Source organism: Lissotriton helveticus, chromosome 2_1 (genome assembly GCF_964261635.1).
Source record: "Lissotriton helveticus chromosome 2_1, aLisHel1.1, whole genome shotgun sequence".
Taxonomy (NCBI): Eukaryota; Metazoa; Chordata; class Amphibia; order Caudata; family Salamandridae; genus Lissotriton; species Lissotriton helveticus.
In genome coordinates, this window is record NC_136059.1 from 1335427458 (window position 1) to 1335571636 (window position 144179).

At 45.7% G+C, this 144179-nt stretch overlaps 1 protein-coding gene and 1 long non-coding RNA gene across 2 annotated transcripts; one reads left to right on the forward strand and one right to left on the reverse strand.

The window, feature by feature from the left end:
- Window positions 1-2911: 2911 nt before the first annotated feature.
- Window positions 2912-4823, forward strand: LOC144819739 (uncharacterized). The gene is made up of 4 exons (XR_013607543.1): window positions 2912-2999; window positions 3101-3183; window positions 3991-4077; window positions 4595-4823. It is a non-coding gene; the product is annotated as an uncharacterized LOC144819739 (long non-coding RNA).
- Window positions 4824-35796: 30973 nt separating this feature from the next.
- On the reverse strand, window positions 35797-95127 carry LOC144820244 (maestro heat-like repeat-containing protein family member 1). Its single transcript, XM_078677841.1, has 16 exons — window positions 95101-95127; window positions 93552-93630; window positions 93035-93148; window positions 90248-90309; window positions 88312-88431; window positions 76323-76430; window positions 75006-75126; window positions 70446-70486; window positions 70009-70150; window positions 68215-68267; window positions 66844-66951; window positions 57684-57803; window positions 56727-56825; window positions 40366-40449; window positions 38718-38789; window positions 35797-35961 (listed from the first exon to the last, which is right to left on the reverse strand). The coding sequence occupies exons 1-16, from the start codon at window positions 95125-95127 to the stop codon at window positions 35920-35922; spliced, it is 1392 nt and encodes a 463-aa protein (XP_078533967.1). The 3' UTR covers window positions 35797-35919.
- Window positions 95128-144179: the final 49052 nt, after the last annotated feature.

Sequence of the window (144179 nt, forward strand, 5' to 3'; positions counted from 1 at the left end):
AGAAAATTAAGTATATGATCTAGGTAATTATTCCTCGAATTTCATGGTCCTGAATGTTCAGTCTGATACTACTCCAGATTTGCCTGCTATTTCAGTACTACCAGTCAAAGGCGAATTATGTGTCAGAAAGAATGGTTCCGCACATGTAGGACATAGTGATTGTACTACTACTGTCAAGTATAGTGACAGTGGGAAATCTATTTTCAAAGCCTCACGTCATTCTTATTTTGTTTGTGGTCAGACCGCATATGTTCGTCTGCCCCTCGATTGGGATGGAACATGTTACATTGCCTTCCTACTGCCATCAGTTTTTCTAGCCCCATCTGATTATCACAGAAACACACATCTAGTACACACCAGACCTAGAAGGGAGATCGAGTCCCCGATTGTCGATCAAACTGAAACTACTCTAGAACAATATCAAGATTTCAATAAAGGTTTCTTCTTCTTTATAGGACCTATCCAGAATAGTAAGTTAATACGTAGACTTACGAGAACCCTTGAAGCAGTAGTGAATAAGACTACTTCTGCTCTAGGTAACTTAACTGAAGAGCAATCTGCTATGAGATTTGTCGTGCTCCAAAATCGTCTCGTTCTTGACGTCATACTGGCCGATAGAGGAGGAGCATGTAGAGTCATCGGATCTAGTTGCTGCATTTTCATTCCTAATAACGCGCCGTCTGTTTATTCAGCTATAACCAGACTTCATAAAATTGCCCATCAGTTACACCAGAATCCAGGCACCTGGACATGGTCCGGTTGGCTCTGGAATATTATATCTGCCTGGGGATGGAAAGTATTGTCATTCCTAGGTATTGCAGTAATGATCATATTCAGTTGCTGTCTCTGTATACAATGTGGCCCTGCGATTTGCGGCATTTGTGCTACCTCTTGTATTCCTAGTCCTAAATCCCGTTCCAAGACAATTCGAGACGAGCAAATGATGCTATATGAAATGATAGATGGTATCATGAATATTGATGTTTCCTGATGGAAACGTAGGGCACAAGGAGGGAATGTGGAAAAGTAAATTTTGCCATGTTATATGTGCCTACGTGTTCCCCATCTTATGTTATATGTGCATGATCGATATGCATGTATTCCCCTCTGATCGATTAAAGATGCAATTACAGTTGTGTCCATCTCCAGTATGTCAGTTTCCAGCCCTTGCCACATTTTACAGTGTGCACGTTATTTCATTGAATTGTCCCCGTTTCTAGGCCTCAAAAGGGCCCGGACTCAGATTCAGCTCCTGTCTCCTGAACCCTCTCCGAGGAGCGATACAGCCCCCACCTGTATCCCTGACCCTTCGCTTACTTCATGCCTCGCAGTGCCCGGCCCGGCCTGGCTCTGCCTCTCAGTCTGCCAAGAGTATGTTATGCTTCTAGTTATCAGTCCAGCCCTCCTTCTCTGCATTCCTAAGCTACTGAATCGCATCAATAGTTTCCATCATGGTCTAGCCTTTATGTCTCCATGTAAGAGAAATACTGTATTAATATTCATCGAATATCCCTCGCACCCGCAATACATGTAGAATTATGCATGCACCAGTCTTAGTGTCTATTAGCCTTTGCCCTGATAACTTTTGGATTCTATCAATATGTTCTCTAAACACCAGATACCAGATATGCCCTAGGTACATGTCGCTCCGACACTCCAGACTTTAGTCTCCTCTTCTAGCGCAGAAGTCATAGCCCCCAGTTCTCCCTGGTAACACGTCATTGCTCGTTTGCGCGCACCACTAGGTTAGAGGTCCCAGCTGCTCAGGTAGCCCCCTCCATGTTCCCGCCCCGTTTATGACATATTCTGTTACGTTTACATCACATGTCTATGTATACGCCCTGTACACGCCTTCTTGTTACATCATTTTGCCCTTATCTTTCGCGACTGCTACTAACCACGCCTACTGCTACGCCTACTGTATTGAATGTAATGTATTTGTTTAAGTATATATACTGTGCACCCATGTTGAAAGTTACCCTTGTCCGTTCCCAGATCCTGTCCCCGGCAGCTGCCATCCTATTCCCATGCAGGCTGTCCTGTTCCTGTCCTGTCCTTTATGCCTGATTAAAGCCTGTGACTCAAGATACCTCGAACCCTGACTCTTATTTATTGAGCTATCTGTTTATATGAGTATCCTGAAAAATAGAACCGGTAATTAATTATTTATTTACCACAGTGGTCCAGGGTCAGCGGACTCGATAATTCTCGCCTCGGTGCCTACTCTAACCAGGGATCACACTCGGCAACTCTAGGCATTAGCTTGCCTCATCTCCACAACGGCCCCCCACATACGCCGGGGATGCCTGGTTTCACCTTAGAGATACCCAGTAGGGACCATCTCAGAGGGAAAGCCAGGACGGGTTCCCCAGCGGTCTACAGCGCGGAGATACCCCATGTGGGGTGATTCAGGCGCTTTACAAGACACCATTACATTACATTACATTACATTTACATAACATTACATTACACACCCACATGCACCATCCGGCATATCTTAAAAGAACTCCGACAAAGTGACCCTTGGGGATTGCAGCGCCGGCCCAACGAGGAGCAACGCCCGATGATGAAGCATGACACCCCTTGGGGTGTGTGAGGGCAACAGGAGGCAAGACTTGCTTTCCTCCTTATTATTTTTATGTCCGTTCACCCAGGACTTCCCCCCTTTTTCCTTCAGTCTTTCTTGTTTACGTTATAGATTCAGTAACACACCACTAACACTTGAGTAGTGACTACAGTCCGTTGTTTATTTTTATAAATTACCTACGGTCGCAGTCCTTTGGCTCTGTTCACCATCAGTGTGATCGACATTTGAACCCACCTATGAGTTCCACTTCCAACTCAGCTGAAATCATTCAAACATTACTTAGATCACAAGGTTCTGGACCATAAAGTATAAATAACGAGCCTAAGCGCCACTCGGTGCATACGTTCCCGAAAGCCACAGAACCCCGTGCCTCGCTCCCAGATTTTTCAGATTCATCAAAAAGTTTATCCTGGTAAGTACTGAAACTGCATTTCAACTTATTTCAGTGAACTTGCAGTCTGCGATTGCAGAGTCGCTTGTAAAATGATGACTCATTACTATTTTTTGTTGCAGTAACGTGATGACATTAGGAAGATCTTCGTATCAAGAAGGCTCCCTATTTTATTACCATTCGTGAAAAAATTAAAACTCACGAGGTATGGTCAAATGCCTTTGTAGCATTTTGAAAGATATTTTAAATCCGTAAAAACAGGATACAGGTTTATGACCTGCTTGTTTCCATTTATTGTCGGTAGGTCTCGAAATACGATCTGGGGAGCGAGTGCCTAAATGTAACAGATTGGATCAGGTATTTATTTGAATGATTTCACTAAGTCAGCGAGTTATTGTCTCCATTATACTATATTCAAATATTTATATTTACACTGCATATCTTGTCTTTAGGACACCGACTAACTCTGAGTGGACATATATATTTTTTTACTATTCGGAAAAATTTAAAAACTCACGAGGAATGTTCAATGCCCTTGAAGCATTTCGAAAAATGTTTTAAAATTTTTAATATAAGGATACATGTTTATGACCTGCATGTGTCAATTTATTGTCTGTAGGTCTCGAAATACGATCGAGGGAGCGAGTGCCTAAATATAACAGATTGGATCTGGTATTTACTTAAATAATTCTTCTAAGTCAGAGAGTTACTGTCCCCATTTGACTATATTTAAATACTTATACCTACACTGCGTATCTTGTTTTTAGGACACCGATTAGCTTTGAACTGCACATAGATCAGCGCCAGCAATATAAGGCACGAGGATAATTATACCATCTTTTCATATAGAAGTAAAAGCACTACTGCCGTGAACCTGGATCAGTGTGATTTAAGGTCTTATGGTCTTCATAATTGCAACTTTTACCATCAATAAGACCCTTAACATGTAATGCTTGGTTTATAATGATAAAATTGTGGCGCATAATAATAAAATTGTGGCGCTTTGTTTCAGCTCTTTATCCTGTCCTTCTCTTCATCAATACAAGATATCACTCTTCTATTGGTGACTATTCCACTTCAAGGTGCCTCGTCAGAGTGTGTAAGTATGGTAGCTGAAAACAGCTGAAAATAGTGGAGATTCAAATAGCCATCGATAAGATAAATAATCTAAGTGTCACCTCGTTGCTGAGTTTTCAAAGTAATTCTTGATATCTTTGCGACCTATTGGATCCAATATGGACGATATAAAACAATACCATGGCTCTCTGTTCTAACCCAATTGTACAACATGTCCATCATTATTTATTTTATTATCATATAGAGAAACATTGGGTTATTACGCTGTCAATACTTTACCGTGCTCTGGTTTTCCACCTTCCCCTTACCTTGCAACTGAGTCTCTGTCCTGTGAAATACACAAAGAAATGAAAGCCCTTTCTTAGGGCAGAGTTGAGAAATGTAAACTTGGTTAGAAAGAAGAAGTTGCCATGATATTGTAGGTTGAATATATTAATGTTTCTCATCTTCTATGAGATTGTATATGAACTTATTTGTGAATTTAAAATATTTTATATTTTGTTTAGTTTGTTTCTCTTTTTTTCTTTCCTAATGTTTAGGATACACGTGGCTACTCCAGAAGAAGGCGCTGGTCGCCGAAACGCGCGTAGAGAATTAATCTTTTATGCCACTTTTTAAATGTAATTTTATATTTTTTATTGTGTATTGACTGTTTATTGTGGATTTATTATTTACCACTTAATGAAAAATATTGTCTCTTAATTTTATGATTTGTATTATGTATTTTTTGCGATTGATTCTTTTAACATGGTCAGTAATAAAAACTGAATTTATACCTACTTATATTACTTCTTCTTATATATTTATTTCATTAAAACAAAAAAAGTTTTTGGTTTAAGTGCCTTGGTTGTTACCTCTCATGTTGATAACTTGGAGCATAGACACTGGACCGTTAACTGGCTCTTAGGTCCCCCCTCCTTTTCTTTTTTGACAGAATAGTAGCACGGCGGCTCAGCCGAGGGATCTTTTTCTATCCCTTCTGTTTTCAATTTCCTTTCCTTTCACTCACGAGGCTCTAATATCCCGTTTATTAGGGAGATATTTGGTGAACACATACCAGGAACACCTGTTTGATGCACCATTGGTGGCAGTGTATGTTTTCCCCCCATCTTTCGCCTCCTACCCCCCCCCCACCGACAACAACCAACTCCTTTATTCTACTCCCGCTAGTAATACAGGACTGAGGTATCCATATAACCCGCACTTTTATCAGGTATTAGGAGCATACCTGGCAGATAACTTGCTACCAGTACTGGGCAAGCCCCTTTATACTATAGCCTGTCATTTGTGTCCCTTGGTAGGCTTATAGTAGAGAGGCCCCTCTGCCCTTCAATGGAGAGGTCCCTTACATTCTGACGCCCCTAATTTGAGAGAGGTCCTTTTATACACTGACATACTCGATTCCGATATTTACTGGTCAATCGAACACTGTCCCGCATCTGAGTGTATGCCATAGGTTGCTTACACAACTCGACTCCTAAAGTCACGCCCATGCGCGGAGGAGTAGTTTAGTTCCCCTACTGCACATGCGCTCTGCGGCCCTTTTGCACGAATGCGCTTCCTTACAGGAACTATGGGGTGCACAGGAAGGAGATACCGCCCAGGCACGCACACTTTTGACTGCTGCTATTAGGGCATTATCGGCTGACGGTTGGAAGGGGTAGGTGCGAGGTTTGAGGCACCTGAGATCTATTGTGAGTATACCTTGGGCATTGAGGACGAGGTAACTGAGCTTACTGCTCCAAGCAAAACGAGTATATTTGTGTAACTGCTAGCATACGCAGACCCCTATTGTGTTTTTTCTACCAGCCTGGTATAGGTGCGGGCGTCCAACTAGCCTAGTCATGCGAGCCATTCTCCTTCTACGAGGAGTTAAGAATATTGAGAGAAAGGTTGGTTCTTACTTATAGAACGATGGAGTGTGACCTGTTGGGGATTATGGTTGTTCAGGGGTTGTTCATATGTGGCAATGCTGCACATTGTGGCTATGAGGTATTTCATTGTGTTTACCTTTTCGGGGGTCACTGCGAACTGGCCCGCACCCAGACGGTCCTGGGCCATCACAAGTGTCCTGAGCTCACCTAGGGGACTACTACTCTCCTACAGGTCTCGTGTTCCCTGTCCTTTCTTTTTTTTCAGTGGTATGTTGTGCACACGACTGTGGCACACTATGTAGCATTAAGCATGGCTAATGCACATCCTCTGAACTCTGTTTTCTTTTCTGTCCTAGGTCTTGATCAGGAGCTGCGCATTGTCCCGCCCTGACATATACTATGGGTATTTATATTCATTTTTATCTTCACGTGCACATCATCAAATTTTTAATCCTGGTCCTGAAGAAACGCCAATGACCCTATCTATGGGTTCTTACCTTGTGAAGGGTGTTACCTCTTCAATATTTTTTTTGAGGTCACCCCTTGCAAGCTTTTAGAAACATTCTGCATACACTTGGTCACCCTTATTAGGACATAACACAACCCCCCCCCACACACCCACATGCACCATCCGGCATATCTTAATAGAACTCCGACAAAGTCACCCTTCGGGGGACCCTTGGGGATTGCAGCGCCGGCCCAAGGAGGAGCAACGCCCGATGATGAAGGATGACACCCCTTGGGGTGTGTGAGGGCAACAGGAGGCAAGACTTGCTTTCCCCCTTATTATTTTTATGTCCATTCACCTAGGACTTCCCCCTCCTTTTTCCTTCAGTCTTTCTTCCTTTTTGAAAGCGCTAGGGTGTTGTGATGCACCCTGCCCTTGGAACAGTGTCTCTTTTTGGTTGTGATGTTATAACTTGGAGCACAGACACTGGACCGTTAACTGGCTCCTAGGTCCCCCCCTCCTTTTCTTTTTTGACAGATGTCAGTGGTACCCACAGAGCCTATTGGGAAGAGGGATTACTGTATGCTGAGGCAAGAGACCCCAAACCTGGAGCTACCAGGAGGTTGGTAGTGTCACAGAAGTACAGGGAATTCCTCCAATCTTTAGCTCATGACATCCCCCTACCTGGACACCTGGGGCAGACCAAGACTTGGGAGGGACTAGTTAGTCATTTCTACTGGCCCCAGATGAATAAAAAAATAAAAGAGTTTGTGAGCTCTTGTGTTACCTGTCAGGCCAGTGGCAAGACAGGTGGCAAACCAAAGGCCTCCCTGATACCTCTACCAGTGGTGGGGGTACCCTTTGAAAGGGTAGGTGTGGACATTGTGGATTCCACTGGAGATTCCCACAGCCTCAGGGAACAAATTCATTCTAGTGGTAGTGGATTATGCCACTAGTTACCCTGAGGCAATTCCCCTTAGGGTGACTACAGCTCCTGCAGTTGCTAAAGCCCTCCTGAGTGTCTTCACCAGGGTAGGGTTTCCTAAGGAGGTGGTTTCAGACAGGGGTACCAACTTCATGTCTGCTTACCTGAAACATATGTGGAAGGAGTGTGGGGTCCAGTACAAGTTCACAACCCCCTACCACCCACAAACCAATGGTCTTGTTGAGAGATTCAACAAGACATTGAAAGGTATGATTATGGGACTCCCTGAAAAACTCAAAAGGAGATGGGATGTCCTGTTGCCATGCCTGCTTTTCGCTTATAGGGAAGTGCCTCAGATGGGAGTGGGGTTTTCACCCTTTGAGCTTCTGTTTGGCCACCCTGTGAGTGGACCACTTTGTCTTGTGAAAGAGGGTTGGGGGAGGCCTCTCCAAGAGCCCAAACAAGACATTGTGGACTATGTGCTTGGCCTAAGGTCCAGAATGGCTGAATACATGGATAAGGCATCCAAAAATCTTGAGGCCAGCCAGGAGCTGCAGAAGCACTTGTATGACCAAAAAGCTGGCATTGTTGAATTTCAACCTGGCCAACAGGTGTGGGTTTTGGAGCCAGTGGCACCAAGGGATCTCCAAGACAAATTGAGTGGCCCTTACCCTATCCTGGAGAAAAAGAGTGAGGTCTCTTACTTAGTGGACCTGGGCACTAGCAGGACACACAAAAGGGTTATCCATGTGAACCGCCTCAAACTCTACAATGACAGGGCTGACCTCACCATGCTGATGGTGACTGATGAGGAACAGGAAGCAGAGAGTGAGCCTCTCCCTGATCTCCTCTCTTCCAGCCCAAAAGATGGGTCAGTGGATGGAGTAGTCTTTTCAGACACCCTCACTCCCCAACTGCAGGCTGACTGCAAGCAAGTCTTACTACAGTTTGCTAGCCTCTTTTACTTGATCCCTGGTCTGACCAGCTGGTGTACCCATGATGTGGACACTGGTGACAGTAACGCCGTCAAAAACAACATCTATCGACAATCAGACCAAGTCAAGGAAAGCATCAAAGCTGAAGTCAGCAAGATGCTGGAACTAGGGGTGATTGAACCTTCTGAGAACCCCTGGGCTAGCCCAGTGGTGCTGGTCCCCAAGCCTCATCAACAGGGTGGAAAGAGAGAGATGAGGTTCTGTGTGGACTATAGAGGGCTCAACTCTGTCACCAAGACAGATGCTCACCCCATTCCAAGAGCCGATGAGTTGATAGACAAACTAGGGGCAGCCAACTTCCTAAGCACCTTTGACTTAACTGCAGGGTACTGGCAAATTGGCATGGCCCCAGGAGCAAAATAGAAAACAGCATTCTCCACCCCTGATGGGCACTATCAGCTTACTGTAATGCCTTTTGGGTTAAAGAATGCCACTGCCACCTTCCAGATGTTGGTGAACCAAGTCCTGACTGGGTTGGAATCCTTTAGTGCAGCCTATCTCGATGATATTGCTGTCTTCAGCTCCACCTGGCAGGATCACCTGATCCACCTTGGGAAGGTTCTACAAGCCCTGCAATCTGCAGGACTGACTATCAAGGCATCCAAATGCCGGATAGGGCAGGGCACTGTGGTGTACTTGGGCCACCTTGTTGGTGGAGGCCAGGTCCAGCCCTTACAGACCAAGATCCAGAGCATTGTGGACTGGGCAGCTCCAACCACCCAGACCCAAGTCAGGGCATTCCTTGACTTGATTGGGTACTACAGACAGTTTGTGAAGGGATATGGGTCCATTGTGACCCCCCTCACAGAACTCACCTCCAATAAAATGCCCAAGGAAGTGAACTGGACTGTTAGCTGCCAAAAGGCTTTTGACACCCTGAAAGAAGCAATGTGCTCAGCACCCATTCTAAAAGCACCAGACTACTCGAAGCAGTTTATAGTGCAGACTGATGCCTCAGAGCTGGAGATAGGAGCGGTCCTCTCCCAGGTCAATGAGGAAGGCCAAGACCAACCTGTTGCTTTTATAAGCAGGAGGCTACTCCCCTGAGAGCAGCGTTGGAGTGCCATTGAGAGGGAGGCCTTTGCTGTGGTTTGGTCCCTGAAGAAGTTGAGGCCCTAACTGTTTGGAACTCACCTCCTGGTTCAAACTGACCACAGACCTCTCAGATGGCTAATGCAGATGAAAGGGGAAAATCCCAAACTACTGAGATGGTCCATCTCCCTAAGGGAATGGACTTTGAAGTGGAACACCTACCAGGGACTGCCCATGCCAATGCAGATGGACTTTCCAGGTTCTTCTACTTAGACAATGAAGAATCCCTAGGGCAAGATTAGTCTCATCATCGTTCGTTGGGGGGGGGGGGTGTTGTGTGAGAAAGTGCCATCTTTCTTGCATTGGTATGCCCCCAATTTTTTCTGAACAGCTGATGTGCTTTGACTGAGTGTGCCCTGGACTCCTGCAAACTAGGTACCTAGGGCCTGTGTTACTTCCCTAAAAACTATGTTGAAACAAAGCCCAATTGGCATCTCTGGCCACCTATCAGCCCCTAGTAAATGGTACCCTAGGTACCCAGGGCATGGTGACCAGAGAATACTCCTAAGGACTGCAGCACTTATTGTGCCACCCTTAGGGGCCCTGTACCTTGGTACCCACACACTGCCTTTGCAGGGTGAGTGCCTAGGTACAGAACTAAACAAAGAGTCGACATGGCACACATCCCTGTGTGCCATGCCCACAGACCCACTGCCCTGGCATACATCAGTCACCCCTCTAGCTGGGTGCCCTATGCCATTGGTGTGGGCACAGGTGCATGAGCCCTGTGCCCGTACAGTACCCAGGGCCATTCCTGGGCACTGTAAGTGCAGTGATGCCATTAAGAGTATATGGTGCTGGGAGGTTGTCATTGCGAACTCCACAGCACCATAATGGCTACACTGAAGACTGACAAGTTTGGTACCAAACTTATCAGCACATTAAACCCACACTGATGCCAGTGTGCGATTTAATGTAAAATGCACCAGTGGGCATCTTAGAGATGCCCCCCTGATAACCTAACCTACAATCCATGTCTGGCTGAGTGGCTGCAGAGTCTGCTACACAGCAGGCATGTTGCTGGACTCCTGGGTAGGAGAGCCCCACTCTCCTGGGCTTGCAACAATGCACATCCTGGGTGAGGTGCTAGGTCTCCTCCCCCAGGATGGGTGGTAGGAAGCTTCAAAGGCATACCACCTCTGTGAGCTTCTCCAGACCATTTGCTGTACCCAGCAAACAGCCCCCAACCGTCCTGACCCGCGCTCTGGCGGGAAGACTAGCGGAAAAAACTACGCCAGGAAGGGGGGTGTGCCAGCCTGTGCCAACCCCACCCCTCAGGTGGGGGAGGCGAGGTGAAGCACGACCTCGGGCCCCGGCCATCTTGTAGATGGGGACCCCTGCCCAATCCCACAGGAGAGGAGCAGGCTAGGGGGTGTACTCACACCAGGACAGGGACCCATTGGTCCCTGTCCTTGCCCGACCTGTAACGCCCCTAAATTTAGTATTTAGTGGCTCCCTGAACCTTCCTTCCTCAGATCCCGATATCAAAAAGAAGAAAGAAGATCAAGAAGAAGAAGACCCACCGCGCAGCTGCTAACAACAGGACAACACAACTGACTTGGCCCCAGCCCTACCGGCCTGTTGATCCTGGAACCTGCTCCTGCCTAATCCCGGCGACCTCCACGGACAGCAACCTTGGGACACCCAGAGGGCCTGCCTGCCTTGACCCTCTTGAAGATTGGGACTCCCATCAGCAGATTCTCTGCTGCAACAACCCACCTGGTGCTCACCAGGAAGCTCCAGACCAGCCCACTCTGCACCAGCCGAGCCCGGGCCGGGCCAACCCGAACCAAGACCACGAGGACGTCCCTCCGGCGACTGGGACCCAAAGTCCAGTGCCCAAAGACCCTCCTCGACGAACCGGTCGACGTCTGCAAACTCAGAGCCAGGGGCCCAACCACGACCAGCCTAGGGTAAGCTTTTCCCTAAAACAACCCTGCACCCGGCGCCCCGTGGCCCCCTGGGCCTACCTGTGGGCTACCTACCTGTGCTCCAGCATCCCAACTTACCTCTGGAAGTGCTGGTCGCCCATGGAGAGTCTCAGTCCCCAAGCCTGCAACCTTTGTTCCCTCTTCTAGATCCTCTTTGGATAACATTGAGCACCCGACGGCTCAAAAGCACCCTGCACCCAGCCGCCCTAGTGCTGCTGGCTGTGACCCCTTTGTCCTATCCTACTTCCCCTCTTGCCCTGAGCAAGTGACCAGTAGCCCAGCTCCCAGACCCGTGTGGCCTGCTAGCCGGCAGCCACCAACCGAAGGCCCCCTTTCCCTCATTGGATATCATTGGTCCTACCTACCTCTGCACCCGGCGGCCCCGTGCCGCTGGGACTGAACTAACTGTACTCACCTGACCCTGGGGGACCCCTGAGTCTATACCAACAACCTTAACTTCAGCAAGCAAGTACTCACCTGGAAACCGGTAACTCACTTACCTGCCATTGGATAACATTGACCCATTTTGACTCAAAAATGTTCTAAGTGTGAAGTTTTGAAAACTGAAAATATTCCTATAAAATCAGCTGAAGTCCGAAATCAAAAGTACTCACCTGTTATTAGGGGACAAGCCAGTACTGTAGCTTTCAGACCAATACTGAACCGTAAAAGTAATCCCTAGCGGGTTTACTAGTAATCTGTATTTTCTCCATAGGACCCCAATGTCTGCTTTTCTATGAAATTTCTTTTAAGTGTCAACTTTTGAAAACTGCAAATATTCTTTAAAAATCGTACAAAATACTGAAACTCAATTACCTACCTGGTTTGAGTTAAGCCCCCAGTGCTGGCCCTAGGAGAACAGTGCTGGGTTACAAAAGTAACGCGATCATACTTTGCCTGCAACCTAAATTTCTTCCCGTTGAATAACATTGTCAGATTTACATCGAAAAGTTTCTAAGTGTGAACTTTTAAAACAGCTTTATATTCATGAGAATTCATCACAGTAACTAAAACTTTTTTGCTATTCTGGTTTCAGCTTGGACCCCAGGACTGAATCTAAGATCTGGTCCTGGAACTACCAAAGTAATCCATAAAGTAATCAACTGTACTTATCTGTGAAAAACCCATTGAGTTCAATGCTAGAGTGTGTTTCAGAACTGTGTTGCTTACTATCTATCCTGTAATTATTGTGTGCACAAACGTTATTGCTCCTTTGCAAAGTATTTACATGAGAGTACTCATAACTTGAAAAGTATATTTTTATAACTGTTGGTTCTAAAAATAAAACAACTATATCTGAGGATATAACAACAATTGGCCTGGAGTTCAGTTCTTGAGTGTGTGAAACCTTTTGCTGACTGAGTGTGTACAACAAATGCTTTACACTGTCCTCTGGTACTGCCTTACTGCTCGACCAAGCTACCACTTTGGAGAGTAAGGTCAGTTCTGACTTTAACCTCTGTTATACCTCTGTGGTTGGTGGACTCTATACATACTGTACTTCATTCTAGTCCAGTATATACAGAGCCACTTTCTCACAAACAAGGTGCATCATGAGGATAGAAATCCCTCATGAGCATACTGTATTAAGCTTGCCATAAAAAGCACCAAATTCTCATTCTGCTCATCTGATCCCATCCCTCCCCCTTTTATAAACAACAAGAAAATTCTCTATAAGTGTTGGATTTGGCCCTTTTTGCAGGGTCATCCCTGAACTTTTTGCCTTCCTCCTCTATTTTTCTGACCTGTTGTTGGCTGTTTGATGACTCTGGGCACTTTACTACTGCTTATCAGTGCTAAAGTGCATATGCTCTCCCTATTGTAAATTGATGTATGGATGAGTGATTCCATGATTGGCTGATTTGGTTTACTTATCAGACCCTAGTACAGTGCACTGAGTGTGCCCAGGGCTTGTAAACCAAATGCTGTTAGTGGGCTTGCAGCACTGGTTGTGCTACCCACAGAAGCAGCCTTTAAAAGTGTGTCTCAGGTCTGCCATTGCACAGCCTGTGTGCAGTCTTGTACTGCCATGTTGACTGGGCAAGTGCACCCACTTGACGGTCTCTAAACCTTCCCTTTTCTTCATATCAGACACCCTTATGGTAGGCCCTAGGGCAGGGTGCATTTTAAGTATAAGGTAGGACAAGCCCTGTTGTGTGTGGCATGTCCTAATAGTGAATTACAGCCATTTTCGTTTTTCACTGTTGCAAGGCTACCTGTTCTCCATATGCCAGAATGGGCAGTTAGATTATTACATCTTATAATTCTAACTGACTCAGAGAAAATGGTAGAAATTCAAATTTAGTACGCCTGAACTCAGAATGATAAAATACATGTTTTAGTGAAGTTGGTTTTAACATTCTGTGTTTGAAAATACCACTTTTAGAAAGTAGGTATTTTCTTGTCTAACTAGCCAAGCCTCCCTCTACTAGGTTGTGTATTCCTTGTCTGGAGTTTGAGTGACAGGGCTGGGGGATTCCAGGAGACAGGATGAGTCAGCCCAGTGGTGAATAGAGAGATCTGCATCTAGATGGCAGGGAGGAGTTGCATCTGGGACTTGAATAGGGCTGTGCCTGCCTTCCACAATGCCGGCTCCACCCCCTGTGGTGCGTCTGATGTCTCTGCCCTGCACTGTGAAAGGAGAGAAAGAGTCATGTCAACAAAGTGCTCCAGGGCTGTGCCTTCCCTCCACAATGCTGACTCCACCTCCTGTGGTGTGTCTGATGCCTCTGCCCTGCACTGTGAAAGAAGAGAAGGAGTCATGTCAACAGAGTGCTCAAGGGCTGTGCCTTTCCTCCACAATGCTGGCTCCACCTCCTGTGGGGTGTCTGATGTTTCTGCCCTGCACTGTGAAAGGAAAGAAGGAGTCATGTAAACAGAGTGCCCCAGAACTGGTTTGGACTAGGCAAAGCCCCCTCTGCCCTCAGAGGACAAAGAGTTTTGGGGTATAAACATTGGGACCCTGATCCCAAGAAATTATATCACTTTTGGACAACAAGAAGAAACCTTTGCTGAGGAGAGGATCCTGAAGAAACTGAGGAGAGACTATCCCTAAGCTGAAGTGCTGCTTGGGGGATTGGTCTACAGTGGTTGCCTGACTGCCAACGAAAGGAGAGAGGAGTTTTGTGTGTACTTTCATCAACTTGTGTAAGGATCTCCAAGGGCTTGGAACAGAGCTTGCCTCCTGCTGAAGTCTCAGGGACAACAGACTTCACCCATCAGCTCCTCAAGAGTTCTCCTGAAGTGCCTGCAGTTGTGTTGAACTTTTTAGGGTCTTGTGTGTCGCAAGGAGCTGGTAGCACAACTCAAGATCGAGAAGCGTGTCGCAGAGCTGCCTCTTCACAACACGAAGTACCTCGCATCGCCGGAGGAGAGGATCGACGTCGCAGCAGATGCCGCCGCATCACTGGGAAGCTAGACCCAGGGCCAGTCTCTGCTCATCGCCGGAGAAGAGGATCGACGTTGCAGCAGATGCCGCCGCATCACAGGGAAGCGTGTCGCATCAAGGAGAAAGCACCAACTTTATTTTTTTGCACCGGATCTGAGCCGCATTTCCATCGTTGCAACACTTTCGTTGCCCTGCGTGTCGCATCTTAAGGTACATAGACTTTCGCATTTAAAGAACTAAAGGGAACTTAGCTAAAACTACCATCTTAATTATAGTATTGTGAATTTCTGTTGGTTGTGGTCTTGTGATAAGTCTATATAAAGAATACTTATTTTTGATATAAAACCTGTGTGGTGTCCATCTGTAGTGTTGTCACTTGATTACTGTATGTGTTCACAAATGCTATACACACTGCCTCTGAGATAAGCCTGTCTGCTCGTGCCAAGCTACCAAGGGGGTGAGCAGGGGTTATTTTAGGAGTATACCCCCTTACCCAGACTAGAGGCAAGGGGCCGTATTTTTCACAAGTACCTACCTGGGCCAACTACAGACCCCCAAATCTAACAATAAGAAAGGACAATTTGAGACACACAGCTACGGGGTTTGTTTACTAATTACCTTGTCTCTTCCTAATGCCAGAGAAGCCATATGATCTCAGTTACATCTCTTCCTTCTTAGAATGAGTCAGGAGTCAAAAAAATAATTTGGGGTAAAAAGCAAAAAATCTCCTGCGAGTTAGAGGCTTAGATACTCTTTCACTTTTTTTTAACTTTGTTATTTATTTCCTCAAGAAAGATGTATGTGCCTGCCCACAGACCCACTGCCCTGGTATACAGCAGTCACCCCTCTAGCTGGTTGCCCTATGCCAGTGGTGTGGGCACAGGTGCATGAGACCTGTGCCCCTACAGTACCCAGGGCTATTCCTGGGCACTGTAAGTGCAGTGATGCCATTAAGAGTATATGGTGCTGGGAGGTTGTCATTGCGAACTCCACAGCACCATAATGGCTACACTGAAGACTGACAAGTTTGGTACCAAACTTATCAGCACATTAAACCCACACTGATGTCAGTGTGCGATTTAATGTAAAATGCACCAGTGGGCATCTTAGAGATGCCCCCCTGAAAACCTAACCTACAATCCATGTCTGGCTGAGTGGCTGCAGAGTCTGCTACACAGCAGACATGTTGCTGGACCCCTGGGTAGGAGCGCCCGCTCTCCTGGGCCTGCAACAATGCACATCCTGGGTGAGGTGCTAGGTCTCCTCCCCCAGGATGGGTAGGGGGAAGCTTCAAAGGCATACCACCTCTGTGAGCTTCTCCAGACCATTTGCTGTACCCAGCAAACAGCCCCCAACCGTCCTGACCCCCGCTCTGGCGGGAAGACTAGCGGAAAAAACTACGTCAGGAAGGAGTGTGTGCCAGCCTGTGCCAACCCCACCCCTCAGGTGGGGGAGGCGAGGTGAAGCACGACCTCGGGCCCCGGCCATCTTGTAGATGGGGACCCCTGCCCAATCCCACAGGAGAGGAGCAGGCTAGGGGGTGTACTCACACCAGGACAGGGACCCATTGGTCCCTGTCCTTGCCCGACCTGTAACGCCCCTAAATTTAGTATTTAGTGGCTCCCTGAACCTTCCTTCCTCAGATCCCGATATCAAAAAGAAGAAAGAAGATCAAGAAGAAGAAGACCCACCGCGCAGCTGCTAACAACAGGACAACACAACTGACTTGGCCCCAGCCCTACCGGCCTGTTGATCCTGGAACCTGCTCCTGCCTAATCCCGGCGACCTCCACGGACAGCAACCTTGGGACACCCAGAGGGCCTGCCTGCCTTGACCCTCTTGAAGATTGGGACTCCCATCAGCAGATTCTCTGCTGCAACAACCCACCTGGTGCTCACCAGGAAGCTCCAGACCAGCCCACTCTGCACCAGCCGAGCCCGGGCCGGGCCAACCCGAACCAAGATCACGAGGACGTCCCTCCGGCGACTGGGACCCAAAGTCCAGTGCCCAAAGACCCTCCTCGACGAACCGGTCGACGCCTGCAAACTCAGAGCCAGGGGCCCAACCACAACCAGCCTAGGGTAAGCTTTTCCCTAATACAACCCTGCACCCGGCGCCCCGTGGCCCCCTGGGCCTACCTGTGGGCTACCTACCTGTGCTCCAGCATCCCAACTTACCTCTCGAAGTGCTGGTCGCCCATGGAGAGTCTCAGTCCCCAAGCCTGCAACCTTTGTTCCCTCTTCTAGATCCTCTTTGGATAACATTGAGCACCCGACGGCTCAAAAGCACCCTGCACCCAGCCGCCCTAGTGCTGCTGGCTGTGACCCCTTTGTCCTATCCTACTTCCCCTCTTGCCCTGAGCAAGTGACCAGGAGCCCAGCTCCCAGACCCGTGTGGCCTGCTAGCCGGCAGCCACCAACTGAAGGCCCCCTTTCCCTCATTGGATATCATTGGGCATACCTACCTCTGCACCCGGCGTCCCCGTGCCGCTGGGACTGAACTAACTGTACTCACCTGACCCTGGGGGACCCCTGAGTCTATACCCACAACCTTAACTTCACCAACCAAGTACTCACCTGGAAACCGGTAACTCACTTACCTGCCATTGGATAACATTGACCCATTTTGACTAAAAAATGTTCTAAGTGTGAAGTTTTGAAAACTGAAAATATTCCTATAAAATCAGCTGAAGTCCGAAATCAAAAGTACTCACCTGTTATTAGGGGACAAGCCAGTACTGTACCTTTCAGCCCAATACTGAACCGTAAAAGTAATCCCTTGCGGGTTTACTAGTAATCTGTATTTTCTCCATAGGAACCCATTGTCTGCTTTTCTATGAAATTTCTTTTAAGTGTCAACTTTTGAAAACTGCAAATATTCTTTAAAAATCGTACAAAATACTGAAACTCAATTACCTACCTGGTTTGAGTTAAGCCCCCAGTGCTGGCCCTAGGAGAACAGTGCTGGGTTACAAAAGTAACGCGATCATACTTTGCCTGCAACCTGAATTTCTTCCCGTTGAATAACATTGTCAGATTTACATCGAAAAGTTTCTAAGTGTGAACTTTTAAAACAGCTTTATATTCATGAGAATTCATCACAGTAACTAAAACTTTTTTGCTATTCTGGTTTCAGCTTAGACCCCAGGACTGAATCTAAGATCTGGTCCTGGAACTACCAAAGTAATCCATAAAGTAATCAACTGTACTTATCTGTGAAAAACCCTTTGAGCTCAATGCTAGAGTGTGTTTCAGAACTGTGTTGCTTACTATCTATCCTGTAATTATTGTGTGCACAAACGTTATTGCTCCTTTGCAAAGTATTTACATGAGTGTACTCATAACTTGAAAAGTATATTTTTATAACTGTTGGTTCTAAAAATAAAACAACTATATCTGAGGATATAACAACAATTGGCCTGGAGTTCAGTTCTTGAGTGTGTGAAACCTTTTGCTGACTGAGTGTGTACAACAAATGCTTTACACTGTCCTCTGGTACTGCTTTACTGCTCGACCAAGCTACCACTTTGGAGAGTAAGGTCAGTTCTGACTTTAACCTCTGTTATACCTCTGTGGTTGGTGGACTCTATACATACTGTACTTCATTCTAGTCCAGTATATACAGAGCCACTTTCTCACAAGCAAGGTGCATCATGAGGATAGAAATCCCTCATGAGCGTACTGTATTAAGCCTGCCATAAAAAGCACCAAATCCTCATTCTGCTCATCTGATCCCATCCCTCCCCCTTTTATAAACAACAAGAAAATTCTCTAGAAGTGTTGGATTTGGCCCTTTTTGCAGGGTCATCCCTGAACTTTTTGCCTTCCTCCTCTATTTTTCTGACCTGTTGTTGGCTGTTTTATGACTCTGGGCACTTTACTACTGCTTATCAATGCTAAAGTGGATATGCTCTCCCTATTGTAAATTGATGTATGGATGAGTGATTCCATGATTGGCTGATTTGGTTTACCTTTCAGACCCTAGTACAGTGCACTGAGTGTGCCCAGGGCTTGTAAACCATATGCTGTTAGTGGGCTTGCAGCACTGGTTGTGCCACCCACAGAAGCAGCCTTTAAAAGTGTGTCTCAGGTCTGCCATTGCAGAGCCTGTGTGCAGTCCGGTACTGCCATGTTGACTGGGCAAGTGCACCCACTTGACAGTCTCTAAACCTTCCCTTCTCTTCATATCAGACACCCTTATGGTAGGCCCTAGGGCAGGGTGCATTGTAAGTATAAGGTAGGACAAGCCCTGTTGTGTGTGGCATGTCCTAATAGTGAATTACAGCCATTTTAATATTTCACTGTTGCAAGGCTACCTGTTCTCCATATGTCAGAATGGGCAGTTAGATGATTACATCTTATAATTCTAACTGACTCAGAGAAAATTGTAGAAATTCAAGTTTAGTACGCCTGAACTCAGAATGATAAAATACATATTTTAGTGAAGTTGGTTTTAACATTCTGTGTTTGAAAATACCACTTTTAGAAAGTAGGTATTTTCTTGTCTAACTAGCCACGCCTCCCTCTACTAGGTTGTGTATTCCTTGTCTGGAGTTTGAGTGACAGGGCTGAGGGATTCCAGGAGACAGGATGAGTCAGCCCAGTGGTGAATAGAGAGATCTGCATCTAGATGGCTGGGAGGAGTTGCACCTGGGACTTGAATAGGGCTGTGCCTGCCTTCCACAATGCCGGCTCCACCCCCTGTGGTGCGTCTGATGTCTCTGCCCTGCACTGTGAAAGGAGAGAAAGAGTCATGTCAACAAAGTGCTCAAGGGCTGTGCCTTTCCTCCACAATGCTAGCTCCACCTCCTGTGGGGTGTCTGATGTTTCTGCCCTGCACTGTGAAAGGAAAGAAGGAGTCATGTAAACAGAGTGCCCCAGAACTGGTTTGGACTAGGCAAAGCCCCCTCTGCCCTCAGAGGACAAAGAATTTTGGGGTATAAATATTGGGACCCTGATCCCAAGAAATTATATCACTTTTGGACAACAAGAAGAAACCTTTGCTGAGGAGAGGATCCTGAAGAAACTGAGGAGAGACTATCCCTAAGCTGAAGTGCTGCTTGGGGGATTGGTCTACATTGGTTGCCTGACTGCCAAAGAAAGGAGAGAGGAGTTTTGTGTGTACTTTCATCAACTTGTGTAAGGATCTCCAAGGGCTTGGAACAGAGCTTGCCTCCTGCTGAAGTCTCAGGGACAACAGACTTCACCCATCAGCTCCTCAAGAGTTCTCCTGAAGTGCCTGCAGTTGTGTTGAACTTTTTAGGGACTTGTGTGTCGCAAGGGGCTGGTAGCACGACTCAAGATTGAGAAGCGTGTCGCAGAGCTGCCTCTTCACAACACGAAGTACCTCGCATCGCCGGAGGAGAGGATCGACGTCGCAGCAGATGCCGCCGCATCACCGGGAAGCTAGACCCAGGGCCAGTCTCTGCTCATCGCCGGAGAAGAGGATCGACATTGCAGCAGATGCCGCCGCATCACAGGGAAGCGTGTTGCATCAAGGAGAAAGCACCAACTTTATTTCTTTGCACCGGATCTTAGCCGCATTTCCATCGTTGCAACACTTTCGTTGCCCTGCGTGTCGCATCTTAAGAACTAAAGGGAACTTAGCTAAAACTACCATCTTAATTATAGTATTGTGAATTTCTGTTGGTTGTGGTCTTGTGATAAGTCTATATAAAGAATACTTATTTTTGATATAAAACCTGTGTGGTGTCCATCTGTAGTGTTGTCACTTGATTACTGTATGTGTTCACAAATGCTTTACACACTGCCTCTGAGATAAGCCTGTCTGCTCGTGCCAAGCTACCAAGGGGGTGAGCAGGGGTTATTTTAGGAGTATACCCCCTTACCAAGACTAGAGGCAAGGGGCCGTATTTTTCACAAGTACCTACCTGGGCCAACTACAGACCCCCAAATCTAACAATAAGAAAGGACATTTTGAGACACACAGCTACGGGGTTTGTTTACTAATTACCTTGTCTCTTCCTAATGCCAGAGAAGCCATATGATCCTCAGTTACATCTCTTCCTTCTTAGAATGAGTCAGGAGTCAAAAAAATAATTTGGGGTAAAAAGCAAAAAATCTCCTGCGAGTTAGGGGCTTAGATACTCTTTCACTTTTGTTTTACTTTGTTATTTATTTCCTCAAGAAAGATGTATGTGCCTGTTACCCTGCTCAAGGACACTACATAATAATTGAAACAGTGAGATTATTTTTGTCCATTGAAACATCCCAAATAACGAAGATGGTTGAGAATAGTTGAAGAAGATTCATAAATGTGATCAGCATGGATTTGTTTTTTTATTGTGATTTGTGTAAATGTGGTTTCTTAGATTCTTCATGGCTTTTTAATGGCTGGCATAAGCGTTTACATAAACAAGGGACAAATTAGTAGGCCTGAGTGACAACAAATTCCACAACGCTCCATGGAGGTCCACAAGCAGAAGAGTGAGATAAGTCACACTGCTGATTTTTACCACAAGAAGTAAAACCGGGTGAACAGCACCACAAGCAGCGCAAGAGGAGCAATCTTCTTTCTGCCAATTGAAAAGATGTTTAACTTGAGTGGCAGCTTCCCCAATGCAAGTGGCCGGTTTCTCAACATGAGCAGTAACGATCTGCTGTGACCACCCATGTTGAGGATTCTCGCCGGGAGATAGTATAGCCTTGGTGAACCGGGAGAGAGGAAATACTCCACTCCATGCCACTTTGCAGAGTTTTTCGGATCTCCGTGCTCTGTGCAGAGCGCAGAGTGGGAAATTCTCTGCAAACTCCGGAAGTGCAGCAGAGTTCTGATGGAGACATCTGCCAGTGGATTCCTCACCTTGTGAATATCCCCTTGCGTCAGCAACATTCGGAAATTCTTTTGTAGCTCTTCACGCCAACGTGGATGACGTCACAGAACGCACAGCTTCGCGCGCGCCGCTCCGCTGACATCACTGAATCCATAATAGGACTCTGTCGGTGTGATGACATCAGTTCCCTTTTTCCGCGTCGTCGACGCTAATGGTTTTCGAGGGATCCTCTGTAGCTATTGAGTAACTCTGTTACTGTTTGTTGCTTTAAGTGTTTTCTTGATTCTTTGTCTCCTGTCGAGATGTCCTCAAAGAAGACCGGATTCAAGCCGTGCGGAGAATGCAGGAAAATGATGTCAATCACGGACCCGCATGAAGATTGCGTATGGTGCCTGTCCTCAGACCATGATGTCCAAGGGTGTCCATGCTGCAAGAAGATGAACCCCAAGGCCCTTCGTGAAAGAGAGGTGAAGCTCCTGGATGCCAAGATGAAGGGTAAAAAGGACAGGAAGAGCTCGAAGTCACAATTGAGGTGGTCGAGGTCGAGGTCCCGATCGAGGTCCCCTTCGAGTTCGTCATCAGGGCATGCTTCCAGGTCGACAAAAAAGAAGCATAAGAAGAGAAAGCAGGGATCTCGCCACCATTCTGGGAAGGATTTGGATTTGAGGCCGAAGTCGCCAGGTAGAAGACATCGTAAGGATGATGTATCTCCTTCTCCAAATGTTCTGGATACGGAAGGTGAGGTTTCGCCCATGGAGTCGCCGGAGCATTCACCGGCTCCGGTGTCGAATCCCTCTCCGGCGCCGTCTCGAAATCAAACTCAAGAGGAAGAGGCTCCCTTGCCTGAGGGTTCGAAGACTCCGGCTCACCAACCCGAGAAACAAGTGGACACGAATCCGGTGCCTCCTCGAGAGCAGCCTGTGGGTTCATACCCTCCATTTCCAGGCCCGGGACAAGACCCTACACAGTATTTAAATGCTATGTATGGTGTCTTCACGAGAGCCATGTACCTCTCTGGAGCACCGGTTGGTCCCATGGGTCCGATGGCCTTTAATCTGGGAGTCCCCCAGATGTATGCTCCGGCGCTGTTCATGCCATTTATGCCGGCTCCGACACCGCCTTGGCATCTCACGATGCCGCCGAGGTCTTCGACGTCGATTCCTTCATCACCGGCACCGGTTCCAGTTCAACCTTGAGTACAGCGGCCTGTTCCTGTGGCTCCGAGCTCGACGCCGGCTCCGGCACCATTGGAGTCGATTGTGGATCCGCCGACGCCGTTCCCGAAGGAGAGGTCGAGACGTGAGGCTCAGCGACTTCTAGAGGAACAGAGGTACAGAGAAGTGGAGATGGAAGAAGGTGAGCTGCAGGAATCTGAAGATTTCTTTTATGACCTAATGGAGGCTAGTGGATTGGAACTGTCTCCAGAATGGGAGTTATCCTCTGTTCCAGATGCCCCTTCAAAAGATGTGGCACCATATCATGTGGTCATCAAGAAGGCAGCAGAACTGTTGAATTTAAATCTGCCCACTGCGGAGTACAAGTCAAATTTATTAACAGAAGTCCTCCACTCTCCATTTTCAGTGCTAGAGCCTATGCTTCCTGTTAGACCTAGTTTCCTAGACTACATAGGGTAGCTTGGCACAGAGGGGGAACAGCTAAAACATCCCCCAAGGCTTTTGTGTAGCGCTTACAAACTCATCCGCAGCAACTCAGTGAACTACCACCAAAAATAAAGACACCACACCAAAGTAGAAAAATACCGGTTCCTTTTTATAAAAGATTTTGTTTCACTTATGACTCATATCAAAATTTTAGACACGGTATCACATTTACAGTTAAGATTATCTTGGGTGCCCAGAGTTGTACACTGCTTCCATGCACTTAGACTTTTGATTCTCAAGCAGTAGTTACTCAGTTAACACATTTGTCTCTTCATCATCAAATGCAGTACATTAACCTGTGAAAAGAAGAACGCTCCTACATAGGATAGAATTACCCACTCTGGCCCAGCAATTATCTTCAGTAGGAAAACACTTCGTTCTTTGTATTTCATTCAAGGTTAACCAACCCTCTCAGCTTCTCAATGTCCCCCTCAGATCTTATAAGTTCTCTACCACCAGGTAGCTCACAGCTCTAGTAGCTAAGTAGGCAGGTTATTCTCTCTGATGCAATCTAAATCTTATCCTTTGTAGTGTTCACTTAGACGTTCGCCCCCCCCCTATCTAAACTGTCCAGAGACTACTCTAGATGACTTGCCAAATTCTCAGTCTCATGGTAGCAGCTCGGCTTATTTGCCGTTCACCGGGACTGTTGTCCTTCCGTTTGCTCAATAGACGCCAGTACCTTACACTCCTCGAACCCAGCTGAAAGGAATTCACTCGAAGGTTTTACTAACAAAGTTCTGGATATGATGGGAGATATATCCCGGTAGGGTTTGGTCAGTAGAAAGAGGAAGACATCCCTAAGTGGTATCGCTGACCCAGGGGTCAATCTAGCCCTACTCAGGGCGCCCTTCTCTCCTCTATAGCCTCGCTCCTACCCCTCCTGTTCCCTCTGGTCACTACACCTTCTAAAATGGCTGCCCAACATTCCACCTTATATAGGCTGATCCCTGAAGGTCCAGAAGGGTCCAGAAGATTCTGGAATGTCCCTATACTAACCTATGGGTCCGTTCTCTGAGGTGGCAGTTGTGGCAGTTACTGACCACCATTTTGTGGGTTTTCCTAAATCTAGTCAGAAAGGCACCTAGGCCTCAGGGAAAAAGGACTATGAGGTCAAAGAACACCTAACCCCTAGGTCAACACCTCAAAAATTCAGTGGGCTTAAAAAAAAATGAAGGGTTATGAGGGGCAAAAAGGGGACAAAAATTAATAAATAATTAAGAGGGACTACTCAAAGGCTGACAGGTCTAACACGCGTCCCCCCCAGCTGAAAGTGGGGAGAGCTACCCAATCCCTTGGGAGTCCTCATCACTAAGGCGGAAATACCTAGAGAGACCGTCTGCATTGGCGTGGTCCACTCCAGGCCGATGTTCCACCCGGAAGTCCATTCCCTGTAGGGAAATGGACCATCTCAACAGCTTGGGATTCTCCCCCTTCATTTGCATCAGCCAACGAAGAGGTCGATGGTCAGTCTGAACCAGGAAGTGCGAGCCAAACAGGTATGGCCGCAATTTCTTCAGAGCCCATACCACTGCAAAAGCTTCCCGCTCAATTGCACTCCACTTCTGTTCCCGGGGAAGCAGTCTCCTGGACAGGAAGACAACAGGTTGATCCAAGCCCTCTTCATTGAGTTGCGATAACACTGCCCCAATGCCATGCTCTGATGCGTCTGTCTGCACAATGAACTCCTTGGAGAAATCTGGGGCCCTCAGGACCGGTGCTACACACATTGCCTGTTTCAGCTTCACAAAGGCTTGCTGACAAGCCTCTGTCCAGACTACCCGTCGAGGTTGTTTCTTGGATGTGAGCTCTGTGAGGGGCGCTACAATAGTGCCATACCCCTTCACAAAGCGACGGTAGTAACCTGTGAGGCCCAGGAAAGCTCGGACCTCAGTTTGAGTCTTGGGGGGTTCCCAGGCCATGATTGCCTCAATCTTTGCCTGGAGGGGCTGCACTGTTCCCCTACCCACCAAGTGGCCTAGGTACACACCGACCCCTGCCCGATCTGACATTTACTGGCCTTAATTGTCAAGCCAGCCTGTTTCAGGGCCTGGAGAACAGCTTGCAAGTGACGCAAATGGTCCTCCCAACTGCTGATGAAGACGGCAATGTCATCCAGGTAAGCAGCGGAGAAAGCCTCCATTCCAGAGAGGACCTGGTTCACTAGCCGCTGAAAAGTGGCAGGGGCGTTCTTGAGCCCAAAGGGCATCACACAGAACTGGTAGTGTCCCTCAGGCGTGGAGAAAGCTGACCTTTCCTTTGCTCCATCTGTAAGGGAGATCTGCCAATACCCTGAAGTAAGGTCAAAAGTACTCAGGTATTGGGCAGCTCCCAGCCGGTCAATCAATTCATCCGCCCTAGGGATCGGATGAGCATCAGTCTTAGTCACTGAGTTCAGTCCCCTGTAATCCACACAGAACCTCAATTATGGAGTGGTGCCCGGTGGGGCAGCTTTTGGTACTAAAACCACCGGACTGGACCAGGGGACACTGGAAGGTTCAATAACTCCTAGCTCCAGCATCTTGGTAACCTCACCATGGATGCTGGCCTTCACCTTGTCTGACAGCCTGTAGGTTTTAAACTTCACTGGTGGGCTGTCTCCTGTGTCCACGTCATGGGTACCCAGGTGGGTCCTTCCCGGGACAAGGGAGAACAACGAGGAGTACTGTTCCAATACCTGGCGGCAGTCCTCTCGCTGCTCAGGAGTTAGGGATGGGGAGAGAATCACTCCCTCCACCGACCCATCCTTTTCTTGAGACGAGAAGTGATCAGGGAGAGGCTCGCTTTCGGTTTCCTCGGCACCATCAGTCACCATCATCAAGATGACCTCAGGCCTCTCATGGTGGGGTTTGAGGCGATTGGCATGCAGCACCCGTAGGGGCTGTCGAGGGGTCTTAAGATCCACCAGATAGGTGGCCTTACCCTTCTTTTCCAACATCTCAAAGGGGCCTGTCCAGCGATCTTGAAGGGCACTTAGCTCTCCAGGTTCCATCACCCACACTTTCTGGCCAGGCTCCAACTCCACAGGGTGAGTGTTGTGGTCGTACCACTCTTTCATTACTGCCTGACTGGCTTCCAAGTTGTCAGAAGCTTGCTTCCACAACTTTGCCATTTGGCTCCGGAAGGCCAGCATGTAGCTCACCACATCCTGGGGAGGCTTTCTGGGAGACTTTTCCCATCCATCCTTCACCAGGCTGAGAGTTCCACACACAGGGTGCCCATACAGTAGCTCAAAGGGGCTGAAGCCCACTCCCTTCTGCGGCACTTCTCTGTAGGAGAATAGCAAACAGGGCAGGAGGACGTCCCATTTCCTCCGCAGGCTCTCAGGCAGACTTCTTATCATGCCTTTCAAGGTCTTGTTGAACCTTTCTACCAGTCCATTGGACTGGGGGTGGTACGGAGTGGTGAACCGGTAAGTCACTCCACACTCCTTCCACATTGCCCGCATATATGCTGACATAAAGTTGGTCCCCCTGTCGGACACAACTTCCTTGGGGAAACCCACTCGGGTAAAGATCCCCATCAGGGCCCTAGCCACAACAGGTGCAGTGACAGTCCTCAGAGGAATTGCCTGTGGGTACCGCGTGGCGTTATCCACCAGAACCAGGATAAATCTGTGACCAGCTGTAGTTGGCGGATCCAATGGCCCCACAATGTCGATGCCCACCCTTTCAAAGGGGGTGCTAACGACAGGAAGTGGTTCCAGGGGAGCTTTCAGCTTCACCCCTGTTTTCCCACTTGCTTGGCAGGATACACATGTCCGGTAGTATGTGTCGGATGCCACTTTCATCTGAGGCTAGTAAAAGTGGGGGACAAGCCGGGCAAAGGTCTTGTCCTGTCCTAAGTGTCCTGCCAAGGGAATCTCATGAGCCAATTCTAGAAGAAAGGCTCGGTATTGTTTAGGGACTACCAAGGCCCATGATAAACCGGGCAAAGGTACCTTGGGTTCACTGTAGAGGAGTCCGTCCTCCCAGTAAATGTGGTAGTGCCCTGCAACGTTCTCTGCTGCCTGGGCTTCGGCCTGTCGCCTCAGTCCCTCAAGGGTAGGGCACTCCTTCTGGCCCTTACAAAACTCCTCCCTGGTAGGCCCTCCTTCCACATGCCACTCAGCAGGGATAGGTAAGTCCTCCAGGGAGACTACTTCCCCCTCCACGGACTCCTGGCCCACCACCGCAGGTGGCCGATCTGTCTCATGGGGCGTGGAAGCCGAAGCAGGCTTCTCCTGTCTTCGGGTCTTTCCCTTTTTGGCAGCGGGCTGGGCCATAGTTCCAGGCTCCAGCCCAGGCGAACTCCCTCTTCGGGTAGTCGCAGACCTTGTGCTTGCACAGGCCCAGTCAGGTGTACCCAGCATCTCCGAATGAGTCCGGTATTCCACCTCCTTCCAAGCATTGTGCTCCATGTCATTTCCCAACAGACAATCGACTGGCACGGCAGGGCTTACGGCAACTCGAAGTGAACCTGCAACCCCTTCCCACTCAAAGGGAACCTCGGCCACAAGGTAGTGGCCCAATCTGCCATCAGCCATCGCGGCGGGGTGGAGTACATGTGGAATCACCTGCTCTGGAGACACCAGTTGACTCCTTACCATAGTCATACTGGCTCCTGTGTCTCTTAGAGCCTCCCCTCTTTGGCCATTGATGGTGACCCATTGCTCATACTTTACAGTATTTGAGGGCACCTGGATCTTAGGAACCATCTCCCGATCTCCCAGGGACACTAAGGTGACACCCGCCCACTCACCCCCCTTATCCAAGGGTAACTCCTCCCCGAGCACTACACTAGCTACTCCCGGGGCTTTTCCTCCGGTGGGAGGGGGTGGTCTCTTTGGGCACTTGACATCTCCCTTATAATGTCCAACACCACCACACTCAAAGCAGTGGACAACCCTTGGCTGCTGGCTTTGGCCAGGATGAGGGTTTCTGGGCGGGTTAACCTTAGGGGTGAATCCTGTTCCCTTTCCCTGGAAACTGTTTTGGGGACCTTTTGAGAACTCCCGCTTTTTATCTCCCCCCTCCTTCTTCTGGGGGGCGCCTTGTCCGGCCCTTTGGGAATCCCCTCCAGTCCCCCTTGAGGACACCCGGGTACTTGCCCAGATGTCCGCCTCCTCTGCAAGCTTCTGGGGGTTTGTCAGCTTGCTGTCCACCAGGTGTTGACGCAGCTCGGGAAAACATTTCTCGAGTAGGTGCTCTTTGAGAATAAGGTCGTACAACCCCTCATAGTCCCTCACCTCGCTGCCTTGTATCCAACCCTCTAGGTCCTTCCTTGCATAGTCCAGGAAATCCACCCAATTTTGTGTGCCTAATTTGTGACTTCCCCTGAACTTTTGCCTGTACTTCCCTGGGGTCAGCCCAAACTTCTTAAGTAGCGCCACTTTCATGGTGGGGTAGTGGGTCTGCTCTTCCTGTTCCAGGGCCAATAGTGTGTCCCGTCCAGTAGGAAGCATGTATTTGTATAAACCACCCCCCCCCCCCCCAGTGTTTTTCCTGGATCCCATGGGCTCTTAATGAGACCTCATAGGCAGCCAGCCACTTGGCGATGTCATCCCCTGAGCTGTAGCTGGCAACTATATCTTTAGGTAGGTAGGGTCTGGATTCCCTGGTCAAATCCTTTGGTTCGCTGCCACCATTCTGAGAGTTGGAAGTCCCTACTTGCAGGGCCTTAAATTCCAATTCCCTGAGGCTCAACTCGTGAGCTAACCTACTCTCCTCCCTTGCCTTCTCCAACTTTGCTAACTCCCATCTTAACTGTCTCTCCTCCCTCCTATCTGCTAGTTCGGCTTCAGTCAAGCTTCTTGCGGAGACACTGCTGCCCTCTCTTGAGATTGTTCTGGGACCTGTCAATAAGTTCTCCCTCTCAGATTGGTACAACGCATCTACCCCGATGACAGTTTCCCTGTCTGTCTCCTCCTCCTCCTCCTTCCCATTTGGGTGAGCTGCCACCCACGCCCTCAAGCTGGTTTGAAGTTCCCCCTTCTTAGCACCACGCTTGAACAACACTCCCATATTCTGACAAAATTCACGGAGTTGAGCCACATTATAGGTTTCTAACTCCTCCAGTGCGAATTCCATTTTGCCACCAAGAGTGCGGGACAGCCACTTGGAAGGAATTAACTCAGAGGGTAACTAGAAGCTTCCTCCACCCACCACCAGGAGTAAATTTGGAAAAACAAAAATATAATTAGGAAGTCCGCTTGGAGAAAACTCCAGGTGTAGGCCTGTATTATGCACTGATTTGCTTCTAGATGGCTGTAAGCACAAACTCTATCCCACCGCTGAAACACCAATTATGTTAGACCTAGTTTCCTAGACTACATAGGGTAGCTTGGCACAGAGCGGGAACAGCTAAAACATCCCCCAAGGCTTTTGTGTAGTGCTTACAAACTCATCCGCAGCAACTCAGTGAACTACCACCAAAAATAAAGACACCACACCAAAGTAGAAAAATACCGGTTCCTTTTATAAAAGATTTTGTTTCACTTATGACTCATATCGAAATTTTAGACACGGTATCACGTTTACAGTTAAGATTATCTTGGGTGCCCAGAGTTGTACACTGCTCCCGTGCACTTAGACTTTTGATTCTCAAGCAGTAGTTACTCAGTTAACACATTTGTCTCTTCATTATCAAATGCAGTACATTAACCTGTGAAAAGAAGAACGCTCCTACATAGGATAGAATTACACACTCTGGCCCAGCAATTATCTTCAGTAGGAAAACACTTCGTTCTTTGTATTTCATTCAAGGTTAACCAACCCTCTCAGCTTCTCAATGTCCCCCTCAGATATTATAAGTTCTTTACCACCAGGTAGCTCACAGCTCTAGTAGCTAAGTAGGCAGGTTATTCTCTCTGATGCAATCTAAATCTTATCCTTTGTAGTGTTCACTTAGACGTTCGGCCCCGCCTATCTAAACTGTCCAGAGACTACTCTAGATGACTTGCCAAATTCTCAGTCTCATGGGAACAGCTCGGCTTATTTGCCGTTCACTGGGACTGTTGTCCTTCCGTTTGCTCAATAGACGCCAGTACCTTACACTCCTCGAACCCAGCTGAAAGGAATTCACTCGAGGGTTTTACTAACAAAGTTCTGGATATGATGGGAGATATATCCCGGTAGGGTTTGGTCAGTAGAAAGAGGAAGACATCCCTAAGTGGTATCGCTGACCCAGGGGTCAATCTAGCCCTACTCAGGGCGCCCTTCTCTCCTCCATAGCCTCGCTCCTACCCCTCCAGTTCCCTCTGGCCACTACACCTTCTAAAATGGCTGCCCAACATTCCGCCTTATATAGGCTGATCCCTGAAGGTCCAGAAGGGTCCAGAAGATTCTGGAATGTCCCTATACTAACCTATGGGTCCGTTCTCTGAGGTGGCAGTTGTGGCAGTTACTGACCACCATTTTGTGGGTTTTCCTAAATCTAGTCAGAAAGGCACCTAGGCCTCAGGGAAAAAGGACTATGAGGCCAAAGAACACCTAACCCCGAGGTCAACACCTTTAAAAAATTCAGTGGGCATAAAAAAAAATGAAGGGTTATGAGGGGCAAAAAGGGGACACAAATTAATAAATAATTAGGAGGGACTACCCAAAGGCTGACAAAAGATGTGGCACCATATCATGTGGTCATCAAGAAGGCAGAAGAACTGTTGAATTTAAATCTGCCCACTGCGGAGTACAAGTCAAATTTATTAACAGAAGTCCTCTACTCTCCATCTTCAGTGGTAGATCCTATGCTTCCTTTTAATGAAGCTTTGACAGAGCTAATCTTGGAGGTGTGGAGTAGGCCTCTTACGGCTCCAGCAGTTTCAAAAGCTGTCGCAAGAAGATATAGGGTGGCTCCTGGAGACCCAGACTTTTTATCTTCTCATCCTTTGCCAGAAAGCTTAGTGGTACAGGCAGCCTGCTTCAAAAAATCTGCAGGTGCTTTCCCTCAGGTGCCTGGAGACAAAGAATCTAAAAAACAAGACCAATCTGCAAATAACGTTTTTTCTTCAGCGAGCATGGCTCTCAAATCAACGAATGCCACATGCCTCTTGGGGCGTTACATCCATGCTCTGATGGATTCTGTGAAACAGTTGGCCCCTAAAATTCCAGAGGAGGACAGGCAGAATTTTAATGAGGTGCTTGTTGATACTCAAGCTGCTGCTCGGCAAGTCATCCAGAGTGGGTTGGACACAGCTGACTCTGTGGCGAGAGTCATGAGGTTTTCTATTGCCACCAGAAAAGCAGCTTGGCTGAAGACTTCCAAATTCTCTGCTGATGTCCAGGCTGCCTTAATGGATCTGCCTTTTGATGGCTCGGGCCTTTTTGGGAAAAAGGCTGATGCTGCGTTGGAGAGATTCAAAGATAGCAGAGCAACAGCCAGGTCTTTGGATCTACAGTCCAGAGGAACTGTGGGTAAAATGTATACGGGATTTGGAAGGTCCTCCTTTCGAGCCTACAAGCAGCCGCAACAGCAGCAGCACAGAAAAATCCGCTGTACAAATCGTACAGTGGTAGACAAAGAGCTCGTCCTCGAGGTCGTCAACCTTCCTCCTCCTCCTCTTCCTCTTCCCAACCCCCTCCAACCTCAGCAAAGCAGCCCTAGATCTGCCATTCTGGAACATGCGGGTCCTGTGGGGCGTCGGCTTACCTATTTTCTACGAGATTGGGAATCGGTTACATCGGACCTTGGGGTTCTCAATCTCGTGAAGAATGGGTAGGCTCTTCCCTTTCGGGAATTCCCTCCAAATTACCCTCCTTGCCAAGGGTTTTGCTCAGACGACCATCTGCTACTTCTGCAGGAGGAAGTCCTGGCGTTATTAGGAAAAGGTGCGATAGAGGTGGTTCCAGGGCAGGAAAGGGTTCAGGGATGCTACTCCCGGTATTTCCTGATCCCCAAGAAGGATGGTAGACTTCGTCCAATCCTGGATCTCAGGATCTTGAACCTTTTTCTGAAGCAGGAGAAGTTCAAGATGCTCACCCTTGCGCAGGTTCTTCAAGCGCTTCTGGAAGAAGACTGGATGGTGTCGATCGACTTGCAGGATGCATATTTCCACATCCCCATCCTGAAGTCGCACAGGAATTATCTCTGTTTCACGGTGGGTTCGCAATATTACCAGTTTGCGGTCCTTCCGTTTGGTCTTACTACTGCACCTCAAGTCTTCATCAAGGTGATGGCTGTGGTGGCAGCACATCTCAGAGGGTCAGGGATACCAGTATTCCCTTATCTGGACGATTGGCTGATCAAAGCTGAATCTCCAGAGAAAGTGCTCCATCAACTGCAAGTCACAACTCAGTTGTTTTACAGATTGTTTTTTCGATAAATGTACCCAAATCTCACCTGGTGCCCTCCCAGCGCAACCTGTTCATAGGTGCTGTACTGGCATTCCCTCCATCTCAAAGGATTCGCGACATACAGGAAATGATGCCTTTATTTTACAATAGAGCGGTCATTCCAGTCCTGAAGGTCCTTCGTCTGCTCGGATGGCTTCCTGCATTCTGCTGGTCAACCTTGCACACTGGCACATGAGGGCACTTCAGTGGTGCCTCCGCAGGCAGTGGTATCAACACAAACGAGATCTCAGGGAGTCTGTGAGGATCTCAAGAGAAGCTACAGCAGATCTGTCTTGGTGGGTCGTGGAAGGCAATCTGTCTCAAGGGAAGCCTTTTCAACTGCCTCAGTCGGTGGCCACAGCGATAACGGATGCATCCATCCTAGGGTGGGGTGCTCATCTGGGGGATCTGGAGATCAAGGGTCTTTGGTCTCCAGAGGAAAGGTTGCCCCACATCAACCTTCTGGAATTGCGGGCGATTTGTTTGGCGCTCAACGCCTTCCTCCCTTCCCTTCGCGGTCGGTCGGTTCAGGTCCTGACGGACTACACAACTGCAATGTGCTATTTCAACAAGCAGGGAGGAGTGGGTCGCAATGTCTTTGCAGAGTGGCTCTGCGTCTTTGGTCCTGGGTTCAGGACCATCAGATTTGTCTGATGACAAATCATCTGGCCGGAGTTCTGAACATACTTGCAGACCATCTCAGTCGGCAGTTCTCGGCCGATCACGAGTGGAGGCTTCATCCAGAAGTGGTTCGTAACTTCTTTCGGACGTGGGGTATTCCTCAGGTGGACCTGTTTGCCACTCGAGAATGCTCACTGCCCGTCATTCTGAAGTCTCCAGTATCCGATGCAGGGAGCTTTTGGGGATGCGTTTCAGTTGACTTGGGACTCAAGACTCCTTTACGCGTTTCCTCCCATACCCTTGATTCCTCGGGTTCTGAGGAAGATACATCAAGACCGGGCCCAAGTCATATTGATCGCCCCGGATTGGCCAAGAAGGGTGTGGTGCACAGATCTTCTCCACCTCTCCTCGTGCCCACCGCTCCGTTTCCCTCTCAGGGCAGATCTCCTCTCTCAGATGGAGGGGCAGGATCAACACCCCCACCTCCAGAGCTTACACCTTCATGCCTGGAGATTGAACGGGGCAACCGGAATTCTTTTTCTCTCCCACATGACGTGGTGGATGTCATTTTATCGGCCAGGCATGATTCCACCAAGTCTATCTACTGTTATAGATGGTCTAAATTTGTCTCTTGGTGTGGGGAGAAGTCCATTGACCCTTTGAAGGCTCGATTGTCTGACATACTTCAGTTTGCTCTTTCTTTGGCTCAGCAAAGGTTTGCTGTAGCTACGGTCAAAGGTTATCTTTCGGCCTTGTCGGCATTTCTTTGTCTGCCGGATCAGCCGTCCTTATTTAAATCTGCTATTGTTTTAAGGTTTCTAAAGAGCCTTACAAATGAATTTGATCCTACTCCCTTTATTGTGCCTCAATGGGACTTGAATCTTGTGCTCACTTCCTTGATGGGTTCACCTTTTGAACCTTTGCACAAGTGTCCCTTGAGACTGTTATCTTTTAAAACGATCTTCCTGATTGCAATTACCTCGGCAAGGAGGGTAAGTGAGCTTCAAGCTCTTAGTTCAAAGCCCCCATTCTTGACCATTCATGCTGAACGAATGGTACTCAGGACCAGGGCTGCTTTTCTGCCTAAGGTGGTAACTCCCTTCCATCTCGGGCAGTCCATTACCCTTCCTACCTTCTTCCCTCCCGTTCACCTTTCCAAGGAGGAGGAGAGACTTCATCGCTTGGACCCTAAGAGGGCGGTGAGCTTCTACCTGGACAGAACCAGAGAGTTCAGAGTGGATGACCAGCTCTTTGTGGGTTTTGTTGGAGCCAGAAGAGGCAAGGCGGTGCACAAGCGCACGCTGTCAAGATGGATTGTCTTGTGTATCAAGATATGCTACTCTCTGGCGGGTAAGGAACCCCCTGAAGGTTTAAGAGCTTATTCTACTAGAGCAAGGTCTGCTACATCTGATTTGTCTAGGGGTGTACCTGTAGAGGACATTTGTAGAGCAGCAACTTGGGCTTCCCTCCACACTTTCGCGAAACATTACTGCTTGTATTCCGAAGTGAGGAGGGACGGCCACTTTGCGCGTTCTGTCCTCCAGGATTTTCTGGTATAGGAGAGTGGACACCCTCCTCCAGGAGTAGGGACTGCTGTGGGACTCTATTCACAAGGTGAGTAATCCACTGGCAGATGTATCCATCAGAAGAACAAGTTACTTACCTTCGGTAACGCTTTTTCTGGTGAATACAGTATCTGCCTGTGGATTCCTCACTGGCCCACCCGCCTCCCCGTTGTCCACTCTTCTATACCTGTTTTAGTGTCATTGCTTTAATGTAAATATTTTATTGTCAAAGGAAATGTGTTATTATAATTGCTTTCCTGCATTGACTACACACTGTGTGTGTTATTTTGATTATTTGGTACTGTGTAAATTGTGTGTATATCTACTGTTGTCGGTCTGTCCGTGTGCCTCGAAGGCACGGAATAAAGGACGGTACTGATGTAATCACGCCAACGGAGTCCTATTGTGGAGTCACTGAGGTCAGCGAAGCCACGCGCGCGAAGCTGTGCATTCTGTGATGTCGTCCACGTCGTCGTGAAGAGCTTCAAAAGAATTTCCGAATGTTGCTGACGCAGGGGGATATTCACAAGGTGAGGAATCCACAGGCAGATACTGTATCCACCAGAAAAAGCGTTACCAAAGGTAAGTAACTTGTTCTTTACTGCCCAGCTAATAAACAGACTTCTTTTCTTCATGTTGCTTCTCTTGCACATGTCTGAGCCAAGCAAATTCATAGACAAAGACCAGTGTGTCCATGTGTTTCAAATTTGTGAATGTGATTTAAGAAACATGTTCCATTCAAATCTTAAATTCTCCATAAAAAAACCTTGCTGAGTGTGATTTTTCAAGAGTGTTGCATTGTGTTGCAATATGCCCCACACCTACTTAGTTTTAAAACTCTATCTTGAAGGATTATGCCAGTCATGTAGCCAAGAATATATGATAGCTCTCATTAAAGGCAAGAGTATCGAATTTCTTAATTATTTTTATTTAGTGCCAAGGGCCCTTAAAACGCATAACAAACAACAAATGTACAATGTTTACCTTCAGTAAAGTGTGGGTAAGAACATTCACATTACACATATTTTTTTGGTTGAAAATTTGTATTGAGTTTTATAATATAATACAAGTTAACAATAAGGCATAAATAAGTGGTTAATAAATCCAATACTAATAAAATATATCAATGGAGGTATAACATTTGCTGTTGAATAAAACAAATAAATATGGAATACATAAATAGGTATATAATAAATGATTATTTAAATAAATAAGTAAAGAAAGGAAATGGTGAGGGATCCTCCATAAATGTTGTCAGTGATATCAGTCACAGTGGTCAGAATCAAAAGATGGTATTGCTGGAACCTGAAAGTTGAAAGGTACATGGTCAGATTGGTCAAGTAGGCAATTGCCCATTCTCACAGTCTAGCAAGCAACGTGGAGGCACCATGTGCTCGTAAAGTATCTTTTGCCTTGTTTTAAATGTTGGCTTTGCCAAGAATTTGAATAAATTTAAGCAAGGTAAAGGGGGAGTTAGCTGGGAAGAGATTATGCCTTTTTAAACACAGAGGGGCAGATTTACAAGCCCCTTGCGCCTCTTTTACACCTCCGTTGCATCACTTTTGTGACGCAGCGGCGGCGCAAAAGATGCACCATGGTGCGGGCTATTTACAACTCCCAGATGCGTCACGTTGTAAAGCCCTGCGCCAGAAGGAGGCGTTCTTGCGCTGGGGGGGGGGGGGGCGTTCCGGCACAGGAACGCCTCATTAAAGTGGCTGAGTGAAATCTACTAGACTTCACTCAGTCACTTTGGGGCCCATGCTGCATCAAAACCCTGCGCCTGCTTGAAGCAGGCGTAAGGATTGACGCAGCATTAACAAGATAGGGCCCCCCTGAGCATTCCTGGAGGGATGTATGACATTACAGCGCATGCTTTTACCACGCATGCCTTTACATCGCAGTTTTTACAACGCATACCATTACAACGCATAGTGCTTTGGGGCGCTGGATAGTATTTACTATTCCAACTCCAGTCCCCGTGGACACTAGGGAAGGTTATTGGATAGTAAATTAACCTATTCCCTATCCTAGAGCGCCCCCCAGCGCAATGCGTTGTAATGGTTTGCGTTGTAAAAGTTGCGATGTAAAAGCACTGCGTGGTAAAAGTTGCGTTGTAAAGGATGTTTCCCTTGCTGGAGCTGCGTCACTCTTGCGACGCAACTCCAGCAATGCGCCACTTTTACGGCAAAGATGCGTGACGCATCTGTGCCGTTTTTGCCCCAAGGTGCGCCGCATGGATGTATGACGTTACAACGCATACTTTTACCACGCATACCATTACAACACGGTGTTACCACGCATACCATTACAACGCATAGCGCTTTGGGGTGCTAGATAGTGAATAGTTTAATTTACTATTCCAATTCCAGTCCCCGTGGACACTAGGGAAGGTTATTGTATAGTAAATTAACCTATTCCGTATCCTAGAGCGCCCCCCAGCGCAATGCGTTGTAATGGTTTGCGTTGAAATGACCGCGTTGTAATGGTAGTGCGTTGTAAAAGATTCGTTGTAAAGGTTGTATACCGCGCCGCATTGTAAATCGGAGCAACTATGGTGGCGGAGGCATGGCGCACAATAAGTGGTGCATCCCTGCTGATATGCAGGGATGAACAACTTATTGTAATTATGCCCCTACAAGAGGTAAGACAGTTCATAAAAATGTGCTGCCATACAATATTGTACTCCAGTAGCGGCCTCATCTCTTCTCCAGTGTCACAACCTCTCCCACGCAGGAGCTACTCCACAGAATTCTAGTACTCTTTGAAGTCTCTAAACAGTCAGTAGGTGTTTTGTACTCATACAGATTATTTATAACAATGTGACCGCGACCTGATAAACACCAGTCTTGGACTCTAGGGGGAAGATAATGTTACTTACCCATCGGGCCCCCCTTGCATCTGAACTAGATTTGCAGAATTATTTTGCTCTTCTGTGGCAATCTCAAAGCATCCATATAGGGATGATAGCCAAGCTCTTGAGGGCTCTATTCTCACATGATGCACGTAATGAATTCATATAAACAAAGTCTTTCCCTTTTAAAAGGTTTTGCACCCAATCTTAATCAACATAAAAGTGTTTCTTTGATGATAAGGACTGCTTTGAATGACCCTACCACAGAAACGCTCCTTCTCCAGCACCAATGGGATGAGAGCCTCAGTCTCTCCATGTCGTATGTTGATTAAACTTTTTCCCAAGACTCTTGAAAACCTATGTATTTCCTTCTTTTTCTACACACCCAACTGTAATGTAATTTAAAACATTAATCAAATGTCTTCCATCAGAAGTGGTTCTGGAATTCTAAGACTATGAAGGGCCGATTGTATTCTTGAATATCTAGGACAAGAATATTGTGGCACAGTAAAACAGTGGGCAAAATATAGAGGAACAAAATATTGAATGGTAAATGCACAGAGGGGCGTATACATTTGCCATTCTTAACACCACATAAAGGAAGATATATGTGTATTTTTTTTTGGTACACAGATGTGGAATTAGGTACAGAAAATCTATACAAATATCTTTTGACATTTTGTCTCTCGATTTTTTGTCAACGATATTAGTGCCTTACAATATTGATATTCAGAGACACATTTGGAAAGCCAAATTATGGAACACATAGTGAAAATGATGCAACATAATGTAGTGCATTCTGTGACAATACTATTTTGCTGTTTCATCACACATTAATGCTGTTCTCGCAAGACGTTCTGCCTCTCTAGGACCAATATAACACCTGGGTGAAACAATCAGGTGAGTAGTTAACGTTTGCCACGGCTCAGAAACATGTGTTGTTTCTGATCCTTCTAAACTAGCCAAACATTTATTTGTGGAAAACTGCAAAGTGTGTATCATATGATGGATTATTTGGCAAGTAAAGCAAACCCATAATTGGATGGAAGAAGCCCCTGGATACCCTCATGGGTGACAAGCACTGCTTTACAAATCCCCCTTACATTTTCGTTCCATTCCAGAGACCCCATTGAATAGTTGTGTGATTCTTTCAATTAGATAGTACTCACACTCTCTCTCACATTGACAGAAAAAAGCATCAAAATCTTACCTCGCCCTCTGTAGATAGTATGAACTCGCATAACCTGAGAGTGCTGTTCATCATTTTGATCATGTTCTCAAGCTGATAGATAGAGAGAATGGAAACAAGAAGGCTATTTATACATGTAAAACTGTTGATATATGTTTCTCTAAAATGGCAAACTGTGGGCATTGCCAATAACCGGTTGATCCTAGGTAATACGATAGGATAGTATTTATAAAGCCCACTTATACCAGCTGGTGTCAAGGCGCTAAGTAAACTGGGAGAAGTGACAGCACCAAAAACCTGCTAGGAGGCAAATAACCAGGGGCCAGATGTACGACCGGGGCATTTACCGACTCGCAAATTACGCTCAATTGCGAGTCGCAATTTGCGAGTCGCTAAATGCCATGTACAACAGTGTCAGAGACAATTTTTGCGATAACCAATGGGGTTGCACAATACATGCCTCATCAGTATTCATGAGGCGCTCGCAGTTTGCGACCCCAGTAGGAATGGCTGGCCTTCCCAGGTATGGCGAACTGCTCGGCTCAGCAGACCTCCATATCTGGGACTGCTTTTCAATAAAGCAGTTTTTTTTAAAAAATGCAGCCCGTTTTCTTTATAGGAAAACTGGATGTATTTAAAAAATAACGTTTTTGTTTTCCCCTGCATTTGCAAAGTGGAAGGGGTCCCCTGGGGACACCTTCTCATTTGAGAGTGCATTATCACCCTCTTGAAGAGGCGGTGAATTGTGAGTGTTTTGTGACTGCATTTGCAGTCGCAAAACATTCTTGCGTAGGGTGGCAAGTCGCAATTAGGAAGGGACAGCCTTGGAAAGCCCCTTCCTAATTGTGAGTTGCAAATCCTATTTAGCGAGTTGCAAATAAATTGGTACTTGCTAAATAGGGTTTGTACATGGCCCTATTGGGTTTTGCATGTGCAAACGGGTCGCTAACCCGTTTGCGCATGTAAATATGGGTCATACATCTGGTCGCAGGTCTTCAAGAGCTTCCTAAAGACCGGAAGGGAGTCTGCCTTGGATATCGAAAGGGGCAAAGATTTCCAAAGCTTTACGGCTGCCACAGAGACGGAGTGGTCACCCACTTGCACCTGTGAAATCTGGGAGTGACCAATTTTTTAAGAGGAGATTTTTGTATTCTTTGCTGAAAGCCAATGCCAGCCGTATCCTTTGCCTAGTTTAGAAGTAAGGCTGAATTTGACCCTAGAGCTAAATGGAATTTTTGAGCCTATACGTTCTTGCTTGTACACAAGTAGGATCAACCCCCGTGTATTTTGTTCTCATCTCTCACAGAAGAGGTTAGTCTAGTAGTCAAAAGGATGATTGTTTTAATTAATCCTTGTTTCCAGCAGGAGATAGATTCCACCTCTGTCTGTTTACTCTGTGCACTAAAACCATCTTTGAAATTAAGAAATCAGCTCTAGCTTTCTAAGGGTACCAGTGGATGAGAGACGGACTGAGTTGCTACACCATTCACTCCTTGCTAGTATCGTAAAGAATTCCTTTGTTTCTGAGAATGAAGTGCATTTTCCACAGGCAGTTATTCCTGTGATATCTTTCAGATTTACTTTGATTTGTGAAGATGGAATGGAAGAAACAGAGTCCGAGAGAGGAGGCACATAAACATGATGGTATGGTATTTTAAAGAAGACTCACATGTTTCTCAGCTGCTAAGGTGGGGATGTTGAAGGCATCCCTGTGTTCTGGTGGTGTTACTTCTTCAAGTAGTTTATATGGATACTGAAAATATAATAAAAAAGATCAGCATTACCAAGACCATTGTCAACAAATGTGGACTGTCATGAGTTTTGCAGAGATGGAAGTCATGAAACGCTGCACACCTCAAGCAACTACAAATGAAAAAAACATTTGTACAAGTAACTGCATACTATGCTTGCTTCCTATTTTGCCATTTCACATCCATAGCACCTTGTGTTCATCACCTTTTAAAGTAGAAGATATGTGTGAGTGAAATATTTCTATTTGTGAGTAATAGATCAAAGATGCAGAAACAGTGAATAATGGTGAGCTGGCAGTGTACAAGTGTACTGCTACCAGAAGTGCTCACTCTGCTCTTTACTCAAGAAATCTTGTGTGACTCCTTCTAAACAATACATTTTATACCTTATTGATAAATACCATCCTGGCTTCAAAGGGCTCACCTACCATTGACATATTACTCTCCTCCACTACATTGTTAAGAACATCAGGAAAGAAATTACTGGGGGGTGTGGCCAAGCACCCTAGGATGGTGGCCATATTTTAAGCGAGCTGGTGTCAGCTCTGAGAATCGTGCTGAATCCGACCCTTAGGCGACCTTTTTTTGGTCGCAAGCACCTGAACAATGGCCCTTATAATCACCCCCTTTTGCCCACCCGAGCCCATCCAGGGAGCCCGGGATGAGAGATAATTTTGGTGATCGACAACATGGGTGTGCGTATGACCTGCCGAGAGACGGCCTGCCGGTGGCAAACTCCACCTGGAGCTGTGAACCCACCGTGGCGAACCCCCCTTTGCATTGATTCCAGGGATGAGCGAGGGAGAGAAGACAGCTGATTAGCTGGGGTGTGGGATAAAGCTGTTTTCACTTCCAAGCGGTAGCCCGTAATAGCGGAACGGGTACTTTAGAGTGGAGGACATGGGCTGGGCGCTACAAGTAGCCAGGACTGCAACTGCAGCCTGGATGAGCCGACTATGGGGCGACCTTTTCTCTGATGCAAAAATCCATGAGGCGGCCTCTACGCTTGTCCCCTTCAGCTTACCCAAGCCCATGCAGGGAGCCGGGGACAAGCGAAATGCATTAGGCAAACAACGCCCTGCCGTGAGACTGTCATGATAACAATGGACACAACCTGGAGCTGCAATCCCACAGCAGCGACCCGCGTTTACCTCAGCATTCACTCTTAGGGCACAGCGAGTCAGAGGAGACAGTCACAAGGAGAAGAGAGGTAGGGACCCCCTTTCACCTTTAGGCAGCCACATGGGCTTGTGACAGCCAGCCAAAGTGGCGGACAAGGTTAGATGAGACAGACTGAGCAGCATGAGAATCCAGGACTACGATTGCAGCCTGGGTGGGTGGAAACCCACAGAAGACGTCTCGCCCCAAAAGTAGGAGATGGTCACACAGCTTCCCCCTCCGGAGGTGACCCCCCCCCAGGAGCCCAGAGATCCTGGGAGACTACTACAGCAAACACTGGGCTTGGACGGTCAAACAAGTACAGCAATACTCCACCTCACTGTGGTGTCTCAAGTGGATAGAGTGGGTGTCCCCTGTCCTGGACCCTCAAGACATGGCATCACAGAGACAAGCGTAGGCAGATGTTCCCTGTATCAGGTGTAGGGGGTGACCCTCCTCTGCCCTTATGGCTGGTGGGACTGCCAGAGGGCATCTAAAACCAACACCCAGAGAAATTCCTCATGGAATACTTCAGACCCTGGATCCTGGATTGTAAGTTTTCCCCCTACTTTGTTCTGGAAAGGGCACACAGGGTGGTTGCCCTAAGTCCTCCGCCGGGGGGGACCCCCTAGAGCCATTGTCATCAGGGTACTGAACTTTGTGAACTGATAATATATCCTGTGGCAGGTACGCCAACATCTAGACATCCATTGCACCAACTCCAGGGTTATGTTCTTCCCCGATTACACAACTAAAGTGCAGCTCCTTTGTAAATCTTTCTTAGAGATTAAGTAGAAGGTCAGGGCTGTGGACATTCAATAAATGCTGATACAACCTGCCAAATTGAAATTAATGTCTCAGTGGAGAACCATTTTCTTTGAGAGCCCAGAAGAGGCCAGGGACTGAGCAGCGGAGAGGAAATAACTGCCCATATAAACAAAGGAGCCAATGACATCTCGGGAGACTGTAGGGGGTCAACCATGCCACCCTAAGAAGAAGTGTGGCAGACTGATAGGAGGGCAACTCTGGTCACAACCAGAGGACAGGCGTAGGGCATCCTCCTCAGAGAGCTCCAGTGATCACCGGGGAGGGGACCCTTCTAGTGGATGATAAAAAGTTATTCAGTATTATAGAGGAGAATTTTGGTACCCTTCCTTCCTTTCCTCCATGTATAAATACAAATGTTTTCTCATTCACTTATGGAGAAGAGACACATTGCCTCCAGAGAGAGGGACTTGCGTGGAGCGAAGCTACACAAAACTATGGTGATTACTTTCTGCCGACTTCCCCCTCCCATCCCTTCACACCCCACCGCTGTTACCTGTGCCAGCCGCGCCTGAAGTTGGGTACTATAGGGCTGATTTCGGTTGCAACACTATGCCTCACGCAAGACACATTACACGGCCACGGACCCTAGTCAAACGGGCTCAACGACTCACCAAGACCTCTGACAACAAAACCATCCACTAAAAGCTGTTGTCTTGCAATGTCAGTGGGTTGCTGGATAAAATAAAATGCACAACAATTCTCAATAGGTCTACAAGCTGACCCTGGTGGTTCTATTGTTGCAAGAGACATATTTGCTTGGGAGTAGGGGTTCCTTTTTGGGACAGCATGGCTTTAACTGCGTATACCATGCCGGGTTCATTAGGTGCTCAAGAAGAGTTACCTTTCCCCTGATGGTCACGCATGCTATCTGAGACACCATGGATAGATATGGGGTGGTTACTCGATTCCTGAATGGCATCCTATGGATGGTGATGTCAGTGTATATTTCACCGGACCTGCAGGCGACCATGATGAAAGATCTAATGACAGTTATCACCACAGTCTCGGGGTGGGACCTTATCATAGCGGGTCAATTCAAGAATATCATGCATCTACAACTTGATGTGAAAAGAGAGGCTCGACCCTTGTGCCATGGGTGGAGTCCCTGATGCTTTGCAATCCATGGAAAGCAAAGAACTAGTCAGTATGTATTATTTTCACTGCTGGACTCCGAATTCACAAAAGGGTACCATTGGACCACTGACCGATTGAACTAATTGGGGATGACTAGGTCTAATACGCACTGAAGCCTTCAGGTAGGGTGACTGAAGTATGTTAGATTTTTGGAACACATGAAGGAAAAGATATAACTCTACCTCAGAGAAAAAACAACAACAGATGTCTCCCCAATCACATTGTGGGAGGGGAGGAAAGCAGTTCCTCAGGGGGACACAATAGCAGATCCTGCAGGGGCAGCAGTATCCGATTATCAAAAACAGAGAGTATATGGGAACATTGTTACACAGGTATGCAACCAACTTTGGCAGACAGGTTTGTCCCATAGACACGGGGCCCGACAGTGAGGTGACCCACGATACTGAGGCAATCGGCAATGACTGCGCACATTACTATGATAAACTTTACCAATCAAACACGTCGGGCAAGTGGAGCGACAATACCCCATAGCTGCGGACCTGATCATGCTGCAGGACTTGGATGCACCTCTGTCGAAGGAGGAATTATTTGCAGCCTTGCAGGAGATACATTCTGGGAAGGTGCCCGGTTCAAGTGTATTACCTATGCAATTTTTAGAAAAGTTTGCACCAACACTACTCTCTCACTTCTTTACAATGGTCGAAGCTGCAGGGACAGCTATGATACTTCCCTATGATATCTAGGGTGCCTCAGTTGTAGTTCTCCCCAAACCATATAGGCCACCTACAGACTGTGCATTTTACAGCCTGATTCCCCTAATTAATATTTAAGCCAAAATAGTTGCAAAGGCCGTAGCACCAGGGTCTGAAACAGGTGAGATCCCTAGTGAATTGCGATCAAAATGGCTTACTCCCACCAGAGGCACTGCCTTGTCTTAGGGGGATAAATATGGCCTTGTACCACATACATCTGACCACACAGCCATGATGCAACTGGACTTAGAGAAGGCCTTCGACTCAGTTGAATGACCTTTCCTCCACGCCATCCTTGAAAAGATTAATTTTGGCCCAAAAGTCCTTCAGTCTGTAAAGATGTTATACACAGTGCCATGTGATAGGGTCAGAGTGAACACCATTTACTCACAACAGTTCCAGATAGGCAGAGGCCACTGGCAGGGCCACCTGCTGTCTACTCTCCTATTCGCTCTTGTGATTGAAACACTGGCAAAATAGATCGGGGATGCGCAGGAGTGGGGCTTGAGGTGGGGTGTAGAATTAGGGGACTGCATCTCTTTGTATGTGGTATGATGTCCACCTTTATATTTAGCACCTAAACCAACTGATCCTACAGCTGATTTGCATTCTAGAAATCTACAATGAAGAAACAGACCTGAGGGTGAACTGGGGGAGATCAGTCATAATCCCTGTGGTGGCCATTCCTCTAGAGTTACTTCCAGGTGATTTGGAACATTTAAATAGTTGGTGTTTGACCTGTCAGCCTGAGGGTGGTCTTCACCAATCTTTTTGCCTCCACATTTGGCTGAATCTTTTGTTGGTCCTAAGACTCTGAGCGCTTTACCACTCTGAATCAGTGCTAAAGGGCAGGTGCTTCTTCCTTAAACATGTGTACAATTGGTGTATACATAATTGACCTATTTAGTTAACTTGTAAGTCCCTTGTAAGGTGGTATATCTTATACCCAGGGCCTGTAAATCTAATGCTACTAGTGGGCTGCAGCTCTGATCGTGCCACCAATAGAAGAAGCCTTTCAGACCTCTCTCAGGCCTGCAACTGCAGTGCCTGTGTTTGCAGTTTATTGCCACTTCGACTTGGCATTTAGAACTACTTAACAACCCTTAAACTCCCCCTTTATTACTTATAAGTCACCCCTAAAGTAGGACATGTACTTTTCTGTTTTACATGTTCTGGTAGTGACAAACAGCATATTTCACTTTTCACTACAATGAGGCCTACTCCTCTCATAGGTTAGCATCAGGAATTTCTTAATACACTTTTAAGCTATATTTCCTGATCAGAGAGGAGTAGCTTTTTCGTGTTTCGTATGTTTGGAATGGTAGTGATAAAGCCTACTTACTAGGGAAGTTGAATTTAACATTGCTATTTTAGAAATGCCACTAAAAGAAAGTATGCAAAAGAAACAATTGCTGGACGGAATACTGGACAATGCAAACATTCACCCCCAGTCACAAGGATCTGGGTTTAATCCATCATTCTTTTGCTCACCACATCACCCCAGTTTGTACCCAGCCATATGCAAATCAGTCTTGACCCTGTTCCTTATGGGAGCAGTTCAGCCCGAGCTGCCAAATCAGGGTCAAGATTGATTTGCATATAGCTGGGTCTGAACTGAAGTGGCAAAGTGAGCTAAAGAATGATGATACATTCAACCCAATCTGTGACTGGGGGTGAGTGTCTGAAAAGTTTCAGCACTCCGTACATCATCTCCTTGTGTTTGCTTTGTTCACTATTAGAAAGTAGACATTTATCTGCACTTACTGCTTTGTGTGCCTGACAGCCCATCCCCAATAATTGGAGTAAGTGACAGCTACACTTTTTGCATTCCCTCTTGACAGCCACAGCCACAACCCACAAAGGATAGGTGTGTCTGAGTAGCCATCAACATACATTTGTATTCTGATGGCCTTACCTGGGCAGAGTGCAACAGAGGGTCTAACCCTTTACTTGAATAGGCAGTGCCCTGTCCCCACACAAAGGACTGATTATCCCCTAAAGATAGCCTGGAGGACAGGACTGGGCGGAAAGAGGAAGCTGTGCACTTCAGAGAGCTGCTTTGAATTCACCAACCAGCATCAAAGGCACTTTTGGCTATAAGTCCTGGGTCTCTGACCAACCCGCCCACTCAAAATCAGGCACTTCTGGATCTTGAACTGAATCTATGTCAGAAGGACTGCTGTTCTGCTTAAATGACTCCTCTTTGGCTTGCATGCTTGGAAGGCCTGCTTTTCTCTGGTCTTTCTCTGCTGTCTGCTTTTCTCTGACTGTGCTGAAGGAGAGCTGGGCTCTGCCTTTCCTCCAAGTGATCTCCAAGGACTTGTTGGCTAGCCTCCTATTGCTTGACACTGAGGGACATCAAAGTCTCTATCCCTGCTCCAGTGCCTGAACTCACTGGAAGTGGCCCAGACACTTGCAGCATGGAATTTGATGAATTTTATGTCTGTGTTAAACAGAACTGGCGCATCAACCAGTTGCAGGAGTAAAATGGGCACATCGCATCAGAACTAGCACTTTGCCCTCAGAGATCGATACATTAGACTGCGTATCGCCTCAGCGGCAGCTTGGTGAGACCGATGCATACCCTCGACTGTGTGGCAGAATCCGATGCCGCACATCACTCGACACATCTACCACCCGTTTTCAGAACTGACGCATCGCCTTCACTACGTGGAGCAGATCGACACATCTCACTGTTTGAGACCAGGAAAGGTACTTTTTTCACTGCGTTCTGCGTGGGTCCTGTAGCTGGCCTGCGCTTCCACGCGTTTTGCCTGAACTTTGAGTTTGACCCGATACAGCGCAACCTAAAGTAACCTTTTTAGAGCTGCTTGCTTCTAGGTGCTTTAATGCATTTATTCATTTAAAAATGTTATATATCTCAACTTCTATACATTGGATTTTTGTCATTTTAGGCTTGTTTTGGTTATAATATAATTGTCTATTTTTTTCTAAACCTGTCTAGAGTCTTGTTGTGGTATATTCATTGTGTTACTGTGCAAGTGTGTGTGTTGCACACATACTTTGCATATTGTCTCTTTGGATACCCCTGACTGTTCTGTGCCAAGCTGAACACAGGTTATCTTTTAGTGTACATCTTGCTTATCCTAACCAGGATTATGGCTTCTGCTTGGACAGGGTGCGTACCTTTGCCAACCAGAAAGCCAGTTTCAAACACTGGGGCATGCGCATATCAAGAGACCCAGAGGAACGCTGGGGCAGGAATATAACCTCTTTGACATGCAAAATTAAGGGACATATGGCAAGATGGAGCTCTCTCCCCCTGATCATGATGGGGTCTATAGCCCTGTTCCAAACTGTGGCCTGGTCACAGCTGTTGTATGTTTGGCAACACTACCCCCACAAAATCCCTAGCCTTTGGTTTACAACCCTACAGGCCAACCTCAATAGCTACAAGTAGCGAGGATCGTCGCTGTGAATCTCCCATAAGAACTGCATACAAGCCCCTTATTATGGTGGACTAGGGGCAGTAGACATCAGACTGCATTACTTTACTGGGCTGCCCAGCTGGTTGTGGTTATTGACTGGATCTTTGGTGCAGGGGGACCCACTACGAGACTCACGTGGACTTTACCAGGCAAGCACCAGGGTTTTGGCTGTATGGGGAGTCCTTCCTACCCACTCCCCTGGCCATTCCAGCCATTCCAGTGATTAGCTGGAAAGAGGCATTGCAATGGATATGATAGTGGAGGGTGCCCACTAGGAAGAAGCCATTGTGGAAGGGTACATGGCTATGGAAAACAGTAGGGCTCAAGTGCACTGAAATAAGTTGGGCATCTCTAAATTGGGAGACGTCTGGCAGACACACCATATGATGTTCTCTGACCATCTCAAAGCTGAATGCCATTTACACAGATCTCAGAACGTATTCCCGGGTTGGGACAGGTAAGGGGACAAAAACTGATGGTTGGGATCAGTTGTTTTTTAGCTAAACATCACATAGCGGGCCATTGAGGATCCGGGGGGCCCTCCAAATATCAAAGTGGCTAAGAGGGATACATTTCTTCTTTTCAGCTGAGAAAGCAGTGAATAGGTCCAGAGGAGGACCACAAAAGTATGATAACATCTTGGGACAGTGAAAAGCGCATCACAAAATACCCAGAGCGGCCCACCCATAGGAAGTTGTTGGGGGAAAAGCACACAGTTGACTGGGGCAGAGACCCATCTATAGTGCACCAGACTGGTTGCAGTGGACTTGACTGTGGTCTACTTCATGGTATTCTGGAACTAAATGGGATATTAAGAAAGGGGAGAATCAGGTGGATGGGGAAGCAGTGTTACAGTATTGTGATCTTAAAATTGTTAAAAACTAAATAAAAATTATTTTTTTAAAGAAATAAATTACTATCCAGCTACAGAAAATACAACAAGAATTATCTCTTGTGCAATAGCTGCTCTCGAATCAGGGTGAAATGCAGCAATGAATCTCCACCAAACTGTTCACATCACAGTCAAAGCTGACCCTGCAGTTGTGCCAGCTGAATTTCTTCACAACTTTTGGTATTATTGACCCAAGTCCTACAAACTAGCATGGGATTTTCAGGTGGGAAGAAATCCCTCAATATGGTGGGCTGTATGTCTGCCAGGTCAGTAGATTACATGCCATCACTGCCCTGTCCAAACGGAGTACACTATTTGATGGTCTGGCCCATCCATCAACAATATTTATGAAGTACAGATTATAGAAATATCTATGCATACATACATGCAATATCAGTGTAGAGTGTTAGGTTACCTAGCAAGAGGTGGGACTGCTGCTGTGACTGATGTATTCCAAGAGAATCATACTACATGTTTCTAGATTGACAACTATTGGTTAAGGTAGGCACCTCACTTCGGCCTTTTTAGGTGCTGTTGCATTTCTCTAAACTCTTCAGCTAGTCTGAGCCTTTCATTGTCTTGCTTTATTAGCCACTGATCATCTACATTATCCCTTTCATACCCCTCAGCCAATGCGCAGAGACCTTCACAGTTATTGGATTGCATAATTTAACAAGCATTTGCAATACATTAGGTCTCAGCTTTTCGATATTTAGAGCAATTGACTTACATGACAATGCCTTTTACCTATATGTTTTGGTTTGGAGTGAAGTGGATGTATGTGGTGTAGAGTGGAAATTTGTGGGTTGTATTGGACATTGTTAGTTTTGAAATTGTGTTGTGTATTTATGAAAGGGAATTTTGTGGCATGGTGAACAGATAGGGATGAGAGCTGCACAGAATAGATAGAAAAGAAGATCACGAGGAATAGGTAGTTTGTGCAGGAAGTGGTGATTGATATTGAGATAGGGGAGCAGAAAGAAGGGGAGAGCAGGCCACAGATGCATACATAGGGAGCACATGTGTAAGCAGAAGACACCCAAAGAAGAGGAGGAGAGCGTGGGTTTGAGGGATTGAAATTTTGAATAGGCACAAGAAGGAAACTGTGCTTCAAGACCTGAAGTGAACCATATGAGAGAGGCGGTAAGAGTGTATGAGGGAGCGAGAGAGAGGGGTGCGAGAGAATACACGTGAGAGAGAGAGAGAGAGAGAGAGAGAGAAAGGCATGAGTGGAAGGGGCACCCATGGGGGAGAAGCGAGAGGTGGACCAGTGCAGAGCGTGAGGAGGTACAGGAATGTAGCGTGTGTGAGCAGGCAGTATAGAGAGGAGACAGTTAATGTGAGGGAGGGACGAGAAGGCAGTGGTATTGCAAGATGAGAGTGGGTACTGTGAGTGTGAGGGAGAGATGAGAGTGGCTGTGGGTATGTGGAGGAGAGATGACAGGTTTGGTGGTAGTGCAAGTGTTGGATTGGAATTGTTTGTTGTGGAATTGTGTGGCGTAGTGTGAAGTTGTGTAGTGGAAATATGTGGCATGGTGTACTGTGGAATTATGCAGATAGAATTTAAGAGTGACAAAGGTTTCAACAAATAGGAAGTCCATGGGCAGGCTGAAGCCCATGTAGTAGATGCAGTATTTCTTGGTTTGAAACAGCTCATGTGCGCTGTCTAGAGCCGAGACCTAAAAACATGACTTAATCTAGCTGTGTAATTTACCATCAGAGAGATACCTGAATAGCGGTGCACGGCTTTGCCTGTACCAACGCATATATGTTCTTTTCGCATTCTCAGAGTGAGGCATAGAGCAAGATAGACTGACCAAGCAGACACTGTGGATTATGAGTCAGTGGGAGCAGGATGCCCGACAACGAAAATGGCTGCATGTTTTTTGGCCAAGGAATAGGGTTAGTGGACAAATGTGTAGATGCAGAAATAAATGTGCAATATGTCATACTGCCCTTGGGGGTATGCACACAATGTAGCACACATGTGTACAAATGTAATCCTAGGAAAATCACATGTACATGCAAATATGGTGTAATCCAATATAATAAAAGAAACATATGTAACAGGTTTCTTCAAATTAGATGAGTGTAAAATTACTCAGATGGTTCCCAAAATGTTCATAGTGTAGTACCTTACAGTCTGCCGCTCTTTTCGATCACATACCAACCTTTTGACCCACTGGTACGTTCTGAGAAAAGTAGGCGTTGTTCTTGTTTTATTGAAGAGGTGGCGCACGGATTGAGAGGTCGCTTCAGTGCGGCCCACACTGTGCAGTGAAAGGCCCCTCCTGCAGAGAGCCCAGGTGGGCAGTGGCAAGGGACAATTAAGCGTTTGTATTTTCAAATCCACTGCAGTGTGAGAGGGTGCCTAGCCCCAGGAGTTAGAATCAGAGAGTAATAAATAAGACTAGCCACAAAAACAATTGAAACAAAGCCCCCCGCAATTTGCGCCACCCCCTGCCAGGGCACGTTATACAGTTGTAAAAGTCCGATAGGGACCACTCTCAGCACCTGCTTTTTAGTACTGCTGGTGCACCGGCAAGACCCGGCCCACTTAAAGCCCTGGGACTATGTAATATTTATTTGTGCCTGGGTTGTTAAAAATAGTATCTTCAAGACATGTGGCAGTGCTATGAAACTATGGTCACAAGAGTTATAAATGAAAAAGTAAATTATTATTATTACGGTTTTCACACTGTTAAACATGAACATGTGCGCAGAGTCAGAAAAATGGGACCAGAAAGAAAGTACACAAGGAAACCGAATGTTTCTGCGGGGTGAGGATGAAACATGCAGAGAAGACTGCAGCCCTCTGCATCATTTACCCCAAGGATCCTCGTATGATTTGCAGCCCCTCTCAGTCCCATCTAAGATCTCACTGCAGGCTTGCTTCTAATGAGATCTGATTGAGCGCTCCTATTTGATTTCTAACAACTTGGAAGCAGTGTTTTAGCCAAGACAGCATTGGGTACTGTCAGAAGTATGCTATCCCTAGAGAAATCAGCTTTTAAAACGACAGGCTACGGGCTGTTTCAATTCCAATTTTTTCGTCAAACCGCTTAGATCAATAAAACAGTGGTTATGAAGGGGCACATGCTGAACAATGGAAACGCCACAAATGTAAAAAAGAAAAAACCTGAGTCAGTAATTTGTCGGAATAAAAGCACAAGACAATAATTAAAAAAAAACTTTTCAAGATCCACGAGATAGAAGCGTCTGCACTTACTGTGTACAACAGTATTATGCAATGAAAAAATGAGTCCAGACATGAGTATCTAAAATGGCAGCTGTTAAAGACCTCTGACCTCCAGGTCAGGGAAACTGCTCTCCCGTAGCGCAGCTCCGTCTGTTGCCTTCTTCCCCTCTGTGCCTTTCTGTGCCTTTTTTTCTCTCTGTACCTTTATTGCGCCTCGTTTTGTCATTTTTTTCTCTGTGCCTTTAGTGTATGCATTTTCTCTTTCTTCTCTTTGTGCCTTGTTTTCTCTTTTTCCCTCCTTGTGCCTTTATTGTGTCTTTTTTCCCTTTCTGTGCCTAATTTTCAAAGCCCGGTTTTCTGCTTCGCTCCCTTTCCCGCCCTTGCTGCTCCCGCCCCCCCTCCTTCCTGTATCTTTCCGCTCTCACCTCCCAGCTGCTCTCCCTCCCCGACCCCTACTTCTGCACAGCAGGCCCGCAGCAGGAAAGCAGTTGGGGCGCAATGGCACACCAAAGGCAAGCCTCTCTGCGACTGGGCCGCAACCAGCGCCAGGGACCCTGGTCCACTGACCCCGCTGCTACGACTCAGCAGCCCTCCACGTACTCAATCCCGGAAGAAACAACAATTGCCAGCTGTCAATGGCGAACACCACCCAAGGCCAGTTCTCCTGCCGACACTGCTGCTGGACCTTCACCCACTACTAGACCCCCACTGCTACCGCCAACCCACCGGACGCCAGCGCACCCATCCCCCTGAGCTGCATCCTCCTCAACATACGCTCCCTGCACAGACATGCAGTAGAAATTTGGGACCTCCTCAACACCATCTTACCCGAAGTCGCCTTCCTCACAAAGACCTGGACCAACACCAGCTCTGCACCCGAATTCGCAACCGCCATCGCCAAACGTGTACAAGATCCAGAAGAAGGACAGCCCCAACCACTTGGAGGTGGGACTCACTGTTGTACACAAAAACTCCCTCCAACTAACTACAGCCAGCACGACTGACTCCTCATCCCCCATGGAACACCTTCATTTCCAGATCCAGATCAACACCAGAACGACTCTATGGAACACCCTTGCCTACAGACCTCCTGGACCACGTGCCACGTTCAGCACTACCATCGTGAACTCATCGTGCCCCTTGCCCTCGCATCCACGGATTACATACGTCTCAGAGACCTGAACCTCCACCTCACCAACCTCAGCAACCCCCAAGTCCACCCCCTTCTGGACAACCTCACCAACATTGGCAGGTCACACCCTCAACACCATCTTCACAGAAGGAAACAAAATTCGCTTCAGCCGCACCACGCAACCCCATGGACAGACCACCCCTGTATCCACTTTTCCTTCTAGAAATCCACCTCACACAAGTCTACTCCACGCCTCTGTGCAGGAACTGGAGCAAGATCACCAAAGAGTACCTCAACTCTGCCCTCAACCGCACTCCTTCTCCCACCACAACAGATTGATCACCGACTGCGCAAACACACTCGACCCCCTCCAGAACTCTGATGGGCAAAGCACCACGAAAGCACTTGGTTCACCACCGACCTCTGAGAAACCCAAGCGTACGTGCTAAGAAAGCCTGGAGGAACAGCAAAACCCCTGAAGCATGCACCGCCTACAAGACAGCCATGACAGAACACAGAAGAATTTAATCCAGGACAGAATCCTCTCCAACTCCAGCAACTCTTCACCATCATACAAGAATTCACAAAACTCCCCAGCGAATCCTCCAACATCCCCCCTCGCCAAGGTCTCTGCACCAAACTAGGCTCCTACTTCCATCACAAGATCAGGACTCTCTCCGACAACTTCAACGAGCGGAACCTAGGCACCGCTACTACACCTACAACCAGCAATGCATCACCGCATGGACCCCTGTCTCCACAGAAGACACAGCTAAGACCATGAGAAGCATACACTCAGGAGCCCCCACTGACCCCTGCTCGACATACATCTTCCACGGAGCCGCCTCCCCTATAGCACCCTTGAAACAGATGTCAAGACCCTCCTCAAGAAGCCCTCCGCAGAGCCGACAACCTCCAGAACTATAGACCCATCGTTCTCCTCCCCTTCGCAGCCAAAGTCACTGAGAAGATCGTCAACAACTAGCTCACAAACTTTATAGAATCCAACTCGATCCTCTACACTTCCCAATCTGTATTCCGTAGCAACCTCAGCACCGAGACTGCCCTTATAGCCGCCATGGGCGACATCCGCATCCTCCTTGACCAAGGACACACGACTGCCCTCATCATAGTAGACCTGTCAGCAGCCTTCGACACCGTCTCACACCGTGCAATAACCGCCAGACTCTGCGACATCGGAATTCAGGGGAATGGACCCGTTCCTTTCTCACCTCTCTCCTCCCCTTCGCAGCCAAAGTCAAACAGAAGATCATCAACAACCAGCTCACGAACTTTATAGAATCCAACTCGGTCCTCTACACTTCCCAATCTGTATTCCGTAGCAACCTCAGCACGAGACTACCCAACTAGCCGCCACGGGCGACATCCGCACCCTCCTCGACCAAAAGACACATGGCTGCCCTCATCCCACTAGAGCTATCAGCAGCCTTTGACACCATCTCCCACCGTGCACTAACCGCCAGACTCTGTGACGCCGGCATTCAGGGGAATGGATCCGTTCCTTTCTCATCGGCCAAACTCAAATAATCAGACTCCCGCACTTCCTCTCTGAACCCTCAGAGATCAGCTGCGGAGTACCCCAAGGATCCTCAATCAGCCCCACGCTCCTCAACATCTGCATGGCCCTTCTCGCCACCATTGTCAGAAAACACAGACTCAGGATAGTATTCCACGCTTCCGACACCCAGCTCATCTTCTTATTCACTGATGAACCAGAGATCACCAGACACAGCTTACAGGAAGGAATGAAAGATGTCGCCTCCTGGATGAGCAGCAGCTACCTGTAGCTCAACTCAGAGAAAACGGAAGTCTTCTTATAACGCATATTAGTAAGCCCATTATCGCCGTTTTAACGACAGTTTCCTGCCGCTAAAACGGCGATAATGTTAACGAGGTTCTTGTTAATATGCCCCAATGTTTTGTCATTGCCATTGGCACATTTGTTGGAGTGCATCTTCCACTTGTCTAGGTACGTAATGTACTGTGAAAGAAGTGAGGGATGTGTAATGGCTGTTGGTTATGATAAAGTGTAAACACAACTCTTTTTCTGTGCTAGACAACTGGGGAGACATAGGTAAGATAGACCATTCACTCAAAGGCTGAATTATGGAGTCAATTACCTTTTTAGTAGCACTACCTTCTGCACATATCTGCTCAAATGATACTTGTCCCCTGCCAAGGGTATCTCAGATAAAATGTAGAAATTAAATATTAAATAAAAGAAATACAAAAGGAAAAGTGATAAACTGATATTTCAAATTTAAATGCCATATAAGAAATTGTTGTTAGAGGATCTGACTCTTGCTGTAAGGTACACAAACCGCAAATCCTATGCCTAACGATAACGCTATCCTCATCAATTGCATATTACTCTTATGCAATGTAACCCAAACACAAAACCCCTAACACTAGCAACATAATGACGCCTACATTCCATAAACTTAAACCTAGTTCAATCCTGCAAAGTATCCTTAACCTTAACAAAATCATTTAACCTAACCCTGTATCAAACCCATACTTCATCTATAGCCATAAAGGTATCCCTAAGACTAACATTGAACAACAACTGTTCCTTAATTGGCACAATATACACAACCTGGAATCTAACACTACACCTAACTTTAATGTTTCCTATTACTCCTACTGTAACTCTTATTCACAAACACACACACTCTGGTATTAACACTACAGTCAACACTAAGGGGAGCGCCCTAAGTGTTGACTGTAGTGTTTACACTACAGTCAACACTGAGGGAAGTACAAATTGTACCATGATACAGAGGAGCAAATTTATCTGGATCATTATGCAGTGTCTGGCCATACCCTTTTCCCTGCCAGACTGTTTTAAATGACCTCCTCTACAATTTATCACATGTTCCTAATGTTCCTTTTTGTAAATTTTTGCATTCCAGCCCATTGATTACACTTCATTCGGCCTGAGCTGGAAGGAATGACTCAAGATGGAGAGTAATGCCCCAGCTGGAGAGTACGGCCCCAGATGGAGAGTAAGGCCTGGGTGTGGAGAGTTTGGCACAAGGGCGGAGATTCCGGTCCGACTGCAAACGAATAGATACGACTCATAAATTACCTCTTTGAATACCAAAAGTCGTAAATGACTTCTGTGAATACCAAAAGTCATAAAGTTAGACTTTTGTCTCAGATTGCCTTTGATATTCGACCCCAGGACGTTCTGAATGTAGCACAAAACACCAGGGCCAGTGAAGGTTGCCTTCTGGCTTAGGCCAGTCACTATTTCAACTGTAGTTATGAACAGAGCCCCTCTCCTTTCCACAATGTAACTGCATTGTGTATCCTGTGGATGCAGAGCCCAGCCTTTAGCCAGGCCTGGTGTTTGATCCTGAGTAATCTGCCACCTCCGAGTGCAGGGACCCGTCTTAGACCCGGTCTTGTATTGATTCCTAAATGCGAGTCGACTTGGAGGGCAGCCTTTCTGTCTGTGCTCTATCACTTCTGAAGTCATGACTAATGCAAAGGAGGAAGTAAAGGTTGAATGTTCTTGTTGTTTATAGTGAATTTAAGACATTGTTGCATTTGGTATCATAATCCCCTTCAAAATAAATGTCTACATTTCTTTTGTTTTCCGTATTGTAGACCACCTACGCCTTTAGACATATTTTTGCTTTTCTTTCTTGTAAACTTTTATCTAATTGCAAATTATACTTTTATAAATGTAAGTCACTACTCCAGAGGAAAGTTGGAAATATGAGACAAAAAGAGATGCATGGTTCTTACTAGGTCAATCGCAAAAAGATAGCCTTTGTACTCTTCAATCACCCGACGGCTTTCGAATGGATGAGTCTTGGCACATGTTTGAAATCCAATTATTATATCCTGCAAAGAGTGAAAGACAACTCACAGCATTAGGGAATCATTAACCAAACACAGGCATTTAGGACTAGAGATTCCATATTAGAAAGAAATGATAATGATGCGGTTCTTGATTGGACATGCTACTGAAGAAGCATCTATGGACAATAAGATGAGAGTTCAGTCACTATTTGTGTTTTGTAACTTGGTTCTTTCTGGTTTTCACCTAAAGGAACTGCAAGGACTTTTTAGTACACAAGCATTTGGGAAGAAGGAGTACGATTTCTTTAGAAGGAATGCTTATCCTCTCTTCCTCAAGGGTACTGTGCAGGGATTACACCAGATTCGGCTCTGTCTTTCATTCCCTGAGAAATCGCCCCTTCTAACAACAGGTAGAAACAGACAGCTCTGTTATCTCTTTGGGCCTCTCTGAAAGCTTCACAAAGCTTTAGATCTTCATCCCATTTATCTGCTACATTGATTAAGCTTGATTTATATAATTAATTCACTTGTGTCTATCAAGACGGATAACCTAAAAAGGCAAAAATAATCCCTGATGAAATGCAGCAGTAGTAACCTGAACAAAACGCTATACTTCTAGTTTCAGCTAGCTTAGTCTTCATCCACTCTGCGGAGGGTTTCCACTCTGATATGATTTGGCTATCCATGGGGTAGATATCACACTTTTGGGTGACAGGATGTGCTGAGTGAGGAAGGTGTCTCCTGTCATCATTAATTTACCATCAAGCTCCTTTAATGAAATTACAATCCAGAACAATGAAAACCCAGATGCTCTTCAGTCCCGTAAGACTCCATGTGTTTGTTTTGGTCATACAGGGTGAAATTTTACCTAAGGGGAATAGAAATACAATTGATACTTACTGCATGGTGAGGAGTTGCAATAAACTTAGTAGAATTGAACATCTTTCGAAGGTAACGTAAGATCAGCACAGTATCATCGCATGTGGCGAGGCACTTCCCGAGGCACCGGAAAATAAAACCCTAATATGGGAGTAAATTAAAGACAGTCTGAGTTAAGAATAAAAAGAAACTTCTGCCCACTCTATGAGACTAATACTTATAGAGGAGTATTCATCTTTGATTTACTCTACACATGTCTTCAACTCACACTATGAAACAGCTCTTAATGAGTTGAGCCAAATGTTTGTTAATTTATGTCATGTTATATCTTCTGGACATTGTAGAGATTTGAATATGGCCATGAATATGACTCAAAACAATGAAGAGGGAGGAATGGGAGCCAGTAAAGGTCCAGTACCTAGGCTCCGAAACTGCTAATGCAAAAAGCAGTGGCGGTACTGTTCCTTTCAGAAAGCAAAGAAGAAATAAAGGCTGACAAAGAAGGGAGAATCCCTATGATTATTTCTTGGTGCCATCACACATCCATGAAGATGTACTGTATCATCATAGGACGTGCTCCTCATAGGGCTGGTGCTGCAGTGCCCCACGAAGGGTCGCTTTAGTGAAGACCTCTTTAGTTTTGCTGTCTGATGACAGCTGCCAGTGTGAGGGCATTTTGAATGTGTGGGGTGGAGTGAATGGGTATAGTGAAATGAAGGGAGACTAAAACTGTCTAAGAGATACCACATTGGACTTTAATGTGATGGTTCCCTCGGCAAGATTAAAAAACGTAATTTGGTAGGGGCGACTACAGGGACGTGATGTATCCAAGTAGCCTAAATCTGTGAGTGTGGTCAGGTCAACATGTTTCGCGCATGATGGTCCAAAAAGGATCCAAAGTGCTTCTTCAGAACCTAAAAAGGGGGGGATAACCCTACCCCACACCTAAGACGTAATATGCAGTGTAGGTATTGCCCTAGAAGAAAATATCTTGATCAAAAAATTTTTAATTGATCATCCAACCTGGAAACTAAATGAGAAAATAAAGAAGACACACTGTAAACAAATTTGTTTCATCTAAGGCAAGTAACTCATGTAGTCCTGTTAACCTTTTCAGAAGGGAGCAATGGTGTATTTTCTGCCTCTCCATGAACAGCAAAGGTCTGAATGATGAAATCGCTCGGTGCAAGGTATAATTCCCAGGTCAGTCTCCTGCGAAATCAGATACTCCCTTACAATGGATTTATTGACATTCGGTCATACAGGGGATCTGATCTACCATTTCACCATTGAGACCATATAACATATGGAACACCCTGCTTTGGAGTCTCATACACCACACAAAGCAGTGCTTATGATAAGCCTTTTGAGACTTGCCATGGGTATCTTCTTCATTGCTACAAATGTTTCTGTTGAAACAATGAGGTGGTGCCCTCCATAAGAAAACATTTAACTGTGTTAGTCTACTGTTTTAGACGCCGCTTTATTAATATAATTGATGACTTTAGGCCAGCCCACATTTAACCGCTACACACTCCAGGATGGCCACCACTGAAGGATGATAATTCTGCTACACCAGCACATGAGGGTCTCACTTCTATGACTTCCAGCATAACCCTTCTCTTCTCTCTTATCCTCATTAGCCATTTGCCCAATAGTGCTCTCCAAGCATGCAAATCCATTGGCAGTAGACCACTTAGCCGCCCGTGTTACTTATTAAAAGTGACCGCCCATATTTACAACATGAACATAGACGCCATAACTTATGTGCACCTGACTTGCTTCCTGTCACTATATATGCGTGAGCACTTAGGTGCACCATATATTTCTCTTACCATCACGTTCCATTAAGAAAACCTTCAACTGTCTTAGTTTACTGCTTAGATGCCGCCTTTCAAAAACCTTGGTTGACTTTGGGTTGGCCAGCATTTGAGCACTACACACTCTGAGATGGCCGCCATTGAGGGATGATACCTCTGTTACACCAGCATGTGAGGAGCTTGCTCCTATTGGCTCAAGGTTACACCTCCTATCCTCATTGTCAATTTGGTCATCACTTCTTCCCACAAATGCACTCACCACACCTGAAAACAACCACTCCAATTACCTGCACCTGGACCTCTGCAAAAGTCCTTTCCTGGACCTCTGCAAAAGTCTGCCACCTACCTGACAGTCTGTCCGTGGCTTTTCCTGCCCAAATTTGCCCGCATTTGCCGATGTGGGACCCCTGGTGGAACGAGGGTCCCAGGGGTAGCTGCTGCTGTCCCGCTGCTGTTTTGCCGCCATCTGCACACTCTGGGGTGGACTCTATCCCCCAGAGTGCAGCGCAGGACCACACAGCTGCTGCGAGTGAGGGAGAGGCGGGGCCAACGCACTCATAGCGCAGCCTCTCACCCCGCTGCGCGGGACGCAGCCCGGGCAGAGCCCGGGCCAAGGGCGGGCCCGTTTGAGCCCGTTCGAGACAGGGAGAGGCTGGGCTGGGTCCCCCCCTCTAAGGCCTCCGCCAATAACGGCTGAGCTGCATTACCAGTAAGTGGTCTCAAAGCCAATTGTAATTCTCCTTTCTCCTTGAACTACAATGGCAGCACGTGAGGGGAGAGGGAGGAAAGCTGCCGGAATTGGGTACGTTGCAGGAACTCTCGACCAATTCATAATGAGGGCTACTTCCGCGCTTGCCAATGAGATCGCCATCACGGAGCGATGTCTTTCTATGGACCCGGTGTTTTCAAAAAGATCATCTCTAGGGGCCATTATGAATGTGCGCTCACCAGAAAATCATGGCCAGATCGCTCCTGCCATTGGCTCCTAGACCGTGAATGCAAACCCACTGCAAACTTCAGTATCCTCCAATACTGATGGAGACCTTTTGAACCCCATATCACTGCCATGCAGCTTATCGCAAAATTTGCCTAAGAGCGCGGTCATGTACGCGTGAGATGTTCACGAAGAGCCCTTACAATCAACTGAATACACACTCTTAGAGAAAACGAGGAGGCACCCAAGGAGGTATACAGCAGAAGGGAAAGAAGCCCAAGACCTCTAAAGCAAGTAACCAGAAAGATACGTTAAATATAGACCTCACAATAGCTGAAGTCTCACAGGGATCTCTGTCTGTAGTAAATGCCATGAATATGGATGAGACTGTAACTGGACTACCACAGACCGAGGAACTGTATTGGCTAAAAATAGGTGCCCTTATAACATCTTCTTTAGAGCCCCTAATGAAAAGACTCTCACTAATTGAGAGCAGGCTTGAAAAATCGGAAGGTCTGATAATGTCTACCGTGGGAGGTATTGACCACAAAATAGCAAGCTGTGGTTATGTCAACGAGGTGGCGAGGGAGGGAGGAAGGGATCCTGTAGCCTCCCCGAATATTATTGTGCCATCTACTACGGATCGGGCCGTGCAACCAATGGGCCACAATCAGTTAAGGGGTGGAACTGTGAGTGGTGGAAACATAGTTCCCGTAGAGACAAATGGGGTAAGCCGCAGTAACGACAGGGATGGGAATGAGGCAAAGAACTTGCACCCCCACCTAGACTTACCACCAGATTGTACACCCTACGTTGCTGTCTTGACCGGTGTTCCTGAATTGAAACACGGTAAAGTTGACTCCTACGACCAACTCAAAAACAAGACAACACACTGGTTAAACAACAATAGACCACTTCCTGGAGATGTACAGTGTAAGACTCTTTTTGTGAGGAGAGTGAGCTGGGTAGGATATAGGACAAAAAATATAGCAGGGGACTTCATTGTTATTCATTTTAAAGAACCTAAGTCTGCGGACCATGTTTGCTGGGGCCTTCAGACACATTCCCGATCCACTATCCAGGCCTGGAATTTAAGCTACTTTTATACCCCACCAGATCATATGCCTAAATCTGGGCATTTTGAGTGCAACAGGCATAGGATTGGCCAGCTAGGTAGGATGAGAGGGGGGGTTGATGGGGCGAGGAGCAAGCTTTTGGCAGCAGTACTAGGGGGAGGAGATATATATGGCCGTCAGTTAGCCCCCCAGAGGGAGGGAGGTGGGCCAGCACTACCGTTACACAATAAATATGCTCCACTTCACTGGGGTAGACATCTTCGCGAAGTAGACTGACTGCAGGGAGAGGAGTCAGGCCAAAAAAATGTGCCAAATGTGGCCCCCCCAACTTTAAAACCGCAGGCAGAGGACCATCCAAGATGTGTTACCTAAAACGCGATCCAGCTTGCCTCTGGCAAAATATGGCCATCCAGGACCGAGATCCCTCGAAGTAGTGATAGGCCTATTATATGCACTTGCCCCTCCCCCATACCCCCAACGGAGTTCCTTTAAATTAGTATCCTGGAACGTAGCAGGTCTGTCAGCTAAGTTCCAAAATCAGGATTGGCTGGAATATATTAATAACTTCAAAATAATCTGTGTGCAGGAAACCTGGGAGGTAGACCACACTAATTTCCATCTAGCTGGGTATAAATCGTTTGGGGTCCCGGCAAGTAAGTCCATGGCGGGAAGAGCAAGGGGAGGGCTCCTAATATTTGTAGACTTGTGTCTGGAAGGGATTTGGGTTGATCTAAAATGGAATTCGGATTATATGATAGGCCTCCAGTTTAAAAATAGGGGCCTCAACATAATTTTGGTCAACTTTTATAATGCGGGAGGATCCAGAGCGAGAGAGCTTGATGAAAGACTTAGTTTGTTGATAGAGCAGAAGCAGGGCACAATGGCACCCATGCTTTTAATAGCGGGGGACTTTAACTGCCATTTGTGCCCACATTTGTTACCCATTAAAGAAGACTGGACCTCATGCAGTTTAGAGGAGGGACCACATTTCGAGCATACGCTGGAGGGGAGGGAACTGAGTAGGGTGAATAAAGGTCACACGCTCGATCATTCGATGGATTTACTGGCCATTGAGCCTAATAAGCAGGTCAACCCTACCTTTAAAGGAAGGGGCTGTAGCTCGTACATTGATTTTATACTAGTGTCCCAATTGCTTCAGAAGTGGCTACTGGGAATTGCAATAGAGTTGAGCGGTTTTAGCGACCACAACCCCCTAATACTGTCGGTAGCAGAGATAAATGTAAGTAGGGTTAAAAGGAGGGGGGCTAGGACAAACATAGAGAAGGTTACAGATCAGGGCAGGCGCCTGAAATGGTTAAGGGTTAACGGTGAAAGCTTCTACAAGTCCTTTGCAAAAGAGGGGAAACAGTTCCTAGAGGAATGTCTAGATTTAGCAGTGGAAGGACCATCGTTAGTGGAGGCATTTGAGGAAATAAGCCGTCTGAAAGATGGTCCTATGCAGCCGTCAGGGCAGGGTAAGACTAAAAATGATCCCAGATGGTTTGATAGTGGCTCCTTCCTGGCACAGAGGAATCTAAGAGCTGCCCTTAGACTTAACCCAAGGGACAAATACAGGGTTATGCAATGTAGGTTAACTTATAAGCAGGCAGTAAAGCGCAGGAAGAATGCACTCCAAACTCAAACCTGGGAGGATCTGAGAGGAGCCGCCGAAAGGAAAGACATGACCACGTTTTGGAAGATAGTTAACAACAACCCCTGCTTCCAAGATGCAAATAGCCCGCAGATAGGATCTAATGTTCTTCCCGAACAGTGGGTGGAGCACTTTAGAGGGCTTTATATTCCGGGGGAATATTGAGGCTCAAGATAACGAGGAGTGGGTGGAGAGATGGAATGTTGCACTAGAATTTACCCTAGAAGAGATTACTGCTCGAATCCTGGGTCTTACTAGAAATAAGGCGCCGGGACTGGATGGGATCCCCGCGGACCTTTTTTTAAGTAAGGTAGAACTATGGGCGCCAATTGTAACAAGAGTAATAAATTCTGCTACAGCTACGGGGCTCCCCCGCTCATGGTCAACTGCCATAATCGTCCCCATTTTTAAAAAGGGGAATAGAGACAGCCCTCAGTGCTATTGCCCCATCTCCCTAATAGATGTAACTGCCAAAGTGTTGGGACGCGTTGTTCTAAATGCCTGATGAGCTGGGCTGAGGAACAACACATCCTCACCGACGTCCAGTACAGATTTAGGGCTAAAAGATCAACTACAGACCAATGCTTAAATCTATATTTACTGGTGGCTAAATACACCATTGCCAATGATGAAGCAGTCTATTTAGCTTTTATGGACCTCACTGCATCATTTGACTGTGTCAACAGGGAGAAGCTGTGGGCTCAAATGAGTAACCTAGGGGTGGACCAGGACCTCATTAAGATTTTGAGAGCTCTACATTGGAACACCTCGGCTAAAGTCAGGTACAATCTAGAGGGTGAAAGCACCGAGCCTTTTATTTGCAATAGTGGGGTACGACAGGGGTGTATTTTGGCTCCGTTTTTGTTTTCCCTGTATATAAATGGCCTAGAACAAGCCCTAAGAGGCTTAAATGTGGATTCACCTAGAGTAGGCAGAAGAGCAATCCCTGTCCTGCTTTATGCAGACGACGCGGTCTTGTTGGCACGCACTCCACTGGGACTACAGCGATTGATAGATGGTTTCGTGGATTTTATGAATAATTTAGATCGGTCTGCCAACCTGACCAAGTCGTACGTCATGGAGACAGGGACTAAATCAAGGAAAAACTTCAACTATAGAATAGGCGTACATAGCTTAGAGAAGGTGCAGTCCTTCTCGTACTTGGGCATTTTATTTGATAGGGGTTTAAACTATAAGGCATTAATTGAGGAGCGATGCAATAAGTTAGTGTCAAGTACAGGGGCAATTTTGAATTTTGGCCGCAGACTAGGACGGTTGTCGGCGGAACAAATGATGAACTTATACAATTCAATCTGCTACTCTAAAGCTGTGTACGGGGCAGAATTGTGGGGGTTCGTCGATTCCGACAAACTGCAGGTCGAGGAGAACAAATATTTGAGAAGGCTCCTCAAAGTCCCACAGTGCGTTCCCGCTTACATTGCTCATGAAGAACTGGGTGGAGCGTTTATAGGGGACAAGGTGCAGGTTAGGCCCCTGTTAGCTTGGCTAAAGATCTGCGTTAACCCAGAGGCCATGCTGACCAAGCATATAATCTTAGACTGCCTGGGTAGGGACAGGTGAATGAATATCCCATGGCTGAAGTACATAAAGGTCATTCTTGAAAGCATTGGCTGTAAGGATCTCTTCTTAACGCCGACCATAATTCTAGGTCTGGATCGGGACAGGGTAAAAGAGATGTTTTTTAACTATAAAGCCTCATCAGGAGAAGATAGGGAATGGGGCAAACAGTCAGTCAAAGCTCATGGCTTAGTGAGGACCTGTGAAAGAATGGAACCTTACCTTGCCCTCATGCACAATGCCCTGGACAGATTTTTAATCACACGTTTTAGGCTCAACTTTTTACATCATCTTCTGGCTGATCCGGTAGGTTTTACTAGTTCAGTTGAGTCAAAGGGTCCCTGCGGCTGGATAACCTTCATTTTGTATTACTATGCCCCTTTTATTCATTGCCCAGGCACCGTTTTTTAGTTAGTCTGCTGAAAAAAACCAAATTTAGGCATGCTAAGGAGGCCCTTTTATATTTACAATTGGCCCAAGATCCCTTGACCCTACTTTCTGTAATGAGTTTGTTAAGGTTAGCAGTTAAATTAAGAGAGACAAGAGGGATCTGTTGAAGGAAGCCGCGCCGAAATTATGAGTAACATGAGGGAGGGGGACAGGGGCTCAATGAACTGTAATAGTAATAGTGTTTATATTCTTTTTAAAATGTATATTGTCATTTTAAACTGTACTTTTATGGTTTTCATGTAAAATGCTGAATAAAGAAACATGACTGACTGACCTGCACCTTAAAGCAGAGGAGGATAGACTCTTGTGCTCACCGTGCAGAAACCATGTGAGTATGGTTGCTTTTCCTGAATACTCCCTATCATTTCTCTTTCCACAGTTAGCACCTGAGTGCTACTCTTTGCTTTTGGACTATGGGGTATAATACATTGAATCAAAGGGTAAGACCCTGCACTCACACCTGAGGACAACCAATCACTCATAATTCGATGTGTAACACCAACAGAGATTGGTTTTATGTTGTCTGTTCCACGTATGTCCACTTGCTTTATCTGTTATATTGTAAGTACAAGTGTGTTTTTCACATTTTTCACGTTGTGATGACTGATCAGCACCAATAATAGCATGCACATTTGTACCTTTTGAGACAATGTGATACAGTGAGCTGGAAAAGCGATTCCAGGGAATCATTGGACCGTATATACAAAACATTTGCTTACTGTGTGTTTTTTTAATATTCTCATTTACTTTCTAGATTGGATGATGAATTTTTTAACTTGTTGAACCAGGTATTTTCTGCTTAGGGACTACCTATACTGGATGTCACGTCTTAGGTGTGGGGAAGGGTTATCTACCCGTTTTTTAGGTACTGAAGAAGCATTGTGGATCCTTTTTAGGCCATTGGACGCGAAACATATCGACCTGCCCACACTCACAGATTTAGGCTACTTGGGTACATCACCCTACTAGACCTTGTAAGGGACCCATCACATTAAATTCCAGTTTGGTATCTCTTAGATAGTTTTAGTCTCCCTTCAATTCACCATATACTTTCACTCTACCCTTCACATTCAAAATGCCCTCACACAGACACTTTTCATCAGACAGCATAAATAAAAAGATCTCTGCTAAAGCGATTCTTCATGGGGCCCATAGAGCATTGCAGTGCTGGCCTTACAAGGAGCATGCCCACTATGAAGCATGACATCCTCATTGATGTGTGAGGGCAGCAAGAAATAATCCTTAGGGTTCCCCCTTCTTGCCTGCCTTTCTTTCATCCTTGTTTTTTAATAGGAACAATACCACCACCGATTTTTGCATGAATATGACCTCACATCCACTGAATGGGGAGTGGCTCTAACATGAAGAATACCTATTGGCTAAAGAAGATCCATTAGGACAATGAGTATAGCCCTGACATGTGGTGTCTCCTAACACGTCAGATGGAGAGGAATTACCTCATTGTGTTTATCTCCATCTGACTCTAAGAAGGTTGGCTTTTCCAGGGAGTTGAAGAACCATACCTGATTTTCCCGACTGTCTAATTCCAGTGCTGTGCACCCATAGTATACAAATTTACTTTACCAATCACAGTGCGATTGGAATACAAAGTTCTATCCTTCTTTGACTTTGTGTTAAACTGCCTTTCCAAATGACCCTTGAGAGCACTAACCTCCTCATTCTCATGATGGGCAAAACTGTCAATCTGTGCGGTGAGTTCTTCCATAAAAAAGGCATGCCATTTTCTGTATGGTGCTTGCTTCAGGATAGTCCCCAGGAACTAAAAAGAAAAACGTGAGACTTTAATGCAGTAATATAAACGTAAATGCAGTATCCACAGCTGATGTCTGCAGTGACTTTGAGAAGATATGGGTAAACAAACTTCAGCTGACAACAACCTCAGTAATGATGAAATAATATGTGGACAGAAGAACCAGAGAACACATAGAGCAGCACGAAAATAGTGTGGTGTGAAATCAGTGGTCAGAAGAAACAGGAGGCCTTTACAGTGGCCGTGATTTACACAGAAACATATGCACCAAAAGCATGCTGCCTGCAAATTATTGTGAAAAGAGTTACAGTGCAGCCATCCAGACAGAAAACAGATGGGATTGTGCAGCTATATCATATACTTAGGAGCAGAATGCAAACCTATAGGGGAAGATTTACAAGCCCCTTAAGCCACTTTTAACATGGGAAATGTGGGAAAGTGTCGCAAAAGTGGCGAAAGGGGGTTGTAAATCTGCTCCATATACTCTTTAATCACAAGAGTTATGGCTGAATGAACATTTTGTGTTAATAAGGTTGAAGACTGAACACAAGGAAAAGAAAATGACATCACAGGAGCACAATAAAAGCAAAGTGAAGTGTGATGACCAGGCAAAGAATACACTGTTACAAAGGAACGAATTAGGAGTGCGATAACCAAGGGTTTAATAGAGAGAGTTATAACATGACCATCACAAGGTTAAACTAAAACAGTGACAGAGTGACAATTCAGATGAATATGGAAGCACTGATCACATGCCAAACTGATTGCAGAAGATAAACATTCTGATGATGTGAAAAGCAGTTGGCAGACCCGGAAGAGTGATATTGTGACAATCCAGGGAAAGAAGAACGTTGTGCTAGAGTGACTATCCTGTGGACAAAAAGAGTCAGAGGACCTGATTTCCAACATGGGGCTACATTTCTAACCCTGTATAATGACTGCAGTGCCTGTAATTTTTCTGGGTAAAACATGGAGATAAAATCTGATACATGCAGGACTATCTGCAGTAAGCATGTAATTCCCAAGTTTCTGAATGTGAATATGGCTAATGAAGTTTTAAATGCTTCTGGTAAATATTGCATCCTAGGAAAATGTTGTGTACCGAGTACAGCTTCTCCCTCTCTGTGCCTATTCACAATCAAGGTAAAAAAATGTTTTATAATCCAGACAAACAATAGGCATATGGTGAAAATATTGCAACCACATAGCAGAACAGCACTATGGTGGGGTGAATGTTATATCTTCATATATTCACTCTAAAATAATCCTTACTGAAACAAGCACGCATTTCCACTGTTCCGAGTCAAAGGTTCTTTCAGTTGCAGCTGAAATAGCAGTTGGGAAAAAAAATATATGTAAGTAAAAGTGAACAGCAGGCAACATTTCAAATGCCATGGTCTTACATACCAAGCACTAGCAGATGTATAGTCACACACTACAAAGTGTCCCAGGACAGGCTCAGCCTGTCCTGGGAATTGAATTCAATGTCATCAGTTGTTTGTGTGCCCTTGATGTCACTCTTACATCCTTATATCTGGTTGTAATTTTAGGTCTATATATTTTGGTTTCCTTTCTTATATAACCGAAAGGCCGCCACACCACTTGATCTATTTATTACAGAGCTTTAGCCTTTAAGCATTTGGCTGTCAGATGCAGCCTTGATCATATAGTGGATGGCCATCGTGGTTTAGATAAAAAAAAGTGCTTTCCTGCTCTAAAATTACATACATATAGAAAAATACTCCTTTATTATATCCAAGACCAAAATGATTATAACATTTCATAATTCATCTAAGTGAAATAATTTGTAATTAAATCTTCCTTAAAAACACATTAAAACACTTCTGCATGATATCTGGTATACAAAGGCTGAAATATTAGTCTTCTAGTTAAGAAAATAAGGATGTCTATCCTAACAGAAATATGTATCAATTTATTTATTAACAACATAATATCGCCAACTCTTTTAAATGTTCCTCACTGTGAAATTCTCACATAGTAGGATTCAATTATGCAATATATAAAACATTAATTTTAACTGCAACATATGGTTGGACCAGAGATCTATTATTTTCTTTCATATTAATTGCTGTGAAATGCCCTGTTCAGCCTTACTCATCATACAAACAATGCAATGCCCAAAATAAGCTAATCTAACCACCATGTAGCCTGAATAATACCTGCTTCTAATACAAAAGCAGAGAGAGTGTTTGGTGTTTATAAATGTGTTTTGCAAAGTCTCCTATGCATTGACGCCACCTGGGTTCTTTGTTTCAAGCTCAATAGTTTACAAGAATTGGTATTACTGTGTTGTTCAAATAAGACACAATTAAAATAAAAGAGGTTGCAGAAATGGGAAGTGTAATAATCATGAGGACTTTGCATATATTGAAGAAGTATTTTTTCTATGTTTACGGAATTTTTAGCACATATACACTGAATCAAGATTCAGCTCCTTCATGTGATCAAGGCTGCATCTGACAACTGAAGAGCTTCATGGCAGAAGCACTGTAATTAAGTGATTTTTGGCAAACCAATGTTGTTAACAGCCTTTCTGTTATATAAGGAAGAAACCTAGAACTTGAAAGAGGTTTCTGTTGATGCCCCATTCGGTTTGGAGTACGGCCAGCTACAAACAAAACTGTATGCATTTTGATAAATTGTATTGCTTACTTATACAGGCTTTAAGTCAGACCTCCTCATCTGTTGGTCTATTGTGTCATATCATTCACATTTTCTTCTGCCCTCCACGGCATTCATCATGGGCCAAATCAGCCTTAAGCTAACTTCACTGTGAGTGATGGTATTCTGCTTTTTCACAAGGAGCACATCCACAAACAAAGTATTTTTCTTTAGTTCCAGGGACTACTATGGGAATGTGGGCTTTTTGAATACCTGGATTTTCCACAGTAAAAGCTTACAAAAACTGTGAAAAAAACCAAGCGTGGACAAAGCCTAAAAACTAGCAGCCAACACCAGGCATAATAGCTTTGTCAATGCTTGTTTGAAATGCCATTAATGCTTGTTTAAATTGGGTGCTCAATGGCTTGTGCTTTGGGGACTCACCTTCCAAATATGTTATCAGCGGGGGGATCTTCATTCTGATGAGCCTCGCTAAAAACGGGTAGTTTGCAGGAATCAGGCGCTCAAGAAGAGCCAAGACAGCAGTTCCCTTTTTGACAGCCCAGCGGGGATGTGAAGAAATGACCTGAAAACCCACAACAAAGAATTCAGCAGGTGAATACTCACTGGCCTTTAAAGCATCTGGTAATGCTACCTTGTTTTCTATACAGTACTCAATACCACATTTTTGCTGTTTCTGTGTGATGTAAGTAGTATGTCTTACTGATAACCAATTGACTGGAAATAAAACCATCAAGTTCAAAAGGATAAAAGCTGAGTTGAATGCAAGCTCTCCATGGGCAGGTTGCATAGAAATGCCAGCAAAAAACTTGAGGAGAGGGATCTGGTGGAATATGGTGGGGGCGGAATTTGATACTCACAAGCAATCTTATGAAGAGGCTGTGTATTGGAATTCCTTTAGCTGTTTAGATACAAAAGAAAGAAGACATGTCATACTCAGTCCATAAAATACTGAGCTACACTTGCCAAAGGAAGACATATGGCTGACACACACACTTAAGACACACAGTAGTATCTGCAAAGAAGAGGATGGGGTGATGGGTGGTATTTCAATTAGGCACTAGAGGTCATGAGGATGCTTTAATGTCCCTGCAGATACTGACAAAGGCACCCCCACCACAAAGGGTGCTGCTAGTGGTATACAGTACCTCAATGGTCTGAGCTACAATGCTCCACCTCCCTACCCCAACGATTGCTGTCAAGGAATGACAGCTGCAGTAGGTGCTTCCTAAGCTGTCATGCACTGGTCCTGCTTAAGCTGTCATTGAGGGAAAGAAGACTACAGTGGGACAAGAGAGGATGCAACAGGAGCTGTGGACATGCCCTACATCTTGAATGGACCATGGTAAAGGGGAGTCATTCTGCGACAGTGGATATCCCAGAAGAAAGAGAACACCTAAACATGTTCTTGCATATCCATGTTCTTATAATGCTAACCACCTGGGGGGCAGGCTATATTGAGTACATAATAGCCTGTTCTGTTCTGCTCAGGACCCTTTACATGAGTGACAAAGAAATAGACTATGATACCATCTGCCCAGGTTACTTGCACTTTATCAACATATTCATTGGAAAGTTGAGTGGGGAGTGCTAATTGGAGCTCTGGAAATGTAGTCTTCAATTACAGGTACTCACCACCAGATGCAAATCTACTTCCTGACCTTGGAGTCAGTCCAAATAATTATTTTCACTTACCCTCATTGAGTAGGCCTCCCTGCCTATCAGGTCCATATGTCAAGTGAGAGCCAATAACTACCAATTTAGTCTGGATCTGAATTCCAAAATAATGATCCAGAAACATTGCAGAGTCAAATATCATAACTAAAAGTAACTCCATAGAGAAATAAAATACATCCATGTTGCGACTGAATAAAGTAAAAGCGTAAAAATAGGTACCTTACGCAGAAAGGTCTGATCACCATACCAGAGATAGGTAACTCCATGGCGAGCAAGAATACTCCTAGGTTTGAAGAGGACCACTAGAGGCCTGAGTAGCCTCACAGAGTGTGGAAACTGAGACAGTCAGCACATTGCATTTAAGTGGTGAGGGTAATAACCAGATGAAGAGCTGAAACCAACAGAAAGTAACTTTATGGCTGGCAAACGACAATAAGTATATAGGGAACAAGGCGGCGGACCCTCCCATATCACCGGGCACATTATCTTTAAGCGACCAGGGGAGGCATCTATGCTGGTCACAGATAGAAGCCATTACTTTTAAGTGTACCCTATTTAAAACTTGAGGCCAGGAGATATTAACCTGCTTAGACCGCTTAGCCGCTGGTGAAGAGACTCCAAGCTCATTTATTAACATCGACCAGTCGGTCGCTGACTTGTTTAGGGCACCCATATCCGGCACTGCCCCAGAACACCCAAAATGGTTTTATGCTGAGTGTTCATGGGCCCTTGGCCTCCTGAAGAAAGATATTAAGCAGTCCTCCATGAAATAGAGTATGGGTGGCAAATTGCTGTAATAATTGCAAGGAGACATTGAAAGAGCGGAGGCGTCTAATACAAAGACATGCATGGGACAAATTAGCCCAATTGACTCAGCTGGGTGATAGTGAACTCTTTTGGCCGATCATAAATAGGCCCTGTTTTGCGGAGGCATCAAGGCCTGTGCTATGCCATCACATTACCCCGAAATAATGGGTTGATCACTTTGAAAGGGTGTACTTCTTTGGATATATGGAATAGCCCCTTAATGAGATAGAACCCGGCCTGGGTGATACATCAAGTGCTTTCTCTTTGGAGAAAGTATGCCTGGGCATCGAGGGATTGTCCTGGATAAAGGTGGCTGGATGCGATTTGATCCCTCCAGATCTTTTCCGGGAGAAAATAGACGTGTGGGCCCCAGTTTTGACCAGGGTGTTAAACGCAGCCGCAAGTAAAGGGATGCCGCCTTCTTAGCCAACAGCCACCATTATACCAATTTTCAAGAAGGGGGATAAGGATAACCCCTACTGCTATCACCCCATTTTCCTCATTGACTCCACAGTTAAGGGCCTGGGTCGGGTTTTACTGACCAGTTTTCTGCTTGGGCCTATACAAACAGAATAATCTCTGAGGTGCAGTTTGGTTTAAGTTCGAGAAACTCAACCACTGCTCAATGTCTTAACCTCTATTTATTAGTGTCCAAATACATGGTAGCTCAACCTGGCGCAGTTTTTTAGGCTTCATGGACCTTACGTCCACCTTTGACCGGGTCAACTTAGTTCCTTGGGAGTCAAGCCCACTATCGGAACTTTACTAATGAACCTTCATGCCCACACTACAGCAGCAGTCAGATATTCACAGGGAGCGGTAGGCGGGTCCACCAAGGTTGAATTCTTGCCCCCTTATTTTTTTAACTGTCTATATTAATCGTTTATAAGCCTCCCTGTCCTCATTACAGCCTAATTGCCTGCCAGTGGGCAGGAAAGCAGTCAGTTCTTTTATGCGCTGACAATGCGGTGCTGAAGGACCGCACACCAATGGGCCTCCAAGTCTTTATCAATGGATTTGTTTCTTTTATGGACGGGCTGGACCTGTAGGCCAACTTCACAAAATCGTACATTTTGGAAATTGGCTTTCTGGCAACTCGATCTAAAACTTTTAAGGCAGGTGTTCACACCTTAACAAAGGTCCCAGCTTTTCAATACTTGGGAATTTTATTGGACGCAAAACTCAACTTGAGACAACTGATGGAGGGAAAGTTGTGCGACATGCACAAAGCTTTGGGAGCTATTGCCAACTATGTCCACAGAATGGGTTCTTGGTCCCCATATGTGATTTTAAAGGTATAGCAGTCTATATGTGTCTTCAAGGTCTTGTACTGTAGCGAGGTTTGGTGGTGTACTGCGGCCAGCAAGTTAGAGGTCGCTCAAAATAAGTTTTGAGACAAATTTTGAAGGTCCCACAGGGCACCCACTTGTTTGCCACACATGAAAAACTAGGAGTTAATTACATCGCGGATTTGGTGGCAGTGAAACCTTTGTTGTGTTGGGTGAAGATATGGTCTAGCAGGGCTCACAAAATCATAAAAATGTTACTAGAACTACAGGTCAAGTAACTTTAATATTCTACTCGACCTATCTGTAATGTACTTGACCCGGGAACTGGTCTCAAATTGTGTGACCCTTGACAAATATTTTGTCTTAAGGAGCCGCCTTTTCCGTTATTATCACATAAGAAAGCACCTTCAAATATGCAAGTTCCCTTTTTCTGATGTACTAAAAAACGTTTTATTTACTAGACAAAATGCTTTCTCCTTGTATAACAATAAGCAAGGCTATTAATAGGGTGCACATGATGCCTGGCTTGCCTCTTAGTTCAGTAAAAGCATTGTCATTAGGGCAGGAGCAGTAACAATTCCCAGTTCATGTTTAAAAACTCACTTTTCATAAATAGGGTCTTCATAACTAGTGAAATATATTTTTAAGCAACATCTAGTGTTGAGGCCGAGTTTAACCCCTTGATTATTTTATACTGTTTGTCACTAGTTCATACACTTGAAATCCCCTTGCTAAAGTATGTAAAAAAGTCCTTTATGGCTCTTGGCAGGGCAGATATTTTTCTGAAATGTGACGCAGTGTGGTCACAGGACCTGAGAATAGTCAAGGAGCTTTTTTTAAACACACCGCTGCTCATCGCGAAAATACTGAGCTTATGCAACCAACCGTGAGAGGACATGTTTTGATAAGTCAGTGCAGGGAAGGGAGGACTATCTATTTACCCTCATAAACCACTTAGATAGATTTTTAGTAACCCGTTTTAGATTCAATCTGCTAAACCATCTACTGGTGTCCCAGTCTGGTTATTTACCTGCAAACGTGAGAGGGTCCTGTGGCTGCAATGACAGGTCTCCACAGGACACCTTACACTTTTTCTTCTTATGTAAATATTTTCCCCACCCCAGGAGATTGATTCTTAGGCCCCTTTTAAAAGCCATGAAATTTAGACAAGCCTGGGTTGTAGTAATGTATTTGCAGCTTTTGCCTAACAACCATACCCTTTTTGTTGCCACAAATTTCCTGAGGGCTGCTTTTAGATCAAGAAGCTCAAGATGCGACTGACGTCAGCTTGGACCATGCAAATTTGCAAAATATCTCTTAATGTAATGAAGTTCTTCTTATAGTTATATTTGATATATTTTTAAATCTTTTATGGATGTGACTACTTCCGAATGAAGATTTATTAATATATAGAAAGCAGCAACATCAACACAGATACATATATCACTAAAAGGAGAGCAAAAACTGTGATTGAAAAGATAACACCCACATACTATAGTACCAAAACTCCTGAGCTAATGGACTGGTTCTTCACCTCATGCCAGATCATTACTAAATATGAGGGAATCTGGGGAGAGGAGGAGGAAGCATTAACCACCTTCAAGGTTAGTTCCCACAGTATCAATGAGTAGGATGGTTAAGTCTCACCACATTCCTCAAAGTTGATGCTTGCTTTCTTATCTACAACAAGTACCATCTGGCACAGTGCTGGCACAGATGAAGTATAGTCCTCTTCCAGCATGTAGAGCAACATCTCTTTCCAAAATTCCTGCAAGAAAGAGTGGTGAACGTGTTATTTGTATCATTAGCATTTAATAAGGCTTTATTCCCATAGATAAACAATCATGGCTGGTGGGAGGGTTTTTGGCATTTTATTTAGTTCATGGGGCATTTTGCAAGCTCCTCTCTCCAAGGGATGGGGCTACATTTAATTCATCCCCTAGCTGATACAATTCCTCGCTGATGGGGTCCAAGGCAGATGCCTAGTATTACACTGATGTAGCACTAACCCAGTTTAATGGCACAATCTGGTATTCAGCATCCAATCAGAATGAACCCATTATGTGCAGAGAATGTGTTACTTTCCAAAAACCCTACAAGTGAGCTGAAGTTTGCAAATTAGCTCATTATCTGTTGGAATCTTCATAGAATCATCTTTAGGAATGTGCCAGAATACGCAAAGAAATGGCTGGGAATGAAAAACCCTGTTGATATGAAATATTGGTGCATGATGTATCATGGGGCAGGTAGCAAATAGGAGATGCAAATTGAGTAGCAATGTTATGCAATATGACTGATGTACCATTAAGTCTCATTTCAGTCTATTTAGAAGTAGTTGCAAACCCTCCTGTCTCATTCAAATGAATGAGGTAGGATTCAATTGGTGCTCTTGTACAAATGCTCCAAACCCTGGTAAGTACTGCATGGGAGAGCAGACCTCCATTCCTCCATCAGAGGACACAAACTTTACATCGTGTCTCGAACCACTGTGTGCGTTAACAATGTGATCCAACTCACTAATGCGTCTTTACAATGTATTCTTTTACCACACTGGTAGTTGCGGTGACTTGCCTAAAGGAAAGCGTTGTTGGACTAATTTTGGACTTTAAGGCCAACACTTTCCCTACTATTGCACATAATGGAGTTGGAATAGTAAATTTTACTATTCCAAACTCCAGCGCTTTCCCTAAGGCAATTCATTGTAACGACTTCTGTGGTAAAGGAATGCGTTTCAAACATGCAATCGTGGGTCAGAACACGTTGTTAAGGCAGGTGTGATAAATGCCTGAATGGTTCCAACATACAACCCTGCAGCAGAGGGAGCTTTACACAAATGTGCTTGTATGTGAGCCGGAGGATAATGAAAATCACCTGGGAATTTAGGAGTCTTTGGACATTCTGCAATTTATATTTTCTATACACCTAGTTAAATGACCCACCTTGTTTCACATCCTCCACGCTTACCTCATCAGTATTTCTATGGCGTAATGCAAATGTATTGAGGAGCTGAGCGATTTGGATGAGGATGGTCTCTTCCTCAACATCAGATTCATCATCCATGTGACTAGCGAACTGTGGAAATGTGGAAAAGCAAGCAAAGTAAAATACGATGGATTTTCACATCATTTTGGAGGGACAAGAGATTTGAGAGTTAAAACATCACAACTTTCTAATCAAGGTGGTCAAGCACAAAGAGAACCTCTTGACAAATCCAAATGTGAAAGCAAAACCACTAGCCTCAAACATGTAAATAGAAATGTACAAATGCGGTTATGCTCTCATGCGCCGCTCTGTTGAGTATAAAAGTACCCAGTCATTAGGCGTGGGAGGGTATAGAATTCATATACTGTCAAAATAACGGTGGACTCACTTATAATATATAATGTTCTGATACATGGGACACTACACCTGAGAAATTGCGCCTCTGGCACCACAAGGTAGTATCTCGTGCTCACCACACAGATATGCCCTTCCCCTATGACTTAATGAGGAAGTATGAGGAAGTATGTGATACCTTATCGGACTTATTACACTGAATAAAGACTAAAGAATACCAGGAACTACATTTATGGGAGGCAGTTGTGATATGAAATACTGATTTGAAGTATGTTCGTGCTACTTTGCGCTGGATTTGGTGGTTTGCCCTGTTAGGCATTTAAACTGTAAGTGGGGTATGCAACAGAAAATAACCCACTAGATAATGCACTATCCGTGAAAAGCCCAGCTTATCAGTGCAGTAGCTGAATGCCCATGTGCCTTCCCCAATCACCCCAGAAATAGCCCAGTTAGCCCCGGTAAAGTCTATGGGGCAGTTGGCTCTCATAGGCTGGATTGTGTGGTTGGCCTCTGTACTGCCTGTGAGCACTGCTGTTGAGCCAGTCCCATTCCCAAAGTGTCTGAGCATGTTATTTCTTTGCACTCAAGCCAGTCAACATGTGCATCAGGTTAACTAAGATGGGATCTAGGTGTTCAAGCATCATTCTTACAGTGCGATGCAACACAAGGACAGGCATCTGAATTGTCTCCGGCATCAGACCTTGTTAGAATAAAATTGTTTTTGCTGTTTTGATTACACACTTATTCATGTAAAAATGTGCATTCGCTGCACCATTTTATCTTTGGCCACCAATTTTAATCATGACCGAAACTGACCCTTGCCTTTCCGAAGAACAGCTTTTCATAAGTTTTTTTTTTTAAGGTTGGGCCTTGCTTAACTGTCAGTCAACATGAGCTTTATTTGAAAGATGTCATAAAAGCAATTCACATAAAAACGATTTTCCAAGTTATAAAAAAAATACTATATATTAAAAGAGAGAATCAAACACATTAAAAGAGCATATACTATATGTTAATAGACAAAATGAATGCTACTAATTGATAGATAGTTTAAAAAAGTGTCCAAGCATTAAAATATAGCATAATATTATTATCGGTAGGAGACTTCATTTACAGAGGTACTAAAGGAGCCAAGATCTAATTGTCCGCATCCATCTAAAAAACTTTGCCACTGATACTGCGCACGGGACTGATGGATCAGAACACAATATTCTCATTGCTACACTCGACAAGCGAGTACCCATGTTCCTACAAATAGGTGTCAGCCAGGCTTTGCGGGGAGCAGCGTATGCTGGACAGACAAACAGCACATGCGCGTATGATTCTTCAGTGTCAGTGCAGTTTGGACATTTGTCATCGGCCGCAGTGGACCATGCAGCTGTAAAGGACTTCAAAGGTAAGCAGCCTGCTCTAAACTGAAAATACAGTTTGCAATCTAGTAGCTTAGTAATTACGTCCCAGTAGTCCTCAATACATGGATTTGGTTTAATTTGTTAGAACTTCCCTGTTAGAGAGGTGGCATCGCTCATTCTATTTGCTTCTTGCACCATAGGTTCCCAGTACTTTTGCTTAATTAAATGTTTTGGTGGGAACTCAGTAGCGCTAGGGTCATCCCAAAGTGATGGCATACTCATGCTAATTAGTAATGATCTGATGTTGCGTAGCCAGCCAATCTTGTGGAAGTGATCTGCCTCCATTACATCTTTAAGACCGTCTGCAAAGATGGCCAATTCTGGGGTACGCCAGATTCTACGCCACAAGAGAATAGGACGTAGCCTTGCAAGGTCTACTATGTATTGACTCCATTGGCTTTGTCCTGGAGAAAATGATCTGTGGGGACCTTGTCTATGCCTGGCGCTCTCCCAATGGTGATAGTGCTCAGCGCCATTGTCACATCAGCTAAGTTGAAGACAGTATCCGATGATTTAAAATAAACCCAAGAAGGGTCATAATCAATTTTATCATTAGTTGCATATTGATCTGAAAAAACCTAACCCACAGAGCAGTCTCCACATGATTTTGCGGTGATTACCTGTGCCTCCTGCACCCCATTTTACCAGGCTCCAAAAGTGGTGCATGTTCCTCTCCTTACAAGCTTCAATAAGGTCCCGCCATCTTTTCTCATCCCAGGCCTTTTTGGCAGACAAAATCACCTTCTTGTATAACTTCCTTGAGTGTTGGACTCTAAGCTAGTCTCCTGATCTTATTGCCCCCCCCCCCCAGGCTCTATGCGCTTTTTTGCAATCACTAATATACCAGTGAGGATGTTGCTGACTTCCCTCGGCCTTTGATCGGGAAGGGGTTTCAAAATATGTGAGTATTATATCAAAAAGGGTATTATGTAAAAGTATTGTATCTTGCAGTGTGCAAGAGCCACAATGAAGAGACAACATCTGCGTTAAAGTATGTTTCAGGTCTGAGTTAATAGTTGATAGAATATCGGGGTGTTCAATTACCATTACCCATTTAAGATGTTGCATGTCATTGGTCAATGCCAGTTCACCTGTCTGTGAAAAATTTGAAGACTGTGCAAGCTCTTTTTGTCCCTTAATTACAAGTGTTGTACAGATTGGGTTATAGTCTCTCTTGAGTCTATCCATTACGACCATATCCTGCAGGGTATGATAGATTTTTAGGCTAATTAGCATATAATCTATCCTGCTTGAACTACGGCCATTGCTAAACGTATATGCCCCATGCTTATCCGATCTTGTTCTTCCGTTAATAGCCCTTAGACCATGTTCGAGGCTTAAAACCTTCATCTGTAGAGCAGCCTCCGTCCACTTTCTGATTGGGGGTATTTCCAGATTAGGGATGTCCCACTGATCGTCCTCCACCCCCGCTAGGTCCAGTTCCCCACTATCAAAGGGCTCAAAGGTGTTGTTAAAATCTCCTCTCATTACAGAGGAAGACCAAGAGATGTAATGTAAAAGCTCATCTAGGCCTGAAATTGTCTCCGAACTACAACCTCCTATATGTCCTCTAGCATAGATGTTATAAATATCGATGTCACCATATGGCCCACACCCCAGACGGATAGCAAGGATATCATTGCTAGCCATCTGTAATGGTTTTATAGTAAGGCCAATGCCCTGCCGGACCTAGATTGTGAGGCTCCCCAAAGGGCATCCTTGTTGCCTTAGGTAGCTGGTTTGTAAAAATTTAAATAACCCAGGTGATAGTAAGGTTCAACTGACCATGTTTCTAGAAAGATACATATGTCGTTTGCCTCAACAAAGAAAGTCCAGTCGGGGACACCCCATTAGACCGCAGCCCAGCAATGTTCCATGATACTATTGATAGACTTCGTTGTGACTGGTTGATGGACAATATAGGCTCAGCCATAGGGGCGGCGGGCCTTACAGAATGATCTGGCACATGCACCAGGTTTACAATGGTGCTTTCCTCAACTAAGTGGCTTTCATCGTGGTGCAACTAGTGGTGTATTATGTCCCGTACTAAGACACTGGCCTGGGACTTGGGGGCTACTGGAAGCGGGGTGGCCAATTGATCTCGTTCAATGGAGACCCATTATTTTGGAGGGCTGCACAGCATGATCGATTTGTTTCAGCTGGCGACTCTGAGTAATTATACTTGAATTGTAGTTTAGTATTAACCAAATGTTCAGTGCGCAAATCAAATGCCACCAAGTTTTCTACCAGATCACGGTGCGTAGTGTAAGCGCTATGACGTCATGTACGTCCTCAGATCCTCCCAGGTCAGGTAACCTTTTGGCCCCAGTTATGCCTTCCCTTATAATAGACCAGCACCCTCTCACTCTCCATATCCAGTGAGTGCATTTATTAATTAAGGAGCACATGTCCTCTGTCTGTGTCATAGATTGGGTCTTTGGGATATTAACTGGATAGATTGTCTTCCTTGTGTCTGTGTTCGTGTGTGAGCTTGTTAGTGCTCGGGTGCAGTTTGTTATATGACATACAGGGTCTATCCTTAATCTTTCAGTATTACTTAGGTTAACAAGCTTTGCTCTGCCTGGCATAAGTTGGCCTGCCCCCTTACCACAGCTGGGATGGCTGTTAGTGAATCGAGCAATAATAGGGGTCTGGTCTACAGGGGCGCTAGTTGCCCTTCCTGGGTCGAAACTATTATAGCTGTTATGGTCCCCTTTCCGCTGCCTCGTGGTGCTAGTGCACCCGTGGGTGCCTTTCTGTGTTTCTGATTTTGCCCATAATTGGTTCTGGATACTCTGGACATCAGTATGAACCTTACTCAGGTGTGCTGTGAGGTTGCCTACAGCTGTTTAATTTATTTTATTTCCTGGGCTTAGCCGATTATCTGTATTGTTAGTGGTCTTCGTGTAGTGGCGTCATTAGCTTGGATTGATAAATTACTTGGGGGACTAACCATACGCTTTACAGCTACACTGTTGGAATTCATAGCTATCCTAAAGTATCATAAGCATCCCCATTTAGGCATGAGTCAGCCAACAATCTTGTTGTATCAGTAGGTGACCTTGTTGATTGTACTGAACTAGCTAAACTATCTGAAGCCTCCTCTGTGTCATCTTGTTCTAGCAGTGGTTAAAAACTATTATGACAAGGAAACAAAGACAGATCCACAGTGGTAGATGGCATAATACTGACCCCACATTCTGGGCTAGTAGATGGTAGGGAGGGCTTATCAGATGCTTTATTCATACCTCCACCTTTTCTTAACATAGCTGGTATCAGGCGTGGTGTTGTAGTACTTGTTGAAGAAGTACTGCAAGGGCAGATGTGAGTGGAGAAGTAGAACTAGGGGGGGTCAAGTAGGACCTCACATTCAGCCAGTAGATCATCCATGCGGTGAGAACCCCCCCCGCCCGCCATCGGACTCGTTGTCTTTTGCTTCCTTTTTTCTTTTTTGGCAGACATTTCCCTTGAACCACCCTCTTTTGATGTTCGCTATCCCGTCCTGACCACAAGCAATTCTATCAATGCAAAAAAAAAAGGGCAAGTAATCCTATATCAAACAACGTAAGAATCTACGAATTTACAATTAAGTACTGCTGGGGGCACAGTACCTTAAGTTGTTTGGGAGCAACAAGTTGATTGAATATTTGAAGGTAGCCCAGCCCGGCCTCCTTCCGGCTATAACTGGCAGCGATGAGACCCTCTGGGGTTTAGCAGCACGTGGGTCAACGTCAATAGTGTTGTGACAGCCGCAGGGCACTCTTGTGATTGTAGGGACCTTTCTTCGTTAATGCTTGCCGTCCCGGGTGCAAAGGCTGACAAACAGAGTCTTATCACAACCTTCCCTTGGTTATGTCCTGTGAGGTGAGAAGTTCCAGGGCCAAAGAGCCTGGCAAAGTGCTGGAGGACCAAGAGAGTGGGCCCAGCCCAGCCTCCTCCAGACTCTGATGGGTGTGTCCACTCACGTCCCGTGCTGTGGGATACCCAGACCGTTCTTAAGCGCCTCCTGGCGCAATCGCGGGTATCGGCACCTCCTGGCGCTATGGACCCTGGGCTTGGAGTCCCCCAACTGTGAAGGCTGGCGGACTGGCTTCAATGGGCTCCCACGCCGCGGGAGCCCCCGAGCATTCTTAAGAAGCTCCTGGCACAATCGCGGGTGTCGGCGCCTCCAGGCGCTATGGACCCTGGGGCTTAGAGTCTCCCATCTGTGAAGGCTGGCTGGCTTCAACGGGCTTCCTTGCTTAATTAATGAATGGACTGTTCTTATTAGTGAATACCTTTCTTGTTAGATAGAGGCCCTCTCCCGCTAGTCTGGTGACGGGGCAGACTGGAACAGCCTTGAACTTTTGAAAATGTGCACTGATAAGTGTGCTGAGATCATGTTCTTTGTACTCCATTGCTTAAGCAGTACCTGCTTGGAAAATTCCACTGTGGTTGTGTTTAGTCCAGTTATGAAATGTACCTAATGTGTCTTTATGCTTATCGATTTTAGTCCCTCTGCAGCACTCCCAAGTGACTGGGCAGATGGGGCTTTGCTCTAATTTTACTTGAAAAAACAATTATTGGTTTGTATTCTCTACTGTCTGACCGACTCTTTAATTGGTAGAAGGCAGAGAGGTGTCGTGAGTGACCTGGGTGACCCGAATCGGGTTATTTCCTTCAACCTCTGGCCTGTGGTAAAAAACAATGGACAGTGTCTGGCTTATCTGTTAGTTGTGCTTATTTTGAATCCAAGAGTAAGACTATGTGTTGACTGGATACACACTAGATTATGGCTTGACCCCAAGAAGATGTATACAATATGTCAACAGTGGTACCTAATCCCCATACATATTATCGGGCATTGACTTGAGCTATGTGTCTTAGTACAACTAGTCCCTAACATGGGTGCATTGGCCAAGCTTGATGAAGTCCTACCTGGGTCACAGTGATCAAGAAGGACATGGTAGGTTTGCTGTTATGGAGGGAATGGGGAGAGCATAAGCAACTGTGGCCTACTCTCACAGGGACACTGACAAAGCCAAGTTTGCTGCAGCCTTCAGGCACCATGCCACCTAATATTGCCAATGCTTCCACACCATCACCTGCAGCCCCACAAACACTGGTGAAGGGCACTGATCCAAAACTCATTCCTGTCCCCTAGTCAGATGACAAGTGTTTTCTCCAGCGACTAGAGATAGGATCAAAGTGTAATTGTCCATAGGACTTGAGAAGGTCCAAGAAAAGAGAAGAGGCAGAAGACGTGCCCAATACAAAATCACACATTGGTTCTGTGGATGAAGAGGAGGGCAAAGAAGTAGAATGAGAATAACTAAAGGATATTATTGGACCCTTTTCTGATGTGCGTTGTTCACAACATTGAACAATTTTGCACACCACAAGAGCTTGATGAAAGCCATCAAAGGATCAGAAGGGCCACAGTCCTACTCAAACCAGCTGCAATGACTGTTATTTGGGGACATTGGCTCCACTTGTGTTTGACATCAAAACTCGGACCCCACTATAGTAAGGGTACACTGTGTTATTCGTTTCACAATAATTGAAAAACCATGGATAGGGTATACTTTGGCTGTCCGGTTTTATTTTTAAACCTATAATAACTGATAAAACCCCACCAAAAGGGAAATAGCCCTCACCAGTGTAAACTTATAAACACTGAATAAACACCTGTGTACCACTAATTAAATGCCATTCAAAGAAAAGAAAAGGAGAGTGAAAGAGTAATTTTTTCCTGAGGGGGCCTATACAATATAACTTTGTTATATAAGGTGGCAGCAAGAAAGACTGGGCTAACATTATTCTGCTTGAGTTTTGTTGTTGAGGTTGTGTTTCATTATTTTATAAACTGTAGAGAATCAGGAAATGTCAAAATCATATTTGATATTTTGGCTGTGTTTGATTCTTTCACTGATAGGTAAAATGGCTGGTTTCATACAAATCTGTCCCAAAATGTGCCATCACATTTACCCACAGAGAATGGGTAAAAGCCCTTGATAGATCAGCCCCAAGTTTCTAGTGAGTCAGTATTGATAGTAGGTGAATTGACAACACCACAGCCTTTAAACATTCAATGCAATGTATAGTGACAAGTATATGTGAAAAAAATGCTATCGCCAAGCACCTGGGATAGTGGTGAAAACATGACAGGATGAAACATGGATCGCAGTGTCACTCGGTATGCTGCTGCGAAATGTTTCTTTCTAAATTCAACAAAGATTGGAGTGATTTTGATTGTACTTGCAGTGATTCAGCTACATATATGAAAAAGCTGTGTAATGACCTTTCAAAATTGATACCTGTAAGAGATCCTTTCCACTTGTTAGATTGTATGCTAAAAGCATCTTTACAATCTTCAGAGTTAATGAAGAATGCTGTTGACTTTTTAGTCTATCCGGGTGCACTGTTTTGTTATGCGAGGGGACTAAAACACAAATATTTCTCATTTTGTGCTTTGAGTGGCATCAAAGAAAAAGTCATCCCAACTGTGTCACTTAGCTGATGGTTCTTGGTCCAAGGGGCTGTGAAATGCTATAGTACCCATGTGGAAACCGTTTACAACATTTTTGCTGAATGATGATGCCAAAGGCAAGAAATGTGAGGCTATTCGTTCGCAAATTTATAGTGATGTGAAAAGAAGTACACTCTACTAAAGTCTTAGATTTTTACAGGAAAACATAACTGCTGTAGTGGACATAATAAAAACTAGAGTCTGGAAACACCCTGGTCTTCCAAGTGTTCTGCATAATTGGTGTAAATGTGAAACATCGTCTTGAGAGTTGGCTGGGTGACACCTTAAATTGACTTTGGCACTGCAACATGTTCCATGTTAGAGTGCTTACCATATGGTAAACAAAGCAATGTTGAAGAGCAATTCAGGAACTTTTATTTTACAATGTATGAGAAACGGCTTGCAACGATCCATTGAAATGTCCCTTCATCAACCATGGAATTTGAAGTCAATGAAACCTCACTGTGGTACACTGTGCAAGTTCCCGTTCCCTTCAGTAAAGGGGAATTTTCTCAGTAGTTTCAAAAGTGCTGCTTCATTTTTGACCACTTCAATAACTCGGAGGGCATAATCGCCCAGTTCAAAGCAAATGCTGCAGAACCTGTCCAGAGAATTGCAATCTTCAAGGGCACAGTGTAGGTATGGAAAGCTATGTCAGTGGCCAGCGTTAGCAAATTGTGTACTGGCTGTCTTGTCATTGCCCATTTCAAGTGACAATGTTGAGAGGGCCTTTTCACAGAAAAAAGGGACATGGGAATGAAAAAGCGAGCGCACATGACCAAAGACTCATTGAAGAAGTATTGTATGGTGTTCTACAATACGTTTGATTTGCAAAAATGTATTTGGACCTCATATACACTGTACATACACTGTCTATATACCATGCATTATCAGTGTAGAAAGCAAGTAATAATAAAAGCAAAATGTTCCATACACACCAGAAAACATTGATTCTGTTGCTTTTCATGGCGCGAAAAAGTGTAACCCCTGACACCACTGTTTAGGCCTCAATGAGTCAGCGTGCATGCGCTGTCCGGAGAGACATATAGTAGCGGCTTTGGGAAGTGCTCCCAAAGCGGCCACCAGCTTGCTAGAATGCGCACAAGCATGTGCCCTGCTGCGCGCGCATCCCTTGCGTGTTTTAGCGCGTCATCGCGATCACTTTCGCTTTCACAGCGATCGTGATCGCGATGACCCACTTTAGGTTGCTGTGCTTCATGTTTAGATATCATTTGCACCTACAATGCTTTTTCGGGCACCACTCACGTCCTTTTTTAAAAATGTCCTTTTGATGTTTAGCATGCGCGCGGGCACTCCCCCACCCCTCCTTCTTGTTTACTTCTTGCCGTGCGCGCGCACCACTTGCGTGCTGCTGAAGCATGTATTTTTTTATGTTTCTTTCACTATTCTACTTTCAATGTTCATCTATAATGAAACCAAGTGAGATACATGTGGCGTCTCTGTTTCTTCCAGCATGCAGCTGTATGCTCTCTGTTATGTGCCTGCCGGATTCTAAACCAAATGGGCGAATACAAATGCATGGTTTTGTTTAGTTCTGGTTGTTTCTAGTTTTCTTACATTCTCTGGCTAGAAGGCCCTGTGGGAGTCCATGCTCAGTCTGAAGCACAAGGAAGCTGTGATGGAGGTTAGGAGCCACCTAGTGGAGGCAGTGAGCAGAGAGAACCTGCCTATTAAATCGAGCATTGGTATGCTTGGATTATTCAACGCTGCATTTGACTGGGTAAACGTGGTCGCTCGTCGCTTAACGTATGTCCTGTAAAAGACTGGCATTAGATATTTACTGTAGCTGTGCAGGATGTGTGACCGTAGATTCGTAATGTGTTTGCTTGGCTTGTAAGCCCTGGAAGTAAATAAATATTGCATTCTACAGAGCTTCCAACCAAGCCCAAGCAAATCAGTACTGGGGTACCAGTCTGTCAAAGGGCGTCTTGGCGCCTTTCTAGGATTTTGAAGTGCTTTATAGGTGCAACACCGACTTCTGATCTACAAAATTTTAACAGATAAACCACATTGTTTTCCGTAACTCCATAGTCTCTTATTTTCCCGTTATTGTTAAAAGTGAACACAAGCATTGTTGAAGCAGTGCAACTCACAAGCCACTGTGGTTCCTCACTAGTAGTCCATGTTGTTTAGCTCCAGGCAAAGAAGCATTTCGTAGCAGGAAAGCCGTCTATTTTAGTGGCCTTTCCTTGCTTTATTGTGCCACCTAGTGCTAATACCCTGACGTTGCTGCCTCATTTCGCCTTTTGCGAGTCATGGTCCTGCCGCATGGAACTTTATGTAATATCAAAACCGCACTATCTGCCCATTAATCATGAACAACTGATGCAAAGTGTGGGCACACACCTTCTTTTACATGGAAGTGCAAGATAGTTGTTTCGGAGCCGGGCCGGTGCTGCTACCCTGATGCAGGACTCCATAAATCATAATAATTCCGATACATTTGCCCAGTCCTATCTCGTCAACAGCCTGTCCCTTACCAGTCCTGGTGTAGCCATAGATGGCTCTAGGCTGCTAGTGTTCTGTGAGGAACTCTGCAGCCCACCTCTGCCAATTCGAATGATTCTTTCCACCATTATGCTCCATTCTGCTCAATAAATTTACACATTTACTCCCTTTGAAAACCCTTTTATCAGTAGTTATTAAACATCCCAATCAGAAAGGATGGTTTAGGAGCTCATTGCGAGTGGCCTGCTGGGGATGTGATAATTATGGCATCCTTTTACATCTGACACCACGGGCATCGGAAATTAAAAGGTGCCATCATTTTTGCCTGTTACAAGTGGTGCCCTTTAAAAGAGGGCATAACAGGGATATTGGTGCTTTGCACAGCAGAATTCACATTTACTGCTACTTACCGGGTGTTTAGCTGCGGAAAATTGTGGAGATATGAGATTTTCTAGGAAAGCTGTAATTTTGATCATTGTATAAACCGTTGAGAAAGGATTTTAAAATAAGCATTGGCATAGCCAATAGGTGTTTCCTTTGGGACCTTATAAGTGTTTAGCCATGCAAAACTTGCTGTTGCACCAGGATATTGTGCTGGATAACTAAACACTTATAAGGTCCCAAAGGCGAGATCTAATGGCTATGCCAATGCTTGTTTTTTAAAGGTATTGAAATCACTTGAAAACATTGAAAAAACCCCACCAGAATGGACCACAAATAGAACCTGAAAACAGGAAAGCCTAGGTATGCTGAAAGGATGACTGTCCAAGTGAAGCTACAAGTAAATATACTGGAGTGCACTTGAGTGGCTTGGTTCACGTCATGGGCACCCTGAAAGAACAAGACATAAAGAAAAGGCATATACAGTGTTGACACTGGCAGTCAGCAGCTGAATTTCAGGTTCGAATGTAAGCAGCCAGATGGAGCAAGGGAGACCCATAAGGTTGAGGGAGGGTGAAAGACGCACTGGAATGCAAGTGGGGAACATCAGGCTCAAATGGAGAACATGGGATGCTAAAGTGGGCCTATGCAAACTAAATAGAGGTACCTAAGGTCTATATTCCACCACCAGGGGCAACTATGCGACACTGCAGATCTGTATTACATGGCAAACAAGCTACATTGGGACACAAGGGGGCTGAAAGGTCCACTTATTTCTTTTGGGCTGACTACGGTCGCTGTTCCCCTAACACATTCACCCACCCAAATATGTACACCTGCCACTTACCTGTTCTTCAATGATGAGACTGTTTTTCCTAAGCACATATTCCATCAAAGCTCTTCCGTTCATATCATAATAGCCTTTGGTTGTTAAATTGGATATTAAACTTAATGAGGCAAGAATAACCTGTGATGAAGCAAAAAATGGTAAGCATGGTTAGTGAGAAACCCTTTTGATGTATAAATAAAACCAAATCCCACATTCTGGTGAGGGAGCAGCACGGGAGTGTGAGAAAACCATACAAGCTCTCCTTCCCTTTTGTTCATAGAGGAAATAGAAATACACTTGTATCTGAGGAAAGCTAGTACCTGGATACAGCCTTTTAAGAAATATTGGAAAAGGGTTATTAAGACACTCTGAGAATAAAACTTGAATCAATTTAATTAAACTGTTTTTACAGAATGTCTCATTGAAGCGTGATTGAGGGAATATTCAAACATTTCAGGTGGTGTACGCCTTCTATAGGTGATTGGAACTTGGTAAAAGATTGAAAGATACATTGCAAAAGATGTCTAGGTAGGTTACAACTAGCAAAGAAGCTCTCAGGACCTTGTATTGATTACAAAAATGCAAATGAGAAATCAGTAGGCTGTGGACTCCAATAGTGTGGAAATGAAAAAAACTTAGAGTAGTCTGTGGGAAGAATGATGGCCACTGTCTAACTCAACCTGTAGGATTAAGCAGACCTACACCATCCCAACACGGCCAGCAGATAACAAATGGGTTAAAGTACTCAGAATCCATTGTCCCACACCTTGTTGTTTAGTTGATCCAAGTCACTTTCAAGAAATCATTTTGGCTCAAGACCGTAAATAGTCACAGTCTCCTCTAGTAGCCGGGTTAAAATTCACATCCCTAACATGGCTCTGTACGCTGCATATTTGCATAGGATGGACCCAATGGCTTCAACCTCCAAAGAATACGTCCATGTTTTATTTCTTTGATTCTTATATTCCTGGTAGAGTTCTGTGTCTGATGTTTCTGGTTTAGACTACCAGGAATCTAAGGTTTATATCATGCCCTGACGTTAAAAAATGGTCAATTCAATAAACCTCTCAAAGAGAATATACTAGAGACCCAGTCATGGAAATACACGTTTTCTTGGTTATCCAAAGAAAATGACTTTGTTGATTTTCCTTCATGCCTATATCCTGTGCTTGCTTACATGCTGAACACGGTGATGCTGATGCTGAAGTTGCCTGCTTTCTCAATTGCACTGACATTGGGCACATTGTGGACATACATGGAGTCAACGGAGTTACAAATATTCCAATTTCTACACACAATACATCTTTTATATCACAATCAGACTTTTCAAATGTGCACATTGAATATTATCCTGTATTATTGAACTATGTTTGGTGAGAATTAGCTGAAGCATAGCCCAGATATCATTCTTGGAAGAGAAATTTGTCTCATCAATAAAATATCTTACACCCCGGTTGTTGAAGATTGGGGAGATATTAATATACAAAGCTTAAAAACCCCCGTCATTATCATCAACACTCTCTTCAGTGAGGGGAATTACAGATCAACTCTATGTGAAATACAGACCAAACATGTGGACAGCGCACAAGAATTGTTTCTTAACACACAATTATTCAACAATTAGGGAACAGGGACTTTCTATGGGATTGGGTCTGAAAATGAGTTGACACAGAGAAGGGCAGGAAAACCTGGATATGTCCATTTGAACAGGGAAACAGTAGAACACAAGACACTGAGGAGACACACATGGATGGAGGTTGCATGACCCAACACCTCCACGGAAGACCAGCCTTAGAAAAAGACAACAGACTGTGGTATACGCACCACTGCAATGAGTCCACGTAAGTAGAGAATAATGCACTATTCAAAAAGTGCATGACTTAAATTAGATTGCGTTGCTAATTATGAAACTGCTTGAGCACAGAATGCTGCACACATAATAACTTGATGGTACCTTGTGATTGTCATCCTCAAGCACGTGACGGACAGCATCCAGATAAGAGGCACCTTCTGAATCTATGAAATAAAGCCATACATCAAATGTTCATAACACATAGATATTGTCTTTGTCTAGTAAGATCAGGAATAATAGATAAGTAGATGAAGCTTCCACTATTAACTGTGCCTACCAACCTGAGGGTCCTGTCAAGTGTTGGTGTGTGAGTCTGTGACTGTGAGCCTCATGGGTCTATCAATGTCTTCCTGTTCTACTGTGCATGTCTGTGTCATCCTGTACCACTGAGTGGGTCTGTGTCTTACTGCCCCATTGTTTTATGTCCATTTTTATTCCTGACCAAAGTCTATGTCAGGATCTCTTTCCACAGTGTCCCTGTCCCATTATTGGCTCACAGTGGGAACAATTTATCAAAATGACAGATGTGGCAATGTTTGACCACTACTTTATTTCTTCACCATGGCTCATGTTAACGGAGGGAGGATTTATTCTTAAATTACAGTGCTCTACCAGGAACTGTTGGCAGTTAGTGTAGCTGAGGAATATGAAATTGAGGTGATTTGCTCATAGCTGCACCATGTTGGTTAAGTAAGAGGGTAAGTTGGAATTATAACTTAGGGCTCCACTGTTGGACCTGGGAAACAAGTCCACATAGGGTAGCCTGGCACCGAGTTGGTAAGACTAAACTCAGAGGCAAATTGTGTTACACCTGCATCACACCTCGCTCAGTAACTTGGCACCCATCCACAAAAAGAATGACAATACACAGGTTTAGAAAAATACGGTCTGTTTTATAAAATCTCTTTGTAGTTTCTCTTTGTCTCTCAGCAGGGTTTAGGTTACATTCACTAATTAGCTCTACATTTGATCATCAGCATATGCACATTTCCACATAGTATTAACTACACATTACTCCCTCACACAATTGTGGCTCGGCCGTATCTCCGGCCCCTTTTGTGAGCAGTTTACGTTTCACAGTTTTGGACAAGATTATTTGCACAGGTAGAACTTCTTACAGTTGGACACAGCTGTACTCCATTCTTGAAGACTTAATATTTCTACTGAACTGAGGGTATATGTTAAGTAACAGTGCCCCTTATAGCCCACTAGGACCTTTAATCAACAATTGGTTATCACAGTAACGACCATCAGCATATTTTGGAAATTCTCTTAGTCATATAGATTGCTCAGGATTAACATCAGATTGACAGGTTGGCCCAGTGACTTCTCAGGCCCTGAATAACTCTACATTCAACAAATACCCCCCTTTAGAAGTCGCCATTCCACCAACGACCTTAATTAAACAGGGTCAGCGCTGAGCTCAGGAAGCCTCGCTGTACAGAGTTACTGTTCGTGGTGTAAAGGCACAAATGGAAGTTGTCTTGAGTCTGTGCTTTACTTTCTAGAGCCACTGTTTACTGTCAGACCTTCCGTACGTTACTGGTCGGTTGAATAGTCCCGCTTTTCCCCTCCCGCCACCTCTTCCTGAGGCAACTGCAAGGCCCTCTCAGCCCCTTGGGCCCCGCGCTTCACTTTACAGCCTTACCGGGATTAGACTGTTACGTTCCAGGCAGCTGACTCGGCCACGCTACCTCTTTCAGGCTTGCTGCAACTGCGCCGTGGCGTTTCTGACCCCAGCGCTGCACTTCACTCAGCAGCTGACTGGATCGGAACCCCACCGCGTCTCCCTCGGCGCTTCTATCGGCTCCGCTCTCACTCTCTCCTCAGTCGTCATGGGGGGGGGGAGGTACTACGCGGGCCGGCCTCCTCCAGTGCCCGCCCCTTCCTTCCGACGCGTAATCCTTCTTCTTCTCTGGCTTCCGCGGCTCGGCCCCCTTCCAGTCCCGCTACTCTGCCGATGAAACCCAGGCCCTCCCCGCAGATTCTCCTCAGCAGGGGCCCGTATTCAAGGAGCGGCAGCTAGCGGTAGGAATCTTAGATGCCAGCCGCAACCGGGTAAGGTTATTATCACAGTCTCTTGGGTATAGAACCACTCGGGGATTGTAGCGGTGACACTTCAGGCCTCCCCCTCTCACAAACTCACAGGAAGCGGTTCAGTTTGGGTCACGATGATGGGGAAACCAGGTAGTCTCGACTCTGATAGGATCAGTTATTCTCCCTACAGTATTCCCAGGTTAGACTCTCACAGTTCTTCTCCTAAAACCTAGGACACCTTTCCCAGGGCCTTGACAGAAAAAGGAGAACTAAGGGCGATGAAACCAGGTCAAGGCTCAGTCGTTATGTAAAGGGTCACGTCAGCAGGAAGGGCAGCCGGCCTAAGGGTCGATCTATCCCCTCACAGTGCGCCTTCCTCTCTACACTATCGCTTCACTCCTCACCAGGTTCCCCTCTAGCTCACTGGTCATTCTACAAAATGGCCGCTCTAGTTCTGCCCTTTTATAGACTGGTCCCTGGCTAATGGAATCAGCTGGAAGGTTCTAGAGCCTTCCCAGTGTAGTCCTATGGCACAGGTCCCTGAGGTAAGAAAATGTGGCAGTTACATGCCACCATTTTGTGTGTCTATGTATACACCAAGTCAAGAGAGCACCTAGGCCTCAAAAAGGTAAACGGGTAAGGTAGCACCTAACCCCAAGGACAACACCAAAAATTCCAGTGGACATAAAAATGAAAAGAGTTAGGAGGCAGAAAGAGGACAAAAATAAATAAATAATTAGGAGAGACCACCCAAAGGGCTGACAGGTCTAACATTAAAAGCATTTAAGTCCTTTAACTATCTTCCATGTCTATCAAAATCACATGCTGCCACCCACCCACTGACAGGCTTACCAGTTTCAGCAAGAAGCTTGCAGAGCAGCTTTATTGTTGTGGCACGGGACTGTGCACCCATATGGATCAAGCTACTTTCCAAATATTTAAGGACCTCACTAGAGCTAGAATGGGCTGCAAGAGTAAAGTGAAGAGAAAAATAGACATACATGAAAAATTACATACAATAAAATCACGCGCAGAGGAACTAAACGCAGGGGAGCAGGTCATCAAGGCCAAATGTAAGGAAATTGTTCAACGCATATCCAGGAGGTACAATATCAATGGTTTACAACATTTAATGATGATCGGTGGAGGACATGGTACTCATGTGACTACTATAGCTGTATATAGTAAATTGGACAACGTGTTCCAATAGAAAGCTAACAAATGCACTGGGAAGGGAGATAATTACTGAAGCAACACTCGCTTTTAAGAAGATCAAGTGATGTGCAGAGAAGCGGACAGAAATGGTAAAGACCGTAATATACTTGCAGTATCACAAATATATACATATATACATTTATGACCAACTCACCCAGTGACAGGATAATGGCCGTGGACACCTTGACTGACTCTTTCCTTTCATCTGAAACTCCACAGTAGGGTGCGCAGATCTGTCAATAACAAAGCCATATTAAACAATATTGGAAGCTAGGCTATTTGAAAGCCAATCCTATACATCTGGAAAGCAAATTCCATTCAGTGGGGAAATGACGGCATAAGAGTTTGTCAGGATTTGTGGGGCCATGATCCATACAATGCTACAGCAAAATCAATTATGTGGAAAACAGCATATTCAGGGAGCCCGATATTGGTGGAATTGCAAATTCTCAGTTGCCACTCTAAGATTAACACCTTCGTTTCCTATTGTTTCTGCATGGTTTGGAGACTGAAGTCTCACAACATTGCAGCAGGCAGTCGTACTGAATACTATTTAACACAGTTGGCACTAGTGACAGCGTCTGCTTTTCAAGGAAATCAAGACAGAGGCTGTTGTTGCACTTCAACTTTGTTTATCTCCAGGGACTGTAAGTGCGTTCCCCTTTGCATCTCACAGTTTCTGGCTAGCAAGGTGGGTTGCATGCTTTTCAGAGCGGGCCTCTTTTGTGCACTTTTCCCCCCTTTTGCATCCCCAGTTTCTGGTCGGCAGAGTAGGGAGTGAGTGTTTCTGTTGGTGCCTGCATTAGGGTCTTTTTATGTTCTCACCGCCACTCGCTGCTTCTGCCATACCACTAGCAGTAATTTCTTTTTTTTGTTCTTTGCTGGCATTCAGTTCTCGCAGATTGGTCCCCCCATCAGAGCTGCATGTCTTTTTGGTTCCTGTTCATTGCAAATTCCGTACACCAGCATTGCAATTTAGAATTTCATGCCATGGCCATCAAGTTGTGTACTTCCTTCTTTAGGTCTTGTGACGTAAGCAGCGCATGCGCTGCTCTCGTCTTACGAATCTTCTTGGAATTGATACAATTCCAAAAGCCTCGTCCTAGCTCGACCTTCAGCTTTGATTCGTGTGCGACGTTTGGCATCACAAATTATGCCGATAGCAGTGCAATGATAGCATGCAAGGCATGTAAATCGCTGCTTGTTGCCATCCTGTCTCCTTTTAGCCACGCCCAGCGGGATTGGATCTCTTACCCGCGGCGTGACACAGTAGGTATATTATCAGCTTGCCGCACTTTTTTTGTAAGCTTGTTTATTCTCTGCCGCCGGTAACTGTATGCCTCTCATAATTATTTATTTTGTTCATTGACGCACTTTTTTTTGTAAGCTTGTTTAATGTAGGAGCTATTAAGTGACAGAGTGTTGGGGAGACATACTTTTGTAGAAGGGAATACTGAATATTACTTTAAGGGTGATTTGTCATCAGTTATGTTTGGCCATTTAAAAATTAATAAAACACGTTTTCCTCTCCTGTTTTAACAAACTGTTTGAAATAGGGATTCTGACATTTCACATCAAACCTTTAATTACTCATTTACTGCAGGCTGCTCTCTAGCAAATCCCAGGCATTACACTGCTTCTATTCAAGCAACATGGCGTCCACGCTTGCCTTACTTGATCGACATTACAAGCTTGAACGTTACCATTCTAGTCTTTTGTGCCCAGTCCATGGCCTATCTTGCCTCCAGGAACGGAAGCTTACTGAGCCATGCCTGAGGCGGGTAGCGAGGCCTCGGGTGGAGAGGAGGAGGGTGGCAGAGCCCGCAAGGTCTGCAGGGTCGCAGCGGCTAGAGCGACGCGCTTCTGGCGGCCTATCTGCTGAGCCTGGACCTGGGGTAAGACTTGGGACCCAAGGGTCCCTGTGCGACAGCGCGAGTATGAGTGGGTGCATAACCGTCAATCACTTTCACGCTTCTTAGGTCTATGACTGAGTAGTTTGTGTAGTTGTGGTGTTTTCATTGCACTGCAATACTTTAACCAAGCTGCTAAGTAGCTCTTTCACCCCGTAAATGTTTAAATCTTGAGTGTCGAAATATTATGTTAAAGGCTCTTATTTATAAAGCCACTTCTGGCTGAACGTGCCACACCTAAACCGGTCATTTAAGGAGTTGTGACACTGGTCTTCGACTCTAGCCACTCTGATGACTGGTTGGTGTCATAATTGCGGGTGAGCAGCCGCACTGAAGATGACTATGTAGGTCTGTTAGTAGGGAACAGCATGATAATGGGGGACAACCATTACAACGCGGTCTTTACACCGCGATATGTTTACAACGCGGTCATTATAACGATTTGCGCTGGATGGCGCTATATAGTAAGGAATAGTATGATTTACTATTCCAATACCTTCCCTACAGTTACGTAGCTGGAGTTGGAATAGTAAATCATACTATTCCTAAGTCCAGCGCCTCTAGTGCAAGTCGTTGTAACGACTTGCATTGTAATGAGCGCGTTGTAAACGTATCGCGGTGTAAAGACCGCGTTGTAAGGTCATACATTCCATGATAACAGCAGGTATGTTTTGACACGAGCATGACATCTTTGTAAGTCATCTTTGAACATGTGTGAAACCTAAAGCAGCATCTCGTAGGTGATTGGATGAAACCGAAACAGTAATGGATAGAGCGACTCAACTGAACAGTGGCATTTCCTTCTAGAGACAATTGGTAAAACCCTATGATACACGTGGTTCGAGGTTCCATGCAGGGAACTTGATTCTAGGAGTTTGACATCATGGGATTTTGACAACTTGGCTTGTAGGTATGCTGCTTGCAGGTTAAAGTCCGAGACAGGGACCAATATTGTGACACAATAGGAGATATAGAGAATGACAAGACAGGTACATGCATGGAAAGTTGGTATGTCTGGGACGCATGAAGATGCTCTTTAAGCCTGAGGGATATTTCACAAAAGCCTTGCCAGTTCGTCTGAAAAGGCGAGACCTGTGACTTCAGATGTTAGAAGCAAAACCCAGCTCAGATGCGTTCTACCCCAATTGAAGCCTGACACCATGCGGGTATGGTGTGCGACAAGGTGGGTTATGAAGAATGACAGGGCAGTGTATGAGGGTTATATGTATTGTTATGGGTGGAGGAAGAGAGACTAGTGCATGAGGACTTTGACATGGGGTAAGGGAGACGGCTTGATGCATGATGACAACTGCTAGTAGCGGAACACCTGCACATTGAGACTTGCTACCGGGAAGACACAGAGTGACACATGAAAATACTGAACAACTTTAAGTGGGTGGTAAGCATGACACTAGTAGGAAGGGGTTAGGAACATTGCATACATTGAAGTGAGGCGGAATTGACACTACAATTAAGTGGTGTTTAAACTTTTGACATCTGTACACAGACACCGACTGAATTACTACTAGAAGCTGTAGCCCCTGCCTGAGCGCAATTGCTGCAATTCAAACATCTAAACAATACAGGAAAATAAAGAAACAATTGTACATCAAACAAAATACACAACATATCCAATTCTTTCACTTACAAATAAAAAATTATGGAAAGTTGACATTTTAATTGGAAGGTTGGAACTTTTCAAAATGTGTTTTTATTTCTCAGATTCAAAACAATATGCTAGACTGTTGCAAATCACTTTCTTTTTTGTTCCTACTGCTTGTTTTTTTCGTGTCTAGCAGTGCTCCAGTTGAGGCCACCATTTGTCCAACTGGATTCTAGTTGCTGTTCTTGTGCTGCTCCCATGCATCGTGCTAACAGTACCAACTTCATTTTTAGACTCCCAGTTGCAAATTCCTACTAATTTATAGAACATTAATACATTTTCGATGTTTAGCTAGGTTTGCTTAATTAATTTGCTAATATTTGATTTGATTTTCTATTGTGGGCAACCTGAGTAGGTGTTGCGGAACCCAGGTTAAGAACCACTGCACTAGATGGTAGAATCTATAATACCAGGCTGGAGGCATGGCTTTGAAGAGCAATTCCCATGTAACATGAGCCAGGTTGCCACCACGTCGATAGTTACTCTGGAGACCAAGATCATATAACTAATTCATAGGTGTGAAGACCCAGAAAATAGGTCCAGACAGGCAATCTAAGAGGCTGTAATAATGAAAAGGAAAGGGAGAAGAAGGAGAATATGTGGTGGAGTGCTTGAACAGCTCTTTAGCCTTTCCTATAGGGATTGAAAGAGCCCATAAATGGGGAGAGAGAGAGCTCTATGACAAAGCTAGACCTCAGGACATTGTGGCAAAGATCTCCTTGTGTTAGCCAAGATATCCACATACCATCTGAATAAATTAATTCTTGCAGAGAAGAGCAAACAGAAGACCATTCAAAGAGGAACTTGTAAAGGGATGGTTTTCCAAGACTTGATACACGACTCTCGGAACAAGTAGACTGTTTATGGGATAGCATGGTTTTGTCTAAATATAAATAAATTTGAAACACTTGCACTGATGCCTGCACAAACAGAAGTGAAGGGATTTAAAAAATAACTTCTATTACACTAAATATTAAGTACTTTGCATCAGCCCATCACTGCCAAAGATGGTCCCTGATAATCGGTCAGCATTAGTAAAAGATATTAAGCAGGATCTGAGTAAATGTAGTATGCTCCCAGTCTCTTGGAAAGTACTTATAGCAGCAATAAAAGAAAACAAGCATTGAAAATGCAATAGGTCTCGCTTTTGATTAAGTTAAAGCCATTTGCTTTGCTAATGCTATTGTATAGCAAAGCGAATAGCTTTAACTTGATAAAAGGCGAGACCGATTGCATTTTCAATGCTTTTTCTTAGGTCTTTCTTCTGTGTAGACCGAGGTCTTGAATGCTCCAAGTTTGGTTTGTAAGCATATTCCAGAAAAAGTATGCATTTGGATTGTTTGAAATTGTTTGTAGGGTAGTTTCTGTACATATTGACTTTAGGAACCCCAGCTGGATAAATAATGAATTTACTTTGATCGATGACATTAATCAGATGTATATGATATATACTATTTATCATTATATATATAAGTATATGTTATATAGTAAAGTCTAGATGGACAATTGACCCTCAGATATAATCATTGTTAGTGATTATATCTTTGTTTGTAAACCATTGTTATTGGGCAAATCTTTTCTTTTTCATGTCTCCATCCTCGGTGTACCTCCCTGTGTCCCTTCCCTTGTCAGGCCACTCTGTTCCTCTGCTACCTATTATCAGAGCCAGCGTTGCTGAGAGGTAGACCTATGGGTGGTTCCTGCTGATGACCTCCCAACGCTGAAAGATCTGACAGAGGTATTTGCAATGTCTTCTTTCTTTGCATCCTTGAAGCAAATTGGTTCATGTAGGCTCTTTATGGATGATGATTTAATATTTTATACAATTGAGTTCCCAAATGTTCCCTTCTAAAAATACTCTTACTATAAATTGGATTAATGCAGGACCCTCTTTGTTAGGAACTTTCAGTTGTCTCCTGCTGGAATACTTTGTATGTCCTCATGTATATACTTACCAGGTGATGCAGAGCCCTGAGCACGGTTGGCACAGTTTCATTCAGTGCTCTACAACTCTTGGTCACAGCTGCCTTCATGCATAACTCAAGGGTCTGCAAGGAGATAAGACAATTGAGATGAGGCCAAAGGGCAAAACTGAGGACATGGTAAGGGTCAGTGGTAAATGACAAACGTCAAAGTATACATTCTGTATGAATGCTAGAGTGAGATTGTGTGTGAACAAGCTCTCTTATGTACTAATTCTAAATACACATGACCACAAGTATTTTTTGAAAGGTGACCATTAATATGGCTAATTGTTTCTTCATTGATGGCTCTGTTTTTTTGACTCACAGTGCCTCATACAGGAGTACCCTTTTATAATTAATGCCTGTCAGCAATCAAGATCTCTAAAGTCCATAGGGATTTCTGTAGAGGTTACCTAATGGAGTCACATTTTGGATTATAGTCCTTCAAGGAACCACAAGAGAACATATGCAGCATTTAACTGGTGTAACTGTAACAAATGATGGATGGAATGCTGAATGATTCAAACATGCTCCCCCAGTCAAGAGATATGGTTTAAATCCATCATTATTTTGCCCACTATGCCACCAGAGTTTGGACCCAGCCTTATGCAAATCAGTCTTGACACTGTGCCTCATGGGAACAGTCCAGAGCAAATCGCCAAGCCAGGTCCTCCCTTGACCAGAAACAAGCATCTTGGGACCGGTTTCAGGTTATGTCACCCTTTATCAGCCAGGCTAGCTTCAATACAGTGGCACAGTGAGCAAGGGACCCATGTCTGTGAATGTCCTTCCCACTTAGGGCGAAAAGTGTAACTGCAACAAATGATGGACGGAATGCTGAATGATTCAAACATACTCCCCAAGTCAAGAGATCTGGGTTAAATCCATTGTTCTTTTGCCCACTGCTCCACCCCAGTTTGGACCCACCCATATGTAGTCAGCCTTGACCCTGTGCCTCATGGGAACAGTCCAGAACGAACTGCCAAGCCAGGTCTCCCTGGACAGGAAACAAGCATCCTGGGACCGGTTTTATTTCACCCTTCATCAGCCAGGCTAGCTTGAATCCAGTGGCACAGTGAGCAAGGGACCCACGTCTGGCGCATACACATCCCACTTACTGCGATAAGTGTAACTGCAACAAATGATGGATGGAATGCTGAATGATTCAAACATTCTCCCCAGTCAAGAGATCTGGGTTTCCTTTGCATATGTCACCCCAAGTTGGAAGGGTATGCCCAGACGTTGGTCCCTTACTCACTACACCACTGGATTCAAGCTAGCTTGGCTGATGAAGGGTGATGCCCTGAAACTGGTCCCAGGATGCTTGTTTCCGGTTCAGGGAGGACCTGGCTTGGCAGTTTGGGCTGGACGGTTCTCACAAGGAACAGGATCAAGACTGATTTGCATATGGCTGTGTCGCAACTGGGGTGGTGTGGTGAGCAAAAGAATGATAGATTTAACCCAAATCCATGTGACTGGGGGTGAATGATTGCATTGTCCAGCATTTCGTCCATCAATTGTTACTTTACATATGTCACCCTAAGTGGGTGGGTCCCATGCTCACTACACCACAGGATTCAAGCTAGCCTGGCTCATCCCCTGAAACCAGTCCCAGGATGCTTGTTTCCAGTCCATGGAGGACCTGGCATGGCAGTTTGGGCTGGAAAGTTCCCACAAGGAACTGGGTCAAGACTGATTTGCATATGGCTGGGTCCAGACTGGGGTGGTGTATTAGCAAAAGAATGATGGATTTGACACAGATTGTTGTGACTGGGGGTGAATGTTTGCATTGTCCAGCATTCTATCCATCAATTGTTCCTTTTGCAAATGTCGTCCTAAGTAGTACAGGAATGCCCAAATGTGGGTCCCGTGTGCACTACACCACTGGATTCAAGATAGCCTGGAGGATGAAGGGTGATGCCCTGAAACCGGTCCCAGGATGCTTGTTTCTGGTCCAGGGAAGACCTGGCATGGCAGTTCGTGTTGGACTGTTCCCTCAAGGAACAGGGTCAAGACTGATTTGCAGCCCCAGTGCGTGTTCTTTCACCTGAGCCTACCTCCAGCTTCTTGAGGCACCCCTGTGGCACGAAGCTTGTTTCCAGAAACCCAGGGGCGGCCGGGCTTTGCTCCGCCGCAGCGTTTGCATCAGTACTTCCGGCTGGCCGGGCTTGGCTCCGCCGGTCGGGAGTCCCAGGCACTACAACCCCCAGCAGCCCTGTGGTGAGGTCGCCTGCCCCAGCGTCAGCGCACAGCGCCAGGAGGCGCTTAAAGTGGGAGGTTCTGCCGAGGACCAAGTGGCAGCCCCAGTGCGTGTTCTTTCACCTGAGCCTACCTCCAGCTTCTTGAGGCTCCCCTGTGGCACGAAGCTTGTTTCCAGAAACCCAGGGGCGGCCGGGCTTTGCTCCGCCGCAGCGTTTGCATCAGTACTTCCGGCTGGCCGGGCTTGGCTCCGCCGGTCGGGAGTCCCAGGCACTACAACCCCCAGCAGCCCTGTGGTGAGGTCGCCTGCCCCAGCGTCAGCGCACAGCGCCAGGAGGCGCTTAAAGTGGGAGGTTCTTCCTCGTCCCGCGAGGATGCGCGCGGGACGCGCCGGGCTAAGCCCGGGCAAAGGGCGGGCCCTCTGAGGCCCTCGGAGACCGCAGGAGACCGGACTGGGCTACCCTCCTGTTATTTGTTATTGCAACCCCCTGCATTCCAAAGGTAATCATCGCATTTCATGAACGTTTAAATACAACAGTTCGCAGTTGACCTGATGGAAGCCAAAAGTAAAAGTAAGAGCAGAGTGACGGATAGAAAAACACCGATGCATACACGCTCAACTACAAGGAAACAAACTTTGGCGCCAACTCCCCTACCCACTTTAACTGCAATTGATAGGATGTTGCAACAAACTATTGGAGTGGTTGTTAACGCTATCGAAAATACGGAAAGAAGACTCTCTTTACCGGCGAGTATGTGTCTAATAAGTCAAACACCAGCAATTATTAATACACATGTTAGCGTTACAAATGAAACAACTATGTCTCATGATTCACTTTTGTTGGAATCATTTGCCGGTTTGCCAAGGTATGATTTAAGCCAACCAGATGTATCGCAACCTTTAATACCTACTGTTTCTTGTACTAGGGAATGCAGACTGTCAATAACACCTGACTTATCAGCTAGTATATTGCCACAGCCCCAAACACATAGTGATGTGCTCGTAAATATTACGGACCTGGATGGCCGTGATACTAATTCTGTCATTCCAACTGTACAAATTAGTGATATCAGTTTGTTAAATAGTGAAACTGACTGTGAGTCTGTACCCTCTAAAAGGAAGTTTATCCAAGGTCGCAAGAGGATAATAATCAACAAACAGCTTGAAATATATAGAAGGAAAAAAAAGAGGGTTATACAAACTTTAGAAACCAATGAAAGAGAGGGTGAGATACAGCTGAACAGTGGAGGGAGACATGCAAAGGATACACAATTGTTGGAAACTCCATCTCCAACAAATGTCGAGGCACTCACAGCATGCTTCGAGGAAGTGGTAAAAACTTATATTGCACCTGTGATGGTAACTCTAGAAACTCTAAGTAAAAAAATAGAGAATCTGGAGAAATTGGGCATAGCCAACTTGGATATCCTAGAACATCTGGGCACGCAAGTCAGACACCACATAACTAATGTAGAATCTGGGAATCTGAGCAAAAACAAATTAAATCCAGTAAACCATACTCTAAAAGTGCCCATTGTGACGGCAAATCCGGTGCTTTCTACATGTGGAAGGCAGAGGCCAACACTCACCACCCCTAAGATAGTGGGTGGGCAAAAAGTAGTTGGGGGTCAAAGAAGCACCAATGACCCGGCAAATAATAATCAGAGCCTACCTGTACCGAGGCGTCATATTAATAACGTCATTCCAGCCACTATTAATTTGCCACCAGATTGTAGACCATTTGTAGCAATACTGGCTAATGTTCCCAAGTTGTTGCCCAACCAATTTGAAAATCAAGAAACCCTAAAAAATAAAACCTTGTACTCGTTGGTGAAAAACTGTGGTTTCCCAACACGAGGTGCTGATGAGATTATAACCACACAGAGGGTAGGCTGGGTGGGTCCAAATAAAAAGGAGATAGATGGGGACTGTATAATCATAAATTTTAGGACTACAGAATGGGCCAGAGATTCGATCTTACACGCACCTATGCCATCAAGCCACGAATATAACATCACGCTGTTCCCATTAGATTATTTCTACAGGAACCAGGCAGGAAGACAAACCATTACACATAACTTCCAACATCCAAGAGCGGCCTTTATAAAGTACCCTAATGTTGTACCCATCTGTCCTCCTTTACTCCCCAATCTATATGACAACTTCTTGGTTCCAACTTCCAATAGATTTCAGTTGCTCAACTCACTTGAGGAGAACGACTGACTGGCTGATTTATCTTTGACCCAACATTCTGGTAGCATTGAAATAGGTGATATATTAACATTGGAAAAGGAGTTGGGTAATGAAAGTTGTGTAAAAACTATAACTGAGCCACATTTATTATTGCCAAATAATGTGCTATGTATAGGCAATGTTACAGATAATGTTATAGATGATAATATAACTGCAACAAATGTTAATGTTAATGTTAGTCCGATTGTAAGGCTGGAAGCATCACTTTTATCTAATAATCCCGAACGTACAGGTACGAGTTGCGTTGACTCCCTTATAATTGGTACCTGGAATATAGCGGGAATTGCTTCGAAATTATGTACCCCGTTTTGGGATAACTTCACCACATGTGGTTATGATATTATTTGTCTACAAGAGACATGGCATACAGAACCAATAGAAGTTGAAGGCTATACCTCCCATAGTGTGGCAGCAGTAGCTTCCAAGGCTGGTAGAGCTAAGGGTGGTCTACTGACTTTGGTTTCAACTAAACTAACGGAATTTAATGCTGGGGGGCACACTGTAGTTTGCCAGCATGCATCTGTATTGCGACTAACACACAGTCATGGCAGGGACTTAATCATTGTACATTTTTATAATAATATTGTGGGCCCTAAACGAGATAAGATTGTCCCCGGGGTTGAATGTGCTATTGAAGCTGCAATTATTCTCACCAAGAACAATTTTGTAATACTGTGGACAGGCGACTTTAACATTCAAGCCTGTAGACATGCCCGGAAGGGGATTTGTGGTCACCACGAGGATTATACAGGGGGTGATAGCGTTTACGTTAATCATTTCCCGCACAGTAATTATGGCAGCGCATTGAATAACTCAATAGCCAAATTCAATCTGGAACTACTTGAATGTACAAAAAACAAAAATAACGAAATGTGCCCAACATTTAGGGGGAGAGATGCCCATTCTAATATTGACCATATTTTATTGTCTAGTGGTTCGATTTTTTCTAATGTTTGGGTAATAGAGCAGCCTGTGAGTGATCACAACAGCATTTCAGTGGAGTTAATGGGCTGGGGCCCAAAAACCGTTGTGCACGGTAGATCTATCCATGGGATTTCTGCTGCGAGACCAAATGGTACGAGAATCAAATGGGCTAAAATTGACCCTGACAAGTTAACGAAGGATGTTATTTGTAAATGCACCAGAGAGGTTGAATATTGTCTTGCACCTAATGTGATAGCATCAGCCGTTCCCTCTAATTTCATGAAAATTACATGTACAGTTGAAAATACCTTGTTAAGAAGAAATAGAAGGATTAAAAGAAAAAAAACTGTTTGGTTTGACAAACATTGTGCTAAGACTCTGAAAAGGTTGAAAAGTGTACTTGATGTTAAACCCAGAGATAAAGAAATAGTTAGAGAAGAGCGTATTAATTACAAAATGGCCTTGTCAACTAGGAAAAGGGAGTTACAGAATGATGCCTGGAACAAACTTGACATGGCCGCTGCAACTAAAAACCATAAATTGTTCTGGGAAACTATAAATGGCCCATTTTTAAAGAATGAAAATATCCCTGAGGTCAGTTTCCACGTTAGTTGTCTTGCATGGATTGCACACTTTTCTGAGATTTTTAACTCTGATTTTAATCCAGATGGGTCTATTCTATGTTTTAAATGGAAGAAAATGCAGTTGTTTTTAACATTAAATGAAGTGACAGATGCAATTAAAAACAGTAAGGGGGGTAAAGCACCTGGGCCCGATGGGGTACCCATGGACTTTTATAAACATGAAATATCACTATGGGCCCCAATCCTGACTCGCTATTTTAATGCAGCGGTGGAAGGTAATTTACCAGTGACATGGGGCCAATCAATCATTATACCCCTCTACAAAAAAGGATCCAGGTCAGAGGCAAGGAATTATCGGCCAATCTCACTTTTGGACTCGACAGTTAAAATCCTTAGTCGAGCCCTATTAGTGAGACTGGAAGCCTGGGCCGAGGAGAATAACATCTTGTCCCCTGTGCCGTATGGGTTTCGTAGGGGAATAGGAACAATGGAGCAGTGCGTGAACCTGGAACTCATAGTCGGCAAGTATACCAAAGCTAAACCTGGTAATCTTTACCTATGCTTTGCCGACTTGAGTTCCGCGTTCGATCTGGTGGAACACGCATTGCTCTGGCCCACATTACTGGCAATGGGCGCCCCTACTGAAATTATCCATCTGCTCGCCCGCTTGTATAATAATCTAACAAGCAAAGTAAGGTTTGGAACAGATGGTGAGTGCACCCCTTTCTTTGATGTCAAGAGAAGCATCCGTCAAGGATGCGTACTCGCCCCCCTATTATTTTCCCTATTCATTAACCATGTTGATACAACTTTAAGAATGACTAATGCAGACGCACCAACTATAAAAGGTAACCCTATCCCAGTCCTTTTATACGCGGATGATGCGGTCCTCCTCTCTAGGACTCATAATGGACTGCAACATCTAATTAATCAATTCCACGTATTTATAGAAAATAGGAAATTGAAAATTAATAAAGGGAAGACGGTTACCATGGTGTGTGGTAAGAAACAAAGAAAACACAAGCCTTTTTTCTTAGAAGGGGGGAGATTAGAAACTGTTAATAGTTTCTGTTATCTAGGTATTACCTTCTCAGGAGATGGGAAATGGATTAACGAACAAAAAAGTGTTCTTTTTAAAATGGCCAGGAATACTAACTGTATTTTTAGATTTGCTGCGAAACTAGGGGATCGCAGAATTCCTGAAATGCTGACCCTTTTTAACGCCAGATGCATTTCGTCAGCCATATATGGGGCTGGAGTTTGGGGGTACGATGCACAGAGTGCTAAAACTGTTCAGGGGAAAGAAAATGTGTTTTTAAAAAGATTAATCAGTGCCCCAGCTACGGCTTCAACGGAGTTATTACACAAGGAATTAGACCTGTATAATGTTAATGATCTAATTGCTCTCCGTCCCCTGTCCTTATGGCGTTCAATATGGGCAAAGGAGGAGACAAAGTTTACACAGGATGTAATAACTGATTGTATTAATCTTGATCACCGATCAAATATTCCTTGGCTGAACCATATACAAAATTGGTATAAAGCATTGTATGGTCTGGACATTTTTAATGATTTTAAAATGGATCCTATATTATCAAAACGGGAGTTGAAGGTCTCTTTTTTGAAATATACAGCAGAGACTAGAGTGGAAAAATATAACAAACAAAGTACATTCAATCTCTACCAACAATATAATATCAACGTAGGTTTCCAATTTTATCTTGTAATAGTTAATATTCCCTCCCATTGATTTGTGTTAACCCGTCTCCGCTTAGGAATTGTGCATCATCTTGTGGCATTCCCTGTGCCTAAACAACCAGGAACCTGTCTGTGCCCATGTGATGGCAAATCAAAACAGAGCATGTGTCACTTTATGCTATTTTGCACTTTTTATACTTCTTTTAGGAAATATTATTTGAAACCCATCTTTTTAAAATATGATACGCATCATTTTCAAACAGCAATGAAACTAGTGTTTAACCTAGAGTCCCCAGATGTATGCTTTTACGTGGCCAGTTATATTTTAAAATGTATTTCTGCAAGAAAATCAACTATTACATGAACTTTACAAGCTGCTAAATGTATTATGCACTTTATAACAGGATGTTGTTGACATCATGTATTATTATGCTAATTTGCACACATATGTCCGTTGGAGTAATTGCTGCTATGGTATAATATCCATTGTTGGAATGACTCAGCACTTGCACTTTTGTCATAGTTATTCCTTGTGAATAGCCAGATTAGGCGCTGCTATCTGCATATTGCACTTTAGGAAGGATGTTGCAGAATTCTCTTTAGAAATTGTCAATCTGTATATATATTAATATAGAGATGATACTTAGCACTTTAACTGCATATTTGCACATTATCAAAGGTCGTATAATTATTAATACTACAGTTAAATGTATTTTTCTAACTGACCTAATGATTTTGTACTATTAATGTTGCTAAATGTCTATATATATATTTTTTTTTAAGCGCCATCCTGTTACATGTTCCTTCTTTTCTCCATAGCTTGTTTCAGTATTGTGTAAAATTTTATGTCTGTTGCTATATGGTTGTATTATTTTACAAACCGAATAAAGCATCTTTGAATTTGAATTAGAATTTGACTGATTTGCATATGGCTGGGTCCAAACTGGGGTGGTGTGGTGAGCAAAAGAATGATGGATTTAACCCAGATCTTTGTGACTTGGGGTTAATGTTTGCATTGTCCAGCATTCCGTCCATCAATTGCTCCTTTGCATATGTCATCCCAAGTGGGAAGGGTATGCCCAGACGTGGGTCTGGTGCTCACTACACCACTGGATTCATGCTAGCCTGGCTGAAGAAGGGTGATGTCCTGAAACGGGTCCCAGGATGCTTGTTTCCAGTCCAGGGAGGATAAGCTTTACAGTTTGGGCTGTATGGTTCCCATAAGGAATAGGGTGAAGTCTGATTTGCTTATGGCTGGGTCCACACCGGGGTGGTGTGGTGAGCAATAGAATGATGGATTTAATTCAGATCCCTGTAACTGGGGTTGAAGGTTTGCATTGCCCGGCAGCCCGCCCATCAATTGTTCCTTTGCAAATGTCGCCCTAAGTGGGAAGGGTATGCCCAGACGTGGGTGCCGTGCTCACTTCACCACTGGATTCAAGCTAGCCTGGCTGATGAAGGGTGATGCCCTGAAACTGGTCCTAGGATGCTTGCTGAGGCTGGACTATTCCCACAAGGAACAGGTCTAAGACTGACTTGCATATGGCTGGGTCAAAATTGTGGAGGTGTGGTGAGCAAAAGAATGGTGGAATTAAACCCAGGTCCTTGTGACTGTGGGTGAATGTTTGGATTGTCCAGCATTCTGTCCATCAATTGTTTCTTTTGCATTTAACTGGGGCATGCCCTAACGCATGTAGCCTAGAATCACTTCTTGTCATTGTGGGCCCTGTATTCCTAACCACAGTTGCTGAAGGCCCTCGTTTCGGTTGTCCTAGTTCTCTTGGTGATTCTAGTTCTCTGGGTTGTCTGCTATGCCTGCTTCTTATGGCACTCTTGTCTAGATCCTCTTGGCCATTTTAGTCCCTCCCCCCGGTCATGGTCTTCTTGTTCCTCATGCTCCTGCTGGTCTTGATGGTACTAACCAGTTTTGTTGATCTCCATTTCCTTTTTCAAATCCTTATTCTGCATTTGCTACACCCATCCGTAGTCCTCCTAATGCTTGTTCTCATGATTCTCTTGTTGCTTGTAACATGGTCCTCCTGGTCATGGTCCACTGATTCTCTTGGTGGACCTGGTAGTCCAAGTGCTCCTAGTCTTCTCGGCTGCCCTGGTCCTTCTGCTCCTCCTGGTCATTCTCCTCTTCCTGGTCTTCCACCAGCATGTTTTCCTCTTCATGCTCCTGGTTTACCAGCTCTTCCTTTTCCTAGTTCTCCTAATTTCATGTTGGTTTTCAAGCTATCCTTTTTTCTAGATCTCTTCCTCCTGATCATCTTCTTAATCTTCTTTACCCTGACCCACCTCGTAGTTTTCCTCAAACTCATACTTCTGGTCTTCATCCACATATTCTTGGTCCTGATCTTCTGGGTATTGATAATTGGTCATAAGTGGCCCTTATCCTCCTGAGACCCTTTTCCTGTTGGTAAATATTATCTTTATCATGGTGCTTCTTGTTGTGTCCCTCCTTGTTGTTCTTCTGGTGATCTTGCCCTGGTGTTCTTGAAACTTTTCATCCTTCTGTTCCCAGTGCTGCTGGTCCTCATGATCTTGCTTGTCCTTGTGTTCATGGTCCAGCTAGTCTTAGTCATCCTCTTCCTGGTCCTCTGGATCCTCTAGTGCCATTCCTCCTAGCGGTCCTGATGTTGACCCTCATGGTGGTCATGGTGGTGACTGCTGTTCTGTACCTCCTGGCCTCCTCTTTCTCCTTCTCTTCCTAATTCTGGCCCTGCTCCTCCTGGTTTTCCTCCTTATTCTCCTAGTCCTCTTGGAAGTCCTTTTCCTAGTCCTCCTGGTCTTGATCCTGTTGGTTTACCTAGTACTTGGACAAGGTATTGGCCCCCTGTTGGTCAAGTGACCCAAATCCTTCTGGTGGTCTTGGAGTTCATAAACTTCTTAGTGGTCCTGGACCCCCTTCAACTCCTCTAGTCATCCTCATGGCCATCTTCCTTCTCCTCATCCTGTGTGTGGTCTTTGTAGTGGTCTAAGTCCTCCTTGTGGATCTGGCCGTCTTTTTGCTTTTTGTTCTTGTGTCCTAGTCCTCCTGATGGCCCTCGTTTTCCACTTGCCCATCATTCTCCTCCTCTTTGGCCTCCTGGTTCTGGTATTCCTCATTCTACTTCTCCTCCTGGTTTTACTGATCCTCCACTTTGTCTTGGGCATGCTGGTCCTCATGTCCTTGTGGTCTCAGTCATTCTGGCCGACTTGGTCTTTGGTGCCTGATCCTCCACGTCTGTTTCATGGTCCTACTGATATTGCTTTCTCTTCGTTCGTTTGGACATCTAGTTCCTAATCCTACTGGTTGACCTGGTCATTCGCCGCCTCCTCCTTTCAGTTGTACTGGCCCTTTTTCTGGTCCTTTGTGAGATTCTTGTACCCTTGTCCTCCTCGTCTGAGTAACCTCTTCACCCCCTAGTTCTCCCTCTTCATCCCACAGGTCCTCTGGGTATCTGCCTGATTCTGCAAGTGCTTCACCAATATATCCTCATCCAAAGTCAACCAGATACAGCCTCCAGTCAGAGGACACACTGAGATTGAGAATGGGTAGATGGACACTATTGAAAGGAAATTAGCCCCTTGTTTGCATTCAGACAGTAAAATACAGTCATAATTTGGATGTTCCTCTAAACCCTGGATTTGGTGCCACTACACCTGTTTCAGTATTAGCATTAGTGGATAAGGGATTTCTCAATGTCCCTCTTGCAGCCCTGCACATTGTGAACCAAGGGTGTGCAGATGAACAAGTTACTTACCTTTGGTAACGCTTTTTCTGGTAGATACTATATCTGCCTGTGGATTCTCACCTTGTGAATATCCCCCTTGCGTCAGCAACGTTCGGAAATTTTCTTCATAGTACGCCGACGTGGGCGACGTCACAGGAGCACGGCATCGCGCGCGACTCCGTCTGACGTCACCGACCCCATATCAGGCCCACGCCGGCGTGATGACGTCAGTTCCGCCCTTTTTTCCGTGCCTTCAAGGCACACGAACGGACCAACGATAGCAAATATGCAAATATACAATGTACACAGTACATATAGAAAAAAATCAATACAATAGTATAAACCATATATACAGAAAGACCAGGTATAGCAGAGTGGACAACGGGGAGGCGGGTGGGTCAGTGAGGAATCCACAGGCAGATATAGTATCTACCAGAAAAAGCGTTACCGAAGGTAAGTAACTTGTTCTTCTGATAGATACATCTGCCGTGTGGATTCCTCACCTTGTGAATAGATTCCCACAGCAGTCCCCACTCCCGGAGGAGGGTGTCCACTCTGCTACACCAGGAAATCTTGGAGGACAGAGCGCGCGAAGTGGCCATCCCTCCTCACTTCGGTATCCAAGCAGTAATGCTTCGCGAAAGTGTGGAGGGAGGCCCAAGTCGCGGCCCTGCAAATATCCTCAACAGGTACACCCCTAGACAAAGCAGATGTTGCATACTTTTCTCTGGTTGAATGAGCTCTAATACCCTCAGGAGGGTCCTTACCCGCAAGTGAGTAGCAGATTTTGATGCACAGGATTATCCACCTGGAAAGAGTGCGCTTGTGCACCGCTCTGCCCTTCTTGCAGCCAGCAAAGCCAACAAACAGCTGGTCGTCCATCCGGAAGTCCTTAGTCCTGTCCAGATAGAAAGACACCGCCCTCTTAGGGTCCAGGCGATGCAGTCTCTCTTCCTCCTTAGACGGGTGAGGGGGAGGATAGAAGGTAGGAAGGGTAATGGACTGCCCAAGATGGAAAGGAGTCACCACCTTAGGCAGAAAAGCAGCCCTGGTCCTAAGAACCATCCTTTCAGCATGAATGGTCAGGAAAGGGGGTTTGGAACTTAGAGCTTGAAGTTCACTTACCCTCCTTGCCGAGGTGATTGCAACGAGGAAGATAGTTTTAAAAGAGAGAAGCCTCAATGGACACTTGTGCAAGGGTTCGAAGGGAGAACCCATTAAGAAGGTCAGCACAAGATTCAAATCCCAATGAGGAACAACAAAAGGAGTAGGAGGGAACATATTTATGAGACCCCTCAAGAATCTCAAAACCACCGGAGATTTAAAGAGAGATGGCTGATCCGGCAAACATAGAAACGCCGATAAGGCTGAAAGATACCCCTTGACCGTGGCCACAGCCAAACCTTGCTGCGCCAGATAAAGGGCAAATTGTAAAATATTAGACAAATGAGCCTTCAAAGGGTCAATATCTCTCTCCCTGCACCAAGAAACAAATTTTGACCACCTGTAGGAGTAAATGGACTTAGTGGTGTCACGCCTGGCAGAGAGAATGACATCCACTACCTCGTGAGGGAGAGAAAAAGAACTCAAGTTGCCCCGTTCAATCTCCAGGCATGAAGGTGTAATGTCTGGAGGTGGGGGTGTAAAACCTGCCCCTCCATCTGAGAGAGGAGGTCTGCCCTGTGAGGGAGACGGAGCGGCGGGTGAGAGGAGAGGTGGAGTAGGTCCGAATACCACACCCTTCTTGGCCAATCCGGAGCGACCAATATGACTTGGGCCCGGTCTTGACGAATCTTCCTCAGAACCCGAGGAATCAAAGGTATGGGAGGAAACGCGTAAAGGAGTCGATCTCCCCAACTCAACTGAAACGCGTCCCCCAATGCTCCTTGCATCGGATACTGGAGACTGCAGAATGAAAGGCAGTGCGCATTCTCGCGAGTGGCGAATAGATCCACCCGAGGAGTCCCCCACATCTGAAAGATGTCGTGAACAACCTCCGGGTGAAGCCTCCACTCGTGGTCGGCAGAGAACTGCCGACTGAGACTGTCTGCACGAACGTTCAGAACTCCGGCCAGATGATTTGCCACCAGACAAATCTGATGGTCCTGAACCCAGGACCAGAGACGCAGAGCCTCTCTGCAGAGACACTGCGACCCTACTCCTCCCTGCTTGTTGATGTACCACATCGCAGTCGTGTTGACCGTCAGGACTTGAACCGAAGGACCGCGAAGGGAAGGGAGGAAGGCCTTGAGCGCCAAACGTATCGCCCTCAATTCCAGAAGGTTGATGTGAAACAACCTTTCTTCCGGAGACCAAAGACCTTTGACCTCCAGGTCTCCCAGATGAGCACCCCACCCGAGAGTGGATGCATCCGTTATCACTGTGGCCACTGATGGAGGCAGTTGAAAAGGCTTTCCTTGCGCCAGATTGCCTTCCACGCCCCACCAAGACAGATCCGCTGCAGCTTCTCTGGAGATCTTCACTGACTCCCTGAGATCTCCGTTGTGCTGATACCACTGCCTGCGGAGGCACCACTGGAGTGCCCTCATGTGCCAGCGTGCATGACTGACCAACAGAATGCAAGAAGCCATCAGACCGAGCAGACGAAGGACCTTCAGGACCGGAACAACCGCTCCATTGTAGAATAAAGGAATCATCTCCTGAATGTCGTGAATCCTTTGAGGTGGAGGGAATGCACGACATACAGTAGTGTCCAGTACCGCACCTATGAACAGGTTGCGCTGGGAGGGCACCAGGTGAGATTTGGGTACGTTTATCGAAAAACCCAACCTGTGTAACAACTGAGTTGTCTCTTGCAGATGATGGAGCACCTTCTCTGACGACTCTGCTTTGATCAGCCAGTCGTCTAGATAAGGGAATACAGGAATCCCTGACCTTCTGAGATGCGCAGCCACCACTGCAATCACCTTGGTGAAAACTCGAGGCGCAGTAGTAAGTCCAAAGGGAAGGACCGCAAACTGGTAGTGCTGCGATCCCACCGTAAAACGGAGATACTTCCTGTGCGACTTCAGGATTGGGATGTGAAAATACGCATCCTGCAAGTCGATCGACACCATCCAGTCTTCTTCCATCAGCGCCAGAAGAACCTGAGCAATGGTGAGCATTTTAAACTTCTCCTGTTTGAGATAGAGGTTCAAAATCCTGAGATCCAGGATCGGCCTGCCATCCTTCTTGGGAATCAAGAAATACCGGGAGTAGCACCCTTGACCCCTCTCCTGCTCTGGAACCACCTCTATTGCACCCTTTCGAAATAGAGCCAGGACTTCCTCCTGTAGGAGAAGCAGGTGGTCCTCCGAACAATAACCTTGGCAAGGAGGGTAATTGGGAGGGAACTCCTGAAAAGGAAGTGCATACCCATTCTCTACGAGATTGAGAACCCAAAGATCTGATGTAACCGATTCCCAATCTCGTAGAAAATGAGTAAGCCGACCCCCTACTGGCCCTACATGATCCAGAATGGTGGATCTAGGGCTGCTTTGCTGATGCGGGCGGGGGTTGGGCATTATTGGAGGAAGTGGAGGAAGAGGAGACTTGACGTCCACGTCCACGACCCTTCTGTCTACCTCTATAGGACTTATATAGAGGTTTCTGCTGCTGCTGCTGTTGCTGTTGGCCCTGCTTGAAGGGACGAAAAGAAGATCTACTGAATCCTCTGAATTTTCTAGTCGTAGACCCTCTCATCTGCAGACCCAAAGATCTTGCGGTGGCACGGCTGTCTTTAAACCTTTCCAATGCTACATCAGCCTTCTTACCAAAAAGGCCAGTTCCTTCAAAAGGTAAGTCCAGCAATGTAGACTGCACATCCGCAGAGAAATCCGAGGACTTTAACCATGCGGCTCTCCTGGTCGCAATAGATGAACCCATAATTCTAGCAACAGAATCCACAGTGTCCATGCCGCTCTGAATGACCATGCGGGCAGCAGCCTGAGTGTCAGAGATCACCTCATTAAAGTTCTTCCTATCCTCCTCAGGAAGTTTTGATGACAATTGCTTCACTGAGTCCATTAGTGCATGCACATACCTACCTAAAAGGCAAGTAGCATTTGATGACTTAAGAGCCATGCTCCCAGAAAAGAAAGTCTTCTTCGCAGACTGATCCAATTTCTTAGATTCTTTGTCAGCTGGCACTTGAGGGAAAGAGCCTGCAGCCCTATTAGAGCAAGCCGCCTGTACCACAAGACTTTCTGGAGATGGATGTGTAGAAAGAAATGCAGGGTCATCAGGAGCCACCCTATAGCGCCTCGCAATAACTCTTGAAACCGCAGGAGCAGATAATGGCCTCTTCCAAATCTCCTTCATTGGATCCGTCAAGGCATCAGTAAATGGCAGTGTAGGCTCAACAATTGAAGAGGGAGAGTGCAAGACTTCAGTGAGGATGTTGGGCTTGTATTCCACTGTGGGCAGCTTTAAGTTAAGAAGATCAGCAGCCTTCCTAATAACCACGTGATAGGGTGCCACATCCCTAGACGGAGCATCAGAAGTCGAAGGTAGACCCCACTCGGGAGAGAGTTCCAGACCACTAGCATCCCGAAGTTCATCGAAATCATCATCATGATCAGGAAGCTCGCCTTCTTCCACATCAGAACTTTCATCATCTCTTTGCTCGAGAAGACGCTGAGCTCTTCGCCTCGACCACTCCAATCGAATCGAATCGAAGTCGACGGATCCGGTTCCGACTCCGACGGAGCCGGTTCTGACGTCGATCGAGGAGCCGGAGCAGTAGGACGAGAATCATGAACAGGTGTGGTACCTCGATCTCGACTACGAGGTCGATCCGGAGTCGGCGAAGCCGCATGCGGAGTCGAAGACCTCGGTGGAGCCGTACCGAGCCAAGGTGGAAGAGGCGCCGGCATGAAAGGCATAAATGGAGCTGGGGCGTACGACTGAGGAATACCCAGATTGTACAATAATGGACCCATGGGACCAACAGGCGCTCCAGCGGGGTACATTGCCCTAGAATATACTCCAAACATCGCATTGAGAAAATGCGAGGGATCCTGACCGGGACCAGGAAAGGGAGGGTACGGACCTACCGGATGTTCCAATGGAGGCCGTTCCGACACATTCTCACTCTGACCTTCTGGGTCCACAGGAGTCTCCATTGGAGCCGGATCTTGAGGAATCACCTCTTCTTCCTCTTCATGCTCCGAAGGATGCGAGGATACCGGATCCGGCTCCGGCTCCGGAGTCGGAGAACCTTCTTTTGACAAGGCAGGCGAAGGAGAGACAAAGTCTTTACGGTGTTTGTAAGACTTTTTCTTCGAGTCAGAGGATTCCTTCTCCGAATGATGCTTCGAACTGTGCTTCCTCCTCTTATGCTTTCTCCTCGAGGAGCTCGAAGCGTGACCTGAAGCCGACTTAGATCTAGACCTAGATCTTTCTCTGGATCTTGACTTCGCTTTAGATCTCGACTATTCTCCAGATCTCGAACCCGCTCTGGATCTCGACGCCGATCCCGACTTCGATCGAGACCTTTGCTTCGACTTCGATCTTCGTGACGTCGATCTCGAATATCTTCCAGTATCCTGTTTTACTTTTGCCAAAAGTAGTTTAGCTTCACGCTCCCGAAGCGCCTTTGGATTCATTTTAAAACAGGAATTGCAGTTTTTGACGTCGTGACCCGAACCAAGACACCACAAACAATCCTTATGTGGGTCAGTGATAGACATCATGCGGGCACAAGACCTACATTGCTTAAAGCCTGTTTTCCTCGACGACATCTTCGGTGAAGAATGTAAATGTAAATGTAAATGTAAATGTAGTATACTTGTAAAGCGCACAGCTGCCCCAGCAACGGGGCGTCCCGGCGCTGTATAACTCTGGGGAACCCGTCCTGGCTTTCCCTGTGGGATGGTCCCTTGCTGGGAGTCCCCAAGGTGGAGCCAGGCATCCCCAGAATTGGTGGGGCCGTTGTGGAGATTAGGCAAGCTAATGCCCAGAGTTGCCGAGTGGAACCCCTGATTAGAGTAAGCACCGAAGCGAGAATTATTGAGTCCGCTGACCAAGGTCCACGACCCTGCCGCGTTGGGAATTGAACCCTGGTCCCGGGCTGACTTCTGCTCTCAGGCCTGCTGCCTCTAACCAGTGAGCCACACTACTCCACAGAATCAAGTTGCAAAAGAGAAACAGTGACAAATAATTAACAGCAAGATACTAAGTATCGCAGAAGATCCCGAAAACCGTTAGCGTCGAAGACGCGGAAAAAAGGGAACTGACGTCATCACGCCGGCGTGGGCCTGATATGGGGTCGGTGACGTCAGACGGAGTCGCGCGCGATGCCGTGCTCCTGTGACGTCGCCCACGTCGGCGTACTACGAAGAAAATTTCCGAACGTTGCTGACGCAAGGGGGATATTCACAAGGTGAGGAATCCACACGGCAGATGTATCTATCAGAAGTGCCTAATAGGGGGAGGGGTAGCTTAGAAGAGACACCAAGGTGACTTAGAGGCAGTAGCTGCAGCACATAAGTTGGGTGACTGAAAGCAGTTTTAGGAACACATTTAGGTTCACAGATGTTAATGAGGAGAATGATCACCTGCAGTGAAGGTTTAGAAGACTCATCAGGGGAACAGCTTCAAATGTGCATGGCCAGTAGGGCTTACACCAAAATGTTGTCATTTGTTTTTGGTTTGTAGCTGGCTTTCACATTTTTATTCTAAGTGGAGGCTGTCAAAAGAAGGCCCATAAGGGAATCATAACACCCTGTCCTTTGAACTGTAAGAACTCAGACCAGACAGAAACTGACTCACTTAGGACCTCAACATTAATCTTCTAGTCTCAAGGCTCATAAAAGAATATTTCTGTGCAAATGAAAATTGGCAGATTCAAGAAGTAATGATTCCAATAGTGAGTCCACCAAGGTCTGTCTCTCTTGCTTTTCCAGCAAATACAATTCGCACCCCAGTAACTGTAGACTATTTAATTTGCAAAAATATTTTTTAAGTTCACATCGCAACCACAAATAGTATTCAATAATGCAAACACATTATTGATTTCCAACATGGTACATTTCAAGGGCTCCTCTTAAGACTGCTTTGTTTTACCTGTTTGGTCACCAGGAGTGTAATACAAAGTCATTGTGATCTTTAGTGAAGGTCAGTTATACATTTACTTGGACTGTCTAACTTTTATTTCAATGGGTGTGTGCAGCCCCTCAGACTAGAGAAGATACAATGGCACACTGTTTGTTCCAAGAGGTCTTCTTCTTCAACCAACTTTATTTTGTTTCAAAAAACCATAAAAGTGCACAGGACAAAAGCAATATAAGCACAATAGATACGAATCACAGGTCATAGCAGTGTAATATATAAAACAATTACGTTAATAATACATTGATTGTGAAAATGCTAAAACAATACTAAAATGAAAACTGAACGGACAAAAACAACAGAAAAAAGTTCTAGGAAGTGGGCTCATTAGGGGTCGCCTATGTTACCTGTGTTATCTATATTATTGTCTAGTATGGGAAGGTCAAAAATATTCACTAAAATAGGTGGGGTACTAATGAGCCCTGCAATGATTGAAATAGTATAATTTTCAAGCACTAAAACATAAATGGATGTCATTATACTGATACATTTCACCCAGCTGCTCGTCCTAATATAATGATAGGAGACTTATATTCGATTTTGCAATACAAGTACATAAGAGAATCCATCAAGGTAAAAAAAAAGTATATGAATAGATTTATACGGCATACAATACAAGTGGTATTGTCCCCTATCGTACCACTTTATGAACCCCTCATATGAAACATTGATACTTTATAACATATTAATTGTGAATTTAGAAGTTGTAAAACAAAAAAGCTGCCCTGACCCAATCGAAGGAATCAATTAAACGAGGGGATTTAAAAATTTGTGACGGAGCTGTTCAAACATAGGACATATCATCACAATGTGCAAAATATCACTTTTAAAAGACAAATTACAGGAACAAAATGGAGAATCGGTATACTTAAACCATTTTTCCTCTCGATTTAACAACTGATGAAACAGACCCAGCCTAAAAAAGTTAAAAGACAGTACTGGTGAACAGGCATCCCATAAAGTAAGTATGACTCTATCCCTGGAACTGTCTTAAACATGATACATTTTTTTAAATAATGGTTTGGCCAGTGATAGAGCTTCTCTCTCAGCAGCCGGGAACTAACTGTCTGTTGGACTCCTCCCTGTGGTCATGTGCATTCTTGTCAGCAAGCGAGTGAGGCTGCGGTGTTGGAGAGTGGAACGTCCGTTTGGAAGTGGCATTGCGGGATTTGCCTCATTGTAGCCGTAGCCGTAACCGTAACTCCTCTGCCACTCCTCTGAGGGCTGTGTTGGGTGCTCCCGCTGCTAGTGCTGCCCCTTCAAGAACCAGGCGCGGTGTGCCATGGTCGCACACAGCTTTTTGCAGCCTCTTGCGGCGGCAATTGCAGTTGCAGCTGAAGTGATACGAGCCAAGAGCCCTTGTGCGGGCAAAGAATACGGAGCACCAATGTCATCTGGAGGTGAGGAGAGGAGAGGGGAGAGCTACACTGAGGGGAGAGCCGTGGTCAAGTACTTACTTTCGCTTGGTTGCTGCCCCCTCTCGACTCCCACTTGACTCCCACTTGACCCTCTTGACTCTGCCCAGCCCCTCTTCAAACCCTGATGGCCATAAGGCCCTATTGCTCTGTCTCGTCCTGCTGCCTCAACTCTTCACCAATTCATGCCTGGGGGCCCGTGCAGAGGAGTAAATGGTAGTCAGGTGGACTAAGTCCCCCGAAATCCAGAGATTCAGCAGCAGCATCAGCAGTCCAGCGGCCGTCAGGCTAATTAGACGGGTCGCGGGACCAGCAACTTGGGAAGTCAAGCACAAGCGCAGCCACCATTAGTAGGTGGCTGCTAAGCGAGTGACCCGGTAGCCAGCAGAAGCGGGCCGAACAGGACCGGGTGCAGCTTGTAAGCGAGCTGCATTGTCCCCACTTGTTGGCCCCGATTGCCTCCCACTTCTCCTCCTGCATTCAGGAGCAGCATCGCAGAAACAGAAAGGAGAGCAGATTAAGAGCAGAGAATAAAACAAGGGCAAAGCGGTGTACAAAGACAACCAGAGACGGTAGCAGCTCTGTGGGGTTAAGAGTTCTTTCTTGTCCTGTCGGTGGGGGTTGGGAGACTCGGGCCCCTGGCTTCTTACTGCACCTAGTCCAAGAGGGGTTCCAGTAGGTGTTTCTCAGTGCATTTAGTGGTGGCTGACCAGCTGTCCTCTGCTCCCAGCGTCTATTCCTCCTTGCTGGTGAAACTGTCTGGTACACAAAGATGCAACTGGAGCCAGCATGCAGATCCACGTGAAGTCTAACTGTGAGAAGTTGGTCTGGCATATGTTGTCCACTATTCTAGTGGGCACCTTGCACCAGTCCAAATGACCCTTATTGATGGTAGGTTTAAAGATAACCTATATAGAAAGCTATCCTAGTGGTAGCTGTGGAGTGCAACATTCAGGCTAAGTCTTGAAGGAATGTAAAGCAGCTTGTTTTGCCAGTCTATAATCTCATGAATGACCAATTGGAAGGAGAACCACGCTAGGTATATATATAACATATATGTATTTATTCTAAACACATCCCTCTAGTCTCTTTATGAGGCTGGAGGCGAAAGTACATTTGGTAAACTTATTTAGCACACAGTAAATTAGCACAATATATGATTAGCCCTAGGGGCATAATAAACCATATACTAAGAAAGTAGTATAAGAACTACAATAGACATAGAGACAAGGCCTAGGGCCTGTAAAACCGCTGGGGCAACCAGGAACCACCCAAGGTAGTGACAGAGATGACCCACGGGGGACACCTGTAGTGTCTAAACACAGCCGAGAATAACCATTGACTTCTATGGAGAAAGTTGAGGTTAGGATTTTAAAGATTAGGGACACTTAGAAGTGGACTTGGAGCAAACTCATTTAGAACTAGGCAGTTCTAGAGTCAATACCCACGGGAGCACCAGAGTACTCGAGTTACCTCACCCGTGGAAGCCGAGTGCATAGGTGTCTTTTCGTGTCGGGTTTCGCCGTCGTTTTCTATGGTGAGCTGCGGAAAAGAGCTGCAGCGACCAAGTAGAAAGTGTCCGGACGGATCCAAGGGTGGATTAGAGAGATGAAGAACCTGAAAGCAGAGGGGACAGAGTCTGGGTTACTAGCCAGTGACTAGGAAGGCGATGAGCCGATGCCCACCGATGTCGGTTGATTTCAGGTGCAGAAGGTGAAGCTTGACCCTTCAGCCATGAGGACCAGGAGGCCTCAACAACAATCAGGAGCTGGATTTGAGCTGTGCCATGAGGGATGTCGAGTGCTGTGGTGTCGGTATCTGGATTGGACCCAACAAGCCTTGGCAACAGCAACCCATGCAGAAAGCATATAAATTGGCTTTGGTGCAGACCAGAAAGGTCTGAGGGACTCACCCTTTGGAGGGGAGTCGGGGCACATCTGGAGCAATCAGGGAAGCCCAAGAAACAAAACAGTTACCTTCGTGGGGACCCACCAGTTGACGGCCCAGGGATCGCAAAGGATACTCGAGCAGAAATGTTTAAAGCGGGCTCACGGAACACTAGTGGAGTGTAGGCCCACAATCTTCAGTGCAAATGGTGCTCGTACTTGGACTATAATTAGCCCAATGCACACCTTCGGGAAAGCTTGGTAGGTTGATGCACTAGCAAATGTGCATGGTGTCCAGGAGTTCCGGTTCCACGTCACTTGTGAGGGCTGCGGGTCTCAGCTTTGCTGGTATCTCATGTCGGCCTCGGAGAAGTCTGGAAGTCTGTGTCCTGTGTTGCAAATCTGGCAGGAGCCTTGGAAATGCAGACCGGCAAGATGCTTCTTTGGTGCCGGTTTGAACAGGGGAGTCACTCCTTGACCCCAAGGGAGATCCTTCTGTCTTCTAGTCAAAATAGAATTTCAAATTTCCAGGATATATGTTGTAGAGTTTCGTCCAGGTATAATCCAAAGTATTAAGGACTGGGTTCCTATACTTATTCTAAGTTTAGTGGTTGGACTGACTCTAGGGTCCCAACTACTGGAGGACCCAGATAGGGGGTGGTTCCACCCCTTTCCCCTTGTCCAGTTTCGCTCCAGATCAGGGGCTTAGTGCCCCTGCAACCGGTTTGAACTGGGGTATGCACAGGGAAACCCAGTGTGTCCACAGCACAGTCCGAAAAGCATTCTATAAATGCACCAACCCAGCCCCAATACACTAAAGCCTGCCTGGGAGGTGGCTACACCTCCCTGTGACAGGAAACCTATTGCCCAGGCCTCCCCTGCCAGAGTTTGGTCCAGCAGCAGGAGGTCAGACCTGTGTCTGTGGCTGCAGCATCAATTTTGTGATGCTGGGGTTCTTGTAAACTATTACCGGTTAGGTAAGTGTGTACATGTCTTCTCCCTCTAGAAGGGTGGAATTCTACCCCTGCCGCCAGGACTGACTGATTCCAAAGTGTTTGACAGCAAACACATGTTTCCATACAGCCATTCCAAAGTTAGCATTTACCGCGAGGTTATAATGCACTTAAGAGTATATGGTCTGACTGCATCACCGAACAGCATCAGAGAATAAATTCCGAAAGCTGCAGAGTGGCTCAGCTCATACTTGGGCACATTCTCACACAAAACCAAGCACTCTGCCTTCAGGATTGATAAGGCCTGCCAAGGAGTGACTTATAGGTTTATAGGTGGCAGTGATTAAAGGTAGATATAGGTATGCTATATCTTAGTAAGGGGTGCAAGCACCACTTTACACAGCCTGAAGTAGCAGACCTGTGGTTTCATTTTGGAAGGCTTCCCAGGGATGGCATAATACATGCTTCAGCCCCTGGTAGGCCTCTGGTGTACATATGCCCTTGGTACCTAAAGTAACATACACTAGGGACTCACAAGGGTACAGCAACACCATCACGCTATCAAGGAATTGCAATCCCGGATCAAGGCTCTGGAACATAAAACGGACGTTTTAGAAGGCCGCTCTCGGAGGAGCAACATTCGAGTTATGAATCTGCCGGAGGGGGCGGAAGGGGCCAACCCGATCAAATACATCACCAACTGGATAGCGACATTCACACCCGCCAAAGATTTGACCTCCTACTTCTCCATTGAAAGATCGCACAGAGTCCCAGCCCGCCGTTCTAGGCCAGGCCTGCCGCCCCGGCCGTTCCTGATTAAACTACTACATTATCAGGACAGGGACACTATTCTCCGTGCAGCTAGGGAACATGGAAGGCTGCAAATAGAGGATAAGCAGGTGATGCTATTCCCGGACTATTCCCGAGCTATGCAACAACAGAGGGCCACCTTCCAGGCGATTAAGCGCACCTTGTGCCAAAAGAACATACAATATGCCCTTCTGTTCCCTGCCAAGCTCAAAATTATCTATGACGGCACAACGCATTTCTTCACGGACCAGAAAGACGCAGACGCCTGGAAAGAACAGCACACCACACGTCCTATGAATACCGCAGACACACAACACGGGCGACCGGCAGGGCGGTCGGGTTGGCGGCTCCGAAGAGTCACCCTCACGCAGCTCAGTGCACGGTCCAGCTAGACTGGGACCGGCTCCCCGGACCTCTCACAAATCATTGCTGAGCGCAGGAAGGCGTTGCAGGCGGTAGCCACCCTGGACCCCACGGAGAGAGGATCGGACGTGGAGGGAGGCCCTCGCCTGTTCACCTCTGACGATGAGGGCAGTGACGCACCTGCGTCCCGAGAAGGCTCAATGACGCCTCCATTAGCGACTCCTCAAACAGCTGACACATTGATATAACAGTCTAGTGGGGGCCCAGGACACACAGTGAGAGTTGCATGGCCCGAAACTGAACCGCGCGCAGGCGCAATGCCATCCAGTCACCAGGATGTAGAGCGGCGACCGTCAGGACTTATTACGATGATTATAACACAAAGAGTCACTCCAATCCAGTGAAAACAATCAACACTCACTGTGATGTGAGGGGGCACATTCCCGCAGTCTTTTATGAATGTGCGGCCGCACCGGCAGACGTCAGGGAGAGGAACCGCCACTACCCCACAACAACGAACTAAAGTCTACCTATGATGACCAGTTTGAACGTATTGCCTCGAGCGGGGAACAGCCATAACAACGCGGGTTTTACCACGTGTTGCTTTTACATCGCATGCATTACAACGCATGCGATGTTACAACGTGTGTTGAAACCACGCATACCATTACATCGCATGCGCTTTTACAACGCATGCAATGTAATGTGTAATGGCAGCGGTGGCGGCGGCTATCCATGTCGTTGTGAGGAAACTTAGGCTGTTTCCTCACAATGGCGTGAAGCAAGCAGGAAGGAGGAAACAGGATCCGACGGCGACGCTGGAGAGGAGAGGGGTAAGGGGGTTTGTGCATGGGGGGGGGTTACTTTTGTAGGGTTTAGGGTTGTTTAAATGTAGTTTGGTAATGTTTGTGTTGTGTGTGTTTTTTTAAAAACGTTTTAGTGTGTGTTGTGGTGTTGTCGTGTTGTCGTGTTTGTTTAGTGTAGTGTAGTGTATAAGGGAGGGTAGTGTAATGTTTATGTAGTGTAGTGATTTAGGTTTTAGGGTAGTGTAGGGGTGAGAGTAGTGTGGGTAGCATAGTAGAGTTTTAGGGTTTAGGGTAGTGTAGGGGTGGGAGTAGTGTGGGTAGTGTAGTAGTGTTTTAGGGTTTAGGGTAGTGTAGGGGTGGGAGTAGTGTGGGTAGCGTAGTAGTGTTTTAGGGTTTAGGGTAGTGTAGGGGTGGGAGTAGTGTGGGTAGCGTAGTAGTGTTTTAGGGTTTATGGTAGTGTAGGGGTGGGAGTAGTGTGGGTAGTGTAGTGTGGTAGTGTTTTTGGGTTGGGGTAGTGTAGGGGTGGGAGGAGTGTGGGTAGTGTAGTAGTGGTTTAGGGTTTAGGGTAGTGTAGGGGTGTGGTGGGAATAGTGTGGGCAGTGAAGTGTGGTAGTTCTTTTAGGTTGGGGTAGTGTAGGGGTGGGAGTAGTGTGTTGTGTAGGTGTAGGGATAGGTTTGTCACTTACCTTGCATACTTTTACCACGAGTATAGCTTTACCACGCATGCCTTTGCGTTGTAATGGCATGCGTGGTAAAGGCATACTCGTGGTAAAAGTATGCGATGTAATGGCATGCAATGTCATTGACATCGCGTAGTAATACCCGTGTTGTAATGGCATGGGTGGTATTAGTATGCGATGTAATGACATACATTCCCTCGAGCAGTAGGTCCCCCAAGTTGGGACTGTTCCCCAGAGTTGCAGTTTGGTTTGTCCCCCTTTCTTTCCTAAATTTCCCAGATATCCTTAAGCGGGTGAGATGTGAAGAGACTGGATAATACAGAGTTCTCAGAGACGGTGAGCGATGGGGGGCGGGTGGGGTGGGTAGGGGAAAGGGGACAGTACAGCTAGAGAAGAACGTGAATTGTTCGTGTGACACAACACATAAAACACCAAACACAGACATAAAATTTGTCACACTGAACGTCAGGGGTATGCATACAGCCACGAAACGTTACTCTGTCTACGCCTATGTTAAGAGGCAACAGGCCCAAGTGGCCCTCCTACAGGACACACATCTGACAGAACAGGAAGTAGGCCGCCTGCACAAAAAATGGCGGGGCATAGTCTTGTGCCACTGTGTACTCCGCCTTCACCAGAGGTACACTTATATGGATAAGACCAGGGCTGCCCTTTAAGGAATATACTCGACACATAGATAGGGAAGGGCGATATGTAATCATGACAGGGCTATTAGAGGGTCAACCTATACTCATAGGATGTATATACGCCCCCAATGTGGAACAAGACCAGTACTGGGACAAACTTACAAACGTGCTAGCTCACCACACAGTCATCCCATGGCTCCTGGGGGGAGACTACAACTGCGTACTAGATTTACACCTAGATAGGTCACATCCCCTACCACTAAACTCGCCTGCGCATAAACAAACTGACCGCTTCCGTAGATGGGTAGAGCACTGGGCACTAGTGGATGCCTGGAGGGCGCGGAACCGAGACGCCAGGTTGTACTCCTTTCACTCCATCCCTCACAACTTGCGAGTTAGACTTAATACGTTCCTGTGCTCCACAGACCTCTTACCCAAGATGCAATACGCTGACTATATGGGAAGGATAGTGTCGGACCATGATGCACACATAGTGACCCTTAGATGGAGACCGCCCCATCCCCCAGTCCCAACATGGAAACTGCCCCAAGACTGTCTCACTGATCAGGCCTTTCGCCACATCAATGGGGAATATATCCAGGAACATTTTCTACGGAACGCTGGCTCGGCCTCCTCCAGAGCAATAGAGTGGGATGCAAATAAGGTCAGCGCCAGAGGACAATGTATCCAACAGGTGGTGGGGGTACGGAGAACACTAGAACAGACACTAAACGGAGCGGAGAAAACATTGGCAAACATGTCCCGAGACACGGACCATGGGAGGGCCACAGTAGCACAGCTCTCAGCGGCACAACTCTTACACGCAGAGGCGCTACGAGACATACGCAAATACAACTTTGGCGCGTATGCAACCAGGGCACACAGGGAGAGCAATAGAACGGGAGCCTTACTGGCATTGGTAGTCAAACAGGACACGGCGTCACATCCCATCACAGAGTTCACAGACAGGAATGGGCGCCTAAAACACTCCCAAATCGACATCTTGCACATATTTCAGGACTATTATACAGAAGTATACCGTGCCCCGACACCGGAGACACCAAGTGAGCAGGCACAATTTATGGACCCATCGCCTATGCCCCCAATCTCCCTGGCAGATAGGAATGATTTAGACAGCAAAATTACACCCTCCGACATAAAGCATGCAATCGGGCCGTTAGCAAAGAAAAAAGCGCCGGGTATGGACGGATTCCCACTAGAGTACTACAGCACGTTCGCTGCCCAGATAGTGCCCCACCTAGCATCCACATACGATGACGCCCTAACCAGAAGCATACTACCGGAGTCATTCCGCGAATCGGTGTTGGTGACATTTCCGAAACTCCATAGAAACCCAACATTCCCGGCCTCTTACAGGCCGATAACACTTCTGAATGCAGACTGCAAGATCCTAGGAAAGCTGTTGGCCAATCGCTACAGTCAAATTCTCCCAGACTTGGTACATCCTGACCAATGCGGCCACGATGTAATACTTCGCATAATTTACGTAGACTGTTTCATATACAGGACAGGGTAAAAGACAGATTCCCACTTGCGGCGTGCCTGATCCTCGATTTAGAAAAGGCATTCAACACTCTGGCATGGCCCCATCTGCTTGAAGTCCTTTGGAAAATAAATATTGGCCCCACACTGATGGCATACACAAAGCTCCTATACAGAGGCGTCACCTCTAGGGTGAGAGTCGGCAAACTTATCTGAGCCCCATTCCTGGTGGAGAGGGGGACTGGACAGGGGTGCCCCCTCTCCCCCCTCCTTTTTGCACTGGCAGTGGAACCCCTGGCCATACGATTACGATGAGAGGGGGAAGCATGGGATATCCGGATAGCGGAAACACTACACTGCGTATCGCTATACGCAGATGATCTGCTGATATACGTTCGGGACGTAACAGGCAGCTACACCTCAATATGGGCAGCTTTACAGGAATTTGGAGAGACCTCCGGTCTCAAAGTCAACTGGGGAAAATCGATTATTTACCCACTTGGTCCGCCATTTGGCACCACAGAACATAGAGATAGGCAGACAGACATTGAAGTGGAGCGAAGCGGCCCCAGATATCTGGGAGTACGCCTATATCAATCCCCGGAGGACCTCTACGAAGGTAACCATTGCAAAGTGTTAGCAGGCCTACGATCAGCGGTGGGCTTCTGGAAGACACTACCCCTGGCTCCTATTGGGCGGGTAGCTATAGCTAAAATGATTATGGTTCCCAGAATGCTATATTACTTCACAAATCTTCCAGTGATCCCACCTTGTTCCTTTCATGATGCGAGTGCACAGAATGTCGAAAGGGCGACTGCTATACTCCCCACTGCTTCCCTTGGTGGGCCTCCCCCGAAAGGAAGACTACTACACCGCGAGAGCCCTGCAGGTATGGACCAATCACGACGTGACGGAAGTAGAAGCTCTGTTCCACAAAGGGCAACTAAAAACATATAAGCAAATGGTTGAATGGTACAACCTCCCGCAGGGGCAATTCGTAACACATAGGCAACTCTTGGATAGCGGTCGTCAACGCTGGGACCTACGAGATGGGGAACCCCCAACACACCCGGTACTGCACACGATATTACGAATAGGGGCAGGCAGACACCTGGTAACATGGCACTGCAAAGCGATCCGGGAATTGACCAATGTCTCACTGGACGGATTGAGACATTCGTGGGAGGATGATGTGGGTCGAGCCCTCCACGAGAAAGAATGGTCCCAGGCCTTAGAATACCATAAAAAGTTTTTTCACGAATGCATGTTTCAAAAACATACAGTTTAATATCCTGCACCGTGCATACCTCACACCAGATAAACTACATCGGTACTATCCAGACACACAATTCAAATGCCCCCGATGTCACACACTAGAGGCGAACTTCAGACACATGTTCTGGGACTGCTCATCCATACAATGCTATTGGGACAAAATACATCGCACACTACAAACAATAGTCAACCTGCCACACATTACCACATGGGAGGCGTGTGCCTTAGGAATTTACCAGAAAAAAAGTCTGACAAGCTGCAGTGGCGATTCGCATCCCTAGCTATCCTCCTAGCAAAAAGAAACAAAGCCATGCACTGGAGAGCCCCTACAGGACCCCCAGATGTAGCATGGGTGAGATTGGTGAGCAAATGGGGGGCAGCGGAGGAAGAGACCCTGAGAGAGGAAGAGGTGAAAGGCACACGTAAACAGCCAATCTCTATGGAGTGGGCGCAACTATTAATACAATTTAAACTAGAGACAACAGTAGAGGAGGCACCGGAGCTGACACAACCCCCGCCCCGCAACACTTCCCAACACCGCAGGTCACAGGTCTCAATGCCAGCCGAGTGAAGCCCCCGGTGAGAGGATAGAATAGGACAGGCAGTCAATACTACTGATCCTATCGTCTGCCCCCATTACAGATCACTCATTCCCCATCCCGGGTCGCACATGACCCCACCCCCCAGGCCAGTACCCGGCTCACATACCGCCCGCCACGGCCACCTGTTCTCACCCGCCCCTTGTACTCCCCCTCCCCTCTCTTTTGTGAGATGTTTCTTTCCACAGTTTCCAGTTAAGTTCCAGGTGGCGATTTGGAAGCCAACCTATTCACATAGTACTACCGACTGAACATGCAGTAAAGGGTGATCATACACAGGTAGAGGGGAGGAGGTTACACCAGTCCTCGCCATCATACAACACAAGGGACCGGACGCAATACTGCACAGCATCATGTAACAAGACGATTTATTAACAGATACCTGAGAGATGATGTGTAACCATATTTGGAGGAATTGAACCCAAATGATAATGATGTGCTATAACGGTAGATGATGTGTAATCAATAACTTATGTGATGATTGACCTGTGACCTGTCTGACGTCCCACATGGGAATCTGTAAAGTAAAACCCTAATAAAAAGATTTAAAGAAAAGTCATTTAGGGGTGTCACAATGGAACTATACCCCTTGACAAATCTCCTGTAGTACCCAGTCAGGCCCAAGAAAGCTCTGACCTGAGTCTGGGTAGTTGGAGCAACCCATTCCATGATGGTTTGGATTTTGCTCTGCAATGGTTGAAGCTGGCCTCCACCTACAAGGTGGCCCAAGTACACAACTTGATTCTACCCTATCTGGCCCTTAGTAGCCTTGATAGTTAGGCCTGCCTTTTGCAGGGCCTTGAAAACATTTCACAGGTGGACCAGGTGATCCTCTCAGGTGGAGCTAAAGACAGCAATATCACCTAGATATCCTGCACTATAGTCTTCCAGGCCTGTTAGGACTTTATTCACCAACCTTTGAAAAGTGGCAGGCGCATTCTTCAGACCAAAGGGCATTACCACAAATTGATAGTGCCCACAGGGGTTGAGAATGCTGTCTTTGGCTTCGCATCATCAGCTGATCTGATCTGCCAGTAGCCTGCTGTAAGATCAATTGTGCTCAGAAATTTGGCTGAGTCCAACATATCTATCAACTCATCTGCTTTTGGGATTGGATGGGCATCGGTCCTAGTGACTGCATTGAGACCCCTGTAGTCAACACACAACCTCATCTCTTTCTTACCACCCTGGGTGTGAGGTTTAGGTACCAAGTCTACTGACTAGCCCAAGGGCTATCTGCGGGTTCAATAACTCCCAAATCCAACATTTTCTAGACTTCAGTCCTGATACAGTCCATGACATGATCAGGTTGCCGGTAAATCTTATTTTTAACAGGCAGACTGTCCTCAGTGTCCACTTCATGAGTGCACCAGGTGGTCCGACTTGGAGTCAGAGAAAACATATGTCTGAACTGATTGAGAACTTGTCTGCAATCAGTTTGCTGCTGGTCAGTGAGGCTGCCTGCCAAGGTTACACCATCAACTAACCCATCATCAGGGTTCTGGGAGAGCAGGTCTGGGAGTGGGTCACTCTCTTCCATATGTCCCTCATCAGTAGCCATGATTGTGACACATTTGTCTGCAGCCTTTCCCAATTCTTGGGGAGAGGTCAGATCTGAGTTTACCAGGTGCTGATGCACAGCTGATATTGACAGTTATTAAGGATCTGCTCCCTCATGATCAAGTTATACAATCCTTTATAATCACACACTTTACTGCCCAGTAACCAGTCCTCCAGAGCCTTAGTAGCACAATCAACAAAGTCAACCCAGTCCTGTGTCTGTGTCTTCTGGGTGTCTCTGAACTGTATTCTATACTGCTAAGTGGTTAAGCCAAACCCATCTATTAGAGCACTCTTCAGGACTTTGTAATCATCAGCATCCTCTACTCCTACAGCGAGGAGCTTGTCTCTACCGTTGTCTGCAAAGGAGAGCCACAAAATTGCTGCCCACTGCTCCTGGGGGACCTTCTGTACTTTGCAGGTCCATTCCAGTGCAGTTATCCATTAGGGGATGTCATCCCCACTCTGGTAGGGAAGGAGAATCTATTTAAGTGTCTATGTTCATAGGACCTTTCCATACCACTAGGGAAGTTGCTGCCACCATGGGACTCTAGTCCCATCTTTTCTCTAGTTTTTTCAAGCTCTATGGACTCCCTTTCTAAGACTACCTTTTGTCTCCTTATGTTCAGATGAGCTTCTTTAAGCCTCAGCTGTCTCTCTCTTCTCCTGAGAGGTGTCCCTCCTATGAGAAGAGACAGAAGTCCCTACAGATGTGTCAGAATGATCAGATTCCACTGAAAGTGATCTGAGTCTTCTAGGCACACCCTCAACTCTTCCTGGGGGGACAAAGAGAGGGCCACTTTGGCCGTCTTCATCTCCAGTTGGAGCTGGATTGTCCAGGTCTAGGTCATGTTTACCTGCCTGGTCAGCATCAGAGTCTAGGTCCTGTTGGCTTGTCCCACTGGGCCCTTCTTCCTCTGCTGTCCCCATCCCACTGCCTACCCTTTCAGGCTCTGAGGCCTATCTAAAGTCATCAAGCAGCAATGTCTCAATGAAGTGTTGGGTGTTGGGATTTTGTCCTGGCTTCAATTTCCTCATAGCACACAGAGCCCTTAACTCTTGAATGGGGAATGTGTCATATTTGGATGTCTAGACTTGACTGACATCTGGCAGAGACCCACTAGGTCCTGTCCTTGAAGTCATGACTAGTGAGGTGTGGTGTATGCACTACCTACTCTAGTTGTTTACCTACTAAACCTCTCTTGAGTTGTAGAAAGGGTGTACTTAAGCCCTTGACACACAACCCTAAGTTCAGTAGAACCTACTGTATTTACGCTTGCATTATATGTACCTCTGGTACCTTTAGTGGTTTTCAAATGATTATGATTTTCTGGTAAAACAATGGCAAGCTGGAATCCCACACGCTGCGCATCAATGTGAGAAGTTGGCCTGGCATATGCTGTCCACTATTCTATTGGGCACCTTGCACTAGTCCAAGCGACCCTTATTGATGGTAGATTTAAAGACAACCTTTTTAGAAAGCTATCTTAGTGGTAGCTGTGGGGAGTAGCCTTCAGGCTAAGTCGTGAAGGAATGTAAAGCAGCTTGTTTTACCAGTCTATAATCTCATAAATGACAAAATGAAAGGAGAACCACACCAGGCATATGTATATAAAATATATGCATTTATTCTAAACACATCCCTCTAGTCTCCTTATGAGGCTAGAGGCAAAAGTACATTCGGTAAATTTATTTAGCACAGAGTAAATTAGCACAATATATGATTAGCCCTAGGGGGCGTAACAAACCATATACTAAGAAAGTAGTACAAGAACCACGATAGACATAGGGACAAGGTCTCAGGCCTGTATAATCGCTGGGGCAACCAGGAACCACCCAATGTAGTGGCACAGGAGAGAATCACCATTGATTTCTATGGAGAAAGTTGCGATTAGAATTTTACAGATTAGGGACACTTAGAAGTGGACTTGGAGCAAACCCCTTTAGAACTAGACAGTTCTAGAGTCAATATCCATGGGAGCACCAGAGTACTCGAGTTATCTCACCGAGGGAAGCCGGTGCATAGGTGTCTTTTCATGTCGGGTTTCGTCGTCGTTTTCTATGGCGAGCTAATGTAAAGTGCTGCAGGCACCCAATAGAGAGTGTCCGAACGGATCCAAGGGTGGATTGAAGATCTGAAGAACCTGAAAGCAGAGGAGACAGAGTCTGGGTCACTAGCCAGTGACCAGAAAGGCGATGAGCAGATGCCCACCGATGTCGGGTGATTTCAGGTACAGAAGGTGAAGCTTGACTCTTCAGCCACGAGGACCAGGAGGCGTCAACAACAACCAGGAGCTGGATCGGAGCTGTCCCACGAAGGATGTCAAGTACTGCGGCGTCGGTGTCCAGATTGCACCCAGCAAGCCTTGGCATCCCACGCAGAAAGCAAAGATTGGCTTCGGTGCAGACCAGCAAGATCTGAGGGACTCACCCTTTGGAGGGGAGTCATGGCACGTCTAGAACAAACAGGGAAGCCCAAGAAACAAAAGAGTTACCTTCGTGGGGACCCACAAGTCGATGGACCAGGGATTGCGAAGGGGCCCGAGCAGAAATGCTAGAAGCGGGCTCACGGAACACTCGTGGAGTGTAGGCACACAATCTTTGGTGCAGATGGTGCTCGGGGCTTGGACTATAACTAGCCCAATGCGCAACTTTGGGAAAGCTCGAGAAGTCGATGCATTAGCAAATGTGCATGGTGTCTAGGAGTTCCGGTTCCACGTCACTCGTGAGGGCTGCGGGTTTCAGCTTTGCTGGGATCTCGTGTCGGCTTTGGAGAAGTCTGAAAGTCTGTGTCTTGTGTCCCAAATCCATCCGGATCCAGCGGGAGCCTTGGAAATGCAGACTGGCAAGATGCTTCTTTGGTGCCTGATTGAACAGGGGAGTCACTCCTTGACCCCAAGAGAGATCCTTCTATCTTCTAGTCGAAATAGAATGTCGATGTTCCAGGATATATGTTGCAGAATTTCTTCCAGATATAATCTAAAGTCTTAAGGATCGTTTCCTAATCTCATACTTTTTTTAGGGGTTGGACTTACTCTAGGGTCCCACCTATGGGAGGACCCAGGGAGGGGGTGGTAACACCCCTTTCCCTTTGTCCAGTTGTGCACCAGAGCAGGGGTTGAGTGCCCCTGCAACCGGTTTGAACTGGGGTATGCACAGGGAGACCAAGTGTGCCCCCAGCACTGTCTGAAAAGCATTCTATGAATGCACCCATCCAGCCCCAATACACCAAAGCCTGTCTGGAAGGTGGTTACACCTCCCTGTGACAGGAAACATATTGTCCAGGCCTCCCCTGCCGGAGTTTCATCCAGCAGCAGGAGGTCAGACCCGTGTCTATGGCTGCAGCATCCGTTTTGTGATGCTGGGGCTCTTTTAAACTATTACCGGTTAGATAAGTGTGTACATGTCTTCTCCCTCTAGAAGGGTGGAATACTACCCCCGCCGCCAGGACCGGTGGGGGGGGGGGGGTAGGATTCCAAAGTGTTTGACACATGTTTCCATGCAGCCATTCCAAAGTTAGCATTTACCGCAAGGTTATAATGCACTTAAGAGTAAATGATCATGCTGCATCACAGAACAGCCTCAGAGATAGATTCAGAAAGCTGCAGAGTGGCTCAGCTCATTATTGGGCACCCTTTCACACAAAACCAAGCACTCTGCCTTCAGGATTGATAAGGCTTGCCATAGGAGTGACTTATAGGTTTATATGTGTCAGTGATTGAAGGTAGATATAGGTAACCTATATCCTAGTAAGGGGTGCAAGCACCACCTTACCCAGGCTGCAGTAGCAGACCTGTGGTACCATTTTGGAAGGCTTCCCAGGGGTGGCATAGTACATGCTTCAGACCATGGTAGGCCTCTGGGGTACCTATGCCCTTGGTACCTAAGTACCACATACTAGGGACTCACAAGGGTAACCAAGTACCCAATCTGGAGTGTACCTTAAGTACATGCAATCAAGTTAGAGAGGAAGCAGCTGGGCTGGGGTCCTGAATAGCAGGGCCCAGCTAGACTTATGTTGAAAAACAGTGAAACACCAGCAAAAAGTGCCATAGTAAGCAGATCCTACTCTCCTACAGAAACGAGTAAACATAACCTGATAAAGGCAAATACGAAAACTCAACAGGAACTCAAGGAAGGTAACAAGCATAAATAAATATGTGATCTTGCAAGGTCAGGAAGGACCAGGGACAAACCAGGAGCCCACAAAAAAGTAACTAAAGCACAACAAAACACTAGGGAAGCGTCCAAAACAACCGGCACTAGTACTACATGAAGGAGCCCATTGATCTCACCAATAACCACTATTTATTTATTTATTTTTTATTTATTTATTGAAGTTTTGTATAGCGCTAGCTATCAGAGCGCTTCACAGCAAATACAGATATGCAGCAGAGGAAAAAACAACAAGCAGGAAATAGAGTCTGTGCGACAGTAACTTGAGCGGAATAAGGGACGGAGATCTGGAGTGAATCAGCCGGCTCTGGGTTTAGATAGAAAGCGGACTTCCACCATCAGGCATGGGGTTCTCCTTAGGCACCAGAGTGTTTAAGTTTAAGTTTAAATCACTTCTAAAGCGCACGTACACCTGACGGTTTCATGGCGCTAGGGTTCACTTAAGCCTCAATTAGCAGGAAAAGGAGCCGGGAAACAGAGGGTAACTCATTGGGGAAAGGCTTGTGAAAAAAGAAAAGTTTTTAACGCTTTATGGAACAGAGGGTATTGCGTGAGGGATCTAAGATGAGGGGGGAGTGAATTCCAGAAAATAGGAGCGATGGTGGAGAATTTGGAACCACCCCATTTTTTCCGACGAAACCGGGGGACAGCCAGCAGATGTTGAGAAGATGATCGTAGTTCTCTGGCTGGGGTATAGAGCTTTATCTCAGACGAGATAAAGGCCGGGGCGAAACCTGAGTGAGCCTGAAAGGTAATACAACCCATCTTGAACAATGAGCGTTCGCGGATAGGGAGCCAATGCAGGGATTTCAGGAGTGGAGTTACATGGTGTGACTTGGCCAACTTATAGACTAGTCGAGCGGCCTGGTTCTGGACCAGTTGGAGCCGTCGAACACTGTAGGCAGGCATACCGCAGTATAAGGCATTGCCATAGTCTAATTTGGAAACGACCATAGCCAGTACAATAAGTTTTAGAGCGGGGAAGGAGAAGAAGCGGGATACCTTACGGATGGTGCGGAGGGAAAGGAAAGAAGAGGACACCACCGAGCTCACCTGGGAGTGCAGAGTGAGTTGATCGGTAATCTTGAAACCAAGCGCTTTCACGGAAGGGGAGGGAGAAGGAGGGGAACCCAGGGAAAGGGGCCAAAAAAGAGAGGACCAGGAACTGGCACAACCACCTGTCAAAACCAGTTCGGTTTTATCCGGGTTAAGTTTCAGGTGGTTGTGGCTCATCCAGTCCTGGATGAAAATCATGATGGTCTGGAAATTGGATATAGAGTCTGGGGATGAAGAAAGATCAAAAATGAGCTGGAGGTCATCCGCATAATTAAATACGGAGACCTCCATTTGTTGCAGGGCAAAAATAAGAGGGGCTATGTAAAGATTAAAGAGTAAAGGAGAAAGAGAGGAGCCGTGGGGAACCCCGCATGGAACCTTGCGCGGCTCAGCCGAGAACTCGCCCAGCCGCACTGCTTGGGTGCGGTCCCTTAGGAAGGAGGATAGCCTGACCAAGGCTACTCCACCGACCCCAGCCGTCCCGACACGGGAGAGTAAGATGGAGTGGTCCACCGTGTCGAAGGCGGCGGACAGGTCAAGGAGGACCAGGGCCTGGGGATGGTTGGTATCCATACCTTCTCTAAGGTTGTCAAGCACGGAAAGCGCCACAGATTTGGTGGAGTGAGCGGGACGGAATCCGGCCTGACGGGGGGCTAAAACCTGGTTTTCCTCCACAAATGAAGTAAGGGCTCGAGTTACATGCCGTTCCAATACTTTCCCTAAGAAGGGAAGTAAGGAAATAAGTCGAAAGTTGGCAGGGGCAGAGGGGTCGGCACCAGGTTTTTTCAAGATGGGAAGAATAATGGCTGTTTTAAGAATCGGAGGAACAACGCCCTGAGATAGGGAACAGTTGAGGAAGGAAAGTGGGGGTAGCACACAAATTGTGAAAATGAGCCTGAGGATGTGAGCAGGACAAGGGTCTAGAGGGGAACCTGATTTAACCAAAGAAAGAAGAGAGAGAAAAGAATCTTCTGTTAAGGGGGGAAATGAGTCAAAACAAGCCTTTGGAGAAGGGCTAGGAGGAATATGGAAGGAGGGAGATGGGGGAGGAATGTTGACTTTGATTTTTTCAATTTTGTCCAAGAAGTAGTTATTCAGTGAGTCACATAGGGACTGTGACGGAGGGGGTTTGAGAGAAGTTCTATCAGCATAGGCCAGATTATGGACTATGGAAAATATTTCTTTAGCCTGATTGTCATCAGTTAAGATTTTAGAGGAGAAGTAATCCGTTTTGGTGGTTAAAATGTTTTTTTTATATTTGGACAAAAGAGAGGTGTACTGTATTTTGAGGTTAGGACAGTATTGGCGCCGCCAGGCACGTTCGGCATGGCGAACTGAGAGTTTCAGTGCCTTCAGTTCGTCACTGAACCAACGGTTAGAATCATTGGGCCGTTTAGAAGAGACTCGTCGAAGAGGAACAATAGAGTCACAACCTGACACGAGCCATGAATTAATAGAATCAGCTTGGGTTGTGAGTGGTAATCCAAGTAAGTCTGGACAGAGGGGAAGGAGAGTGGAAGCCACCAAGTGTGAGTCGATCCGGCCCCAGGAGCGTGCCCAAATGTTTTTGGGAAGTGGGGGCTTGGAGGTTAAGTCAAGGGGTAAGGAAAAAGAAATCAGAAAGTGATCAGACCAGGGGCAGGGGGAGATAGAGAGGGACATGACCGGGCAGTTTAGAGACCAGATCTGGTCGGGGGTGTGTCCCTTAGTGTGGGTGGGGGAGTGAACGTGAGAACTAAAGTTAAGGGAGCGAAGGGTATCAGAAAATTCTTTAGAAGTAGCACATTCAGCTGGGTCCGAGGGCCAGAAATTAAAGTCGCCTAGCACCATGACGGAGGAATTGTTAACCGCTAGGGTGGCCACCAGGTCTTGGAACCCAGGGAGAAAGGCTTGGGAAGGTTGGGGGGGGCGATACATAAGTAGAGAAGTAAGAGGGGCTTTGAGGGAAAGGGAGCGGATTACTAGAAAATCAGATGAGCCAATAGGGGAAAAAGTGAGGGGCTGGAAGAGAAATTCCTTCCGAGCGATCAGTGCGACACCCCCGCCCACTTTATCCGAGGATCGATCAGCTAGGAGCGAGTAGTAGTTGTTAGGGAGAGCCGCTAATAGGGAAGGAAGAGAACTATCGCGAAACCAAGTCTCTGTGAGGAATAGGAGATCAGGTTTATGTAGATCTAAAAGAACAAAGAGCTCATGAAAGTGCTTAACAGCAGAACACGTATTGAGGTAGTAGATGGAAAGAGAAGCGAGTAGGGGTGCGGTCGAGTGCTTAGAGCAGGAGACAGGAGGGAGCAGAGGGAGAGGTAGAGGGGGTGGAGAAGAGGGGGAGAGTGAGGAGGGTGTGAGACCCAAGCTGTGAATAAGGGAAGTCACAGAATCATTAATCGTCCATGGGCCTTGAAGACTGTGAAGTTGAGTCGGCGTGTAGAGTCTTACCAGGGCAGGGGGAGGTGGCCCTAGGTCCGGTCGGTCGCGGACGGGCGCAGACGGGCTTGCCTTAGGCGCGCCTCCGGCGCGCAATCGTCTCGTCCGCTGCGCTTCCGGAAGTGACACATATTATATACAGGTGGGGGAAAGGGTTGGAAGGGGGCGTGGCCAAGGCAGGTGGGCGTGTCCTGCTGAACGCGGAAATGGCGGCAATGATGAGCAAAAACACCTCGCCCGCTGCAGCGCTAACTCCGCTGTGCAGGGGTGTCTATGAGCAAGGAGAATTAGCTGCGCCAAGGGCAGGCAAGTGTGCAATTTTAAAAACACAAAGTTATACAATTTTAAAAAATGACAAGAGATCGTAGCTCCCGGCTGTGCCTCAGGAGAAGTAGGTGAATCAAGGAAGAGGGCTTTGAGTAGCGATTTGAATTGCGGGAAGGAGGCAGTCATTCTGATATGGGGGGATGGAGTTCCAGATCCTGGGGGCATTCCCCGCAAAGGATTTATTTGAGGTTTTTCGTTTCTGTGATTTCAGAGGGATGAGTAGAAGTGTGTTGGAGCTTCTGAGGTTCCTGGACTGACCCCCCTTTTGAGTTTGGAAGCCAGGTATTCCGGTTTGCCTGTCTGCTCCAGAATATAATTCACAAGGCAGCCATGATATCTTGAACAGAAGTAATATACTGGACTCATGGCTGTAATCCTGGACCTAAAACTGATACATACAACCAAAATTCTGGCAGTCCAGTTCCTTACAGCAGACCGAAAAGACTCTAGGGAACAAACGTTAACTACATGGCAATCAGCAGAAATTGCTCAGCTAATAATAAACAGCTCCCAACAATTTGCGGACTGCGGTATAAAACTATCTATACCAACAAGCCCTTGCTACCCCTCTCCACTGATTGATAATCACTTACATCAACCTAAACAAGATCTCAACAATCTTCTGGTTACTAAACAAGTTTATTCCATACTACAGAGTGCTAAGGGAAGCAGTAGTTCACATGCGACATTGGACAGAATAGCCATAGATCGTCACCCAGTAAACAACTGAAGCTTAAATGAATGGCACTAGCTTCGGGGTACACTAGCCCCCAGTAACAGAGAATGACAAAGAACAAACAAAACTAGAAATCCTTACGAGGACGAGATTCACATTCTATCCTGGAATATAGCTGGAGCAAATACATTTCTTGAAGAAGGTCTTCCACTACAAGAGTGGGTCTTCTGTGACATAGTTAACCTTACAGGAGACATGGGCATTGGAAGACCTTCCTATAGTTGGATTTGCTCATTACACAGAGGTGGCAGAAAAATGCAAACAACATGTTTGGACAATGGGGTCCTGACAGTTTGCATTGGCTCTAAACTTTAACTCTGAATAGTCGAATTCTCCAGATTAGAGTATTCAACATATTAAACTTACATACCATTGCTTGGGAAAAAGACATCGGTAATATTGATCAACTACTACACGCAGCCGAATGCCCCCCCCCAAAAGAACAACAATGCACTTTTACTTGAAACCATTTCGGAATAACATTGGGCTGAACCAGCTTGGGATATAGTTCTAACTGGGGATTTCAACTAAACTTGTTCCACACACCTGAAGAAGATGAAATTCTGGGATCTGACAATATTTTCTGGAGCGTACTGCAACAGCTCTAAAATAGGCCGACTCAACAGGACAAAATCAGCCGACAGCTGGTAAAAGCTATAGAATACCAGGGAATGTGTGTGATTAATGGAAGATCGGAAGAAGACACCCCACCCAAATACACATACCACGCCCAATATCACAGCCGACACTTGATTACACGATCATAACGCTACCATAAACGCCACTCCTTACTCATTATTATATTGAATACACCACACTGAGCGACCATTCAATTCAGCACATTGTTTTTAGCTTGAACTTGACACGATTTCAAGCCTCTACATCTCAGTAAGGCAACTTGAACACAATAAAACTAAAATGCCTCACCCGTCAAGTGGAAGCAATCAGCTGCAATTTACAACAACGAAAGTGCAACTCGGTTAGTCTACTCAAGCAACTGTAAGGATTAAATCTCGTCACAAGATACCATGCTTCAACCCACATAAAGGATTAACAAGTGATGTACAACAATTAGGAAGAGACTTAAATAAAACACTAAGGAAGCTACAATCAAAAATCAGTAATGCCCTGCATGGGAAGCATTATGAGAGCAGAGAAAACATTATTACAAAAGCTATGGGGGAACAAAAGATCAAAAGCGGATAACTTCTGGGTAAAAATATTACACAACACAAAAAATCATAACTCAAACAAATGTTGGCAAACAATAAACGAATTGAATCGGCCAAGGAACACTCTAACATTAAATATGCAGGAACAGGAATGGGCAAACTATATACATCAGAAATTTGGAATACAGCACCATATTTCCCAACAGACATAGACAGTGCAGGTTCACCTAAGTCATCCACAGCAACTAGGTGCTGACAACCAACCCACCTTTGCAAATGCGACAAACAAGATCTTTGACCAAATAACGGAATCTAATACAAACAACTCCCGTTACACAGCAGATGCAATAAAAAGTATAAAAAAACAAAGCAAAAGAGATGAAGCAATGGGGCACAATGGTGTCCCGCAAGCCTTTGTTAAACATGACCCAGCTTTCTGGAGCTCTACACTAGAGAACCTTTTTTTTAAGCTGAGCTCCTAAACCAAATTCCAGAGAGCTGGCAATGATCTATTTTTACACCAATATACAAAGAAGGGGAAAGAACAAACCCATCCAACTATAGGCTAATAGTACTGTTGGATGTTGAATCAAATTACCTTGCTTCCCTGAATCTGGGAGATCTGGTTAATTGGTCTAACAAACTCAATCTGATTCCTGCAAATCAACCGGGCTTTAGAGAAGGGATAGGAACTATATCTAACATTTTATCCATCTCCCTAATTGCAGAGAAATGCAAGACAAAACAAACAGAATATGCATCTCGTTTTTATTGATCTAAAAGCTGCATTTGATAGCGTGGACCGGAGTCTTCTGTGGACTAAACTGCGAGCATGGAACATTCCAGAAGGAATTCTAAATGGACTAAATGTTATTTTATGCTGATACATGGGTAAGAGTATAACTCGGGGACAGTTCAAGAGTCTCAAGAAAAATATATATGAACAAAGGCCTGAAGCAGGGATATGTGATGGCCCCACATCTTTTAATCTTTTCATATCTGATCTGTCATTAAACCTTACTGCAATTAACTCTCATTCCCCATATCTTGGCACCTTAGCCCTATCAATCACACCTTGCTCACGCTGATGATATTGTGTTAATCAGCTTAACCAAGATTGACCTAACCAGAATATTAACTGAACTTGCACAATTTCTAACAGCAAACAAGTTAGAACCCAACACAACAAAAACAAAAACCATGCTTATTAGTCATCGGGCAGCCCGACCGTATAACATCTGTCTGGAAGAAAAATCCTTAAAAAATGTGTCTAGCTACAAATATCTAGGATATTACATTGGCAATCAACTGACTCATTGCGAACAGAAGAATTATATGGCTCAACGGGAAATTGCACTAACTTTTGCTTATAATTCACTGGCAAAAAAACTGGAGGGCCAATCATTCAGACCTATGATTTCAGGAATGGCAGCCAAAACACTCCCTACTTTAATGTATGCCAGTGCTGCCCTTTACGGAAAAGACTCAACATTTCTAAATAACTTAATAACTATTATTTTTAAAAAGGTCTTCCAACTCCCTTAAACCGCTCAAATGCGCCTACAATTTGGCCTAATTAATGAAACACTGGGCCGACTTTACTCATCAATAAAAGTTTGGTATCGGATAAAACAATATGTGGTGATTGCTAGCCTTAATGAGGCATTGTGGCAAGAACTCAAGAATGGGAATAAATCACCGTACACAGTTTTTATGCACTTTGGAACTTTGGAATAAATATCTTTCCTTTTTAACAATTAGGGGCCCGATTATGATTGCGGTTTTTCTGCATCCTCCGGGCCGGCGGAAGCCACCGCCGGCCCGGAGGATGCGAAGAAACCGCTGCGGAGCCTCCAAAGACCCACCGCCATATTAGGATGGCTGGTGGGTCTGGAACTCCGTCTGCAGCTTTTCCGCCGCGGTCGCCTTCCGACCGCGGCAGAAAAGCTCTAACATGGCTGGCGGTGTCTATCAGACACCGCCAGCCATATTAGGATGGAGTGAAAGACATGCTTTTCCGCGGCGGCTTTTTCACCGCGGAAAAGCATACGGACTTTCACTTCGGGGGCCCATTGCGGGCCCCCTGGGTGAAGGGGGGTTGGGGGTGCACATGGGGGGTACCTATGGTACCCCCCTGCATTTAGGTGCACAAAGCAGCAGGCACTGCGCGGTGCCTGCTGCTTTGTGCATGCAAATGCGATGCATGCATTTTTGACCTTGCGGCGGTTGCAGCTTGAAGCTGCACTCTCCGCAATATTAAAGATAGAGGATGTGACCGCCACCCTGGCGGTCACATCCTAATCTGCTCGGGGGGGAACGCCGCAGCCCTTGCGGACGTTCCCTCCTCCTCAGGGGTCGCGGACGGACTCAAGTCCATCCGCGATCATAATTGGCCCCTAGGTAAGCACCAAACAAAGCAGCAAAACTCCATTCTTTATGATTGAACAAAAGTACTTTTAGTCAAAGATCTCATTCCTGGACAGTACTCAACAACTATAAAGTCCTCACCCAGCGGCCTATTTAGACCGAACTTTTTCAGTCCACAAAAAAAAGGCTGTTGGCACTACGGTTTGGAAATTATCCCTCACTATCAGGCGCTCCCAGGTGGAAAAACATTGGCTTAAAAATGTGTTGCTTGTGTGGTAGTCATCAGGAAGATCTTACACACCAGATATGTACCTGTCAGAAACTTCATCCAGCATATGTCACTTTACTAAAGGAAGCCTTCTGGATTAGAGGAATATGATCCTGCAGGTCCGCTGTTATTACAGGGCTTGATCCATCTGATCCTCAGATGAACTGAAAACTGATTAAGTTTCTTCATTTACATGATCAGGCTCTGAAGTCTAAGCCCCCATGTGAGGGTTCATCCACTGAAGAAACAATGCCTACAGCAACCGGTTCACCGGATTGACCCGCAAAGGCCTAATGACTAATATAAAAGACCTAGGGCCCCAACATTTAATTTATAAATTACCTATCATAAATGAAACTAATACTTTTTTCACCCATTATTTGATGGTTTTCCATGTCAGTCCCAAACAAATCAATAGTCTTACATAATTTAGATACCATTTTAGAGGGTTTCAGGGAACACTGATAATTGAGGATTTTTGTTTTATGACTGTGTGATATTATATTGTGACATATTATGAAATAATTTCAATGTATGTTTTTAATCAAAGTTGATACATGTAGAAAAAATTGGTATGGTTTTAATTAACTAAACAATAAAGAGATTACATGCTTCTCGCTCAGCAGCCATTCTTACATTAAAAGCTTCCTTTAACCAGGTCATGTCTTGTTTGGTAATGTTGGATGGATTAGAAAATAACCCTGGTCTTTCTAAGTTTATAAAATTATCTCTGATGTAAACCAGCCATGGTATATTGCATATATTGCCTAATTTCATGCAATAAAGTATGATTAATATGTTCAGGTGTAGAACTTCTTTTAACCAAACGCTACACCAGAGCTGTTAGAGCTGTGACCTAATATAATCCATAATGCAACTGATACTTAATTCCTCATGTATAATTTCAGTGGAGATATATTGTCCCAATTCCAAAAGTCCTCTGAGATTGTTATTCTGTGCTATCATTAGTTGTTTTATATTCGGTTACCCCATATTTCACTGCCAAAGGTTGCAATTGGTATGCATTTGCCTTTATATATATCCAGCATAATTTTCAGAGGTTTGTGGCACAAACAGGAGGAGAATTCATTAACACCTGCACAGACTCTCATAAAGGAACATATGTTCTTTTTAACTGATGGTTGCCAGCTAATACGATACTTAAATACGGAAAGTTATCCACCTTACTTAAATATGGCCCTGGGGCAAAAAGTGGCACTTTTTATGTACTTTAGTGTCAGGTTCATAACATGTCATTTAATAAAATTGGTCGCAGATCCAAGCTATTCATAAAATCAACAACAAGGGTTAAATGCTGCTGTAATGATCTTGCTGGATGCGCAATTAAAACAGCATAATTTCATGAGCTCACTGAGGCTTCAGTAAGCCTCTCAACTGCTCAGGACCTATCTCAGGCCTCTAGTGTCTGAAGATTTGCTGTTTTGTTGTGATTAACGGACCAATATGGAGCGTCAGTATGCTTGTTTCACTTCCATAACCACATTTCACTTACTCAGTATCACAACAACAGGTGGAGAAAAATACTGCAATGCTGATGTTTATTTAAATTTCAACACCACTGTTTGGTTCATATTTATTTTTTATTCATCCCAATTTCATATGTAACAAATAAAAATGTAAGTTTTGCTTCTCAGGCTGCCTTCACGTATTGTGTACAAATCAAAATGTATTTAGTTCATTATTTAGACTGAATGCTGGAAAAGTATATTCCCCTAA

Coding starts and splice junctions, on each gene's coding strand:
- LOC144820244 (XM_078677841.1), bottom strand. CDS start 95,127: ATGGACTGGGCACAAAAGACTAGAATG. Junction 70,151..70,445: donor GCCTCTTCATAAGATTGCTT/GTGAGTATCAAA, acceptor GTGGGTTTTCAG/GTCATTTCTTCACATCCCCG. Junction 56,826..57,683: donor TTGCAACTCCTCACCATGCA/GTAAGTATCAAT, acceptor CACTCTTTGCAG/GATATAATAATTGGATTTCA.